Raw genomic sequence first — 144,179 nt, forward strand, 5'->3', positions numbered from 1 at the left:
AGGCATTTGAGCCTCTGAAATAAATATGCCTTGCTAAATTGGTTATTATCACTTAACATGTTTTTAGACATATAATTAATCAGATTCATAGTCGATGTTGAAGTTCTCAAGAAACTGATTTTCTAAATTTTATCTTAATAAATATATGAATTTATCAAATTGAACACTAAGCAAATAGTAATAAATATTCTACTGCACACACTTCAAAAAATGTATTAATTGTTTGAGTGGCAAGCTGAGACCTTTTTTAAAGGGAGGGCCTGCTTAGTTTTCCCACTTCTTCCCTGGTAGACCCCTCCGTGAGCTGAGGAGGGAGGGCCCCAGCCTCCCTATTCAGTTTCTCTCTGGAAGGATTCAGGACTTCCAATTCTTAGCGTTGGAGGCCAGTGGGATTCTCCTTTTCTGACCTGAGGCTCCCAAGGTTATCCACATCAAATTACAGTTGACTCCAATATACACCAATTTATGATTTTATCAGATGTGCAGTCATATTTAAGAAACACTATTTTAATGAATTGATTTTTATGGAATAGATATTTCATTGCAATGCCTCATTCTCAGTTCATGTTTCTTCAACAAAATTCTATTTTCATGCAGAATAGGAATAAATACCTTTCCCCAGGAACGTGGTATTTGCTTTTGTTAGTAATAAATTTGTAGTTTTTCAGATACAGACTCACAGACTTAGAGAAAAAACTTATGGTTGCCATAGGGGAAGAATGGGATGAAGGGATAGTTAGGGAGTTTGGGACTGACATGTACTCATTGCTATATTTAAAATGGATAACCAATAAGTTCTGCTGTATAGCACAGTGAACTCTGCTCAATGTCATGTGGCAGCCTGGACTGGGGTGAGGGGGGGGGAAGTTTAATGGAGAATGGATACATCTATATGTATGGCTGAGTGCCTTTGCTGTCCACCTGAAACTATTATAAAATTGTTAACCAACTCTATTCCAATATAAAATAAAAAGTTAAAAAATAAATAAATGAATTTGTTGTTTTTTTTTTTCTCTGAGAACTTTTCTAGGTTTTCTACCTAGCTACTTTTGATAAAATGATTACATCTGTGTTTTAAAACTTTACTCTCTGGTCATCTCAACCACTGTTCTGAAATACACCTGGCTTTAGTTGTTGAATGGATACAAAAGATGCTCCATCTGGAAATGGGTACCTGTAAAATGGCAGATCGTGTGATGGGTAGAAATATTTGTTTTCTTCTCCAGGAGGTTGATTCAGAATCTACTGAGAGCAACTTTAGAGAAAAGTTGGGCTCACTTTTTCATTTGTAGATTTTTATTGCTGCGAGAAGGATGAGAAGCGACTCCATGCTGTGTTTGCAACAAAGGGAAATTCAGGATAGAAATAGTGACTCTTTCCAAATTGGGCAGTAATTGGGCTCACGCTCATCAGGGGAGCTTGAGAGATTGCTTAGAGATCCTTGGGGGAAACAGGTCCAGGCCTGAAGTCCTAATGTGCTTTGTAATTGTGTTTCATCTTATTTGACAGCTGAGGAAACATCATGAACATTTTCTTTCGGGCTTTTTGAAATTTCTGAGTGCTGTCCTCCCATTTTATAAAAAGTGATGCATCAAGAGATAAGATGAAACCACTCCTTGGAGAAAAAACTGACTCATTCCTTGTATTTATCAAGCACATTTCATAAGCACACAGGGGGCTGGGCTCTGGGGTCACAGAGGTGGAGAAGACCGGGAGGCTGACCATGTCCCTGTTAACCAGCGTCTAGACTTGGGAAGGTTGGAGAAGGCAATGGCAACCCCCTCCAGTGTTCTTGCCTGGAGAATCCCAGGGACGGGGGAGCCTGGTGGGCTGCTGTCTATGGGGTCGCACAGAGTGGGACACGACTGAAGCGACTTAGCAGCAGTAGCAGCAGCAGACTTGGGAAGGAGGCACTGCCTGCACGCACCTCCCTCAGTCCTGACCTTCAGGGTACCTCCCCAGCCCATGATGATCACCATGGAGGACCATTTCAGGACTCAATTCAGCGAGTGGAGTGCAAGACTTTAACTTTCCAAGGCTCGGTGTCTCAACATTGGATTTCTAGGATCACTGGCACACCTCACGTGATGTCTTTACCATCACATGCTAGTTGCTAACAGACTGATGTCCATATGATGGCTCACACTGGTCCCAGGTGTGCCCAGGAGAGGGATCCAAGGACCTGAGTGACTGGGTCATCTCTGGGGTGGATTACACAAAATTACAGCTTGCAGGTGCCTCAGTTTGGAACTGAAATTCACACTGTCAAATTGTTTTCATATTGCAAGGTGGAATCTTAATATTTAGCAAGTATTTACAATAGGTACAGCATTTAAGCAAACATGTATATCTTCTCCAAAAAACAAAGTTACTGAAGAAATCAAACACAGCAAAATCTGAGGCTAAGTCTTTGTGCAGGCCATTATTTACTGATTTGTGTTGTTAGCTGAGTCTCAGTCATTGACTACGACCACATAACTGATGGAGTAAGATTAAGACACTTTAGAGTTGAAATTGGAGATATGATCACCCGTGCAAGAAGCTTCATTTTGATACCTACAGTTCTCGGCTTCACTGTACCACAAAATGCCCTTATTTAAATTTCACCTAGCGTTTTCTCTTATCTAACATAAAATTTAAAATGTCAATGTACAAACATCCCAGTTAAATGTCATTTGTGTTGACTTTTTCTAAAAAATAAGTTTAAAACGAAAATATGAGAGTCAACCAATGTTAATATAAGAATCAGAAGCAATGTGCTTCAAACAAGCCCAGCAAATTCAAATTCAGTCCAGCATGGGAAATGCTAGTAGTTGCCTGTGTGTCATGTACATGGAAATGAGCATGTGTGAATATTTACTACATATTAAAATCCATCCAATCTTTAAGCTTACCTATGTGTGCTCAGTTGCTCAGTCATGTTTGACTTTGCAACCCCATTGAGTATAGCTTGCCAGGCTCCTCTGTCCATGGGATTCTCCAGGCAAGAATACTGGAGTGAGTTGCTATGCCCTCCTCCAGGGGATCTTCCCAATCCAGGGATCGAATCTGCATCTGTTGTGTCTCCTCCATTGGCAGGTGGATTCTTTACCACTGAGCCACCTGGGAAGCCCTAAGCTTACCTATGTTCAGTTCAGTTCAGTTGCTCAGTTGTGTCTGACTCTTTGTGACCTCATGAACCATGGCATGCCAGGCCTCCCTGTCCATCATCAAGTCCAGAAGTCCACCCAAACACATGTCCATTGAGTTAGTGATGCCATCTAGCCATCTCATCCTCTGTCATCCCCTTCTCCTCCTGCCCTCAATCTTTCCCAGCATTAGGGTCTTTTCAAATGAGTCAGCTCTTCACATCAGGTGGCCAAAGTATTGGAGTTGCAGCTTCAACATCAGTCCTTCCAATGAATACCCAGGACTGATCTCCTTTAGGATGGACTGGTTGGATCTCCTTGCAGTCCAAGGGACTCTCAAGAGTCTTCTCCAACACCACAGTTCAAAAGCATCAATTCTTTGGTGCTCAGCTTTCTTTATAGTCCAACTCTCACATCCATACATGACCACTGGAAAAACCATAGCCTTGACTAGATGGAGCTTTGTTGGCAAAGTAATGTCTCTGCTTTTTAATATGCTGTCTAGATTGGTCATAACTTTCCTTCCAAGGAGTAAGTGTCTTTTAATTTCATGGCTGCAATCACCATGTGCAGAAGTGCGGTGGCTGTGACAATGCAGGAGCGGCCGAGAGGAGCTACTCCACATCCAAAGTTGGGGCAGCGGCTGACAGGAGTTACCCCATGTCCAAGGTAAGGAGCAGCGGCTGTGCTTTGTTGGAGCAGCCGTGAAGAGACACTCCAAGTCCAAGGTAAGAGAAACCCAAGTAAGACAGTAGGCGCTGAGGGAGGGCATCAGAGGGCAGACAGACTGAAACCACAATCACAGATAACTAGCCAATCTGATCACACTGACCACAGCCTTGTCTAACTCAGTGAAACTAAACCATGCTGTGTGGGGCCACCCAAGACGAAAGGGTCATGGTGGAGAAGTCTGACAGAATGTGGTCCACTGGACAAGGGTAGGGCAAACCACTTCATTATTCTTGCCTGGAGAACCCCATGAACAGTATGAAAAGGCAAAAGGATAGGACACTGAAAGATGAACTCCACAGGTCGATAGGTGCCCAATATGCTACTGGATATCAGTGGAGAAATAACTTCAGAAAGAATGAAGGGATGGAGCCAAAGCAAAACCCAGTTGTGGATGGGACTGGTGACAGAAGCAAGGTTTGATGCTGTAAAGAGCAATATTGCATAGGAACCTGCAATGTTAGCTCCATTAATCAAGGCAAATTGGAAGTGGTCAAACAAGAGATGGCAAGAGTGAACATCGACATTCCAGGAATCAGCAAACTAAGATGGACCGGAATGGGTGAATTTAACTCAGATGACCATTATATCTACTACTGTGGGCAGGAATCCCTTAGAAGAAATGGAGTAGCCATCATAGTCAACAAAAGAGTCCAAAATGCAGTACTTGGATGCAGTCTCAAAAATGACAGAATGATTCAATATCATGGCAATCCAAGTCTATGCCCTGACCAGTAACGCTGAAGAAGCTGAATGGTTCTATGAAGACCTACAAGACCTCCTAGAACTAACACCCTCCCCTCCCCCCCACCCCAAAAGCTTACCTATGTAGAGTACATTGAAGTGAAGAAACTGTTTGTCATTGGAAAAGGAGCATAAAATGGCTTCTGAAATATCTATAAGGTTTATGGATCTTTAAAAAGTCTAGTGAAGATGTAAGATGCCAAGAAGGAGTGAAGTATTTTTGAATGCAAATTACTTTAAGTGCACGAATTTGTTTTTCACTTGCACGATTCCTTTGTCACAGTAAGACCTTGCCTGAGAAGCAGCAGAGTTGCAGAGGGGTGATGGGGCTTTCCACTGTCCCTGAGTGAGTGTGGTGAGTGTGTAGCGACAGAAGGGCATCGCCCTGGCCTCTCTCCTTTTTATAACCATAGGCAAAATGGATGATTTCCTTTTAGTTACTATTTCTGTGCATTCTAAGCTAGATTTTTTTTTTTTTTGAGCTGGAGGATATGATTAACCTGTCAATAGCCTTCATATATTTTTTATAAAATTACAGTAGTTGGTGCACATAAAATGATAAGTTGAGTATTATACACTCTTTTTCAGAAATCTTCCAATTTGATGTGTGGAGCTGGGCTCTGAAGGTGAGGAGATGCTTCTGTCTTTTCCAGGAGCTCAGCTCTGATAACTGATGTGTGCTTCTTCTTCTTCTTTTTTTTTTTTTCTGTTAAAGATTTTTTTGATGTGGACCATTTTTAAAGTCTTTATTGAATTTGTTACAATATTGCTTGTTTTATGCTTTGGTTTTTTGGCCTAAAGGCCTGTGGGATCTTAGCTCTCCGACCATGAATTGAACCCTCACCCCCCTGCATTGAAAGGCCAAGTCTTCACCCCTGGGCCTTCAGGGAAGTCCCCAACCTCTGCTTCTTTAAGAGATGTTTTCAAGCATCCTTCCCTGTGGCATTTCTCCCTTAGGTACCAAGTCTTGGAAGTTTCGACTTTTGCAAGTTCAGTAAATTGAATAATTACCCTCCCTAAACCTGACATTCCTGTTTATGATTATTTCCTATTTGTCAGTGTTTTTCTAAAAAAATTTTATTTATTTATTTGATTGTGCCAGGTCTTAGTCGTAGTACATGGGATCTAGTTCCCCAGCCAGGGATCAAATCCTGGCCCCTGCATTGGAAGTATGGAATCTTAGCCACCAGCCTACCAGGGAAGCTCCTGTCAGTGTTTTAAAAATCAATGAAGTAAGTAATCATGCATCATAATGGTGGTGGGTGGGCAGAAGGGCCTTGAAGTGGGAAGTCTGGCTAATGTAAATTTCTCTTGGGTGGTGAAATTAAATTCACATTTTATGAAATTAAACATTTTTCTTTGCCTTTTTGGGTCTCCTCCCTCCCCTTTAGTATGCACTGTGCATCTGCATTCACGTACCTCCTTAGGGAATAGCATTCCTTTATCTCACAAGGGTCAGAACCTTTAAGAGACAATCTTCCTCCTTGAGGGCTTCCCTGTGGGCTCAGTGGTAAAGAATCTGCCTGCCAATGCAGGAGACCTGGGTTCGATCCCTGGTCGGGAAGATCCCCTGGAGAAGGGAATGGCAGCCCACTCCAGTGTTCTTGCCTGGAGAATCCCATGGACAGAGGAGCCTGGTGGGTCACAGTCCATGGGATCACAAGGAGTTGGACAGGACTGAGTGACTTAGCACACACATACAGTCCGTGGGATCACACAGAGTTGGACACAACTGAGCACCTACACACGTGTTACTCAGAATAAGTCCCACAGTTTGGAGACACAGATGTAGATGTTAGAAAAGTTGAGATGTGCGTTTTAATATTTTCTGAAGATTCAAGTACATCTGGCTAGAATATGCAGGAAGAGACTTTCATTTGAGCTATGATTTATCCAGTGATCTCTGGGCCTCTAGTGTTAATAATTGTTTTGAACACTGCTCTTCTCTTTCAAGTTGCCTTTTCAATCAGCATTTGTACAGCTGCATCATCATAGCCATTTGTCTGCTGCTCTTTCAAGTTGGAACATTTCAGACTCTCTCTCTTTTTATTTTGTTTTTTAGAGTCAGCTTTGTGTTTGCAGTGTCAAGATTTACATTTGAAAGAAACAAGCAGTGAAAGAAGACAAGATAAAAATCAGTTTCTCAGAGATCCCCCTCCTCCCTTTTTTTAATTGAAGTACAGTTGATTTACAATGTTGTGTTAATTTCTTTTGCACAGCACAGTGATTCAGTTACATTCAGATAAAGTTTTTTATATTCTTTTCCATTATGGTTTATCTCTGGATATTCAGTAAAGTTTCCTGGACTATACTCTAGGACCTTGTTGCCAAGGGGGAAGTGGTAGGGGAGGGATGGGCTGTGAGTCTGGAGTTAGTAGATGCAAACTATTACATACAGAATGGATAAATGATCTCTCATTTTCTTTGAGTTAAATTTCACATGAAAAGACTCCTTCCTCCCAGTGCAAAGGGCCCAGGCTTGATCCTATATACTGCAACTTAAGATCCCACCTGCCACAACTAAGACCCGTGTGTGTGTGCATGCTTAGTCACTCAGTCGTGTCTGACTCTTGGCAGTCCTATGGACTGTAGCCTGCCAGGCTTCTCTGTCCATGGGATTGTTAGGTAGTTAGAATAGGGAAAAGGAGTCCAAAATGGCGGTGGCTAAAAGACAAGGAAAGGAAAACCCGTGAAAATAGAACAAAGGAACATCTAAGGACCAGAATAAGGACCTCAGGTAGAACAAACAGCACTCCTGGCTAGCCCAATTTACATAGGCAGGCCCAGCGGGGAGGAAAGAACATATAAAAAGAGGAGCCAAAGGGCCAGGGGTCTCTCTCCTGCGCTTGCATGCACTCTCTGTCTCTCTTTCTCCCTCTCTCTCTCACTTCTCTTTGTGTCTTTTGGGTTGGCATGCCCTCATGCCTCAAGGATGTATTTTCCTTTTATTTTCTAAATAAAACTGAGCTGTAACACGGAGCTATAACACAGACTGTCTGAGAGCTGTGATGCACCGAGGGGTTTAACGTCCGTCGCTTCAAATTTTTGTTGTGACAAACAGAACTGAGGGAATTACATGCTCCCCTGACAGGATTCTCCAGGAAAGAATACTGGAGTAGGTTGCCGTGCCCTCCTCCAGTGGATTTTCCCAGCCCAGGAATCGAACTGGCATCTCTTATATCTCTCATATTGGCAGGCAAGTTCTTTACCACTAGCACCACCTGGGAAGCCCAACTAAGACCTGGGGCAGCCAAGTAAATAAGTAAATACTATTTATTTATTTAGGCTGTGCTGAGAAGTAGTTGCTCTTCAGGCTTTTCTCTAGTTCTGGGGAGTGGGAGATACTCTCTAGTTGCAGTGCCAGGGCTTCTCATTGTGGCAGCTTCTCTTGCTGCAGAGCAAAGGCTCTAGGGCACATGGGCTTCAGTAGTTGTGGCACACGGGCTTAGTTGCTCTGGGATCTTCCTGGACCAGGGATCAAACCCATGTCTTCTGCATTGGCAGGCAGATTCTTTACCACTGAGCCACCAGAAGTCCCTGAATAAAATAAATGATAATAATAAAAAAAGAATGTCAGGCACTCCTCCTGTTTACTTCTGGAAACTTTCAAGGGTATGATTTTAACAATGCTGTTTTTCTTATTTTCTTTTCCTTTTAAGAAAACATGAACATAGCTAATAGTGGGTTGGAGAAGGAAATGGTAACCCACTCTAGTATTCTTGCCTGGAGAATCCCATGGACGGAGATGCCTGGTAAGCTACAGTCCACAAGGTCGAAAAGAGTCAGATACGACTGACTTCACTTTCACTTTCACTTTTCAATTATTTCATTGTATCAAGTAAACATTCAGAACCAATGCCTGGGTGACGTGCTCCAGACGATTTTAACAGGGAAGGCACCTGTATTTCAGTCCATCAGGGTGACCAGGTGTACTTTAGAGAATGGTGGTGTTGCTTCTAAAGGCTGTCATTTATTCCCCTGACAGCACAGATTCCTATTTTTATAATAAGAGTTTCCAACTGGTGGAGGCATTGTCTTGCCCAGATAAAATTAATGTATCATGAGAAAGTTCCAATGCTGGGAGTAAAGTGTCTAGTGGAAAGGGCACTTCTTAAATTTTTACAAAGTAGGGGATAACTCTGGTTACCGAGGTGAGGTTCATGATGGGTAGAACTCTTTGGGAAAAGAAAGATCTTGGGTTCCATGTTGATCTGTTAAAATAGTTCAGTGGCATAGTCAGAAGGAATTTAATAGATTCAACTAAAATTAAGTTAGAGATGAAGATAAAGGAAGAACAGCACCTAGACCATGGCAGTGATGTGATGTGGATGGAACCACCCAGGGACAGAGTATAGAGTCGTAGGAGAGGGCCAGCTTTGGAGGAGATCCAGAATTTTATACAGAACAGAGGAGGAGTCAACCAACAGAGTCAGGTTGCAGGTACAACCAGAGTCAGGAAGAAGAGTCCTAGAGGGCTTCATGGAGGAGGTGGGAATTGAGCTTGGTCTAGCGTGTATGTGTGTATAGTTGCTCAGTTGCATCTGACTCTTTGTGACCCCGTGGACTGTAGCCCGCCAGGCTCCTCTGTCCATGGGATTTTCCATGGAGTGAGTCGCCATTTCCTTCTCCAGGGGATCTTCCCAATCCAGGGATTGAACTTGTGTTTCTTATGTCTCCTGTTTTGCAGGTGAGTTCTTCACCCTGTGCTACCTGGGATGCTCTAAGCTTGGTCTTAGTGGATGGTTAGTATCTGAGCACCTGGAGAGGAGAACAGAGGGAAGGCACTGGAGACATGGAATGAGATGAATAAAGCATGGAGGTGAGCAGGGGTCTATGTGCTTGTTTCAGGCAATCCTGATGAACCCAAGTGATGAATTCAGAACTGCTCCCTGTGGAGGAGTCACCTCCACCCTCCAGGAGCCCAGGCCTGGAGGCAGAGGACAGACAACAGAGGAATGAGCTCAGCCCTGTTTCAGAGGAAAGGCTGATCCACAGCAGGAGATGCCGACGGGGAGGGCTCTGTGGACGGAGGGATGTTCAGGTGGGGACCGTGCTGGGCAGATGAAGGCAGTGAAGGGTGGGGTATGGGAACAGTGGGATCAGAGGCGTGGAAGCCATCAGAGCTTAGCCCAGTGTGTGCATCACCCAGAGAAAGGCAGCTCTCCCCCAGTCCCTCCCCAGGAGGCAGGTGGGCAGAGGCCAAGCTGGAGACATAGGCTCAGCACTGGGCTCGCACCTATATTTCATTAATCCTTAAATAGGTCAAATCCCTTTCCCACTGTCCATGGGGCTCATCGATTTTTGTGGTACAGAATTTCGCTGTGTTACAAAAAATCCATTTCCAATTTATAAGAGCAAGAGATGAAACAGCTGTTACTCAGCTTTTCTTTATTGACTGAGGAAGTGGAGGAAAAAAAAAAAAAAAACGCTTCAGAAAACAGGAGAAGAGGAGGAAATTGCATGAATTCTTCAAACCATAGATCCCACAGACAAAATCCTTTCTCTATCTCTACTTTCCAAGTATTTGGTGGAGGGTCGGGGGGCGAGGTTTTGTCTGCTTCTATTTCATCTTTCCCAGGCCCATTTGACTCTGATGCTAGAGGTGGGCTGAATGGGTAATTTGTGCTTTTGGAAGAACATCAAACAGATGCAAGTAGCTCATTCCATCCATCTCTGAAAGACAGGGAGTTAATTAGGATGGGCCTGCGGCTTTGATGTGAGGCAGAAGAATCATAAGGAGTTCAGAACTTCTCAGTTCAGAGACATTTTCAGAAGGAGAGCTAGCTCACAGTTGTGCTGTGATTCCAAACAGCAAAAAGAGCTGGACCATCCAGTCAACCAGATCTGAGAACCATGGCTTTAAGATGTGGGTAACTGCCTGAGTGCCCCTCCCTAAGGAAATGGTAACTCAGGCCAGTATTCTTGCCTGGAGAATCCCATGGACAGAGGAGCCTGGTGGGAGTCAATGGGGTTGCAAAGAGTTTGACATGACTGAAATGACTTAGCCCGCATGCACATAGCTGATTAACAACCTCGTGGTAGTTTCCAGTGAACAGCAAAGGGACTTGGCCACACATGTACAGAGACACAGGGATTTTTAATGATGTTGCAACTTTGCCATCAGCTTGTAGGTTGAGGAACCTTGATTCTGTAAGCCCATCTTACAGTTAATCCTAGCCCGAGAGGAAAAACCTTCATTATGATCCCTAGAGTCTGGAATGTTGGAGCCTGAAGGCATTTCTTTCCAAGAGCCCACAGTCCTGGAGGAGGGTTTGTCCTTTTTACTCACATACAGGACACCTGGCTGTTTGAGTTTTTCTGATTTCCTAGTTGGAGAAGGCGATGGCACCCCACTCCTGTATGAGTTTGAGTGCTGCCTTCTCCGTTTCTACAGAAAAAGGCATTGATATTTCAGTAGAGGTGGCATTGAAGCTGTAGATTGCTTTAAGAAGTGTTATCATCTTGGAATTTTGCTTCTGGAACATGTTTTTTTCAAGGTGTGAATTATTGAATTACTTGAGTTTTAAATTTCATGTTTCCATAAATACAACCTCACACTGATGACTAATCTTTATCTACCAAGCAGCATGTTCAATGACATGGTCGACGTGTCAAGCACATGTAATAAGCTTCATAAAGTTACTGCCGACATAAGTTATAGGGGAAAATCAACTCTCAAAACCTTCCGATAGAAGCAGAACATATTATGTCTTTAAAAGTAGATGTCTTTTCACAATGGTTCAGAAATTTTCAAATGGAGAGAAGAAACTCAAAAAATTGTTTACTGAGGTGTCAGATGTTCATTAAATGCTATGTAAAATTAGCAGGATGATAAATCTGATTCTGAAGCTCTGGAAAAAGTACAAGGAAATCTGTGTTTGGGAGGAAAGTATACAAGCACACACACACACACACATACTTGTATATGTATATGTGTATGTAAATTATATACATAATTTATATAGTTATTTGTATTGTATATGTAAATTATACTTGTATATGTAATTTATACCTTATCTCATTTCTGATTTTACAATAGCCAAAGTATTTTAGCTTTCCATCAGCCTACTCTGAAATTTTGAAGCAAATTGTAATTTATATTTATAATACTAACTTTAATAAATGTTCTAATTTTTCCATTTAATTTCTTACTTACAAAAACTTTTCTAATGAACATGATGTCAAATGATGTTATCAAAATACTTCAATAGCTGTGACTAAAAGTGGTTGCTAGAAAGATACAGAAAAAAATCTTTGCTAGAAAATTGTCTCATTTTTGAGGAGCGCTTTTGATTGCTTGGGACACTAGTCAATCCTTGGTTGCAAGAGATAGAAACAGACTTCGGCAAGTTCATCAGAAGAGGAAGGATGTTGAGCTGTTGATGACAACAGTGAGAGGGCTGAGAATCAGTCTTTTTTTTAAAATTGGAGGATAATTGCTTTACAATGTTGTATCAGTTTCTGCTGTCCAACAGAGTGAACCAGCTACATGTGTATGTATGCACCCCCTCCCACCTGGACCTCCCTTGCATCCTCTTCCATCCCACCCTCTAGGTCATTGCAGAGCACTGAGCTGAGCTCCCTGTGTTTTACAGCGGCTCCCCACTAGCTATCCGTTTTACACATGGTGGTGTATGTATGTCAATGCTACGCTCTTGATTCGTCGCACCTTCCCCTTCCCCTGCTGTGTCCACAAGTTCATTCTCTATACCTGCGTCTCCGTTTCTTCTCTGTAAATAGGTTCATCAGTACTATTTTTCTAGATTCCACATAAACGTATTAATCAATAATTGAAAATGAACCAACTGATGAAGGATTAATCTCCCATATATATGAAGCAGCTCAGAGAGCTCAGTATCAGGGATGTAGTCCTGAGAAGTAGGAGGTGGGGCTGTGGACAGAGCCCAGCTTGGGGCCACTAGTGACCTGGCCAAGATGCTGTCAGGCTCATGTCTCAATGATCTTGGGGACTTTGTGCCACAAACGCAAACCTCAGAGTCCAGGGGGAGGACATGCAGTTGGTCAGTGCACGGCTGTGTGCCCACCCTCTTGGTCGTAGGCTGGGAGAGGAAGCACATGGTGTTGCCAGTTTCCCTACTGCTTCCCGGAGACTTGTAAGGAGGCATTCCTCCCAACTCGAACGAATGTGTGAATCAGGTGGGCACATCCTCAAAACTGTGAGCTATTTCCTGCACTCACACCTTCGATTACTCAGCTCCTGCCTAAACCTTCCTTCTACCTTCACACTTTTGAAGTGACAGCTTCCACCTGAAATAACATGGCCCTTCTCCACAGGATCCAGTCCAAGCCACCATCATTCAATAAAACAGCTCCAGCCATCTCAGGAGACACAGGGGCTTCTGCAGCAGTTGTAATGCCCTCGAAATATTCTGCAACTTATAGTCACATTTTCAACATGAATATCACTAGGATACCCTTTATGCCAGGGCTCCCCAACCTCCAGAATCTAGTTCCTGATGATCTGAGATGGGGCTGTTGTAATAATAATAGAAATAAAGTGCACAATAAATGCCATGTGCTTGAATCGTCCCGAAACCATCCCTGTCCACGGAAAAATTGTCTTCCATGAAATTTGTCCCAGGGACCTCTGCCTCATACAAGGCGGGGAAGAAGGAAAGGGAAGAGAAAGGAGACCATTAAAATTATGAACAGATGTTCCTCTGGGCAGGGAAGGAAACATGCACAGAGGCCACTCTCCCATTCCATTTTCCCGGGGATAACTCAGCTTTTCATTTGCATCTCAGCCTCAGTAAACTGGCCCATGTTCAGGTGTCACACAAGGCATGGCAGCCTAAAGACCAAGGGTTGTCTGGGCTCCATTCTCCTCTTCCTGCCCCCATAGTGTAACAGCTCCCACTGTCTCCTCCATGGCAGGACCATGGTACCCCAGCAGACTCTGCAACCTCTCTTCTCTGCTCACTTTTTTGGCCACATGACCCGAGAACACAAATGGCCAAGATGGTGGTGACATTGCTGTGTTCCCTGCTGGAAGCCTTCCTCTCTTGGTTAGGAAGCCTCCAAACAAGAAAAGCACTGGGACTTCCCTGGCAGGCCAGTTGCTAAGTCTCTGCACTTCCAGTGCAGGGGGCATGGGTATGATCCCTGGTCGAAGAACTAATTCCACATGCCTCATGGTGTGGTCAAAAATAATGAATAAATAAAATTTTTAAAATGAAAGGTTTAAAAAGAAACAGAAGAAAAGCACTGAATTGCAGCGACCAGCAATAAAAATATTTCACTGGGTCTGTCGAGAAGGCCAAGCTTTATCTTGACTGTCTTAGGGGCTCCAATTAGGCTGAGAATTAAGTTGACAAACAGTAGATTTACAGAAGGGTGTGCAGATTCTTGGGCTTCCCTTATGGCTCAGACAGTAAAGAATACACCTGCAATGTGGGAGACCTGGGTTCGATCCCTGGGTTGGGAAAGTCCCCTGGAGGAAGGCATGGCAACCCACTCCAGTATTCTTTCCTGGAGAATTCAATGGACAGAGGAGCCTTGTGGGCTACAGTCCATGGGGTCACAAAGAGCTGGACACAACTGAGCAACTAAGCACAGCACACAGCACAGTGCAGATTCTTGCAGGCACGTGGGAGCCTCCGGAGGCCTTGGTGCTCGTATAGCACGTTGAACAGAGTTTCCGTCATAGGGAAGAAACTAAAATACTCAGAGGCTAAAGGAAGGTCAAGGTATTTCATCAGAGTTTGTACAGATTTCTCTCCACCTCGACTCCCCTTCTCAGGGAATGGGAATGCTTCTTTTCTCCTAGAACCAGAGGGTATCATTCATAGCGGAGCTTCATTTCCTGCCTCCAGGAGGAAAATAGGTGATCTGAGCACACTTCTTGCACCTGCTGTCTTTCAGGTGCCTTTAGATCAAAATAATCCTTAAGCCAAAGTGGTCTGTTTGAAATGGCCTATTCTGCTAGCCTCCGACATGAGGCGTGATCATACGATGGGTACCCTCGTTTTGACTTTAGATCTATTTATTTTGGCCAATGATGAGAAAGCACCACATACTGGTGGCTGGTTCACCACATACATCAAAACCCTGGACAGTATCCCAAACTTGTGTCAGCGCGAGTCTGTGTGCCCACACACAGTGAGGCCAAACAAATGGAAACATTGGAGTTTGGAGCAGAGGTTTGTTGCAGGGCCCTACAAGCAGAAGGGTGGTTCATGCCCTAAAAAGCCCCTAGCTCCCCCAAACTGCCTGAAGGGTATCAGCAAAACGCTTTTAAAAGCAGGTAAGGGAGGGTGCCTCAGGGTGTGTGATCAGCTCGCGTACAATCCTCTGATTGGCTGATGGGGAGGCTGCAGGTTGTGTCACAGGGTGAACAGCATCAGTCCTTAGGCTATAGGAGGCCTGGGCTGTGTGTTCAGGGTCTCAAGTAGTTAACACCTTCCGCTTGGTGGAGAGGCTGGTTTTCTTTATATCTGCAAAACAGCTCAGGAAATGTGCATCAAATACTGCCGTCTATGTATTTCAGAGAGGAGCTGCAGCAGAGAGTGTGGGGGAGGGGTTCTGTCCCCACCCCATCCCCAAGGCCCTATGAGTCCTGCTCAGTAACAGTACCTCCAGTCACTGCCTCTCATGTCCCCTGGACCATACTCAGACCTTAGACCACACACCCCTGCTGGGACACAAAGGGATTGAACCTGGGTCTCCTGCATTGCAGGCAGATTCTTTACCACTGAGTCACCAGGGTGTAAAGGCTCAAAGCAGAAGCTATGTGCTGTTCATCCCACTCTTGAGGTCCATCGGCCGGCTCCTCTGCTGGCTTCTCCTGGGTGGTTCCAGGGCTACATGCAGCCGTGGAGTCACCCAGAATGGATGGTTCACCTCATCCCCAGGTCTGATGGATGGTGTCAGGCCAATAGGCCCTGATGTTTCTTGTAGGCCAGCGTGACTGAGCAACTGACACTTCTTCTTTCACTACTTTCAGCTTGCTTTGCAGCACTTGCTCTGCAGATAACTGCTGTACCAATAGTGCACATGTTCAAAGAGAGCGCAAAGCTGTAAAGAAGAGGAAATAAATAGGAACTGAGCTATTGACAACACTCCCCCGTTTGCTGATTTATTCTGTTTAGTGAGAGTTTGTGCAGATTCTGACCAGCATCGCTGAGAGGTGATTAGCTCCTTCCTGGGGGCAATACAATGCAGGCACGGATCCTCTGTAGGCGGGAAAAGGGTCAGAAAGAAGAAAAAAATTTTCTTTCATATTTACCTGGGCTTCCTTATTTCATGCAAGAGGAGGATTCCTGCTGCATTTTGTTTAGAGAGACTTGAAAACAAATCATCCCCACAAAGACATAGTTTCATTTTACTTTAAAATTTAAACGTCTGAAACGTCTGTGAAAAAGCAACCATTTGCTCTGTTTAGCATCCATGAATGTCCTCTTCTATTAATTATTTAGATATATTAGACTGAGGAGATCAAAATATAAAAATAATAACAAGACCAGCAACGATTCATTTTATTAGCTGTCAGACCCTGTGCTAAATAATTTACGCACACTGTCTAAATTAATCATTGCAATAATTCAGTGAGTAGGTGCTGTTATGACCTCTATTTTCGCACATGAAGAAACAAATGTCAGAGAAAATAAATGCTGTACTCAAGGTTGCCTGGCTAGTGAGGAGGTAGGCACTGACCTGGCCTTTCTCATCAATAACATGATCCCGTGCTGTTGGTGGTGACATTACAGGGTGCTGGGTGCTGAACTTACTGTATAGCAGTGAGCATCTGGGGGTTCTGATCCCCACCACATCTGGATCAATTAAATAAATAAAGCAAAGCAGGAGAAGGGTTCTCTTCTCTGACCAGCCACACTGTTGAAACTCATCTCTTCCCACCAGACCACAAGATCTCCTGAATATTGTTAAAATTTGTTTTTTGTTTTTATGTTTATAGATCTTTCAAAAATATGTCAAGTATCAGGATAAGATAAGCTCCTCATTTTCTCACCATGCCAAGATAATCACTAGTTCTAATTATTTGGGCACTTAAAATTATTTTTAAGTCATGTATGTATTTATGTATGATATAAAGGTCTTCCCTAGCGGCTCAAATGGTAAAGAATCTGCTTGACAATGCAGGAGACGTGGTTTCTATCCCTGGGTCAGGAAGATCCCCTGGAGAAGGAAATGGCAACCCACTCCAGTATTCTTGCCTGGAGAGGCAAGTATACTGAGGAGCCTGGTGGGGTACAGTCATGGGGTCACAAAGAATCGGACATGACTTAGTCATTAAACAATAACAACAGCAGCCGTCAGTGCAGCGGTCTAGCGGGCCTAGTAGCTCAGAGGTGGGTGGGGAGGCCAGTAACACTGAAGCAGCACAGCAAAGTGAACAAAGGCCGAGGGACTAGAAGCTTGGATTAGATCCTGCTCCTGCAGCATACCAGTTTTCTATTTTTTTTTTTTTAATTGCAGAATAGTTGCTTTACAATGTTGTGTTAGCTCCTGGTGTACAGTAAAGTGAATCAGCTATACGTATACATATATCCCTTCCCTCTTCAGCTTCCCTCTCACTCCCAGCTTTCTCATTTTCGTTAAGTTATTTTGCCTTCCACTCTCTACAAATTCCCCTTATATCCATTGATTTTTCTGTTCCTTTGACTTCTGTGATCATTTCACACGTAGTGTCTCATTCTTCAAAGTGGTTTCTCCAGCACAACACCGAGGAGTTAGGATGGGAGCTGTGTATGTGTTGGGGGGAGTTTATGGGGTGTTGGCTTTCTCTTTGCATATGAGACCTGCTCCTTCCACTGGGCTGTGACAAACACAGAGACGGGCTGCTAATCAGGAAGTAGAAATTGCACTTGACACATGCAGTTCAGGGGTTTAGGGAACTGCTCTCTCCATAAATTTCAAAGCACAATTTCTCAAAATATTCAAGCAAAATGAGGCTCCAGAGTTGAGCCCTCAGGGTATGTGGGGAGTTCGGGGGGTATGTGAGCAGCAGAGTAGTGTCTCAGGGAGAGGAGGCTCTAAAAAGCCTGACACAGGGCTTCCCTGGTGGTCCAGTGGCTAAGACTCCGTGCTCCCAGTGCAGGGGGCCCAGTTTTGATCCCTATTCAAGGAACTAGATCCCACATGCCAGTAACTAAGACTTCACATTCTGTGAGCATGCCGCAACCAGGAACCAGGGCAACCAAATAAATATATAAATATTGAAAAGAAAAAGAAAGCCTGACCTAAGAGTTCCAAGCAGAGGCTTTAAGTCAGATGGGGACTGCAAGCTGGACTCCGTCACTTCCTGATTGTAGGGTTGCAGGCTGGTGAATTAACCTCTATAATCCCAATATTCCTGAAGCTAATATTATAACTACTTAGAAGGTGGTTTGGGAGGACCACCTGCCTGCCATTAACACAATGCTTGCCTAAACGAGCTCTTGTATTTTGTATCTGAAATTGAGACTCCACAGATCCTTTCTGTTGGAGAAGGCAATGGCACCCCACTCCAGTACTCTTGCCTGGAAAATCCATGGACGGAGGAGGCTGGTGGGCTGCAGTCCAAGGGGTCGCTAAGAGTTGGACACAACTGAGCAACTTCACTTTCACTTTTCACTTTCATGCATTGGAGAAGGAAATGGCAACCCACTCCAGTATTCTTGCCTGGAGAATCCCAGGGACGGGGGAGCCAGGTGGGCTGCTGTCTATGGGGTCACACAGAGTTGGAAATGACTGAAGTGACTTAGCAGCAGCAGCAGATCCTTTCTGTAAAGAACCAGATAATACATATTTTAGGATCGGTGGCTATTAGGTCTCTGTAGCAACTACTCGATTCTGTATGGAGTAGCCATGGCTAAGACGTCAACACATGAGTGTGGTTGCAGTCCAATAAAACTTTACTGACAAAAGGAGGCTGTGGGCTGCAGTTTGCCAACCTCTGCTCAGATGAGGGGTCAGCGGAGGTTTGCTGCCAGAGGGCTTCCCTCCTGCCAGATTCTGTATACCTAGGGTTTTGTAAGCACAGCACGGAGCACCCAGGGCTGTCTCCCCTGGCACCTCTAGCCTGAGGCAGGTGGAGTTGGCCTCCTGCTCCCCGCTCTTTGGCCTCATCTTTGTCCCGGGGCCGCCTCATCTCAGCATCCTTGCAGGGCTCCAGCTCTAGTCTTCCCGAATCGGGCCTGCATTTCAATGACCTGGAAGCCGGCATCTTGCACCTTATGGGGAAAGAAAACTGATGGCAAGCTACAGTGTGGGTCCCCTGTGACTCAGCACATCACTCAGAGGGAATTCAGGGCCTCCAGGCTGCTCACGTCAGACCTCACAGTCAACCCTGGACACTTCCCCTCCAGGACTCCTTCACATTCTAACCAGAAAATCTCTGGGAATTTCCTTCCGGGGGCCTAACTAACTGATTTCCCTTCATGAGGAAAGGGCAGAGACACTAAGGATAATGTGACATAGTACTGGGTAAGGAGACTTCAGTGTCTCCAAGCCTCCCTCTAGTCATTCATTTATCGTGTGTGCAGGCATCCGAAGTTGCTTAGTGTGTCTAACTCTTTGCAACCCCATGGACTGTAGCCCACCAGGCTCCTGTGTCCATGGGATTCTCCAGGCAAGAATACTGGAGCGGGTTGCCATGCCCTCCTCCAGGGGATCTTCCTGACCCAGGGATCGAACCTGCGTCTCCTGTGTTTCCTGTATTGGCAGACAGGTTCTTTACCACTGAGTCACCTGGGAAACCCTTATTTGTAGTCTCTAAGACTAAAAGCTCTGTCATGCTGGAGACAATAAATTAATCAATGTGCTAGCCTATAGGTAACGTTAGGACCTGTCTGCCTAATTTTGCCTTTTGTGCTGGAGGGCTTCTCTCCTGCCGGATTCTGTGCACTTGGGGTTTCCTGAGCATGGCACGGAGTGCCTAGGGCGGCCACTCCTCTGAATGTCCATGCCCTTTCTCCTGGTCTGGCAGGTAACCCTCTGGTGAGGACCGCTGGCCCCACCTCTGTTTCAGGCCGGCTGTGTCCAGGTTCAGAGTGGGAAGGCCTGCTATTCTTACTCCTTTTACAATCTTGCAGTTAGATCTCGGCTCTGTGCCATTTTTTTTTTTTCTTGAGACGCCTCATGATTTTGCCCCTCATTCATTATTTTGTGCAATTTCTACAAATTAAAACAGAGACGCATCTAGACAAATGAAAACATGTTTTATTTACAGGAAAAAAGTCTGTACGTTGTGTACACATAAAAATATACAAAACCAAACTAGAAAATATCAAAGTGTTAAACTGTGTACAAACACATTTAAAAGGTGACTCCTGGAAAACCTCAAGCCTTAATTCATGTTGAAGAGTACACATTTCATTTTAAAAAGTATCATACAAAAAAATCCCCAAAGCTGTTAAAAAAGTTGACTGGTTTCCAAGGATTTTTTTTCCCAAGAAAAATTTCACAAGGATTTTTATATAGAGTCTAACACGATGTGTGGTGTCATAAATGTTAGGTTTTAACAGTTCTGACGCAGTTAATTTGTGTGAAACCTAAGCTAGAAGACTATTTTCCATAGATCCAAATAAGCATTTCTTCCCCTAATCTTGCAAAAACCATGAATTCTAGATCAACTTCTCGTCAAAGGTCAGAGTTCAGTTAGGTTTCTGATGAGGACACAACCTTTAGGTTGTAGTTCTACCCTCAGAGCACCTTGTAAATATTCCTGCCATACTTTTTAATGTAGCCAGAAGGTGTGAAATATGAGCGCATGGGAAAACTGGATTTTTTTATTTCATAGAAAGACATATAACATTTGCTTACTTCTCTTAAAAAACTGGTGCTTGCATAATTAAAAAATTTATTGTCAAGGTTTTAGAAATAAAGTTTGATGAAAAAAAATGTTTAAAAGCAACCATGTACGTAGATATGTATATATACAATTATATAACTATATCTACATGCACACTTGTTATAATAAGAGTCAGAACTATATCAGTGTCTTTCATTCCTTAAATTCCATTAGCCTGAGCTCATAGAGAAATTTTCTGGATTTCTTCTTACTAAAAGGCTTCAGTTACTTAATAAAGCAAGAATCAGAACTTATAATTTCTTCCCTCAACCAATTAATATCTTTCATTTACCAGTTGTATAAATAATGCCTGAGAGACAGATATATGCAGAATAATTTCATGATGGAAGTATCTGGAGTATAACACACAAGTGTGAACTCAGGCACACTTTCCCTAAGCACTGAATTTCAATATACAACTGCCCTCATTGGCTGTGGAACCTCTGGGTAAGAGTCCTAAACGATCAGAAAGTGAGAAGTCGACATACGCAATCTGGTTGAATATATTCAGACACTATGTGGCTTGCACACTCAGCCACGTGTTTCTTGGTCATCACCCTACCTCCTGGCTCTGCCTCTTGCCATAGTTAAGCAGCAGTGAGACTGGGTCACTTTGGCCACCAGCCTCAACCATGCACGGTGCCTTGATCTCTAAGAGAAAGGCTGGTCAGGGTGCTCTCATCATGACGTTATCTGTGCACACGAAATCCTCCATCACCTACCATCCCTCACGTGATCCTGATACCGCCAGACTGGACCTAATTAATTCTGTGGCTGTGAGTATTCCTGCCCCTAAGGGACAGCCCACAACATCAGGAATTAATCTGTTCCACCAGAAGGAACTGGCTCATGGTCATGTAACAGAGTGACCCTGGGTGGCTTTAAACACTTACTTTCATTTCCCAGCTTTGAGAAGGCTGATCATTATTTCAGCATGGCTTTGTCTAGATGCTATAGCTACTGTGATGACGATTACTAGGGAGCCCAGGGTTAATTAAAGGAGGGTGTGGGACATGTTGGGAGGACAGGGCTGGGGTTCCCTGAGCCCTGCATACTGTGGACAATGACAGACCCTGGGACCAAAGTTGAACCAAAGCCCCTCGCCAACCCTAATGGAGGAGGGTACTTATGTAATTCCTCCTGTCCACCTGTGAGCCCTTCGCCCTTAAGGTGATGTACAGGGCCAGCACTGGCATCCCAGGGGACAGCGTGGATGCTCTACCTATTAGACCCTCCCTTCATACCTAGGGAAGGGCTGGAGAGCCTCAAGGGGAGGACCTGAGACCTGGACGCGAGTGAGTTGTCATTTCTGGTCAACATTTCAGTGTGACAACAGCAACAACAAAAGATGGAGTGAAGTTACCTCAAGAAGTGACACAGTGTGACCTTCTTCAGTCCTGAGAGAGAAGGACCACCTAACGGCCTCGGTTTACAGAGCATCGCTTTATAGCAAGGGTGGAAGGTCTGGAAGGGGTGAAGCCTGAAAGAAATGCAGCGGGCACCATTTCCTTTAATTCCTTCATGGAAAGGCCGGCTGCTTATGGCAATGTGTGTATTTAGAGGGCTTAATCACTGTCTGCTGACGAGAAGAGTCAACACATCAACTATAACTGCCTAATAGATTCAAGGAGCTAAACAACTGAAACTCTTAAGCAGAAGAATGCCCAGCCTGCAATGTATGAATACTTGTACCGCGTTGTCTCAGTGTTTTTAACAGACCCTGGTTCCCAAGAGTCTTTAAGGCCATAATAAATCCAAAACCTTTAATTAAATGTTCTGTATCCTCTTCAGTCTTTCTTATAAACTCTGTGAGCTAAAGGTACATTTTAAAAGTGCATGGGTTGCAACAAAATGTATTTGGAGGCCTTTGAAGTGTTTTCTGGGGCTTCTGAACTTGAATATCTATGCTGACCCACCAGCAAATTTCCTTCTGCCCAGTATCTCATGCCGGCAGAAGGGGCTGTTCTGGATACAAGGAGGCCCAGAGGGAAACCCAGTAGGAAGGTGAGTAAAGAAACTTCAGTGTCATGGGTATCTGAGGTCAGAGCCTGCACAGTCTGGGGAGGGCCCAGGGTGACTGGACCAGTCACCCTGCACCAGCCACTTTGCAGTGTCAGGACTCACTGAACACCGCACAGGGCTGTATCCGTTCAGGAAACGAGGGAGAAAAGCGGCCTGTTCATGTCTGCTTGGATATTAGTTGGCAGGCTGGACAGAACTATCCATCCCTTACCATAAATCTGGAAGCGAGGCTCTCACAGTAGGCTTGTAGTGGATATTGTCACAATCAAAGCTTTTCAATGACCCCAAATTCACTGTGACAATAAGCCATAGGAGATGTCTGCGACTTGGCCCAGTTTCTGCTGAGTATACTGACCAGAGAGGCCAGTTTCTGTCAACCATTCTTGCTCAGGAAAAAAAAAAAAAAAACAATCCTGGAACAAAAAAACCTTCTGTACTAAACTTTCCTGATGTTCACACTCTTGTGGAGAAGAACACATTTAAGGAAGCTGTGACTGTTCCGGCCAATAAGTTGTAACTGGACCATGGAGATAGGTGTTGGGTATGGATTGAAATTGTACGTTGAACTAAGGTATTCCATAATGTTTCTGTTTTACTACATTTATGGAAAAAAAATTTTTTTTGATGCTTTTGTGACAAAAATTGAGATTACAACCAAATGAGCTGCTATAGCTAACACACTGGACTGACTCTCCTCTCTCACTGTCTTTCCCTCTGAATCATATACTTTTATTTTTTATTTGCTAAAGACCAGTGCTTTCACGCAAATGTATTTAATTATATGGCTTTGTTATGTTACTGACGCACAACAGATCTGTGAAGATGATGATGGGATTCCTAAACATCTGACTGTAGGAAGAATCAGCGGAAGTCAGTGTATCACCGTTAGGATCCCAACAGATGATATGAACCTGTGAGGAAAACACATGGAAGAGACAGGTGTGCAGCTCTAGAAGCACAGGGGGACAGCTCTAGGCTGGAAGGACCCCCCCCCCCCCGCACCGCCACCATGGGGAGTCCTAATCGTCAGTGCCTGTAGACATGCAGGTTGTGTGGAGGGCTGGCGGGTGCTGAGGCCAGAAAAGCTGGGGCCTGGGGCCGTGCTGCCCACGGCCGCCTGCTGCCCCATTCTGTGCACACCTGCCGCAATGTTCCCCCGTGCCTGGGGATTCTAGTCAAGCAAGGAAACGCTGCAGGAGAGCAAAGTGCCTCCCCTGGGTGCTGCCTGGGGCTGGCTTCTTCCTGGACTATCCAGGAAGGGGGCTTCATGCTTTTAGAAACGTGTCCTGATACACAAAACTGCAAAGCCTTCGGTGGCAGCTGGGAGCAGAAGTGGAGAAGACACCTCACAGGATATCCTGTGGGGTCTGCTGTTCCTACAAACAGGTCTGGGTGATAATCAGGGTTCGTCATCAACCCTGGGCTCTTTCACAACAAATGACATACAAATGACACAGCAGATGTGTCAGGTACTGTCCCGAAGCGAGGCTGCTTCCAGGTACAAACCACATCTCCATCAGGTGTGTCAGCTGAAAGCAAAGACCAACATTCTGGAGCTATTTATCCATTTCTTACACATTTTTTTCCCCCTAGCTATCTTTGAAAATTTTTCTTTTGTATCTTTCTGGAGTTTCTTTGAATTCCATTTCTATGTTCTGAACGGTCGGACACACTCACTGGCTTAGAAAGGGAAGGATCCCCATGGTCAGCACAAAGTCACAGCTGCAGACACAAGGTCACGCTGCCTCCAGGGTGCCTTCCAGCATCTCCGGGATGCAGAGCCCGGCTGGCCCCTCAGGCACCTGGCGGGCAGCGCACGGCCTGCAACCCGGGCAGCACGACCTTGCCTTTGCGGTGCAGGTCACCATGGGTGCCCACGTTGAGCCGCTGCACCAGCAGCTTCTCGTAGAGCAGCGGGTGGTAGGCGCCCAGTGTGCAGGCGGCGTCATGGTAGGGCTCGTGGTAGTGACACAGGTCTGTCTGCCGCACTGATGGGACGTATTCGTACACGTGCACCTCGCCACACAGGTTCATCATCAGCAGGATGCCTGGTGGGGGAGGGGGAAGCAGAGCCGTGAGCAACTCGGGGAGGGGGAGGCATCAGTCCTCAAGGGTGGCGGATTCCACCGTCGTTTCTTCCTTGTCTACGTGTCTCCCTGTCCTAACCATGTGTCTGCTTACAGTCTCTTTCCCACCAGAGAGCAGAGGATTCGAGGGTGAGGGCTGGGTCACTTATCCATCTTCTTGTCATTAGTGGCATGCACAGTATTGGTGGAGAGTTAAGGATCCATGTTTGTTGAATGACTATATGACCTACTTTCCTTTTTAAAATTTTAAATTTATTTTTTAAATGAAGGATAATTTGCTTTACAGAATTGTGTTGGTTTCTGCTCAACATCAACATGAGTCAGCCATAAATATATGTCCCCTCCCTCTTGAACTTCTCTCCCACCTTCCTTCCCATCCCACCCCTCTAGGTTGTCACAGAGTCTTGGTTTGACTTCCCTGAGTCCTATATGACCTACTTTCTTAAGGAGAAGTAATGGGGGGATGGACATCTTTAGATGGGATGGAGGGTCACAATTGGGGCAGGAGATGCCTGCTCTGTGTCCCCTACCTTGTCGGCTTCACCTTGCGACTCTAGCTTCCAGTGAGTGGCATGTGTGAGGTCTGGGGACTGGGGCCGTGCTAAGACATGACGCTATTACACATTCACCCATCCAGCTGACCACTGGGGACCCAGGAATGAGAGAAGAAAAGACCAAGCAGTCAAACTTAAGCAGAGGACAGTTGGGGCCAGATCTGCATCCCCAAGTCCGAATATACTATTTCATTCCACACCCAGGTCCACCTGATTTACAACAGGAGAACTGTGATGTAACAAAGAAATGAGTGTAATGTGAAAAAAAATTTATTATAAAATCGTTAAAAGGAAAGAGATGGAGACACAGAGTTTAAGACAGCAAAAGAGACACTGATGTATAGAACAGTCTTATGGACTCTGTGGGAGAGGGAGAGGGTGGGGAGATTTGGGAGAATGGCATTGAAACATGTAAAATATCATGTATGAAACGAGTTGCCAGTCCAGGTTCGATGCACGATACTGGATGCTTGGGGCTGGTGCACTGGGACGACCCAGAGGGATGGTATGGGGAGGGAGGAGGGAGGAGGGTTCAGGATGGGGAACACATGTATACCTGTGGCAGATTCATTTTGATATTTGGCAAAACTAATACAATTATGTAAAGTTTAAAAATAAAATAAAATTTTAAAAAAAGTGTTTTTCTCACTGAAACTATCCATATTAAAGTTTCTTTGATTTCTTTTTTATTTTTAATATTTCAAATAGCTATAAAACTGCGTCATCATAGAGGAAGTCTCATCTGGATCTGTGCTAAAGAGCGTTATTTTCCGAGCTCTGTTATTTTCCCCATCACCTCTGTTAACACTCTTTACACTTGATCTTAGAAAGGGCGAGAAGCGATGTAGTAACACCTTTTAAACTTAAAATTATGTATGTGTGTGTGCTAAGTCGCTCAGTCGTGTCTGATTCTGTGACCCTATGGACTGCAGCCTACCAGGCTCCTTGGTCCATGGGATTCTCTAGGCAAGAATACTGGATTAGGTTGCCATTTCCTTCTCCCTTTTAGGAAAGGATAATCCTTGTTATGAAAAAGACATGAAATCACACAGTGAGTTCCTGTTACAGACAAGGCTGGTCTGCAGAGGACAAGCATATTTCTAAGTAATCAACTGTGTTTGCAGCATGAAAATGCTCACAACTGGGTAAAGTCCAGCACAAGGGCCTGGGGGAGTAGTGGGAAGGGCTTGGGGATGCAGAGAAAGGTTCCTGGGGGAGGTGAGGGTTGAATCTGTAGGCACCACCTGGGGGGAGGGGGAGGGGAGACAGGATGACAGAGAGGATCCGGTGTTCTGTTCAGAAGACATCAGGACGTGCCTTGACGGCCACAAAACTGCTTTCGGCTGCGAGTAACGCTGCTCCTTACAAGAGACACGGAGATTCTTCAGGTCGGCTTCTAGGAAGTCAAGCCGTTCCCAAGAGCTATGTGGAAACATCAAGTCCCAGCTCAGTCCCCCTCCTTCCTCCCAGCAGTGCTGGCTCCCTCCTCCTCTCCCCCTTCCATGAGCCCCACAGTGTGACCCAGATCCAGGTAGAGCCAGAGAGAACCAAGGACCAGTGCCTTCATATATAAATATATTTTAAAACAACTCTTAGAGCTTCAGAAATTTGCTAGGTATTTCATGGCCATCCCAACTGAAGGCTGACAAAGGTTTAGGAAGTGGGGTCCTTATCTTGAGTTATCTGCATTCTTCCTCCTGGTTTTTGCATCTCATTCTGTGTTCTTGTATGAACTTGCTTCCCTGGTGGCTCAGGTGGTAAACAATCCTCCTCCAATGCAGGAGACCCAGGTTCAATCCCTGGGTCTGGAAGATCCCCTGGAGAAGGGAATAGCAAACCATCGCAGTATTCTTGCCTAAAGAATTCCATGGACAGGGGAGCCTGGCTGTAGTCCATGGGGTCACAAAAGAGTCGGCCATGACTGAACGACTAACACACACACACACACATATGAACTTGTGAGTTCCTGTAACCATGAGCCTTGGTCCAGAGCACTAAAATTTAAGTTAGAGCCGATTCTGCCCCAAGTGTTTAAATGACAGGCAGTTGTAGCGGTGATATCAAATCATTAGGGCAACACCTTCAAAGGGAGGGAAAAATCAGTTTGCAACTTGTAGGGTACATGTGAAGTGTGGGCAAGATTTAGAAAACCAAGTGGAGAATATTTTTAATTATTCAAAAAATTTTCAGACATCATGGTCATTTCATTTAGCATATGTATACTCTGCTTTTTAACTTACCAACCATATATTACACATAAATTAGAGTTTAAATTTAAACTCTGCCATATAATAAATATTGAACATCATTATTAAATGTGGTTAAATCTGCACATCACTTTTCCTAGGAGTTTAGAGTACTTAGCCACACACAAAATCCTGAAATGAAACTTTTGCATGTGTTGCAAAGAGGAAGTGCGTGGACCATGATGTCTGGAGTGTGTGCCAGCCCTGGCACAGCTCGGGGCTAGAGTTGGGAGATGGGGTGTGAGGAGGAAAGACCGCAGGAGGTGGGGTTGGGACCACACTGGGAGGGAGCAGGCTGTTAGGGACTGTTGGAAGCCTCTTCAGTTAAACTCACTCTGTATTCAACTGGGCACAGGCTGAGGACTGGGATTTATAAAAAGTTTCTTTACGAAAAAAATGTAGGGTTTACCCTGGTGGTCCAGTGGTTAAGAATCTGCCTGCCAATGTAGGGGACACAGGTTCGATTCCTGGTCCAGGAAGATCCCACATACCGTGGGGCAACTAAGCCCGTGCGCCACAACTATTGAGCCTGTTCTCTAAAGCCTAAGAGCTGCAACAAGAGAAGCCACTGCAATGAGAAGCCCGAGTGCCACAACTAGAGACTAGCCCCTGCTCGTTGCAACTAGAAAAAGCCTGAGTGCAGCAATGAAGAACCAACACAGCCAAAAAATAAATACATAAATTAAAAAAAAAAGTAAACTAAAGAACGAATGTTTACATTTAAAAACAGGCGGCAGGCCCATGACCTACCATCCTGAGAATGACTGAAGAGAGTGTCTTCACTATGGTCTGAGACAAATGCCTGCACTGCCGGCAGCATCTCTTCTGACCTGCGGTGATGCTGCTCTATCACCATGGTGACGTCAACACCAACAACACATGGGCTGCAGACATTTTCTCTGCACTATGCTGACGAGGGACCGGGTCTGAGTTCCCCAGCCTGCCTCTGGGTTTGATGACTTGCCAGAGGGACCTACAGGGCCCAGCAGAGAGTCAGTGATTTATTACAAACCTGGCTCACACTGTCCAGACTCCAGAAGGATGCAGGTGCTGGAAAGAGGCCCCACTGCTGCATGAGCATCTGGGCACAGTGACCCACTCTGTCAGAAGGGAGGGTCTCCCCAAACCCAGGCTCCCAGAAGCCAGCCAAGGGTCAACCCTGCAGGCAGGGGTCCCTGGTGATCAGCAGGCAGGCCAGCGGGGCTGCAGCCTGTCTGCACAGATGCCCTGTACGTATAAACTCACAGCATCACATTGTTCCTCATCATTCCCCCAAGCCAGACCCATATGGGGACTTCACATCTGGCTACACTAAAAAATTTTTTTTTCATTTCCTTTCTTAGGACTGCTCAGGATTACCCCCAGAGCAAAAATGAATACAAATCATCTCATGCTATCTTATTCAGTAAAGAATTTTTAGAAAAATCACTTAAGGAACTTTAATGTTACATAATTTCGTTTATGGACTATCCAAAAGGAACTGCTTTCAGCACTAATAAAATTTTACTGCTTTCAGTGTGCAGCCAGACTTTTTGATAAGTGGATCAATATTTAGACACTTTTTAATGTATTTTTCCAAACCAATCAAATGGGCATGCAGCCAGTTCCTAAAAATCTTTGAACATAATTCATGTTAAGTTTTTTGGCCAAGTTTTACAAATGAGTAGAGATTCATTTGAAGAAAAAAAAGTGCAAATTTTTCTGGGCAATTATGACTCAAGAGCCATTCATTTGCCAAATTACAGGTTTTAAAATATTGTATAATTCAATATAATTATCTAACCAATTAAAAAGCATTTCCACTGGTCTTAATAAAAAGTCATAGTCTATGACTCAGCTTAACAAGCAGTATGTACACTTATTTATTTTTCTAAAACCTGGATAAAAAGCAAACTTCCACCTGCATCTTTGCATGTTATGTTCAGACGACCACAAATTCTGAATAAACAAGGTTCTCCTATAAAGACTCTACTTTTGGGGCTCCTCTGGTGTCCAGTGGTTGACAATCTGCCTTCCAATGCAGGTAACGCTGGTTCAGCACCTGTGTGGGGAACTAAGAGCCCACATAAGCAACTAAGCCCACTCGACAACTAGAGAGCCCACACCCTGCAACAAAGACCCAGCCCCGTGCAACCAAAAAAAAAAAAAAAAGAAACCCAAACCTCTACTTTTCATATACGTAGATATGATTGATGTGTTAGAGTCTAACAGAACTTAATCATTTAGATTTTAATTGTGATCACACCAAATTATCTTACTTTGCACCTGGCAAAATATTTAAAATGATATCCCAAATTGTTAACAATAATAGAATTTTCTCCTTGATGAATGTATCTTTTTAACATGGAGCAAAATAAGCTATGGACATAAATAGAACCTAATGCAAGTGATGGGAAAAATACAGGCTCTCATCAATTTCAGGTAATACTTGAACATAATTCAAATAAGGAATTTCTGAGAATATCCAATAAACCCTGCAAAACATGTTTCTGAATGAGGGGTGAGGGTGAAAAGTTAAGGGTATTGAATGTGCTGGTCTAATGGAAATGTAGTAGCTATTCTGTGATTTCTCCATAAATTCATCATAAGATGGAAAATTATGAAAACTGTACTTAAGATTACTGAAGGAGCAAAAATGACATTTTAAGTGACATTTCCAGAAGATATCTGTAATTAAAATGTGGTTTCTCTGGGGATGAGATGAATTGGGAAACTGGAATATATATACTATTGATACTATTTATAAAATAGATAACTAATGAGAACCTATTGTGTAACACAGGGAACTGTGGTGAATGGGAAGGAAATGGGAAGGAAATCCAAAAAAGATGGGATATATGTATATGTATAGCTGATTCACTTTGTTGTATGGTAGAAACTAACAGGCTGTAAAGCAACTATACTTATATAAAAATTAATTTAAAAATATCAAAGACAATATTCACAATAGCAGCTCAACAAAATGAGTTACTTAAATTGTAAAAAAAGAAGTGGTTTGGAAATTTGCATTTCATGTAATAAAATAATAATTTAACAAGCATGTACTATATTAAGTAAAATCATGTAATGCATGAATAATACTTGAAAATCAATTTTTTAGCCCATTTATATTGTATTATTTGATGGTAACATACATTCGGGATTCACTGTTTACAGGGAAATGTAAAAAGTTGTTCCTCGTCAACATAATAATGATTGGTTTTACACAGTCATGTATGAGATGTTAAGTGGCTTATTATTTTGAGTTAACGTGTTATTATTTTGTGTTACCATCTGACTTTGGATGATATATTGGAAAATTAGAGTCCTGAATGCAAAATAAAGTGGAAAAGAAATGAAGTCATGACTTGTTTTTAAGCATATTATTCTGCCTGTATATTCAATAGTCTGAAATTACAGCGTTTGCATCTGTGAAGTCTAGAAATAGTACTTATGCTATAAACAATTGAGGCTGCCTTTTCAAAAGGTGTGAGCGGGTGCTGGTGGTTTGTACAGTGAAAGCAAGTCTCCTATCAGTGCTGGTCAGGCTGGTGCAGAGGCCAGTCTGCCTGACGATGCTCAGCCCGGAACCCCCTGGGGTGAAGCTGGAGGGCCTCCTACATCAGACGGCAGAACCACCCAGGCAGACTTCAGGACTTCGGATGAACTCACACACCTCCCACAAAACTATCAGTGTGTATGAAGGCAATGTGGAAACCATGGAATTCCTAGGAAATGACTCTCCATTCCCTAGGAAGGCCTCAGTGCTGTCAGAACCACCTCCCAGTACCAGGTAATGAGAGAAGGCCTCTAGCATCCAGACAGGGATGAAAAAGAGAGATGTTCTTGCCATGTGAACAAGTGGCTCCCAGTGGACTGAAGGGTCCTGACACTGTGGAACAAATGTTCCAAAGAAACGGGTCCTGTGGAGCATCCAAATTACCTGGATGTGTGCTGCTGCTGCTGCTGCTAAGTCACTTTAGTCGTGTCCGGACTCTGCGACCCCAGATATGACAGCCCACCAGGCTCCCCCGTCCCTGGGATTCTCCAGGCAAGAACACTGGAATGGGTTGCCATTTCCTTCTCCAATGCATGAAAGTGAAAAGTGAAACTGAGGTTGCTCAGTCGTGTCCGACTCCTAGCGACACCATGGACTGCAGCCCACCAGGCTCCTCCATCCATGGGATTTTCCAGGCAACAGTACTGGAGTGGGGTGCCATTGCCTTCTCTGGGATGTATGCTATTTCTTTTTATAAAAAAAGAGTTTTTTTTTTAATGTGGACCATTTTTAAAGTACTTGTTGAATTTGTTACAGTATTGCTTCTGTTTTATGTTTTGTTTTGTTTTTGCCACGTGGCATGTGGGATTGAAAGCGTACCCCCTACATTGGGAGGCAAAGTCTTCATCACTGGACCACCAGGGATGTCTTATGTTACTTTTTTTTAATTAAAAAAAATATAAAGCAGAAAAAACTCAGGTTGGTGCTCTGTGATGACCGAGAGCAGTGGGATGGAGAGCAGGTGGGAGGAAGAACCAAGAGGGAGAGGATATGTGTATGTTGTTGTTTTGTCCCTCAGTCGTGTCTGACTCTTTGTTACCCCATGGATTGTAGCCCACCAGGCTCCTCTGTCCATGGGCCATGGACAGGCATACTGGAGTGGGTTGCCATTTCCTTCTCCAGGGGATCTTCCTGACCCGGGGATCGAACCCAGGTCTCCTGCATTGACAGGCAGATTCTTTACCACTGAGCCACCAGGGAAGCCCAGATACACATATCAAATCAGATCAGATCAGATCAGTCGCTCAGTCGTGTCCGACTCTTTGTGACCCCATGAATTGCAGCACGCCAGGCCTCTCTGTCCATCACCAACTCCCGGAGTTCACTCAGACTCACGTCCATCCAGTCAGTGATGCCATTCAGCCATCTCATCCTCTGTCGTCCCCTTCTCCTCCTGCCCCCAATCCCTCCCAGCATCAGAGTCTTTTCCAATGAGTCAACTCTTTGCATGAGGTGGCCAAAGTACTGGAATTTCAGCTTCAGCATCATTCCTTCCAAAGAAATCCCAGGGCTGATCTCCTTCAGAATGGACTGGTTGGATCTCCTTGCAGTCCAAGGGACTCTCAAGAGTCTTCTCCAACACCACAGTTCAAAAGCATCAATTCTTCGGTGCTCAGCCTTCTTCACAGTCCAACTCTCACATCTATACATGACCACAGGAAAAACCATAGCCTTGACTAGACGGACCTTTGTTGGCAAAGTAATGTCTCTGCTTTTGAATATGCTATCTAAGTTGGTCATAACTTTCCTTCCAAGGAGTAAGCGTCTTTTAATTTCATGGTTGCAGTCACCATCTGCAGTGATTTTGGAGCCCAGAAAAATAAAGTCTGACACTGTTTCCACTGTTTCCCCATCTATTTCCCATGAAGTGATGGGACCGGATGCCATGATCTTCGTTTTCTGAATGTTGAGCTTTAAGCCAACTTTTTCACTCTCCACTTTCACTTTCATCAAGAGGCTTTTTGGTTCCTCTTCACTTTCTGCCATAAGGGTGGTGCCATCTGCATATCTGAGGTTATTGATATTTCTCCCAGCAATCTTGATTCCAGCTTGTGTTTCTTCCAGTCCAGCGTTTCTCATGATGTACTCTGCATAGAAGTTAAATAAGCAGGGTGACAATATGCAGCCTTGACGTACTCCTTTTCCTATTTGGAACCACTCTGTTGTTCCATGTCCAGTTCTAACTGTTGCTTCCTGATCTGCATATAAATTTCTTAAGAGGCAGATCAGGTGGTCTGGTATTCCCATCTCTTTCAGAATTTTCCACAGTTTATTGTGATCCACAGTCAAAGGCTTTGGCATAGTCAATAAAGCAGAAATAGATGTTTTTCTGGAACTCTCTTGCTTTTTCTATGACCCAGCAGATGTTGGCAATTTGATCTCTGGTTCCTCTGCCTTTTCTAAAACCAGCTTGAACATCAGGAAGTTCATGGTTCACATATTGCTGAAGCCTGGCTTGGAGAATTTTGAGCATTACTTTACCAGCATGTGAGATGAGTGCAGTTGTGCGGTAGTTTGAGCATTCTTTGGCATTGCCTTTCTTTGGGATTGGAATGAAAACTGACCTTTTCCACTCCTGTGGCCACCACTGAGTTTTCCAAATTTGCTGGCATATTGAGTACAGCACTTTCACAGCATCATCTTTCAGGATTTGGAATAGCTCAACTGGAATTCTATCACCTCCACTAGCTTTGTTCGTAGTGATGCTTTCTAAGGCCCACTTGACTTCACATTCCAGGATGTCTGGCTCTAGGTCAGTGATCACACCATTGTGATTATCTGGGTCATGAAGATCTTTTCTGTACAGTTCTTCTGTGTATTCTTGCCATCTCTTCTTAAAATCTTCTGCTTCTGTTAGGTCCATACCATTTCTGTCCTTTATCGAGCCCATCTTTGCATGAAATGTTCCTTTGGTATAGCTAAAACAAAATTCTACTCTTTTTTTAAAATAATACATGTGCCATGCACAAGGGGTATTTGTGCATGTCTTTGCTGCTGCTCTGGACAAGGGGATGGTACACAGAGTACATCTCTGACACACATAAGGATGTCCTTCTGTGACCCAGAAGCACAAATACGGCCTTTGGTCAGAAGTCAGGGAAAAAGCAGTAAGTTGGTGCTTCCAACGTGATCAACATACCACACCCCCTCCTCAGCAGTCATATACACCTGGGAATTTATCTTAAGGAAATACTTTAAAGGGAAGAAAAGTCTTCATGTTCACGTATAGAATAAATGATAGTATGTATTAGAATTGACATGTGGATATAGTAACAATTCATCAATATGATGGGTAACATCAAATGTCTTCCATCAGAGAGGTCCCTGCCCATAAAGCACAGCGTCCAGTAGGAACTGGTTGCTCCTCCAAAAGTTCCTTTTCTTCCTGCTGTCCTTCGTAACTTTCCCTGTGGTGAAGACGGTCTCCATCTACACCGCCCAGGGCCATAGCCACTGGGAACACAGGACTTTAAGAGCCTGAAATGGGGCTCAAGCACCGAGGGAGAGATTTTCCTCCTGTTTAATCCTAATTAACTTACACTTGAGCAGCCACCGGTGTCTAAGAGCTGCCAGCCTGGACAGGATGGAGCTAGAAAATGACCACAAGTGTGAACTGGCCCCATAAAAAGGTGTTGCTATGACTCTCCTTTCTCCCAGGACCATGAGGACATTCACAGGAGCAAGTGACTCGCCTGCAATTGGAAAGCCAGTGACATCAGAGGACTGTCGTTCAGCCCAGCCCCCACTCCTGAAACGACCCCCAGCTGTAATCCCGTTGTCCTGGAAAAGAAGCCACACAGGCAAGCAGTGTCCCTGAAAACTCTAAATGCTCAGCACACAGCTGTGAAAGGAAGCTGGCCACAAGTGGCAGGATTTCTTTCAACAGCAAAAACACACGGAAATGTTGTTTCCCAGCTATGACTATGTCAGAGGAAACTTTCAAACTTCATATCGGTAGTAAGTGTGTCTGAGAGCCCCCACTGTGCTCCCAAGCTCTTGCTGTGATCAGATTTCTGCCACAGGAATTCCCAGGGAGACTTGATTGGATGGCCACATCCCATTATGCTGTCTCAGCATCATTCCATCCTGTTCCACGTTCTTCCCTAGGTCAGCAAGATTCCATGACACCACACGAAAGACAAATCATAGTCCACCCTGGTTTTTCTGACCTATTCTAATCCCAGATGTCTGCGCCTAAGACTGACACTTTGTAGTTTGTTCCACTCATACTGGAGCTCTAGAATCCTTATGTGGTAGCTTGGATTACTGTATCTAACCTGCCATTACTTTGCCAACAAAGGTCTGTCTAGTCAAGGCTATGGTTTTTCCTGTGGTCATGTATGGATGTGAGAGTTGGACTGTGAAGAAGGCTGAGTGCCAAAGAATTGATGCTTTTGAACTGTGGTGTTGGAGAAGACTCTTGAGAGTCCCTTGGACTGCAAGGAGGTCCAACCAGTCCATTCTGAAGGAGATCAGCCCTGGGATTTCTTTGGAAGGAATGATGCTAAAGTTGAAACTCCAGTCCTTTGGCCACCTCATGCGAAGAGTTGACTCATTGGAAAAGACTCTGATGCTGGGGAGGGATTGGGGGCAGGAGGAGAAGGGGACGACAGAGGATGAGATGGCTGGATGGCATCACTGACTGGATGGACGTGAGTCTGAGTGAACTCTGGGAGTTGGTGATGGACAGGGAGGCCTGGTGTGCTGCAATTCATGGGGTCACAAAGAGTCAGACATGACTGAGCGACTGAACTGAACTGAACTGAACCTGCCACTTGTGGTTATAATATAATTACGTATCTGTACCCTTTGCTCTGGGAATTTTGCAGTGTCTCCTAGGAGAATACCCAGAGTAATCTTTCACTCACAGAAAAAATAGAACACAACATGGACTTCCCTGGTGGCACAGTGGCTAAGAATCCACCTGCCAGTGCAGGAGACACAGGTTCGATCCCTGGTCCAGGAAGATCCCACATGTCGCAGGGCAACTAAGCCTGTGCGCCACAAGAGAAGCCACCGGAACGAACAGCTTGCGCACCACAACCAGAAAGTATCCCCTCTCTCCACAACTAGAGAAAACCTGCACACAGCAATGAAGACCCAGCTCAGCTAAAAATAAATAAATAAATATTAAAAAAAAACAACCACCTTAGAATCTGACAAAGTGCCTTGGAAACAAAGTGTTTCAAAGGCATGACATAAAATGGGTGAGGGAGCTCTGCTTAAGGAAAATAACATGCAGTCATGAATTTTGTCTTGAATTCTGCATAAAATATTTCATATTTTTATAATACCTCAAAACTGCTCTAAACCCACAAGCCTCACTTTGCATGCTTCTTGGGCCTGTATCACTGACCAACTCACGTCACTTCCATAAACATTCCTTTAGTCATGGTTATCACCTGTGCAGCCCAGTGCAGGTTGTGTATTCATTAATACTAGGGTAGAGACTGCTACAGTGTTTTATGGACAAAATTCCTATCCTGGGTTTCCACTGCAGCTTTCATATGCCAAGGGGAGCTAAGGTCTTTCTTAATATCACCCTATTCAGGTGCCACCAAGACAGTAACAGGGCAAGAGGCTGAAACATGGGAAAAGAAATGGGTTAAGACCACATTTGAGGATAAAAACCTGAGTGCAAACAATACACTAGGCCAAGTGTGATGCCCTTGTTACATAAAGTCCACTATCCTGTGGAGAGAGTGGTGCTCAGCCTGAGAATCCTGCTACTCAAAGCCCAGACCCACTGGTGACCTTGCAACCCCTGCGAGGTGGTCCAGTGGCCATGAATTCCCATCCTCGACCTGGCCCCACATCAACAATGTGCATGCGAGTGGTGGTGGTCCTGAGCGGCCCTGAGGTCTCCACCCCTTGAGTCTGGGGGGCCTCTGACGGCTGTGACCCACAGAGTGTCCTTGGGCTTCTGCCCTGAGAAAGCCTGCTTCCATTTCCTGTCACTGGAACACCTGCCAGGAGCCCTGAGCTTCCATCAAGAGTCCAATTACCATGAGGCCACCACCTACAAGCACATGGTCACCAGGCCAGCTGAGCTGCAACCCCCCAGGCATCCAGCAGATGGGCCCAACAGGGGGAGCAAGGTCACCCCATGGGGCAGCTGAATGCCCGCAAGTGACTCCATGAGTCTGGAACAAAGGGGTCACCCAGCTGGGCCCTTCCTGACACACTCCATCACGAGAGAAAATGAAACAGTTCATTTCAGATCTTGGAATGTTGAGGTAGTTTCTTACTTGCCTGCAGAAACTGAAACAGAGTCTTTGCACTCTTTTTAGTGAATCTATCTTCCCTCTAAAGACACCCTCTAGATGCTCTTGTATAGCACGGATGTACATTCATTTAGCATGAACCTACACCTGCTGCTACTCACCCAACCTGATAGCTACATACCGATAAAGCCAGAGGACGGCGGGTTGGGCTGGATCTTCTCCTTCGTGTTCTCCTGGATGATGTCCCAAAGCTGCCAGATAAACTTGGGGTGAAGAATGTAAAATGGCTGGTTCGGGTTTCTCTGACGATGCTGAACATACGGTGTGAACAGGTTGTAATCTGGCTTCTTGTACCACTAAGAGAAAAAAACACACAGTCAAGGCAGAGGTCCACACTGTGAAAAGGAAACCGGGCAGTGCTGGGGTTGTGGGTATTTAGAGGCTGAGGACCAGACTGGGAGGGGGGGTTAGGATGCCCCTTCTGTAGGCACTTCTACACTGGATGAGGGGTGAGTGAGTATAGGGGCTGAGGTCCAGCCTGGGGGACTAGTGCTTATTCTTTAGTAAAAGGAGGGAGAAGGGCTAGAGCAGGGTCAGCAGACTTTTCTAGAAGGGACCAGGTAGTAAAAGAGGTTAGGCTTTGGGGCCATGGGGTCTCTGCTGCAACTCCTGGGCTCCACTGTATACTTACATGGAAAGCAGCCACAGATGGTACAATATGCGGCTGTGTTTCAATAAAACTTTATTTACAAAAACAAAGGCAAACAAACAAAAAAGAAGTAAAGAAAAACAAAACAAAAAAAAAAAAGGGGGAAAAAACAAAAACAAAAAACAGGGCCAGATGGCCCATGGCCACGGTTTCAATCACTGTATTTCAGAAATATGCTTTCCCAATCTAATCTCTAGTTCAAAAACATGTCAGCTGTTGCCTGGGGCCGGAGCCAGGTCTGGGAGGTGAATGAGTGACACACAGGACTCTCTGCAATGATGGGGAGATTCTGTTCCTTCATTGTGGTGCTGAATACAGGACTGTATACATTTGCTGCTGCTGCTGCTAAGTCACTTCAGTCATGTTTGACTCTGTGCGACCCCATAGATGGCAGCCCACCAGGCTCCCCCGTCCCTGGGATTCTCCAGGCAAGAACTCTGGAGTGGGTTGCCATTTCCTTCTCTAATGCATGAAAGTGAAAAGGGAAAGTGAAGTCGCTCAGTTGTGTCCGACTCCTAGCGACCCCATGGACTGCAGCCCACTGCCCAGCAACACACACATGTACAAAGATTACACATAAATGATTGCATGAAACCTCTTCATGGAGGGGTTTGATGGAGGGGCTTATGTAACTCAATGAAGCTATGAGCCATGCTGTGCAGGGCCACCCAAGACCGATGGGTCATAGTAGAGACTTCTGACAAAACGTCCACTAGAGAAGAGAATGGCAATCTACCCCAGTATTCCTGCCTCAAGAACCCCATGAAGGGCATGAAAAGTCGAAAAGATAAGACATCAGAAGATGAGCTTGGCCATGCACTCCATTGGGTGGCAATGAGTTGCACACAACTTAGCTATTGAACAACAACAATTATATGAAAACATATACACTAAGGTTGATTTTTAAAAAGTGTTCAGAAGCATCTCAGGTGCCACCAAGAAGTGGGGTTTGGAGAAGGTGTATGGGGAGGGGTTCATCCGGCTGACCGTCCCTTCAAATAGACGCCTCGGGCAAAGATACTGGTGTTTCTGCTCAGTGGTGTCTGACACTTTGCAACGCCATGGACCATGCCTGCCAGGTTCCTCTGTCCATGGGATTCTCTAGGCAAGAATCCTGGAGTGGGTAGCCAACCCCTCCTCCAGCAGATCATCCCAACCCAGGGATCAAACTTGGGTCTCCTGCATTGCATGCAGATTTTTTATCTTCTGAGCCACCAAGGAAGCCTGGGCTTGTATTACGATCCTACATAACAGTCCCTGGTTGAATGTGGTCTGTGGCTTTAAACATTTTGAGAAGAATAATTTGAACTGTGGCCCCCAAACCCCGGGGGGCAGTTAGAGAGAAGCTCAGGGTCTTCGCCACCTCCTCCAGACCCTCATGGAGCAGAAGCAGAGCCTGGCCTCCCAAGAGTGGCACAGTCACTGCCCATGTCCATTGATCAGACAGCTCATGCCCTGAGCTGGGAAGCTTCTAAATCAGGAGGAAACAAGGCCCACAGCCAGAGACTCTCATGGGTCCAAAACAGCAAGAAAGCTGTCAGAACTTAAAACCACAGACCTCAGACTGGAAGGAAGCTGACAAGTGCAAACACCCACTTGATGCTGGTTCTCAGTAGAAGGTGTGTGTGGGAATTGATTAGAGAGCTCTCTCAAAATCACAGGTGGAGGCTGGATACGGCCGGATTCCTGGGAACAGGGCTTTGGAGATGTGCGGGATAAGCCTTCAGGAGATGCCGATGTGCACTCCTGGGTGAGAATAGTTAGAGTCATGCCAGGTGTGTGTCCAGCCTCTGTCTCAGAATGCACAGTGACAGAATGCTTCTTCCAGAGGGACAGTCCATCATGGGCAGCTCTTTTGGAAAGTTACCCCCCGATAGGGCTGAAATCTGTTCCCATCTTCATCAGAGGAAGCTGGCATCCTCTGGGGTCATGGAAAACAAGTCCACAGCCAGTGGCACAGCTTATAGCATTGCTCATGGGGATAAAGTGCAGCCCATCTTCCTAGCCCCCTTTCAGAACAAGTAGACTGGCTTTTCACGCCAGGCTTCCCCAAAGTACAGAGGTTGTGAATGTAATTCTCTTATATATGTATTTTTTCAAATAAAGAGCTGACTCATTGGAAAAGACCCAACTCATTTGAAAAGACCCTGATGCTGGGAAAGACTGAGGGCAGGAGGAGAAGGGTGTGGCAAAGAATGAGATGGTTGGATGGCACCACTGACTCAATAGAAATGAGTCTGAGCAAACTCTGGGAAATGGTGAAGGACAGAGAAGCCTGGCGTGCCGCAGTTCATGGGGAAGCAAAGAGTTGGATGTGACCTAGCGACTGAGCAACAACAACTTACTTTTGGCTGTGCTGGGTCTCTGTTGTTATGCACAGGCTTTCTCTAGTTGCTGGGAGCAGGGGCTACTCTCTAGTTGTGGTGCTCAGGCTTCTCATCCAGGTGGCTTTTCTTGTGGTGGAGCACAGGCTCTAGGTCACTTGGGCTTCAGTAGCGGCAGCACATGGGCTCAGTAGTTGTGGCTCCCAGGCTCTAGAGCGCAGGTTCAGTAGTTGTGGTGCATGGGCTTAGCTGCTCCATGGCATGTAGGATCTTCCGGGATTAGGGATCAAATCCATGTCTTCTGCATTGGCAGGTGGATTCTTTACCCCTGAGCCACCTGGGAAGCCCACTCCCTTATATTTTGCTGGCTGGAAAGAATATTGTTCTTTTGCCTTTTTATACTGCTCATGGGGTTCTCAAGGCAAGAATACTGAAGTGGTTTGCCATTCCTTTCTCCAGTGGACCACATTTTGTCAGAACTCTCCACCACAACCCGTCCATCTTGGGTGGCCCTACACAGCATGGCTCATAGTTTCATTGTTAGACAAGGCTGTGGTCCATGTGATCAGTTTGGTTAGTTGACTGTGATTGTGGTTTTCATTCTGTCTGCCCTCTGATGGATAAGGATAAGAGGCTTATGGAAGCTTCCTGATAGGAGAGAAAGTCTGAGGGGGAAACTGGGTCTTGTTCTGATGGGTGGGGCCATGTTCAGTAAATCTTTAATCCAATTTTCTGTTGCTGGGTGGGGCTGTGTTCCCTCCCTGTTGCTTGACCTGAGGCCAAACTATGGTGGAGGTAATGAAGATAATGGTGATCTCCTTCAAAAGGTTCCATGCATGCACTGCTGAACTCAGTGCCTCAGACCCTGCAGCAGGCCACTGCCGACCCACGCCTCCCCCGGATATTCATTGGAAGGACCGATGCTGAAGCTGAAACTCCGTTACTTTGGCCACCTGATGAGAAGAACCATCTCAGTGGAAAAGACCCTGATGCTGGGAAAGATTGAAGGCAGGAGGAGGGGACAGGAGAGGATGAGATGGTTGGATGGCATCACAGACGCGATGGACATGAGTTTGAGTAGGCTCTGGGAGTTGGTGATGGACAGGGAAGCCTGCGTGCCCTAGGGGTCACAAAGGCAGAACTGAGTAACTGAACTGAACTGAATAATCTTGTTTATCCTCTATTCTATAAGATTAAGAAGGTTTGGAGGCAGAAGCCAAAGAGCTGCACACTCAAGAAAAACCTGTGACAGGCTCCATTTCAATAATAATGAGTTCTGGAGTCACAAAGCTTAGCCTGTCCCACCAAGAACTTCCCATTTATTTCAAAATATCTTTTAAAAAATGGGAAGGTGATGTAATCATCCTACAATGGAAAAATTCAGCATGTAAGCAGTCCAATTTCCAGTATGACTAGGACTTTCCTAGCATCTAGATGTTGTACGTTTTGTTTTTTTAAGTCCTCCAGAACAAAAACACTTTATCATCAGAGGGTTGATGCTCACCATGGAGCTACTGCAACTGGGAGTCAAACAGTATGAGCATATGTGAATTTAATTAGCGCCTATGATCAGTTTCATTCCGCCTGTCCAAGTTCAGTCCCTGACTTCTTCCTGTTATGTATCAGTCAAAGGCACCATCTAACCTGCAAGGGTCAGGGCACCAAGGAAATACTCACCAGGTTAAGATTTGCAGAATAAGGAGCTGGGTCCCAGGCCACCAAGATGACATCTTTATACAATGCACTGTCCATGAAGTGGTAGCTGGGGTTGGTTAGAATCTGCAAATATATACAAAAATCACTGCAAAGCAAGGGCTTAGGTCTTCAGAATTAGTATTTTTTAAAAGGTGAAAACTTGTTTTTTATAATCTTATTTATTTTTGGCTGTGCTGGGTCTTGGTGTTGGGCAGGCTTTTCTCTAGTTGTGTTGTGCGGGCTTCTCAGTGCAGTGGCTTCTTTTGTTGCAGAGTACAGGCTCTAGGGCATGCAGGCTTCAGTAGTTGCGGCACTTGGGCTTGGTAACTGCAGTTCCCAGGCTCTAGAGCACAGCTCAGTAGTTGTGGCACACGGGCTTAGTTGCTCTGCAGCATGTGGGATCTTCCTGGACCAGGGATCGAACCTGTGTCTCCTGCATTGGCAGGTGGATTCTTTACCACAGAGTCACCACAGAAGCCCAAGAAGTGAAAATTTAAAAGAGGAGTTGGAAAAAAATGTTCCTCAGATTTTCTAGGGGAGGGAGAGAGGCAGGCTTTACATACTAGAAATTTAGAAAATATCTGGAGAAAGGAGGGGGAGGCAGTTTCCTTTTTTAAGAAAAGAGCCCTCAATGGACCCATCTAAAGATACCAGCTCTGGATTGAATCCCCTGGCTCCTCGGCTACCCCAAAAGGCTCTTCTTCAGCGGCTTTCACAGGTCATTGAGGGTGAACTGCAGACCTAGAAGAACCAGAATCTTCAGGTGCCTCCCTGAGACAAACAGCCTCAGGACAAATGGAGCCCAGAGATCTGGAGACTGGGGCCCTCTCTGGCCCTGGGTGAGTCCTTCAATTTCATCTGCCCATCACCTTTTTAAAACTAGAGTTTGGTGGTGGGGCGGGGAGGGGGGAATGATGCATTGATTTGTCTCAGTTTTAAGACACTCTTCTTCACATCTTAGTATTTCTGAAGTTAGGGTGTATCTCACAGTGACAGGTGTCTTAATTTGCTGGAGCTTATCGTCTCCTCTTTGAAAAGCTGTCGTCAGACAGAAGAGGAATCTTCAATCAGTGGCGTTTCTGCATTCAGGAAGCAGGGCCTGACTCTCACCTCTCTCTCAGGCTGCGAGCCCAGGGCCTGATGCAGAAAGCACACCTTTTGTTCGGTAAGAAACTCACTATAAATTTCTCATCACTGCATTTTTTACATACAGTTTGAAATGCTAGAAATTGTTGTGGTTTGTTCTGAGAATAATTTTGTTACGAATTTTGGAAAACATTCTTCTTAAGAATATACAGAAAAGAATCTTCCTTTTTAAAATTTTCAAATGACAATGACAAAGTGAAATTTCTGAGGTGTTCTGCTGCCCCTTGAATTCTGTATCTTTGCCTTTCTGCCCTCCACCCCTGATTTATTCTGTTTAACTTCCTTTTTCACAGTTCCCAGAACTCAGTGTGCTACCTATATATATTTCTACCTTGATTCTGATTTTTCCTTTTGATCTTATTTACTTTTTTTCCCCTCTTCACAGCACACATGAATTCCCAAGTCTCTGCATTTTTTCTCAGTAATTTTTTATTATTACAAAACCCTGAGATCATGGTCATGGAAAGCTGGGTGATTTCTCTTCACTCATCCAGTTAAGCTATTTACTTGTAAAACATACATCCATGAAAAGTCTACCCAGCTTACCTGGGAATTAATGATGCGGACGGTGGTTTTATTTCCGACATCTTTCTCGTAGCCACGTGTAGGAGCAGAGTTAAACCTCAAAACCGCATCATGGGAATCTGAGGGACACATGTGACAAAATGACTCTTTTTTTGCCTCTGCATAAAAATCAGCATTATCTAGGAAAATATCTTAAAGCAAATCTTTCAATACCTGAAACTGGACCCCAGTAAAGTTCAGACACTCCTCCCCCCTCTCCACACACATTGTTCGGTATACTGTTTATTTAGAATGAGATCCTGGCTGGGGGCAAATAAACATGAAACCATATCAATCCATTACAAGTGGTCCTACAGCATCTAAGTTATATTTAGATGCTTGGTATGCATTCATAGTCTTTAAGGACATGCTTTACGTGTGCAGGAAATGTCAAGATGTGTGTGTGTATCTAGACTGCTCTGTGGAGTCTCATGTGTTTCCTAGAAACAGTGCTGAAACCACAGTTAATCAGCTATAGGGAATTTCTATGGGTTTTCTCCAGTTTCAAAACAGTATGGAAGTTCCTTAAAAAACTAAAGCCAGAGCTACCATATGACCCAGCAATCTCACTCCTGGGCATATGTCAGAGAAAACTCTAATTTGAAACACACGCACCCCAGTGTTCACAGAAGCACTATTTACAACAGCCAAGACATGGAAGCAACCTGAGTGCCCACCAACAGATGAACAGAAGAAGATGCGGTACATCTATACAATGGAACGCTACTCAGCCATAAAAAAGACTGAAAAATGCCATTTGCAGCAACATGGATGGACTGAGAGATCATACCAGGTGAAGAAAGTCAGACAGAAAAAGACAAATCTATGATATTTTTATGCGGAATCTCAAAAAATGGTGACAAATGAACTTATTTATAAAACACAAACAGACTCACAGATATGGAAAACAAGCTTATGGTTACCAAAGGGAAAATGAGTAGGGAAGGGACACATTAGGAGTTTGAGATTAACAGACAGTACTGTATATAAAATAGATAACCAATAAGGACCTACTGCATAGCACAGGGAGCCATACTCAATACCTTGTAATAACCTATAATGGAAATGACTCTGAAAAAGAATATATGCATGTATAACTGAATCACTCTGATGTACACCAGAAACTAACACAAAATTGTACATCAACTATATTTCAAGTTTTAAAAAAAATGACTCACCCATGTATAGTTTGTAACACTGTATAAGGGTCATTTGGAAACTATCAGCTCATTAAGTCATGCAGATCTTTCAAATATCTATGTATTTCATTATAAGGTATCAAATATCATATATATCACCATGGATACCATCACTTTTTAAGTTTGAAAGCTTCTAAGCTCATGGTTGAAAGCTTTGTCACTGGCAATGAATACCATTGGTTATGTTTCTAAAAGTGACAGGCTTACTTACTTCCTTTTTGAGAAAATACCTGCCAAATGTCCAAGTCTAAATTAAGTATATCTGTCTATCAGTCGTCTGTCCCAAGTATAACTGTGTTTCGTGATAAAAAAGGGCTCGTTCCACTCACAGCTCAATCACAAGAGTGCTTTTCTACTGGGGGCTGGTTTGCAGAAATGCTTTCATTGTTATTTCCCATTTGGTCTTAAAAACACATGTACTTCAAAGACTGAAATATAATAAAACCAATCATTTTTACTGCTTCATCAAGGGCATCCATATTTGGAACTGGCACCCTTTCCTGTTACTGTTAAGCTTGGCAGCAAAGCATTCCATGAAGGCTAGTAACATTGGGTACCACTGCTTTGATCTGTTTTATCCACTGCTGCTCCTGCATCATCCTATTCAACTGCCAACAGCCAAAAGGACCTGTGAGTGCTATAATGGAAATAGTTCTCACCTTGTGAACCCCTGAAAGGGTCTCGGGGACTCCAAGTGCAAGGTCACACACTCTATGAACTGCTGACCTGGGGCAAAAGTGGGGTGGCCTCCAGGCACTGAGAGGTAATCAGGGTGGGCACCAGGGCCAGAGGTAGGATGCTAGCACTCCTGGACCAGTTCTCTCTCTAATCCAAGCCCCCTCAACACAGCCTCCATCTAGAGGTAAGGTGAACAAATGGAGGAGGCCAGGCAGTGGGTGCATTTCTAATTGATTATGTAGAAACTTCAAATTAATCAATCACTGCAGCAAATGCCCCAGGTTTTAAAAGCTGGTGTTCTACACTGAAAGTGTTAGTTGCTCAGTCATGTCTGACTCTTTGCAACCCTATGGACTGTAACTCACCAGGCTTCTCTGTCCATGGGATTCTCCAGGCAAGAATACTGGAGTGGGTAGCCATTTCCTTCTCCAGGGGATTTTTCCCAACCCAGAGATCAAACTCTGGTCTCTTGTACTGTAGGTGGATTCTTTACCATCTAAGCCACCAGGGAAACCCTGTTCTACACTGAGGTGTGTTTTAAGCCTCAGAAGGACTTGACAAGGCACAGGGCACAGAAACGCAATCTAGCTTCACTCTTCTGGAAGTGGTATGAGTTTGAAGAGTTAAGAGGTCAATTTCGTGGAGGACATAGAGAGACAGGGACAGAGACTGAACCTCCTCCAGCTGTCAGGGAGCAGAAGGGACCAGGATGGGAGGGGGAGTGTGCAGAGGACGAGCAGAGTCCATCAGGCAGATCTTGCCTGGCTGTGCCTCTCCCAGATAATCGCCTTAAAAACTGAACTGTCCATTCACATTTAGAGGGAGAGGAACGGATCAGACAGGAGACAGGAGAAGAGAACATAGAGTCAGTCATTTCTGGAGGACACATTTCCAGGCAAGAGCCACTTCACGTTGACCTTGAGAACAGAGCCAGGCTCAGCACATCACTGAGGAAGACGAAAACCCTGCAGGGAGTGGCCGGCCAGAAGGCACAGCAGCATGAAATCCAGACCCAGCCCCGGTCGCTGCATTCCCAGAGCCCCCAACCCTTCCTGAGCGCAGGAATCTGTAGAGGGAGCCCACGCCCCAGTCTCCGGGGAACAGCCTGCCAGAGACAGTTCTTCTCCCTCCCAAACCTGCCACTCAGGTCTTTCTCACCTCATTGTGACTTTCACAATGTTCTCGCTCCAATCTTGGCTCTGGAGCAATCTTTCCCTAATGAGACCCTGATCCATCACTTCTCCGCTTTAAGATTTCAGAGCTTTGCACCAGGAAGCCAGGGATGGAGTTGGAGTTTCTGAGACCCAGACTGGAGTTCAAACCTGGCTCCATCCTCTGTGTCTCTAGGTGCATCAGTTTCCTTTATCTACAAAATGGGAATAATCTTGTCTGTCACTTGGCATCACAAGGCTGGTTAACACATAAAAGCATGGAGGATGGGAACTTCCCTGCAGTAACAGGGAAGACCCTACACATTGCTGTTGTTCAGTCACTAAGTCGTGTCCAACTCTTTGTGGCCCCATGGACTGCAGCTCTCCAGGCTTCCCTGTCCTTCACTATCTCTCGGAGTTTGCTCAGACTCATATCCATTAAGCCCGATGATGCCACCCAACTATACGTGGTACCTACTATTATGATCATTATGTGAAGTCTAACTTCTGGAGAATGACATATGAGAGCATGGGGCTGACTTGCCACTAGTCCAGCTTATCTGTTGGCTCTCCACCCCCAGCCTCTTGTGCTCTCCCTCATCACCCACACACTGAACTGTTTTTCTCGTCCACCTGCTCAGCTGGCCTCAGACATCAGCCCTCGAGGGGTGGCCAGATTCCAAGTTCATCTCTTCCCTGTCTGTCTACGTGTCTCTCTGTCCTTCTAATTGTGAAGTGTCTCTTTATAGTCTGTCTTTCCCATCAGACAGCAGAAGATTTGAGGTTAGGGCTGGGCCTCATCCATCTTTCCATCACTAGTGGTGAGCACAGTGGCTGGTGAAGAGCTTGGGACCATGGTTGTTGAATGACTATATGACCTGCTCTCTTGCTTTTTAAAGCAATGGTAACAGGATGCCAAATTCCAAATTCACCCAGGAAGACGTCCCCTCCCTGCAAGGCTTCTCTCCATCCTCCCATTTCCCACATGCTGGCCGGAATCTGAGTTTCAAGGAACAGACTTGATCTCGCATTCCAGGCGATGCCTGTTAGCTTAGGGCAGACGTGTCTTGTCTAGAGCGTGCTTCCCCAGGATGGCTGCTAGTGAGCTCACAAATAATTATTATTTACAGAACAGGTGAAAAAAGATCATCTCATGACTCTAGCAATGAGTGTTCCATGTTTCCAAAACAGTTCACTTTGCTTTTCAGTAACATATTCAAAGTGGAGGTGTTTACAGCTGCTACACTGTTCTCAAAAACAATGACAAGGTATGCCTCAGTGCAACGGAATTGGGGAAACACTGTGGCACCGCAGCAGCCAGAAGAGGGAGCTGCTGAGGCAACCCCGGGGCATCCCTGGTTCCCTTGGGGAGGGGGCCCGGGGAGATTTTCTAGCTCTGCCCTCATAAGACCAGAACCTCCTGCAAGTCTTCTGATCTTCACTTAGCCAATTCACAAGTACAATAGATGCTTAGGGGTTAAGATGAGTTTAGTTAAACAGTACAGCATGCGCTATTGGTGGCTCAGATGGTAGAGAATCTGCCTGCAATGAGGGAGACACGGGTTCAATCCCTGCGTCAGGAAGCTTCCCTGGAGAAGAGAACGGTTATCCACTCTTATATTCCTGCCTGGCGAATTCCATGGACAAGGAAGCCTGGTGGGCTACAGTCCATGGGATTGCAGAGAGTCAGACACTACTGAGCCACTAACACACAGCATGCCCAATTCCAAGCTTCCTGAAGAAACTGGCTCTGTGACTTTGTTCTCATCAAGAGAGGTGTTAACAACTGTGTATTTATAAGTGTGTGTACATTCAGTTCATGTCAGCACCTGGCATCACGAGGGCCGATGCTGAGATGCCAGCTTATGAAAATGAAAGGCTTCTTTCTTGTCTTTACAAATGGAATTGTGCTATATTATATACTCTTAAAAAGGCAGATACAAAACTGGATTCAAAGGAAATGAAGCAAAACAATAGAGAATTTTAAAAAATTTCCAAGTGTTGGTTCTTCATGTACCTTTCTACGATTCTAAACATGAACCTTTGTGTGAGCGCAGATGCTGTCAATTAAATCTGGTTGCCAGAAACTAAGAAAGATATAACTGACACATCGTGTTCCCCAGAAACATGGAATTCCCAGGGCCATTCACACTCTCTTCTGAATTCTGAACAGAAAAGAATTTATAAGACTCTGGTCAAACAGAAGAGAATTTACAAGACTCTGGTTGGGGATATTTATGCCCGAATAAAGAGTGAGGGAATTCTGCCTGATGGATGAAAGCAATGCAAACACACAGGTAGGAGGCAGTGGGGCTTAAAACAAAGCAAAAATAAAAAAAACCAAGAGCAAGTCGGCGCCTGCTTTAAAGCATGCTGGTTAAATTCCTCCTTCCGTGATTAATCATGTCCTGGGAACCAGAGGGAAGTGTGGCTTTACTTCACCCCAGGGGCCCCTGAGCCAGAGCTCCCTCCTAATTGGAAGCAGCCACTCTGCTCAGCTTTGGCCGCAAGTTTCTGTGACACTCGGACAACGTGATTATGAGCCTGCTTAATGTCAGCACGGGGACACTGGGACTCCAGGCCGCAAGCTCAGGCTTGAGCTTTGTTTTTTTTCAACTTGTTAAAAATTTCAGATTCAGCCTCATTGCCGAGACCCTGTGGGAGTAGGTCTGGGCTGTGCAGCCTGGTGATGGGGCATCAGCCACTCCTAGAGGACATGGAAAATGCCCCGGCCCCAGAGATGGCGATGACTCCTTTCTGTTCAGTGGGCAGTGACCCCTGCAGATTGCGTCCAGGGGGGCTGAGCTAACACCGTCCACCGTGAGGAGTTACAGGGGCGTGGTTTTACATCTGGCCTCCAGGCCAAGGCTGCGCCCAGTAGGCACTTGATTTCTTAGCACCTAGTACAGAAACCTGCCCAGAGGAGGGGCCACGTGTCTGCCTAAGGAGTGGAGGAGCTACCGGATCACCGGTGCTGCAGCTGGCTGGGCTGGTCACAAGGGTGTCGAGGGCCTGAAACTAGACTGCAGTTTCTTGAGAAGGGACTCTGCATCTAGATGTGGGAACCCTCCTCACTTGCCTGCTGCCAGCATGCCCCACAAATCTGGGGCTCCAGGCTGCAACAACAACCCTTACATGTATTTCCAGACAGCCTACCTGCCTGTCCAGTGGCCTTCAGGTTTCCCAGTCCCCATAAGGGCGGGGAGGAGGCCTTAAAATTAACTTTTCTCTCTACAGCAATGCAGGAGACACAGGAGATGCAGTTCGATCCCTGGAGAAGGGAATGACTACCCATTCCAGTATTCCAGTATTCCAGGAAGAATACCTATTCCAGTATTCTTGCTTGGGGAATCTGCTTGGGGACAGAGGAGCCTGGTGGCCTGCAGTCCATGGGGTCGGAAAGAGTCGGATATGACTTAGCGAATAAATAACAATAAAAGGAGACCTCTGCTGGATCCACCGGGGTTCATTCGGTCCCAGGGAAAGAAGACCCAAGACTCTCCAGAAACACAGTGTCAGACTGGCCGCCCTGGGGGTAGGGGTCGGGTGGCCTCGGGGACCCACCTATCTCCTCGCCCAGAGATGAGTTGAGGATGGCGCCTGCCGACGTGACCACGGCGCAGGTCCGGAGCCTGTGCGGGAGCAGCCGGCTGAGTGGCACCGGAGGGACCAGTGCGCGCCAGCCGAGTGCCGAGAAGGGCGGCTCAGTGCCGTCCAGGGTGCGCACCTGCACGCGGCCCCGCAACGCGCACAGCAGCTCGGTGCGGCTCCGCCCGGATGCGCGGCGCCCCCGGAAGCGCACGCCGTGCTTGTTGGCGCGCAGGTAGGCACCCATGGCCTTCTGCAGACGCGGGTGCAGCATGCGCGCCGACGCATCGCCCTTCCAGAGCCGTCGCAGCAGGGCCCGGGACATGGACGAGTACAGCCGCTCCCCGTCCTCGCCCCGCGCGCTCAGGCTTTGCCTCCGTGGCCCTCGCTTTGCCCGCCGTCCGGGGGCTGCGCGTGGCGGCCGAGCCCCCTCCGGGCCTGGGTCCCCAGGGAAGAGGCGCCCCGACGTGCCCGGAGCGGAGTCCTCCGGGGCAAAAGCGCTTAGGGACGTTCTCCCTGTCTGGACCAAAAGAAACTCTTGTTCACGTTCAAAGCCATCTGCGGCCCATGTCCGCAGGGGGCCAGATGGGAGTCCCCGGGGAGACCCCCGCCGCAAGTCCGCGCCCTCGGGCAGGCCCTCTGAGGCCCCCATAATGGCCCGCTGCCTCCCTTGTGCGGGCAGCAGCCTCCGGGTCTCCAGAAAGGAGAAGGAGCTGGGCGCGGGCTTGGCTGGGCTGCTGTCGGTGAAGTAGAGGAAGATCACCACAAAGAAGAGCCCCCATGCAAACACCCCGCAGAGCATTCCTTGTCTCCATTGCTTCAGGTGCGGTTTCATGGCAGGTCCACGGGGTCAGCGCCTGTGTCCTGAGATGGCGACCTGGACCTGAAAACAGAGGGTGTCACAGTGAGCCACGCACGAAAGCGCTGGGGACAGTCCATCCTAGAGGGTCTCTTGGGGCGGTTGGAAGGAGCATCAGAAACCAGGATGGCCTGGAGCTCCGGCTAAATTCAGTGCTCATACGCCCCCACTCTGAATGCCTACAGAACAAGAAGTCCCATCCCCTCAACCCAGGGTCTTGGGAGAAGGGAGGTGAGCTCGGTGTACCATGGAGAACTACCCAAGGCACCTTGGTGATGTGTCTGCCTGCCCACCACCACGACTGCTTAATTCTCCCCGCTGCCCCCCTTTCCCGACCCCTCCCCACAGCTGGTTCCAGATTTCAGTTTAGTGAAGCTGGCAGCAGGGCTCAGTCCGGGTCGCCCTCTCTCGTCAGAACACTGGCTCAGAGCTCAGATCCTGTACAACAAAGGGCCAAGCGCTTCTAAGGGAAGCTTCCCCACAGTGCCCCGATGGTCCCTAGTAAGTGATGACCCAGCCACTGAGGCTGCAGGGGAAGGTTATGTTAGGGTGTCTGTGGACCTCAAAACACCCCCAGATGTTCACCCTCACCACCAGCCTCTGATAGAGTAAGATGGACAAATGTCGAAATTTTAAATAAGGGAGCAGATGAGGAGATGGGAGCAGATGAGGTTTTCATGCGAGGGCAAGGGGTTTACTTAGATAAGAACTGAAACCAAGTGGGCGATCCCTAGGTCAGTGTGGTCACCTGAGGAGGCTACACAGAGTCTCTTGTGGAAAAAATGATGTGCTAGGGTGAGAAACCCACACGCCTTATGGCCCTGTAGCTGATTACAGATGGACATGGGTCCTTCGCTCTCTTCCCATGGAGAGGTGGGTCTGGGTCTCTCCCATTTGAGCAGGGGGAGTGCTCTGACCAGTTACCAGGCTCAGGTCCAGCAGCTTCCATGTCCTGCCTTTAAAATGCTCACGAGGGAGGAAGTAGTCACCAGCAGAAGCAGACATCTCTCCACGGACTGAGAGATGCCCAGCTGAACCCTGGCTGTCCAGTTGTCCCAGCCCACTACCATCCTGGACTCCAGCCCAGTGGAACGTTCAGATGATTCCAGTTCTGTCCAGCCTCTGGCGGCAGCTGCATGTAAGACCCCAAGCGGGAACCCAGTGGAGCCAGTTAACCCTCAGAACCAGGTATGATAAAGACACTGGTTTAAAGTGATAGAGGTTGCTCTTCTGAGCCACAGGTCTGGAGCTGATTCGTTACATCAGAAACGATCATTGGAACAGGCTCTGCTAGAAAAGCCAGATGAGAAGTTCCCCAGATGCCTCAACAGTCATGCACCCTTGAGACAAGTCCAGCTTCTCAGAGGGATTATGTGAAGAGCAACATTCACTGAAGTGTTTTTTAAGTTGTGGCTTCTTAAAAGCTGCTGTCTGCTTGACACATCAAAGCAAGGCTGTAGATTTCCTTCGCAGCCACACATCAAACCCACACACAGAGCATGGTCTCACCAAGCCAGACACACTCATGCCAGCGAACAAATGTACAAGAAATAGTGCCAGCAGTTAACTTGCTCTCTGTCAGACTCTGTGCTCACTTAACATGCTTCCTTCGTTATCTTATTTGGTCTTCCCAGCACCTGGTCAGGCTTCCCAGGTGGCGCTAGTGGTAAAGAATCCACCTGCCAATGAAGGAGACATAAGAGATGCAGGTTCAATCCCTGGGTTGGGAAGAGCCCCTGGAGGAGGAAATGGCAGCCCACTCCAGTATTCTTGCCTGGAAAATTCCATGGACAGAAGAGGCTGGGGGGCTACAGTCCATGGGGTTGCACAGAGTTGGACATGACTGAAACGACTTAGCACAGTGCCTAGTAAGTAGGAAACACTGCTGTGTCCATTTTATAGAGGAGGGGGTTGAAGCCCAGAGAGGTTAAGTAACTTGCCCAAAGCCACAGAGATAGCACGCAGTAGACAGCACCAAAAAAGCCACCTGCTTACACTTTTAATGCTAAGTTCTGACTCCATCTGATGGTACCAGATGAGGCTGTCTATTCTAAATACGCCAAACTGTGGGACTCTGAATACACATTTCCATTCCTGACCGTCTCGGCAATGTCCTGGTACTGGAAAAGCTTCTCAGGGCTCACCACCAAGTTCTGTCCATAACTCTTGAGGGACAGCCAACGAGCAGCGTCCCCAGACAGACACTGCCTGGGGACCACACTGAGCAGAAACTGCTAAATGATCTTCCCAAACCTGTCCACTCAGGAGCCCACGCTTCAAACTGTGATGCCCCAGACTGATGATCGAAAAGCTGTTTCCAGGATCTCAACATTTCTATTAGCAATCACAAAATTACCCTTAATAACAGTTATTCTGTGTTTCCTCCAGCTGAGCACCATGCCGCATTGCTCTGACACCAACCACCGCAGCTAGCAGGGCCCCCACGGGGAAAAGACTCAGTCCCACACGATGGCCCCACTTCAGACACCAGCCTGGAGTGGGCTCCCCAGGCCACTTGCACTTCTGGCAGTTTGGCTACTGATCTGGGGGCTCCCTTAAGTTTGAAGATTTGCTAAAGAGACTGGCAGAACTCAGGAAAGCACTAATATTAATACACACCAGTGATCACAGTCTCTGGGAAAGGGATACACAGAGTTTGAGGGGTGGGTGGGGGTAGTCCCAAGGGCAGAGGTTCCAGGCTCTCTATACCTGGGGTCTAGGAATGTCACATGAGTGACATGAATGTGTTGACCAATCACAAAGCTCCACTGAGCCCTGACCCGAGTTTAGTTGGGGTTTCTCTAGGTGGACATCACTGACTGAATACTTGGCCATGTGACTGAATTCAAACTCCAGTTGCCTTCCCACCTCCAGAGGTCAGGCTGGCCCAAAACCCCCACCATCTCATCACTGGATCGGTCTTTCTGGTGATTGCCCCCATCCTGGAAGGTTCACCAAGACTGACCTCTTTAGCACAACAAAGACCCTCTTATAACTCAGGAGATTCCAACGGTTTTAGAAGCTCCATTTCTAGACCTGGGACAAAGACCAATTCTTTGTACTGCAGTAAGGCAGTAGTAGCTAATTTAAAAGGTAGTCTTTCTGCTCCTGGCTGGAAATCCTCATTACTGCTGGCTGCACTGGGAATAGTTTTGAGCTAATCCTGGCAGGTCACTAAAGAATAGGAAACAGAGGCTTCTTATTTCAGCATTCGCTTCAGAGTCAAAGTGAGAGGTGTGCACAGGGCTGGGGTTGGCAAAGCCTTGACTTCCTGAGGAGGAGCTGGGGGCCAGCACAACACCCAGCTGCCTCCATTCAGCAGGGTCAGGAGGCCATGGGAACTGAGCTGGCAGGGGACCTGCCACATCCCACGGCACACTCAGGGCATCACATGCACAGCCTGCTTTATATGGATATGCCTGACTCCCAGCAGAAGACTCGAGAAACCCTTTCCCTCATGGGGAGGTGAGAGATGTGAAAGGGAGGGATGTGATGAGAGGATGTCTCGGGACTCGAAAGGAGGAAAGGAGAAGCCCTACAGGACGGACGGAGCTGCAAGGGGCCAGGACCCTGGGAGATGTGGGGTTCCCTCCACAGGTCTCTGGGAGGTGGAAGGGCAGGTCTGTGAGGCCTCGGACGTGAAGAAACGAACATCATCCCAAGGTACAGGATGACTTCTCATCAGGTGAGACTTCCGCGCCTGATGCTTGGTAATAACCTGAAGGCATGGGTTCGCTGCCTCCGCTCTGGGTGAGGCTTCAGCTGTTAATAAACTGCAGCTGTGCCTGCAGCCTCTGTCACTGCAAATCTCTGCTGCCAGTTAAGGAAACGTCCTCCAAAATGATGAAATCTCAAGGAGGTGCAGATCCTCTGCCAGCAACAGGCTGCAGAAATCATTACATGTGTCATGGTCCCAGTTATTGGTACTTTTGCAAAGATCCAGGACATAGAGGTGGAGGATGCTGTCAGAGTCAGAGCCTGGATCAGTTTTTGCCTTAAAATAACCATACAGCCTAATAGGGTTTCCCAGGTGGCTCAGTGGTAAACAGTCTGCCTGCCAATGCAGGAGATGTGGGTTCGACTCCCTGGGTCAGGGGTCGAATAGAAAATGGAATAGAAAATGGCAACCCACCCCAATATTCCTGCCTGGAGAAACCCATGGACAGAGAAGCCTGGTGGGCTATAGTCCACAGGGGTCTCAAAGACTTAGACATGACCGAGTAACTGAGCACATGGCCTAATAGGAAGAAATGTTGGATAAATGATAGAAAAAACATTTTTCTCCCATTTGTATAGTACACCTGAAATGCTATGATGATACAGCTCAAATAGATAGTGTCTGTAACTCACTGATCTATTTCATCAGCAGCAGGGGGACATGAGTGGCGCCAGGGACATACAAATAGAGGCTCATCATACAAATCATCGGTCCCCAGGCGGTGATGAAAAGGGGCTCCTTGATGGAGCACATGCAGCCTTTTCTGGGATGGTGTCTTTGACTGAGGCTGTTGAGGTCCTGCTGGCCAGGTGAGAAGCATGGCCTGTGCTGTGTGGATTTCTCTCTTTTCCTTTTAGGATTCCAACATCAGCACCTGGCCGTGCTAGGGCATAAGTTCCAATTGGGTGCTCTCTGCCTATTTCAACCAATTTTCTTCGTTCTCACCTTTTGCCTACTTTCTGTCGCCTTTGTAGCCAAGCTTCTAGGAAATGTAACATACGGACAAGGATTAGAGACAAAACAAAAAAGTGACCCACCGCGAGAAATCATGTTGATGCTTCTACCTGCTATGGAATTCTGATGCCCAAATCTTATATGCTAATTCTCAGAGAAATGAGTCCCATTTCCACATGGATGTTTCTCAAGAGCACAGAGTATTCAAATGCTCCCTCAAGTCATTCAGAAAGAAATCACATTCTCAAAAAGGCACAATTTGTGATAAGTTGTCTGATGAAATTATGCAATGTAAGCACCGGCACAGACCAACACCACGATGCAGCTGAGGACTGCGTACATTTGTGCTCAGTCACTTCAGTCGTGCCCAGCTCTTTGTAACTCTATGGACTGTAGCCCACCAAGCTCCTCTGTCCATGGGATTCTCCAGCAGCTGAGGGAGCTGAGGGTTAATACCATCTTATTAAGGCTAAAGAGAAATTAGGGCTTCCCTGGTGGCTCAGTGGTAAAGAACCCACCTACAAATGTAGGAGATGTGGGTTTGATCCCTGGGTCAGGAAAATCTCCTGGAGAAGGAAATGGCAACTACTCCAGTATTCTTGCCTGGAGAATCCCATGGACAGAGAAGCCTGGCAGGCTACAGTCCATGGGGTTGCAAGAGTAGGACACAACTCAGTGATTAAACAATGACAACAATGAAAGAAAAGTTAGTTCTGGGCTTTGCTTCTTGAATACTGTCCTACCTACCCCCTGAGGTTGACAAGCTTGATTGCTGGTTTTCTTGAATGGAGAGTGTCTTTTCTTTTTCTTTTTTTTTTTAACACACACATTGATGGATGTGTCTGCCCCAACTGCCATTCGGCCAGGTTTTCTCTTGGCTTAAGAGACTCTTGTGCCCTTTTGTGTGTGTGTGTGTTGTTGTTGTCTAAAACCTAAATATTTGTTTTAACACTGAGATAATAATAAAGAAGATGTAGTGTATGAGCTACAGTGAGGCACTCGTGCATCTTAACAGCCTTCAGGAGTCATTTTCTTTCAAGAATCATTTTTCTAAAATTAGCTATCATCACATCTTCAAGGAAACACTCAGCCAGCCAAGCACAGGAGGGGGCTGCCCTGGAGGGAGTGCTGCTGTCTCTCTAGCACCTCAGGCCTTCCCTTCACAGAGGACCCGCTTTCGTTTTTTCATTGTTTATAAATGTGAGGAATCCTCAAGGCCAGTAACAGTCCACTCCTTAGGGCATCCTCTATCCATTTCAGCCCATTCATAGGCTAATGTCGGAAGAATAGAAAGGAAAAGGTCAGCCAGGTCGAGCAGAACTGGTGGGAGGAGACCCCCTTCTCTGTCTCCCTCTTAACCAGCAGGAGGGCAATTCATCCTCAGAAGGAAGGGCACCCCACTGCTGGAGGCTTCTGGTCAGTGACCCCAGGCCCTCAAAAGGGTGCGGCAGTCCCGGATGGGAGGAAGGATGCTACTGGGGCTGGACCACGGAGGGCGCTCGCTGGGCAAATGTGTAAGTTACACACCTTAGCACTAGGCTTCCTCTCAGGGCAAAATGTGGCAGCTGGGGCAATGTCAGAGCAGAAAAGCGTGAGCCATTTGACGTCCTATGAGCAGCTCCCAGCAAAGGAGACCCATGTTGTGGGGTCACGTTAGGTCAGGCGGGGGCAGGGTGGATTATGAACAGCAGATGTCAGGGGGGTGGACCAGACCAGCATCACTCGCTGCTATCAGCAGGTGCCCCCACAAACCACTATATCTATACTGTCTCATTTTAATTCTTCATTCTCAGTTTTACCAACTCCAGTATTCTTACCTGGGAAATCCCATGGACAAAGGAGCCTGGCGGGCTACAGTCCATGGGGCTGCAAAGAATCGGACACAACTGAGTGACTGAACACACACAATGTTTATAACAAACTCCTCTTTGCTAAGTCACTTCAGTTGTGTCCAACTCTGTGCGACCTCATAGATGGCAGCCCACCAGGCTCCCCTGTCCCTGGGATTCTCCAGGCAAGAACGCTGGAGTGGGTTGCCATTTCCTTCTCCAATGTGTGAAAGGGAAGTCACTCAGTTGTGTCTGACCCTCAGTGACCCCATGGACTGCAGCCCACCAGGCTCCTCCGTCCATGGGATTTTCCAGGCAAGAGTACTGGAGTGGTAATACCATCACCTTCTCCAACAAACTCCTTACAAACATTATTAATCTCATTTGGCTCTGAATGGTTCCCTTTCTCTACACCATTTCAGAGTCCCATCTTTTTCTATTATATCTCAAAGCTGGGGATGGTGCACCTTGCTTAAAATTTTAATGAAATTTTTTCCCCTCTCTGCCACAAATACCATGCTGAATTCTAGCCTAAGTCCCTGCACTGGTGGGATCATGTGGTCCCCTAAAATCCTGTTTCCCCTAACATCCTTTTTTATGTTCACAGAATCCACAGGGCTCTGAGCTGGCAGCCACTGGAGAGTCTCACCTGGCTGGCCAACCACATGAATTCCGCCCATCAGAAGGGGAGGCCAGCTCTCAACACTTTCGGAGGAGCTCCAGGTGTAGAGGTCCCTGATCCCAGGGGGTTTGCTCTCTCAGTAGGAAGACAAAGTGATGATTCTGACTACCTTCGCTGTCCCAAGATGGGTGAGTGGACAGAGGAGAGACTGGGATTGAAGTCATCCTGGTTGCTTCCAAAAGGAGGGGACCAGAGGTGGACCGTGAGGGACAGAGTGGAGTTGGGGGCGGGGCTCAGTCCCTTCTGGCCAGGGTGGTGAGCCTGGCTGTCTGGTACGCACATGGGCGACCAGGAGGGGTGGGATACCCAGATGGACAGGGACATGCCCTCTCACTGGGACCATCTCCCTCAGCAGTTCAAGGTCTGTCCTTTGGCAGCAGAGCAGATGGAAAATGGTTGAAAAGGCAGAGACTTGCTGGATTTAAAATAGATAAGCAACAAGGACCTACTGTACAGCAGAGGGAACTCTGCTCAATGTTATGTGGCAGCCTGGATGGGAGGGGAGTTTAGGGGAGAAGGGATACATATGTATAGCTGGCTGAATACCTGAAACTATCACAACATTGTTAATCAGTTATACCCAATAGAAAATAAAAAGTTCAAAAAAATAAATAAGAGTCAAAGGTTCACATGGGCAAGTGGCACTGGGCAGCTTTTAGCTCTCAGAACTTTCTGCAAGGGGGGTGGCAGGTGGTGGCAGGGCAGTGGGGTTGGGAAGACTGTTTCTGGCTGTTCAGAGATGCACAAGCTGACTGCCAGCTTGCTTCCTCAAGAAATGCAGGCCTCCCTTCCTCATCTGAGAGGGTCCGGAGCATCACCAGCAGGAGACGGGATGCAGTGGTGGGGGATGCTGGCACCACCCAGGGGCAGCTCAGGGACACCGCCCCCGAGTCCAGACTGCGGGTTGGACAGTGAGACCCACGACTCTACAGTGTGTAGCTGACCAGAAGGCCCTGAGGTCGGACAGCCTGTTCTGAGCCTTCTTGTCATGTTAGAAAAATCTGTTAAGCCTCAGCTTCTTCATTCAACATGCACCATATGTGTCCTAACCCTCATTGGTCTACAAGACTCACCACAGTACCTGGCTCACAGTGAGAGTTCAAGACACAGTAGTTTTCAGTTCAGGTTTGGTATTGTGTAAAAGTAAAGAAGTGACACTGTGCAGACAGAGAGAATAGACTTGTGCACACAGTGGGAGGAAGGAGAGTGTGGGACAAACTGAGAGTCACATAGACATATATACGCTATTATGTGTAGATAGCTAGTGGGAAGCTGTTGGGAGCTCAGCTTGTGCTCTGATAACCTAGAAGGGTGGGTGGGGTTGAGAGAGAGATTCAGGAGGGAGGGGTTATATGTATACTGGTGGTTCATGTGATAAAGAATCCACCTGCAATGGGGGAGACCTGAGTTTGATCCCTGGGTTGGGAAGATTCCCCTGAAGAAGGGATTGGCCACCCACTCCAGTATTCTTGCCTGGGTAATCCCAAGGACAGAGGAACCTGGTGGGCTATGGTCCCTGGGGTTGCAAAGAGTCTGACACGACTGAGGACACACACATTCCCCCAAGAGCCCAGAGAAGAGGGCGCTTCGGAGACCCCTCTCAGGAGTCTTCGAACAACCCACGAGGCGTGTGCACTCCATCAGAGTGGAAGTGGGCAAAAGCCACTTCCTCAAACTCCAAGCTCACGGCTCTAGCTCTGTCTGCACAGAGGAGTGTGGATAAATGTCAGGGAAGCACTGAGGCGAAAAGGAAGCTGCAAAACAAACCCAGCACATCCTACTGTTTATGTAAAACCTGACAACTCCAATACAAATGGCAGATAGAAGCTCCTTTGAGGAGGGAGGGAAGGGCCTGGGTGAGAGGAGGAAGGGTGTTGAGTTTCACCGCTCAAGCGTGTCTGGAGTAAAATGGCAAAATATTCACAACCATGCAATCTGAGTTTGGAAACTCACTATTTCTGTTTTACACAGATTTCAAGTATTTACGATTTCAAACATAACAAAATTTGTCAACATAAAACTTGTCCTGAAAGTTGTAAAAACAAGAATAAGAACTCGTTAATTGTGTTTATATTTATGTTTCTGTTTCCCGATCTCTTTGGGTCATAATTCCTGCCAATACATCAGCACAAAATATAAATCTGACAGTGAATTCCAGCCTTGGTTGAGGACTTTCATGTGACAGCGTTATCAGTCTGGAAGAGAAAAGCTCAAAGCTAAAATGATTTATGGAAGCGTAAAAGAGCTCTGAGCTCACAGCAGGCTGTGAGAAAAACAATTTTTGTTTTAAAACACATATACACACTTATCATGGAGTCAAATAGGAAATCAACTTGAAGATTTAATATAAAACATGACACTTTAAAGACACTTCTCTGTGTGGAGCTTTCAACTCTGCCCTGAGCTTCAAAGCCAAGTTTTCCATCTGCAGACCTCACCTCAGCAAAGGTGCGAGGGGCTAGGGTGGACTCAGTGGACCTCAGGAAAATCCAACGTGGTCTGGATGTTTTCGGTCTAGCCTGCTTTTCCAGATTTCAGTTTCAGAACCAGTAAAATGTTTCCAGGTTATGAAATAGTTTCTGAAGTTTCTCTGAGTTTCGGCCACCCGTGATAACGTACTCTAGTTCCTACCTGCCTCTGGTCGCTGCCAGTCACTGGGTCACTGTGCCCTGGCTGAGAGCTGCACAATTGTTCTTGCATCTGGTGTGTGTGCACACAAGCACAGTGCTGATTTTCCATTGCTTCATTCATTCATAAACTCCACAGATACCTGCACACCTGACACATGCTGGATTCCAGGTATGCGATGTTAAACACATCAAACATACCCCCCGCCCCAGGCCTAAAGTAATGTGGGAAAGACAGAACCAAGTTCACAAGTCTGGCAGGATGCTAGGCATCCTGACTGATTTTTTTTTTCTTTCCCTTTTGCTGTACCTTCCTGAATTCACGGGGACAAAGAGCAGACCTTCTCTGACCCAGGATGACTGTCACAGAAGAACCAGCAGCCCTTTATGTTAATTCTCAGCTTTGAAGTTCAAAAGCTGTATTTCAAGGACTGTGGAGGGGAGGACACAAATTTGGAAGAATCCTTTTTGAGTCGGTTTTCCCTTGCCCAAAAGGAGGTAAAAACTATCCCTGGTGGCTCAGATGGTAAAGAATCTGCCTGCATGCAGGAAACCCTTTTCGATCCTTGGGTCAGGAAGATCGCCTGGAGAAGGGAATGGCAAAACATTCCAGTATTTTTGCCTGGGAAATCCCATGGACAGAGGAGGCTGGCAGGTACAGCCCATGGGGCCGCAAAGCGTCAGACACGACTGAGTGAGTAACACACATAGGCTGATGGAAAGGAGAAGGGGAATTGAAATAGGAGAGTGAGACACTCAAAATACAGCTTCTGTGGAGTTTAGATAAAGCTGCATTTCTTGAACCCTGGGGATGTGGGTTGAAGATGCTGCATCAATGGGGGGTTGTGACGGTGGTACTGCCTGTATGATCTCTCTACCCCCACCCCTCACACACTCATCTCCTCAAGCACTCTTCTTCCCAGTGACCATGCTCATCTGCTCTGGGGCCAACCTCAGACCCATCCTGCAGTGAACAAGGGAGCACCTGAGTTCCCCAAGATACCTTGAGCTCTGCAAGGATGACTCTATATAGACCCATGGTCTAGGGAAATGCGGCACGCTACCTGTGAATACAAAGCTGGATGTGGTCACAGTGGGAACACAGGTCCCAGGGCTGAAGTGCACGCCCTCGTTCTGTCTTCTCCTGTCATTAAGTGATGGAAAGAGATGGAAATATCTAAAAACCCACAAAAATCTCTTCTACTCGCGACACATTCCTTGTCATCTAATGATACTAAATAGATTGAACCATATTTTACATCCACAATCTTATAAAGTCCCACAGCTGAACAGAGTGCTGCAGGAATTAAACAGGAGGAAAATTAAGAATAGAATGACTATGCTGTAAAGTCTATAGAGTCATCCTCGCAGAGCTCAAGGTTTCTTGGGGAACTCAGGTGCAACTTGTTCATTGCAGGATGGGCCTGAGGTTGGCCCTGGAGCAGATGACCACAAGGTGGCTCCCAGGGCTCACAGACAGGACCCCCAGGGTCCGTGTTCCTGAGAAAAACCCCCGGCAAGTGGAGAGAAGCATGGGTGCCCCACGTGCTACGGTGGGACCTGTGCTCCTCAGTCAACCTCTACTGTCTCTGTTCTCTTAGCTGGAAAATTAGGAACAGCTGCTCTGAATGTCTCACAAAGTGATTGTGGGGACAGATTGAGACTGGGAGCCAGAGGGACGTGGAGCTGGAAAGAGCCTTATTATTATTGTGCATCGTCTTCTCTTGGTGGTGAAGACACAGAGGTTACAGAACAACACTTCTGTGTGTGGTGCTACACGTATGTGAAAAAAGAGAAATGGAGACAATGGATGACACATTGGAGACAATGAAGACGTATAGAACAATGGATGGACAGCAAGGGGGAAAGGGCCAGGGGGAGGATTAACTGGCAGAATGAGGTTGACATATATACACTATTGATACTAAATAGAAAATAGATAACTAATGAGAACCTACTGTAGAGCACAGGGAACTCTACTCAGTGTTCTCTGGTGACCTCAATGGGAAGGAAATCCCAAACAGCAGGGATCTATGTATACATACAGCTGATTCACTTTGCTGTTGTTGCTCAGTGGTGTCCTACTCTTTGCAACCCCATAGACTGTGGCCCGCCCGGTTCCTCTGTCTGTGGGATTCTCCAGGCAAGAATACTGGAGTGGGTTGCCATTCCTTCCTCCAAAGGATCTTCCCGACCCAGAGATCAAACTCTAGTCTCCTGTGTTGCAGGCAGATTCTTTACCGTCTGAGCCACCAAGGTAGCCCATAAAATAGAAAGCTAATGAGAGCCTACTGCATTGCGCACGAAACTCTACTCAGTGTTCTGTGGTGACCTAAATGGGAAGGAAATCTGAAAAAGACGGAACATATGTAAATATATTCGCTTTGCTATACAGCAGAAATTGACACAACAGTGTGAAGCAACCATACTCCAACAAAAATTAATTAAAAAAATGAAACCTCCTGGCATCTGCTCCAGACTTGAACCAAAATCCCAGAGGCAGGGCCCATGTGCCTGCATTGCATGTTGGCCCTTGGATGGCTGCATGAGTGAGTAAAACCTCAGGGCAGGAGAGAGAACAGGTACTGTCCTCCCATGCAGTCAGGAGGTGGTTTGGCAGGAATCCCCAAACCACCCACAGAACCACCCACAGATGCTTGTCTGACCACAGCTTCCTAATCCCCATCACCTCTCCCGAAACCAGCCACACCCACCTTGACCCATGCAGCCCTGTGCAGCCCTGGACCCCACAGGCGAGACTGGGCTCCCAGCTGAGTGCCTCTGCGAGGGCCATTTCCTCTGCAGGAAGATGGGGGCTGTCACCTCAGGAACCAGCTGGGGCACCCTTCCCTGGCTGCTTCCTGTGCTACCCAGCCCTGCGTCCGTGCCTGCTTCTCCCACTGGCAAGGGACTTTTAACACCCGAGGCACAGATACATGAATAAAAGAAACAGCAGAGTGTAATTATGCTTACAAAAACTTTCCCATAGCGTTGAACACTACTGCCTTTGCAAATCATACCCAGATTCCCATTCTACAGAAGCAAGATGTTAAGCAGCTGAGTCACAAACACCAGTTCTCTCTCCTCTGAAAGGCTGAGTGCCATCACACAGCTCAGCCAGTCTTCCAGAGGATTTTTATTAGATTCTACACAGTCCATGTGCTTCCAGGCACGGGTGCTCCCAGAATGGTCTCCCCTTCTTCCTTTTTTCCTTTTCCACACTTTCTACTTGATTCTGGAATGGTCTATGATAAACACAGCTTGTAACAAACCTTTCAAAAAGAACTTCTCTAAATGTCATCCCTGCTCAGCAGTACAGATAAAAGTTTTAAAATTGGCTCTCAGGCAAGGGGAGTGGGGAGGAGACCTGATTTTTAGCATTTGCCTTTCTATGGTGTAAGTATTTCCACCACAGCCAATTTCAATCTACTTATGTGTCCTTATTGAACTCAGAGGTGGGAACAGACACAGAAGCTCATCTCAGTATTTTTACTACACAGATGCAATAGATGCAAAGGACTCCTGAAGGAGAAGAGGCAGAAGATGTGATGAAACTGTTAGGAATCGATGAGTTTTGAGAGCTGACCATCTTTGTTTTTAATATAATTTAATAATTGGCTCACAAAATTCCTGGGGGCTTCTCAGATGGCTCAGTGCTAAAGAACCCGCCTACCAGTGTAGGAGACACAGGACATGTGGATTCAATCCCTGGGTCAGGAAGATCCCCTGGAGGAGGAAATGGCAATCCACTCCAGTATTCTTGCCTGGAAAATCCCATAGACAGAGGAGCTGGGCAGGTACAGTTCATGGGGTCACAAAAGAGTCAGGCATGACTAAGCGACTGAGCACCAATGCACAGAGTTCCTGAACATTGGCAAGGGAGCTGCAGAAACTGGGGCACCTCACCCCTCCCAGAAGAAGTCTATCCTGCAAGGGTATTCATGCCAGGGTTCCTGGTTGTTCAGACACCTGGAGGGCTTCAGGGTCCTTTAAACAGATGCAGAAGCACAAGTTTAGACCTTCGAGGAGGGTGCCATGTGGCTACCAGACAGCAGGTGTCTGTATGGCAGAGACAGGTGCACATGGGTGTCAGTCCTGCTGGTGAAGGCTCGGCTTTGGGGAGAGGGTCTCCAGCGCTGCTGGCTTTCAATGCCCAGATGAAAGGATGGTGATGATAAAGCTGGTTTGCTGTTTCTTCCCAGCATGTCCTGTTACACACATTCACATGTCTTGACTTTTATCTTAGGTCCCGCCTTCTTGTAAGACTCTACATCATGATGTCCAAGCTCTGGGATCCATCAGCCTCAGAGGCTTTCGCTTCACAGGTGAGGGTGCTGAGGTTCAGGGGCGGGCACGAGCTCTCAGGGGAAAGTGACAGGGGCTGGCAGCCAGGTTTTGTCTTTTTATAAAATCACTTGCTGTTCAAAGTGCTGAAGGCACTCTATTTTATTTCCTTGTTCATCTGTACAGGCACTGACTCATTTCCAGAGGGCTAATAAGATTCATCCTCTGTGACTTACGGAAACCTCTGTGCAGCCTGCTCAGTTCTGGAGGTGACACTGAGTGGCCTGGCTGCATCTGACCAGCTGCCTGTGTTTAAGCCTCACCCGGTGGTAGAAGGAGTAGAGCTCACAGGCTCCAAGTGTGCTGCTGTGTCAGTGATAAACCTAAGAATGACCTGTGAGCTGGGCGCTATGAGTGCCTCAGTTTCATGATGAGAAACTGAGGTTGAGTCCATGGGACATCAGTCGGGCCGGCTTCACAGGCACACAACCGGGAGCCCTACGGGAGCCCTACAGGAACCCGCGTGCAAAGGGCCAGCCTTGGTTTCCTGCTCCCATGTTGCTGTCTTGGAGGTCTTCAGAGTTGTGTCTTTGATTCTGTGTATTCTAAGTGAAGCTAGAAGGGAGACCAGGACCATGGAGCGTGTGCTCCAGCAGAACAGAGGTGGAGTATTCTCTGTGCAATCACCAGTCCTTGCTACTCATCCATGTGCAGCAGCTGAGTTTTTGTGTGGACATACGTTTTCAACTTCCCTGGCAGCTCAGATGCTAAGAAGTCTGCCTGCAGTGAAGGAGACTCATGTTTGATCCCGGGTTGGGAAGATGCCCTGGAGAAGGAAATGGCAATCCACTCCAGGATTCTTGCCTGGAGAATCCCATGGACAGGGGAGCCTGGTGGGCTACAGCCCATGGGGTCAAAAAAGAGTCAGGCACAGTTTAGCAACTACAACAAGAACATCAACAGCATAGAATGTATAAACCCAAGAGTGAACCCAAAGGTTAACTATGGACTTTGGGACATTATGATGCATCAATGTAGGTTCATCAGATTGCAACAAATATACCATTTGGGGGTATGCTGATAATAGAGGATGCCGTGCTTGTGTGAGGCAGGAAGTCTCCATATGTTCTGCTCAATTTTGCTGGGAACCTTAAGGTGCTCTAAAAGTCTGAATTTTTTGCTTTTAAAAAAAGTAGAACAGAAAGAAGAAAAGAAAAAAGAATAATGACCACAAATTCTTCCAAAGTGGAGGCCTGGAATCTGAAACTTAGTCTGTTGGCTCCAGAGTTCATGTCTCTCACAGCGACTGCCCTCTACAGTTTACAAAGGGTCTCCCCATACTGTCAAGTCAGTGCCATATGGCTTTCAAATTAAATGTCCAGTTCTGACCTCCGGTGCGCTGAAAAGAAACTTTTCACAGCTCATAAATCGTTAGCACCTGCTATAATAAAGTAAGCATCAGTGTTCAAGCCTCCAAGCAGAGGTCAGGGGCTGAAATCCCCTGCCATGCTCCCACAGTGCTCGTGTAGGTATGGATGCAAGGAGGTGTGTGTCGGAGAAAGAGATGGAGACGGAGGCAGGAGCACGGAATCCAGCACAAGAAACGCCATCCGCCCTCCCTCAGGGGAGAGTCTGGGAGCTGCGGAGACCATGACAAGAAGCCAACTTAGTTCTCTTTTTAAGAAGGAGATGGCTGACCTCAGCACGTTCCTGTTCCCACACTTGTTAACTGTGGCCAAAGAGTGTAAACCAGGGAGCGAGTACAATAACAACCCTGTGAGATGCACGATTCATGGAAGGAGTGTCCTCGGCCCCTCTCCTTGACTCCCCAGCCCTGAGGATAAAGAGGCAGTGGGCGGAACTTCACTGCTTGATGGCAACAAGCCCAAGTCTGCCATGAAAGGAGCGACTTTTACTCAACAAATATCTACAGGATCTACTGGAGGAATGTTCGAGCTGGCGACACAAAGGCAGATTACATAAGTTTCCACGTCTCAGAGTCTTTTTTTTTTTCAAGTAATTAATTTATTTGATGGGGGATACTTACCTTACAATACTGTGATAATCTTGCTATACATTGACCTGAATCAGCCACGGGTGCACATGTGTCCCCCCATCCTGAACCCCCCTCCCACCTCCCTCCGCACCTCATCCTTCTGGGTTGTCCCAGGGCTTTGGGTGCCCTGCTTCACGCATTGAACTTACACTGGTCATCTGTCTTACATATGGTAATATACATGTTTCAATGCTATTCTCTCAAATTATCCCAAATTATCTCGGCTTCTCCCACAGAGTCCAGTGTTCTTTATGTCTGTGTCTCCTTTGCTGCCCTACATGTAGGATCATTGTTCAGTTCAGTTCAGTTGCTCAGTCATGTCCAACTCTTTGTGACTCCATGGACTGCAGCATGCCAGGCTTCCCTGACCACCACCAACTCCCGGAGCTTGCTCAAACTCATGTCCATCAAGTCGATGGACATGAGTTGGATGGTGATGCCATCCAACCATCTCATCCTCTGTTGTCCTCTTCTCCTCCTGCCTTCATTTTTCCCAGCATCAGGGTCTTTTCCAGTGAGTCAATTCTTCACATCAGGTGGCCAAGGTATTGAAGTTACAGCTGCAGCATCAGTCCTTCCGATGAATATTCAGGACTGATTTCCTTTAGGATTGACTGGTTTGATCTCCTTGCAGTCCAAGGGACTCTCAGGAGTCTTCTCCAACATCACAGTTCAAAACTATCAATTCTTTGGTGCCCAGCTTTCTTTATAGTCCAACTTTCACATCCATACATGACCACTAGAAAAACCATAGCTTTGACTAGATGGACCTTTGTTGGCAAAGTAATGTCTCTGCTTTTTAATATGCTGTCTAGGTTGGTCATAGCTTTTCTTCCAAGGAACAGATGTCTTTTAATTTCATGGCTACAGTCAGCATCTGCAGTGATTTTGGAGCCCAAGAAAATAAAGTCTGTCACTGTTTCCACTGTTTCCCCATCTATTTGCCATGAGGTGATGGGACCAGATATCATGATCTTAGTTTTTTGAATGTTGAGTTTTAACCTAGCTTTTTCACTCTCCTCTTTCACTTTCATCAAAAAGCTCTTCAGTTCCTCTTTGCTTCCTGCCTTAAAGGTGGTGTCATCTGCATATCTCTCCCAGCAATCTTGATTACAGCTTGTGCTTCATCCAGCCTGGCATTTCACATGACGTACTCTGCATAGAAGTTAAATAAGCAAGGTGACAATATACAGCCTTGAGGTACTCCTTTCCCAATTTGGAACCAGTCCATTGTTCCATGTCCGGTTCTAACTGTTGCTTCTTGACCTGCATACAGATTTCTCAGGAGGCAGGTAAGGTGGTCTGGTATTCCCATCTCTTGAAGAATTTTCTACAGTTTGCTGTGATCCACATAGTCAAAGGCTTTGGTGTAGTCAATAAAGCAGAAGTAGATGTTTTTCTGGAACTCTCTTGCTTTTTCTATTATCCTCTCTATGAGGCTGAAGGTAAAGACCCCCCTGAACTCCGAGGGGACCCCCTCCCCTGACAGCTGCCCCTCACCCATCCTGATACACAGCTCAGCTGGACAGAGCAGGTGCCCGGCCTCTACACCTGGGAAACAGATCATCTTTATTTACCTGTTTGTCAGGGTTGCTTGTGTTTCAGACGGTAAGGAATCTGCCTACAGTGCAGGAGACCTGTTCAATCGCTGGGTCAGGAAGATCCCCTGGAGAAGGGAATGGCAACTCACTCCAGAATTCTTGCCTGGAGAATCCCATGGACAGAGGAGCCTGGAGGGCTACAGTTCATGGGGTTGCAAAGAGTCTGACATGACTGAGCACACACACAGCACAAACAAGGGAAAGGCAGGACCTCTTGTAAGATCTGAATTATTCATCATCAGTTTCTAGGAGGCCACAAAATTGTCTTGACTTTGAGGTTCCCTGCCTGAGAGTAAATCTTCTCAAGCAGTCTGAAACAGTTGGAAAGAAGAAAAAGAAACAAGCAAAACACTCAGCCTACTGCGAAGGTCAAGGCTGAGTTCACACTCTCCTGAAATGTTGGGGTCCACTGGAAACCAGCTTCAATAACCCATGGTTCTGAATTCCCAGAAGAACACAGCACCAGTTGGTGAGCTAGTTTGATCACAGGCTTAGGCCTTCCTGACTGGCATCAGGATTTCAGAACCCAGTAAGAGAATTTTCTACCCAGTTTCAGTTTTCAAAGACCTTGTCCAGGACAGCAACATAATTAAAAAGTGCAGAGAAACCAACTGGTAATGCAAACCTCATTAAGTTGGCACAGCGTGACTCATGAGGAAAATTAAAAGGGCTCAAGGGTGTGCAGAGAGCTAAGGTCCTACCGTTTTCACAGATTTTCAATTTTAATATATTACCACAAATAGCAGTAGCACTGAATACTGTGGGAATCAACCCAGGCCTGTGACAGTGGATGGTGCAGTGTTAAGTCGTATCTGACTCTTTGTGACCCCATGGACTATAGTCTGCCAGGCTCCTCTGTCTATGGGAATCTCCAGGCAAGAATACTGGAGTGATCTGCCATGCCCTCCTCCAGGGGATCTTCCCAAGCCAGGGGTTGAACCCACGTCTCCTGCACTGGCAGGTGGGTTCTTTACCACTAGCGCCACCTGGGAAGCCCAACAGTGGATGGAGGTTCCTCCAAAGAGCTTCCTTTGCCAGGTGTGTATGTCCAGAACCGAACTGGGTCTGTGAGACTTCGTGGAGATCCCGAGTGTTGCTGGTGCTGGGGGTTGTCACGGGACAGAACTGCCGCAATGCCACAGGCAGCAACGTGGCGGCTAAGGACCAACACACATGTTGTCATTAAAATCCACTTAACTGGATTATGAAAGTGATTTAAAATGACTTCCTTGGGTGAGAGGAAAGCCACGCTTAGGTACCTCTCTGTTCATTTGCAAGTCATCCCTTGTATCTTAAGCATACTTAAATGGAGCAAGAACAGTTTATTCAAACGCTCCATGTATTTTTTTTTAAACTCCATGTGCTTTCATTAAACTCCTGCAATGTTCTATTTACTACAGAGAATCACTTGAAGTCCCTAACTTCAACCACTGGTGACAGTCTTTATTTTCATTCTAGTATGGGTTCAGAGTAATGGAAAGAGTTCCTTTAATTAACTGACTCACTCAGGGCTGCCCCGAGCCCTCACTTGACCTTTAGGGAAAGCAATGCAGAGCACTTAGCACATAGAGGACGTAGTCTGGGAAGATGCTTGGAAAATACAGGAAGCACCATATAAACTCTCATGATTCCAAATGCAGCTGACCCTCTGTCCCTCCCGGGAAGATGCCCTTAGTCTGCATGGCTGTCTCCTGCAGGGAGTGCTGGCAGAACGTGTAATGGCCATGCGTGACATTCAGGCCAGGTGTGACACACCGCTGGGGACACAGCACAGTACCATCTCTGGCTTCCCACCAAAGGTGTGTGTTACCTTCTCCACCTGCACTGGGAGGGCCAGAACTCAAAGCACTGCACTTACAATTCTTTGTGGTCAGCTGAGGTTTGATTTTCCTGCCCAGGGACCTTTCCCAAATTTTAATATCTGTTCACAGATGATTCATGGGCAAGCAGGAAAAAACTGCAGCCCAACCACAACCACCACCAGCCCATCCCTGGGGACCAGCCTTATTATCCCACCAGGGGCTGCTAATGTGTGTGGCTCTGATTGTTAGGATTTGATACGTTTATGGATCCGAGATGAGTGCTTTTGTAAACTCTCCCTGGGAAGGTCCTACCCAATTTATTTACTAATTACTGGCCAACTACACATGTCCCTCACTTCTGAATGCTCTGTTAAAGAAAGGAACAAAGATGCCCAACTACATCTGGGATCATTATGAAAAGAGAGGCGCTTTTCAGGTGTTCTCTGTGAGATTCAGGGAGGCATACAAATAATAGGGTTGAATGGTTTAAGTCTGACTTCCTAAAGTAGCTAACAAAATGTGAGAAAGGAAGGCCTGCTCCAGACCCGATATGTTCCATGATGTCACTGCCCTGGCACCTGGAGATCATCAGGTGCTCGAGGTTTTGCTCAATTGGTAAAGAATCATCTGCAATACAGGAGACCCAGCTTCAATCCCTGGGTGGGGAAGATCCCCTGGAGAAGGGAATGGCAACCCACTCCAGTTCTCTGGCCTGGACAATCCCATGGACAGAGGAGCCTGGCGGGCTGCAGTCCACGGGGTCGCAAAGAGTCAGAAAGTGAAATTCACTTTTGTGTATCTTGGTGTGAACTTTACCATCTGTCCTCTGTTCTCCCCACACAAGCAAGGGGGCCTGTGACAGCCCCTGTGTTCTGTTCACCCTACAAACTGCCAGACACTAAAGGAAGGACACTTGGTTTTGAGGTACATAGATGACCGGACTGGACTTTAAGCAAAAATGTCCTTGGCAAGCACACAGGATAAACAAGGGCAATGTCGAAATATCTAACTGCAACCCTCAGTCCTGCTTTCTCCCACCATGTAAAAACACAGTATAAAGCAAGCACACACCTGACCTTCCTCCTCTAGTCCTGCTCTGAATCTACCTCCCCCACAGGGAACTTGAGTTGTGATACCAGGAGTCCAGTCACCTGGCCCAGCCCAGCACCCTAGGGGCACCCTAGATACCCTGCTGGAGATGCCACTGCAGGATCTGGTCCCGAGGATGAAACACATTCTGCACCTACCCAGGTACCGGGAGATGCTGACGCTGTAAGAACCCTCACGCTGCACACAGAGAGAAAAAAGCGCGTGTTCCCACACGCAGTCTTTGTTGTTGTGCAGTCGCTCAGTCACGGCCAACTCTTCTGTGACCCCCTGGACTGTAGCCCGCCAGGCTCCTCTGTCCATGGGATTCTCCAGGCAAGAATACTGGGGTGAATTGCCATTTCTTTCTCTAACACACGGTCTACTTATAATAAACGAAGAGTGCAGTTTAAACCCTAAACATTTTTGAGATCTTCCTACTTCACTGACAATGTGGAATTCTCCCGAGATCTCTGATACAGGAAGAAGAGTGTTCTCTCGGTCAGAAGGCCAGGGTTCTGATCCTGAGTTTGTTTCTCAGCAGCTGTGAATCCCAGCCAGGAACGTTTACTTGTCACGATTCACATTCTCTCTCATATCTGACATAGAGTCACATCAGTCCCGGGATGTGTTCCTCCCATATTTAAGTGTGAGTGTGTGTGAGGGTGTGCCAATGTGTGTGTGTGCTTGCGTCGTCTTTTAAAAGATAGTCCTCTTTTTTTTTTTTTTTGTCACTGGGACTTCTCAGGGGTATAGTTTTCCCAATTGTAAAATATAATTTACATAGTAAGACCCTTCTTCTAATAGGAAAAGCAAATTCATTCATTTAATCATGCACCTATTGGATTAACTGTATCATTTATAAAACAAATTCCGTATTAATTGCACTTTTTCCTACCCATCTGTGGCCAGAGGTACAAATACAGGTTTTAACACACTGCAAAAGAGCCATCAATAGACTTTCAAGGAAGCTGCTTTTCACATTAATTTCTGATTCATGAAAGCTATTGGGGTATCTACAAGATTTACCTTTTCCCAAATATAATTTAAAGCCAAGCCATTCTACGCTCAGTCACTCAGTCATGGCCAACTCTTTTGTGACTCCATGGACTGTAGCCTTTCAGGCTCCTCTGTGCATAGGATTTCTGTGCAAGAATACCGGAGTGGTTTGCCATTTCCTACTCCAGAAAGTCATTCTAGAAGCCACAATAATTAGCAACATGCAAGAACCTGTACTTGAAAAATTTGTATAATTTGAACACAGAAAACCAATGGTTCTAAAGTTAATATAGCATTCTTCTCTCAGGCTCAAATCCTAGAAGCAGCCTGGCATAGGACTAAGTATGTGAACTTTAAATTTCTGAAAACAAAGGCTTCTGACCAAGACACTGCAGGATTTTTCTTGACGATGTATTCTCTAATGCTTTAGCCAATATATTTCTAAACATCCAAGAGGCTACTTTCTAGGCTTGCACTCTTTGATGACCCAATAACTCAAAAGTGTGTTAGTTGCTCAGGCGTTTCTGACTCTTTGCGAGCCCGCGGACCGTAGCCTGGCAGGCTCTTCTGCCCATGGGATTTTCCAGGCAAGAATACTGGAGCTTGTTGCCATTCCCTTCTCCAGGAGATCTTTCCAACTCAGGGATCGAACCCAGGTCTCCTGCATTGCAGACAGATTCTTTACTGTCTGAGCCACTAGGGAAGCCTCAAAGCACAGGGGTAATTCTCTTGAATCTTAGCTTATATTTTTCTTTGGAAATGTCACTGCTGTCACACCCCGTGAGCCTGAATTTCACCCTACTACTGCATGACCGGATATCCCAAATGGCCTGGGCCACCTTTCAGCTGCAACTCAGGCTTCTGTCTGCCTCCAGGTTCCAAAAGACACATACTCCAGGCCCTGTGCTTGCAGCCTGGACAACCTTCTGGAGCCAGCATGCCTGGGTGGGGCTGGGAGCTCTCAGTCAGTGCGCTTCCTCTTCAGAGTGGTATCTCATGTTGCTGCGTGGCCTTTGGAGACACCCAAGTTCAGTTCAGTTCAGTCACTCAGTCATGTCTGACTCTTTCCCACCCCCATGGACCGCAGCATACCAGACTTCCCTGTCCTTGACCAACTCCCAAAACCTGCTCAAACTCATGTCCATCAAGTCCGTGATGCCATCCAACCATCTCATCCTGTCACCCCCTTTTCCTCCTGCCTTCAATCTTGCCCAGCATCAGGGTCTTTTCCAATGAGTCAGTTCTTCGCATCAGGTGGCCAAAGTATTGGAGCTTCAGCTTCAGCATCAGTCCGTCCAATGAATCTTCAGGACCGATTTCCTTTATGATTGACTGGTTTGATCTCCTTGAAGTCCCTTCTCAAGAGTCTTCTTCACCACAGTTCAAAAGCATCACTTCTTTGGTGCTCAGCTTTCTTTATGGTCCAACTCTCACATCCATACATGACTACTGTAAAAACCATAGCTTTGACTAGATGGACCTTTGTTGGCAAAGTAATGTCTCTGCTTTTTAATATGCTGTCTAGGTTGATCATATACAATCTTTTCTTCCAAGGAGCAAGTGTCTTTTAATTTCGTGGCTGCAGTCACCATCTGCAGTGATTTTGGAGCCCAAGAGAATAAACTCTGTCACTGTTTCCATTGTTTCCCCATCTATTTGCCATGAAGTGATGGGACCGGATGCCATGATCTGAGTTTTTTGAATGTTGAGTTTTAAGCCAACTTCTTCACTCTTCTCTTTCACTTTCATCAAGAGGTTCCTCAGTTCCTTTCTGCCATCAGGGTGGTGTCATCTGCATTTGGAGACATCCAAGCCCAAGTTCAGATCCCAGCTCTGTTCTCACTCTTGAGGCAGCCACTTCCTCCTTCTGAGCTCAGTCTCATAGCATGGCCCAGGTTATGGCCAAGGTGCCCCTTGATGCCCTGTGCAGACATAACAGCAGGGTGGGGCATGAAAAGTCTCAAAGCAGAGGCTCTGATTATTCTTGGCGTCACTGCTCTCCCCAGGACTATGGGCTGTTGGAAGGGATGTCCAGTATGGATAACTAAAGGCTCCTTCTCTTCTGAGCAGGGGAATTAGCTTTTCAATACGCCAGAAAACACAATTATCCATTCCACGCAATCCGCATGCTGGAAGACACCTTGGAGAGAGTTTAAGCAGAGTCTTCATCTGGCAGCCCTGAAAACCATGCAGGTCTGTGCAGAACTCGGGACCGAGAGGTCACCCTCCTGCTTCATTCTCTGAGAAAGTCCAGCGCAAAACTGCTACCCCAACCCTCACACTTGTTAGAAACAACATCTGCCTGGAACTGGGGATTCTTTCCTGGAGAAGACCACAGGGGGCAGCGGAAAGCGGGAGGGGTATGGACAGGTCTGTTCAGACAAGTCCCTGAGAGTGGGTGGCGGTGCTCTGATGTCAGTCCATCCACAGGGCAATTCCATGTCAAAGCAGGAGGGACTTGGTGCTGGGAGGCAGACCGGAACCTGCCTATGGCCAAGGGAAGACAGTAGGCAGACCACTGCGGGAAACCCAGCTTTTACCAAGTGGCAGGTCTAGGATGGATGTGAGGGCTGGACCAAACTACTGGCTGAGGACTGCTTGGGCCAGTCTCACACCCTTTACATTAGGGCCAGTCTCACACTCTTTACATTAGGGCCAGTCTCACACCCTTTACATTAGGGCCACCACTTCACCCACAGGCCAGGTGTGTTCCATGCATTTTGAATTGCATCTCTTCCCCATCAATTTAGGGGGGCTGGACGGGGCTTAGAATTTAAGATCAGGATGGGATTTTGTAAGAGTCATAATAAATCCATGCTTCTGCCCAAGCCCCATGTTTACACATAAATCGCTCAAAAGTAGAAAAATGGCAGATGTAGTAATCCACAGTCTGATGTTTATGCATAAGAGTAGCTGGTCACATCTTCCAGCACACTCAGGATTTGGACTTGACACCAACCTGTTAAGAACATTGAAAACTGCTGTGTAAATTACACCTGCACAGTCCTGATTCCAAAATTAGTATCTGATTCTATGTAATTATTTCTCTTACTGTCAGTTGTCAATTTAATCCCCTAGTTCTTTTTAAAGGAGTGTCCAATGATTAAAATCGCAAAGCTTGACATACCCCTACCTTGAAGGCACTATCTTTGCTAAGACATTCAAGCAAGAAAAGTAAAGTAGTTCACTTAATTTAAGCAATTACAAATTAAGATGATATAATAGAAGATCCAGGAGGGAGAAAAAACACTGTATACTTAGGTGAATATTAAAACAAAGGCTGTCCCAATTATTAATGCATAAAACATTTTTTATGCAAAAGCATCAAGAATGAGACAACAAATCTAGACATTAATTAAAAGTTTCTCAAAGGTCAAATATCTCCAAGTTTCTGGAAAGGAACTTGTCATTGGCTTACCTAAGTAATAGGTACAAAAGTATAGAAATAAATTGGTATTTATAGAAAGACTTAAGCACTGAGAAACACTTGGATAAACTGTAGACACAGAGGATAAAACTCCAGTTAGTATAAGCATGCACACACTTCATCATCTCAGGAAAAGGAGAATCTCAGAAAAAAAGAGCTCCATAAACAAACATCTACAGGAATTTCTCAGCAACCACTTCACTGTTCAACTTATCTCACAGGCTGGCCACAAATCCTTCCCCAGACCCAACTGATGTGTTCACCTCATGAGTAAACTTTTCCGTCTTAATTATCCTCATCAGAGACTGAGCAGCGCTGCCTGCTCTTCTCTACATAATAATCCATTCACATATTTTCAGATGTGAAATTATCTCAGCTTTGAATCCTACAGTCTAAATGTCCTCAATTCTTTACTTCTCAGATCGCAGGTACCACTTACTACATTCAGCAAATGCTGGTTTCTGCTGAGCTCTCTCCCACCTTTGGCCCTTCTTGTCTGAACTTTGGGTTCAGAACCCCACTAAGAGCTGAGGTTCATTACACAGTCTCTACAGAGATTTAGCACAAAGCTTCAGAAGCTTCACCTGCACCAAGCAGAAAGGAATACCCCCAGTTTACCTCACTCACAACAAAACTTTTATCAAGAATTCCAACATGTTTGAGTGACTTTTCTTAAACTCCGCGGTAAAATTCAAGGCAATTCTTCCATTAGCTTCCAGCATTCCCCACTCCCTACTGCCAACAGTTTTCCTGATGCATGTGGGAAACGCGAGCCTTCAAGGGTTGGAAAAATTTTGGTTGCCAGTTTCAGAAAAATAGCAGGGTAAAAATAAGCTCAAGGCCACACATCATTTTTCCTTTTAAAAGAAAACGTCAACCCCAAGTTTGCAACAACAGCATTTCAATTTTTGAAAACCACGGGTCATGAATTTTATTTCAATATGGCAAAGTATGTCGACCAAAATTAAAAAAAAAAAAAAAAGTAACTATCGAGTAACCCGCCCGAGGCGTTTAAAATGTGCAGAAAGTACTTAAAATGCTTTTCGAGTCCCCCAGCAATGTCCTCACCAAGCAAACAGCCAACCGAGCTGGGGATCAGCTGGCCCCTTCCCGGTCAGAACGCCAACCGCACACAAAGCAAAGATTCCGACCAAATATGGTTTGCCTCTCCTCAATTTTTCAGCCTGATCACTAAAAATACGTTCACAACCAATCCAGCCAAGCATTACTCTTCTCCCAAAGTGCTTCTCGGATTATAAAACAGCTTTGAAAGTTCAGCCTGACAAAACAAACACGGTACCAGGGGGAGAGACCTGGAAGGCGTTCGCAAAAAGTCTCATTTAAATTCCTGGAAAGCACGGCTTCTCAAACAGCTATTCGGATCGCTTTGGAAGGAGGCAGCAGCCGCTTAGCTCCAGCCAGGAGTTTCACTCCGCTCCATTCCCCTGCATCGCAAAATCCGAAGGAGATGGACGTTGCATTCCATATCCCCGAATGCATCAAATCTCCTTTCGGTACACGGTGGAAAGTGGGACAACTCCGAAGCCGCCCTCCTCGCGCCAGTGCGCAAGAACGAACACCCCACTGCTCAGGATTCACAAGATCCTTCTGCCCCAAACGTTTCAGCTACAGAAAACTAGAGATCAGTGCAACGCACTTTAGACTTTAAGAAGCGCAGATGTGCCCCAGGGTGGGGTCGAGAAGACAATTAAAGACCTCGAAGCCCCTTCTAGAGCCAAAATTAAAGATCAGTGTCACTGAGGGGCACACTGTGTCCCCCTATCCCCAGAGCGCAAGTCTTCCGGTGGGCTCACCTCTCGAGGAATTTCCTGCTTCTCCCCCCAAAACTGTCCTCAGCGCTCCCCCTATACCCCACCACAGGTCTGGGAGCGGGTCGCCGAGTCTAACTCGGTGCGGAGTTGCGCCCGGCTCCGGCGACCCAGCGGCAGCCGTCTGGCACCGCCCGACCCCGAGCCCTCGGTCGCCCACCTTTTCCGTACGCCGCGCCTCCCTGCGCGCGACCCCGTGGCGTGGAGTCGGGGACGAGCGTGTCACATCTTCTTCTCCCGCGGCCGCTCGGGTGCGCGCCACGCGCTCCCACAATTGCACGGACTGGAGCAGAGAGCCGGGGCCCGGGCGCCAGACGCGCGCGCGGCTCAGCGGCTCCCGCAGCAGCAGCTCGCCTCCGCCGAGCAGCCTCCTGGCGCCGACCCAGAGACCCAGCGACCCGCGCTCGCGTCCCGGGCGGCCGGCGGGGTCTTCTCTGGTCCTGTTCGCTCCGTGTTGGGCGGCGAAAACGAGCGCGGGGGACTCGGCCTCCGGGCCGGCGCGATGCGCCTCATTGTTCCAGGCGGCGGCTCCCTGCTCCCAGCCCCCGCGCAGAGCCTGCGCCGCGCCCCGCCCAGCGCTCCCCAGCGCCCACCCCTTGCCCCCCGCCCCTCCGCCTCCGAGGCTTCCTCCGGCCTCCCCTCGCTGCCGTGCTCACCTAGCGGGCGGCAGCTGGCTTCGGGAAGTTCCGCGACCACTCCCCACTGCCTGGCGGCGGCGGCGCAAACGGTACAAGGTGGGCGCTCCCCGGCTGCGAGCCGAGCCCCGCTGCTGGCACAAAGTGATCGTAGACTGGGGCGTCGCGGTAGCCTGTAAAGGCACGCCTGTCCGCGCCGCCGCTGCCAGCCAGCCCCGGTCCTCCGAGGGTCACCTGCACAGGCTCCGCCCGGCACCGCGCGCCGCAGCCGCTGGCACTTGGGCCTGGCCGACGGCGGGGATGCTGTGAGCTGCGGGGCCTGGGTCGGGGCACTAGGCCCCGCGGAAGTGAGTCTTTGTGCGGCCCCGCTGCGACACACCCTACCGCGGCGCCGAAGGCCGGGCTACCTGCGCGCGAGGCAGCGCCCGGGAGCGGGCCGGGTGGGGTGCAGGGGAGCGAGCGCAGCATCCTCCCGGCCCGCAGGCTCCCTTTGTTCCGCCCGCTCGGCCGGCTCCAGGCCGCCGCCCGGCCTTCGCTCCCGGAAACTCCTCGGAGGCGCAGGGGTCGGGGTTATAGCGGGAGTGGCCACCTGCCCCTGGGAATTCCCTAATGCACCCTCTGCCCGGCCATCCCCGCCGGGCCGGCAAAGTTCTCCGGACCGCGGCCCCCAGGCTGCTGGCCCGGCGCGCGGAGAACAGGCGCTGGAGCCGGGGGTGGGGCGGCAGATCGGATGTCCCTCTGCCAGCGTGCGGAATGTCCATTTGTCGCCGCGGCCCTCGTCCCTTCTGAGGGGACCGCAGCTGGTCCCTGGGACCAAGACCACGACGCGCTTTGTTTGCTGGTAAACACGCGCCTTTGAACTTCAATGCGCTCCCCGCGTGCGCGAAGGAGGCGGTAGGCAGTTCCCCACCTTGTTGTCCTCCGGCGGCCCCAGAGGGCTGTTGGGGTGGGGGTGGGGGAGCCACCTGGTAGTGGCCGTCTCAGAGGGACAGGTTACCCCCCGGCCCCCCATCCTAGCTCCCAGCAGGAGCTGACAGTTTGGAGATACAAATCCTTCACTAAATACACTGTTTTAAAATTCGTATGTACATTCATTGACCTAATTCAGGATTTTTAGAAGAAAATAATGAACTGGATATCCAATCCATTCAATATTTACTGAGTGACTGCTGTGTTCCGGGACTCCGGGCTGGAGAAGGGGCAGTAGACAAGCAAGCTGAGTAGCACCTCTTTCCTGCCTTCAGGGAGTTTGCGGAAATTTAAACCATCACCAGGTGTTCAACTAAAACCCACTGGGCAAGACGCGCTGCCCTCAATCAACAGTGGGGGCCAAAAACGCTCCCCCTGTGTTTCCCCAGTTGTGGTGATGGTTTCTGACACCTGGAGTTGGGAGGAGCTGCAGTGAAGGGATCGTGTGTCACATGGGATTAGAGAAGAGTGATAAATGTGAACCACCGACAATATGGGTACAAGAAAGTGACCTGATAGGGTCCTGGGCCTGGTGGGGATGGGAGTAATGCAGAAAAATCCACCCCTTGTTCCCTGACAGAGGGCTTCCCAACCTCTGGGGTCTCATGCCTGAGTATCTGAGGTGGAGCTGGTGTAAAGCAGTATAAATAAAGTGCTCAGTAAATGTAACACACTTGAATCATCATGAACCATCCCCCACTCCAATCCGTAGGAAAATTGCCTTTTAGGAAACCAGGAAACTAGTCCCTGGTGCTAGAAAGATTGGGGACCACTGCTCTGAGGGACCCTGGCAGGTCACAGACTCTATGGGCCTTGATTTTCTCTTCTGCATAATGCACTGGAGGGTACCTACCTTCCAGGTTTATCATTAAGAGTAGAGCTCAGGGACTTCCCTGGTGGCGCAGTGGATAACAATCTGCCTGCCAGTGCAGGGGACACGCTTTGATCCCTGGGCAGGGAAGACCCCACATGCCACAGGGCAACTAAGTGAGCAGAAACTACCTAGCCCGTGTGTGAAACTAAAACTACTGAAGCCTGCGAGACCTAGAGCCAGGAAGTTGCAGTTACTGAAGCCCGCCTGCCCTAGAGCCTGTGCTCTGCAACAAGAAAAGCCACTGCAATGAGAAGCCCATGCACCCCAACTAGAGAATAGCCCCTGCTCCCACAACTAGAGGAAGTCCACATGCAGCAACCGAGACACAGACAGCCAAAAAAATAAAAGAGTAGAGATCAGGTATTGAAATGTCTCCCTAGTGCCTGAAATGGTATGTCTAATAATTGTAGTAATTAATATATAATAGTAGCCATTATTAAAATCCCTTAACCATGAAATAGAAAATAATTTATATACTCTTCCTATAGTGTATACATATTTAAATGCTGCAGAAGTTAGTGCCTTGATTACCTTAAGGAAATTTTAATGAGAAGTTAAATAAGAGTAGCCAAATAACAATTAACTTTATGCTTGTAGAAAAATTACCACCTGCAGGCAAATATGCAAATCATTGTAAAATTTTAAGTGCATTTATTATTTATGGTTGTGTTAATCAATGAAGTGGGGCTAAATTGACTTAATTATTGTTTCCTAAGGAAATCAGAAAGCTAGTTGACAGACATAAAGCTATCAACTGATGATCGTTTCTGTCCAAGTGTATGGTAAATAAAATATTTTGACATCCCTTAATTGCTAAGAGGCATCTCAAGTAGGAACAGATTATTTAGTTTTTTTTTTTTTATTAGTCTACAGATTTGTAAAAAATTCACTTGCTCTTCTGGCATTTTAATATTCCATTCCTTAAAAAAATAAACAAACCAGAATAAATTTATTCTTAAGCATCAGAAACCCATTTGGTAATACCCATTTCTTCCTAATAAGCTGAATGTCCTTTTCTGTTTTTAAACTCAGGGTCCCACTATCCTTTTTCTTATCCAGTGTTGTCAGATGACAGATGTGTTCACAGGAAACATTCCTTCCCTCTTTTGAAACTTGTCCTTGATTAGCAGTCACATCCAGAAGTTCCGTAAACTCCCATCTGAGAAGTATCTGGGTTTGGGTAGGAAATGGGTAAACATTTTCTAACTGTATCATTGTTGAATCTGGGGGACTTTTTTCCACTTAACTACTGTTTGTAGAAAAAATTGCGGCCCTATTATTATGCCATTCATTCTCACAATAAACCCACAGATTATTTGACAGATGTGGAAACTGAGGCTGACAGATTTCTTTTTCTTAGGATCATTTTCTTTAAGCATTATGTCTTCAGTTCTGAGATTTTCACTCTGTAAATGAAATTAGTACCTCAGGGAGGAAAATAACTTACAGACGTGTTCTTCATACTCAATCAGTGAGACAAATGTGTGTGTGGGCCATGCAAAAATGAGTTTTGGATACTCACTTGTTTGGAGTCCATTAAGTAGTGCTAGGACTTCCCAGGTAGCTCAGTGATAAAGAACTCTCCTGCCAATGCAGAAGATGTGGGTTTGATCCCTGGATTGGGACGATCCCCTGGAGAAGAAAATGGCTCCCCACTCCAGTATTCTTGCCTGGAGAATCCCTTGGACAGAGGAGCCTGGCAGGCTATAGTCTATGGGGTCGCAGAGTCAATGACTTAGTGACTACACAAACACTTAGCAAGCGTGCAAACCATGCTAGGATTAGGAACAAACATTCTTTTCCTAGCCAACCTATTTTTTTTGTTTTCTTCTAATTGCCATTTAGTCTTAGAAATATTAATAGGAAGACGACCACCATTAAGAAGAAGCAGGCTTAGGATTTTGGATGGATGTTGTGGTTAGAATCCCGGACATGCAGGCGGTAACATCAGTGACCCTTCCATATTTTCAGATGGGGAGAAAAAGATCTTTCTTTTCATCAGATGTGGGCTTCCCTAGTGGCTCAGATGTAAAGAATCCACCTGCAATGCAGAAGACCTGGGTTCAATCCCTGGGTTGGAAAGATCCCTTGGAGAAGGGAATGGCAACCCACTCCAGTATTCTTGCCTGGAGAATCCCATGGGCAGAGGAGCCTGGCAGACTACAGCCTATGGGGTCATAAAGAGTCAGACACAACTAAGTGACCAACACTTCACTTCAGTAGATAAGAAGCCTGTACCGGAAGACACTATGACTATCTCTTGCCGCCATCCAGCTTGCATCTCCCTATCCTGGAACTCCAACTGGAAATGGAGCAGCCTCGGGCAGGATCAGGGGGTCACAGCCACACCTGCAGAACTGACCTAAGTGAAAACAAGTCAGGCTGTGAAAGAAGTTTCCCTTTGGCAAACTTTTCCGTGTAATCCACGACCTAAATTTAAAAGGACAGGACTCAGAGCCCAGGGTTTGAGTCCCCTGCATCGTATAGCAAATTCCCACTGGCCGTCTATTTTACACGTGGTAACGTATATGTTTCTAGGCTATTCTTTCTATTCACTCCACCCTCTCCTTCCTTTCTCCCGCAACCCCATGTCCACAAGTCTGTTCTCTGTGTCTGCCTCTCCTTACAGATGGGTTCGTCAGTACTATCTTTCTGGATTCCACATACATGCATTTATATACGATATTTGTTTTTTTCTTTCTGTCTTATTTCACTGTGTGTAACAGGCTCTAGGTTCATCCACTGTGTTAGAACTAACTCAGAAGTGACAACTTAGAGTGGGATGGGGTGGGGGGTGGGAGGTGGAGGGAGGTTCAGGAGGGAGGGGACATATGTGTACCTATGGCTTATTCATGCTGATGTATGGCAGAAACCAACACAACATTGTAAAGCAATTATTCTTCAATTAAAAATAAATTAAAAAAAATTTTTTTAAAAAGGACAAGACTCATCAGGGAGATCTGGGTTTTCCACCAACCCTGTCACCTTCATGAAGCTGTTTGAACCTTCTGAGCCTCCACGACCGTGTCAGTGATGCAAACTAAACCCACTTCACAATACCTGCAGGAGGGGGAGCTCACTGCACAAGCTCACAGACATCCACAAGTGCACCGCACTTCACAGTTTATGTAAAGGCTTCTCTCCCCTCCACTCTGAAGTAGGAGGTGAAGAACTGGGGGATTACTAAGGCCATCTAGAGAACTGGGGGACCATAATCATTGCTAACACTGATGTTTTAAGCCCTACATACTAAGCCCTTTATAAATATTGACTCATTTAATATAACAAGGATTTAAAAAAACTTTATTTTGGAATAATTTCAAACTTAAAGAAAAATTAGAGAACTAATACCTTACCCCAGATTCCCCAGACTCTGGCACTTGACTGGGGTTGTCACATCCCCCATCACTTCTGTTTTGTCCTGAAATGTTTTCTCCCTAGAGCAAGTTGCATCCACTGTGTCCTTTCCAACTCCCCCAAATGCAGGTACTCCAAAGTGGCTTTAAGCCACTTTGCTTTTAGAAAAAACCACAAGTATCTGTCTTTGCAAACAGAAAGAAATCCTAGGAGGATTTTTCACTTTTATGAAAAAGGGCAAAAAGTGAAAGTTGTGTCTGGCATGTGCTTTGCACGAGTGGCCTCCCCAGGCTCCTTCCTGGAACCACGCTGAGCATCTCAGCATCTGGTCCCCAGGGCTGTGAACCCTGTCTGGGAACATCTGTGTGCTTCTTCATTTATTTTGAGACCGCTAGCAAGACCCATCGTAAGTGACTTCCTCGCTTTACACTGTTTCCACTTGTGAAAGCGTCCCTGGGGATGAACTACTTTCACATAGTTGGGGCAAATCTATATTTTATTTTCCTAACAACAGGGACATTGTCTTACATGATTAGGGAAGTGATATTATTATACTATGATCTCATCTCAGACTCTATTCACATTTCACTAATTGTCCTGAGGAAGTCCTTTATAATAATAATAAGCAATATAACAATATATTATTATATAATATATATTTTATCATAATAAACAAAATAATAATAATGTCTTTTATAATAATAATAAACAACAGGGCCCAGGAACCCATCACGAATCATCTGTTGTATTTCATTGTATCTTTGGTCTCTTTGGTCTCTTTAATCTGAAACAGTTTCCTTAACTTTCCCATTTTTTGTACAGTTCAGATCATTTCTCGTGTTAAGTGCCCTCCAGGTGGGCTTGTCTGATGCTTCCTCACAATCAAATTCAGATTAGCTTCAGATTATGCTTTTTTCCTTTTTGGCCAGAAACACCCCAGTGTGACAGAGCATCCGTTTGGAAACTACATACTGTGCTCATTCGTTCCAGTAACAATGAGCTTAACTTCTGTTACTTGCTTAAGGTGGGGTGTGCCAGTTTTCTCCACAGTGAAGTTACTATTCCTTCCTTTATCATTAAAAGTAATTTGTGTTGAGATGCTTTGAGGATATGTAAATATTCTGTTTCTCCTCAAACTTTTCCTCTCCTGTTTAGGCCTCTGATCTCGATTCTCCCCTGCAAGGACGATGCTTTCCTAATCCCATCCATACTTTACACGGTGTGGTTGGCATTTTGCCACACGGAAGAGCTTTTTCTCTTTTCCCCCATTTCTTGATTTTATAACAAGCTTCTTATGCCAGTGTTTTTGTCTCCGTCTTTCGAAAGAGGAAACTGAAACGTCACAGACAGAGAGAGCAGACTGTCCTGGGTCACATGGCCAGTGATCAGCAGCAACTTGGGCAAGATGATAACTTGGAAACCATTTCCTCCTCTGTGAAATGAGAGCAGTTGGCTAAGTCAGAGGGCTGCTCTGTGTGACTTCCAAGTGCCTACTCTAATTGCACGTCCAGCAATTGTTCAATAAATGGCTGCTCTTAGAGGGTGGAAGTGTGCTGGTTTGTAGATATTAAAGCGCAGGTACAGGGAGTGAGAAAGATGCATGTTACAGGGAGCCTTCTGACCACGAGCCCTCTCGTTCAGCCATTGTTGAGTGCCAGCACTCTCCCAGGGTCCTGCAGACACAGATACCAATGACAGGACAGGGGCTTCTGTATTTCCATGGAAACTGAAAGTACAGACCCACGACATCAGACCGCATCTGACAGTAACCCACCATTCGCAGCAGCTGGGCCACGAAGCCAAACCACAGCCTGTGGACACTCAGGCCCCACAGTCAGCGTTCATAACCACTGGCTTCTCAAGTGTTTGCCCCACTTCTGACACACACTGTCCTTAGGAAGCCAAATATGGTCCCCTAATCAGCCACATGGGCTTCCCTAGTGGCTCAGACGGTAAAGCGTCTGTCTGCAATGCAGGAGACCTGAGTTCAATCCCTGGGTTGGGAAGATCCCCTGGAGAAGGAAATGGTAGCCCACTCCAGTATTTCTTGCCTGGAAAATCCCATGGACTGCGGAGCCTGGTAGGCTACCGTCCATGGGGTCGCAAAGAGTCAGACACGACTGAGCGACTTCAATTTCACTTTCAATCAGCCACATAAGATGCCTGATTACTAGTTAGCTCAGGGCTGCAAGATAAATGGGCTCAGTCGCTCAGTAGTGTCCAACACTTTGCGACCCCATGGACTGTAGCCTGCCAAGCTCTTCTATCCGTGAAATTTCCCAGGCAAGAATATTGGAGGGGTTTGCCATTTCCTTTTCTGGGGGATCATCCCAACCCATGGATCCATCCCATGGATGGATATAGATTTGGCAAATATAGATTTGCCCCATCCCATGTCTCTTGTATCTCCCGCGTTGGCAGGCAGTTTCTTTACTACTGAGCCATCAGGGCAGCCTGATGGTGGCTGACTCCCTTGCTATCACCAGCTCAGAAGAAATAGCCTTAGCTGGTCCTCATTTGGGCGGTCTTCATCTGTTTCCACATAGGGAGAGGGGAGACCCATCAGAAAGTTGCCAAGGACATGTAATTCCATCCCCGATCCTTAGAAGTATTTGACAAAGGACTGAAAACTTAGTCAGGAAATTTCCTTTAAAAAAATAGTCCTCAGAGAACAAATGGCCCGTATGTGATGTTTCTTTGATTACCTTTTCAGAGACCTTTCCAAACAAGCGAGCAGTATCATTAATTAAAACCTACTTCTGCTGCTGGCTAATTTTCCCATTGATTAGCTCTGCAATTTGTTATCTGTCTTTCACAAAAGACTCATCATTTTAGGTTGAAGCAGGCTGCACCAAACACAATTACCACTGAGTTAAAAACAGCATTCTATTTCAGAAGTCAAAATCCTACATTCATTTTTAACATTTTTTCAGTCAGTGATAGAAATGGTACAAAATAGCTTTAGTTATAGAAACTAATGGGTAATAATTGCATGAATTTAAGAGACAGCAGATGCTGAAAGATGTGGCTCAGATGGTTAAGAATCTGCCTGAGACGCTGGAGACCTGGGTTTGATCCCTGGGTAGGGAAGATCCCCTGGAGGAGGGCATAGTAACCCACTCCAGTATTCTTTCATGGAGAATCCCATGGACAGAGGAGCCTGGTGGGCTACAGTCCATGGGGTCACAAAGAGCCAGACACGACTGAACAACTTACTTTCAGGTTTTCAGGAGACAGAAGAAGCATGAATATGAAGTAAAAACTTTGGACCATTTTTTTTCAATCCAATCGTACTTTTTTAAAGAAGTACTAACTTGTCTGATACTTCTCTTGTCCAATTAAAGTTATTCTTTCCAACATATTTCTAGGTCTCCTTTAACACAGTTTAAGATCAATACTTACATTTATATTCGTCACTGGTATTTGTCTGTAACTTCCTTTTTCGGTGGTGTCTTTGGTTTTAGTATCAGAATGATGTTGGTTTCATAGACTGTCTTTGGGAGTATGGAAAACAATATGAAAAAGAATGCGTAGGTTAGGACTGAATCACTTTGCTTTACAGCAGAAATTAACACAACGTTGTAAATCCACTAACTAAATTCCAATTTTGTTGTTGTTCTGTCACTAAGTGGTGTCTGACTCTTTCCCACCCCATGGACTGCAGCACACCAGGCTTCTTTCTCTTCCCAGAGTTTGCTCAAATTCATGTCCATTGAGTCAGTGATGTCATACAACCATCTCATCCTCTGTCACTCCCATCTCCTCCTGCCCTCAATATTTCCCAGCATCTGGGTCTTTTGTAATGAGTCAGCTCTTAGAATCAGGTGTCCAAAATATTGGCGCTTCAGCTTCAGCATCAGTCCTTCCAGTGAGTATTAAGGACTGAGTTCCTTTAGGTTTGCAAGGTTTGTTCTCATTGCTGTCCAAGAGACTCTCAAGAGTCTTCTCCAGCACCACAATTCGAAAGCATCAATTTTTCAGGGCTCAGCCTTCTTTATGGTTCAACATTCACATCCACACATGACTACAGGCAAAACCATACCTTTTAGTTTTGTCATAGCTTTATGGACATTTAGGAACCAAGTAAAAGAGTTTTTCTCTCCGATTCATAAGTATTGTTTTATAGCTACAGTCAGTTTTCATTATTTGCAGTCATAATGTCTTGGAGTGTTCTCAGGAACCGTGGATTAGCAATGCTGAATCACAGCTCCAGGTGAAGTACAGGGTTAGTTCCTGTAGGCTCTTGATTGTAGCTTTTTCATGAGGTGATTGATAACCTTTTAAATGTGTTTCTCTTTAAAGACATCTGGTTTAATATGTACTGTCGACCCATTAACACTGAATCACAACCGAGTGCATCGGGACATGCCTGAAGGAAACAGTGTCTCACACGTGTGTTTGTAGTTTGCCCATAATATGTCTTAGCGTGTGTTTCTTTGTTTTTTATTCTGTTTGAAGATTGTTCATTGCTTGCTCTGTAGGTTTACACTTTTTGGCAAGTTTAAGAAGTGTTCAGTCTTAATTTTTAAATATTATTTGTTTATTTTTTATTTTTGGTCATGTTTTGGGGCATGCTTCCCTGACCAGGGATGGAACCCATGCCCCCTGAGTCAGGAGCACCAGGTCTTAAACACTGGCCCAGCAGGGAAGTGCCCAGTCTTTTTTTAGGTATCTTTAATTTCCATCCTCTTTTTTGATCTCCTGGGATTCTGACAACATGAAAGTTAAACATTTTGGTATAACCCCACTTGTCCCCGAGACTCTATTCAGTTATTTTTCCATCTATTTTCTGTATCATTTAGATTTGATCATTTTTATTCTTCTATCTTCAAGTTCACTGACTCTTTCTCTTTTCATCTCCATTCTCTTGTTGATCTCATCACTGATGAGCATTTTATTTTGGCTAGTCTACTTTTCAGTTTTAAACTTTTTACTTGGTTCTTATTTGTATCTTCTCCATCTTTTCTGAGATTTTCTATTTTTAAAATTTGTCTTCCATATTTGGCCAGTGAAGCATGTCTGTGATGGCTGCTTTAAACTCGTGTCAGAGAATTCTAACATCTGAATGTCCTCTTGGTGTTGGTTGATGTCTACTGGCTGTCTTTTCTCATTTAGTTGGAGATATTCCTGATGTTTTGTATGACAAGTGATTTTTAAAATTAAAACCTGGATATTTGGGACAGTATATGATTCAGGGTCTTATTTAAATGTCTTAGTAGGCTCCTCTGACCCCACACCAGTGGGAGAAAGGGGATGGCCCCTTGTGACTCTCAGGTGGTGGTCTAGAGTCTAGAGTCTCCATGTGACCTCCTTGGGGGCACTCTGGGACTCCTTGGATTTCTAGGTGGAGGTGGAGATTTAGGTAACTCCCTGGCACTCCGCTGGCACCACCTTGGCACCTGTTATATTGTTTTTTCTTAGTGTATTAAAAATAATAGATCTAAAAGGATTTCTCTGTCACCAATAAACTCACAAGCTGGGAGGGGAATGATGTATTTAGACCAAATAGCTATTCTGGCCGATTCTTTTCCTTCGAGAATAAAATAGTGCTATGAACGGAGACAGCCTTTGTGGATGCAGAGCCAGCAGCCATTAGACAGAGGAGAGGTTCTGCTTGCAGAGAACTCTGCCAGCTGTTGTAGTTTGGTTCCCCAGAAGCAGACTTTGAGACAAGTGCAAGTGGAGGTGACCCCAGGAAACATCAGTGCAGAGGGAGCCTGGGGAAGGAAGGCCCGTAACCATAGACAGCCGATAAAAAGAGCATTGTGAAGCAGATAACCAGAGTGGGTCCCCACGATCCATCTTGTGGGGTCCCTGGCAACAGCAGAGCACACTGAGCTCAGAGTGTGATGGAGCTGGGGTATCAGATGTGCCAGTCTCCCTTCAAGGACTACGTTGGGGGGTGGGTGTGGGTTGGGGGCAGTGTTAGTTCCTTGATGCTGCCCAGAAGGACTCCAGCTGCCAGAGGAAGCCCCCAGGCAGAGATGGAGTGGCAGCAGCTGGAGGTCAGCCTGGCGCGCTGCATGGCCAGGTCTGATGGGGGATGGGCAGAGCACCATCATGATAGCATCAGCACCACCAGCCCAGCAGACACAGAAAAGCACCTGGGCACATTTAGGCACAACCTGAAATACCCAATGAGAAAACTGCCCCTTTTAACTGGAGCCCTCCCTCCATGACCCTGTATTTGTTGCAAGAAGAAATACAACAGGAGGGTTCTTATCTCCCTTAGGTCTCATTTTAGCACCTCCACTGCCCTTGGTGAGAATGCTCCCTGTTCCCATCTTCTTCAAGGACAGGCCCCCATGCTCTCGAGTGACCCAGGTCTCCTCTCTCCGAGGCACCTTCAGACAAAGCCATGATGGGGTGTTAGCACTCCATGCTGAGAGGGGACAGAGCCAGTGTCTGAGGGTGATGCCAGGCACTGGAGCCACTGCCAGGTGGGGTTGGGGTCTCTAGTCATCACAGAGGTCCTCCTCTACGATGAGGGGTCCATCCCCTCCTACGACTGTTCTTGAACTGGTCTCCTGGCTTCGGCTGAAGGACAAGCAGAGCCCCTCTGAAGATTTAACTTGACAAGGGAGAGGATTTGACCTGACGAGGGAGCCATGCGGATGAGTAAATTCACACCTGGACCTGGTGTTCTTTTTTATTTTTTAACAAATGCTTTTAATTTAATTAATTTATTTACTTTTGGTTGTATGGGGTCTTTGTTGCTGCTCAGGCTTTTCTGTAGTTGTGGTGAGCAGGCGCTACTCTCTACTTGTGCTTGGGCTTCTCGTTGTGATGGCTTCTTTTGTTGGGGAGCACGGGCTCTAGGGTTTGCTGGCTTCAGTAGTTGCAGTGTGTGGGCTCTCGAGCGCAGACTCAGTTGTGGCGCACCATCTTAGTTGCTCTGCTGCATGTGGGATCTTCTGGGACTAGGAATCAAACCCGTGTCCTCTGCATTGGCAGGCAGATTCTTTTCCACTCAACCACCAGGGAAGTGCAGGACCTGGTGTTCGAATGCAGAACCCTAGTCCGTCCTTTTCTGAGCCACTGAATGTTTTGGGGGAATGACATTGACTGCCACACTTTGGCATTGTACGAATCAGCTGAAAATATAATTGTTTAATTTTCCCTATAATCACATAGGATGCTGTCTGAGCTGGGAAGCACATGATGCTTTATAAGAGGGAAGTGTCACTTCTGCTCTGTGGTTGCTGGAAGCCTTAGAAAAATGCAAACATATGAAGCGAATTTAAACGTGTGGAGGAGACTCTGTCCCCTGTTTCCTGAAAGATAATAGCAATTTCACCCTTTCTCCATGTTTTATCTTGGCCTGTAAGGTAAGAATATGAAAACCAAACAATGAAAATACTTTTAAATGCCTTAAGTTCATCTGTCAAAATACTCACATGGTTGGAAACCCTACATAAGAAATCTGAAATCCATTTGAAGATAAAAGTTCCTTTTGAAATGATCTTCCTCTACCCCTTCTAGTGGCAGTCAAAAATGACATCGCTTTCAACTTAAAAAATAGGACTCGAAGCTAGTTTGGGAAACCGGGCCAATTCTTTCCCCAAATCTGGCTTCGCTTGAAAGAAAATATTTTTGGATGAGCACCAAGCCTTTTGCTGAATATTCTTTTAATGTCAGACCAAGCATTAATACAAACAAGAAATTGGGTTTAGGTATTAATATATACCTCCTATAGCCCAAATTTTGAATGATTCTGCAAACTATGTTTTTTATTTAGCTTTTATAGTAGTTTCCCAGAGCTGCTGTAAGAAATGACCACAAACATTGTGACTTTCACAATAGAAATTTATTCTTTGCCAGTTCTGGAAGCAGAAGTCTGGGATCAAGATTGAGCAGGGCTTCCCTCTTTCTGAAGGCTCTGGTGGAGGGTCGCTCCTCACCTCTCTCGCAAACTGCAGGTAGTCTTTTCTGTGGCTGCGTCACTCTGATCTCTGCACTTCTCCTTTTTGACACTGGCCATCTCACACGCTAGTAAAGTAATGCTCAAAATTCTCCAAGCCAGGCTTCAGCAATATGTGAACCATGAACTTTCTGATGTTCAAACTGGTTTCAGAAAAGGCAGAGGAACCAGAGATCAAATTGCCAACATCTGCTGGATCATGGAAAAAGCAAGAGAGTTCCAGAAAAACATCTATTTCTGCTTAATTGGCTATGCCAAAGCCTTTGACTGTGTGGATCACAATCAACTGTGGAAAATTCTGAAAGAGATCGGAATACCAGACCACCTGATCTGCCTCTTGAGAAATTTGTATGCAGGTCAGGAAACAACAGTTAGAACTGGACATGGAACAACAGACTGGTTCCAAATAGGAAAAGGAGTACGTCAAGGCTGTATATTGTCACCCTGCTTATTTAACTTATATGCAGAGTACATCACGAGAAACACTGGACTGGAAGAAGCACAAGCTGGAATCAAGATTGTCGGGAGAAATATCAATAACCTCAGATGTGCAGATGACACCACCCTTATGGCAGAAAGTGAAGAGGAACTCAAAAGCCTCTTGATGAAAGTGAAAGTGGAGAGTGAAAAAGTTGGCTTAAAGCTCAACATTCAGAAAACGAAGATCATGGCATCCGGCCCCATCACTTCATGGGAAATAGATGGGGAAACAGTGGAAACAGTGTCAGACTTAATTTTTTTTGGCTCCAAAATCACTGCAGATGGTGACTGCAGCCATAAAATTAAAAGATGCTTACTCCTTGGAAGGAAAGTTATGACCAACCTAGATAGCATATTCAAAAGCAGAGACATTACTTTGCCAACAAAGGTTCATCTGGTCAAGGCTATGGTTTTTCCTGTGGTCATGTATGGATGTGAGAGCTGGACTGTGAAGAAGGCTGAGCACCGAAGAATTGATGCTTTTGAAGTGTGGTGTTGGAGAAGACTCTTGAGAGTCCCTTGGACTGCAAGGAGATCCAACCAGTCCATTCTGAAGGAGATCAGCCCTGGGATTTCTTTGGAAGGAATGATGCTAAAGCTGAAACTCCAGTACTTTGGCCACCTCATGTGAAGAATTGACTCATTGGAAAAGACTCTGATGCTGGGAGGGATTGGGGGCAAGAGGAGAAGGGGACGACAGAGGATGAGATGGCTGGATTGCATCACTGACTTGATGGACGTGAGTCTGGGTGATCTTCAGGAGTTGGTGATGGACAGGGAGGCCTGGCGTGCTGCGATTCATGGGGTCGCAAAGAGTCAGACACGACTGAGCGACTGAACTGAACTGAATTGAATGTAGGGCCCACCCAGATCATTCAGGATGACCTTGAGACCTTTAGCTTAATTATATATGCAAAGACCCTCTTCCCAAACAAGCCCACATTCATAGATTCCAGGTATTAGGACTTGGACATAACTTTTGAAGGACCACCGTTCAATCTACTGGGGCTTCCCTGGTGATTCAGATGGTAAAGAATCTGCCTGCAGTGTAGGAGGCCTGGGTTTGATCCCTGGGTCAGGAAAATGCCCTGGAAAAGGAAATGGCAACATACTCCAGTATTCTTGCCTGGAAAATCCCATGGACAGAGGAGCCTGGCAGGCTACAGTCCATGGGGTCCCAAAAGCATCAGACAGGACTTAGGAACTAAACCAGGAACCCTTCTCAAGATTTCCAAACGTCTGCTGTTCTCAGCTAGTGCAGGAAACATCTTCCAGGAGGTGGGAGCAAGGTCTCAGTGCTGAGTCAGGACCTGGGGGGTGAGGCTTCGGCTAACTCCCCTCAATGCTGATTGGCTGCCCGGTGTCACATGACCATCCCACAAGCTCTGAGGACCCAGTGGAGCAAGTTGGGATGCTGAGCAAGAAGAAATGGGTGTCCCCAGTTTCTGATCACAGTTCTCAGGTAGGGGGTCCAGGGGAAGGGACAGGTCAGTTACCAGAGGAAGAGTAAAGGAGAAGAATCTTTTTCAAGTGGACCCAAAGCCAAACTCCCAAAGTTGATCTACTCTTGTTTCCCAGGTGTCCAGACCCTGTTTCCTTGGCATGTCCACACAGCCTGATAGTACTTCCCTTCTGGGGCTGTAGACACCCCAGGCCACCACTTCAGTCTCCAAGGAATAATGCTGATGCCACGTGCAAAACAGAATCTCATGACTGGGCTTCCCATGCTACTGGGCCTTGGAGAGGGAACTCAGCAGTGGGGCTGACAGTTTTCTGGTCTGTGTAGCTGTGAAGGTGAGGGCTGGCCTTCCAGCTACAGTCTTCTTTGTCTTGTGCACTTTCTACGGGGGAACCAATGTCCCCAGTTCAAGTCAGATTTTCAGGATTCAGGCTTCTCACTTCCATTTACAATTCCTGGGGAGTCATTTAATTAGAGTCTTCTTGGTCCTGTCACACTCCACAGACAGGGCTCCTTTGGATCAACTCCTGCCCCTGGTGACAGCAGAGAGGGGTCATTTATAATGGGGCAGACAAACACCTTAAAAGACATCTCTTTACCCCATTACCCCTGTTACTGATGCTTACAAATTTTATTATTTTTTAAAAGTATGTGTGTGTGTGCCCAGTTGTGTCTGACTCTTTACGACCTCATAGACTGTAGCCTGCCGGGCTTATCTGTCTGTGGGATTCTCCAGGCAAGAATACTGGAATGGGTTGCCATTTCCTTCTCCAGGGGATCTTTCTGACCCAAGGATAGAACCAGAGATAGAACCTGCATCTCTGGCATCTCCTGCATTGGCAGGTGGATTCTTTACCATTAGGGCCACCTCATATTCAACTGGAATCTTGCTGACTCCAATTTTGTTCTGGCATCAGGATGTCCTGTGTCTCCAGGGCTCTTCTCCAGCCCCAAGGATGCATGTCTTAATTGCTCTAATCTGGAGCTTCTTATCACTTGGGGGGCTTTTAAACATCTGGATACTGAGAGCACACGTTAGACCAGCAAAATAAAAATCTCAGGGGACGACGCTCTGGAATCAGTATTTTGTAAAGCTTAGTAGAAAAAACACTTGGTGGAAAATCTCTGCAAAACAAATATCTGATAAAGACCTGGCATTGTGAATATTCAATGACCTTTTAAAATATAATGATAAAAAAAGAAAGAATCCAGTTAAAAATGGGCCAAAGTTTTGAGCAAAATTCACCATTGGTGGTGGTGGTGGTGGTGGCAGAGGATCTGTAAAAAGGTTTTCTTCTTTATTAGAAAGTGGTGCAGAGGGGGACTGTTCTCTCCCCAGGTATTGGATGTTGCTCTGTGAAGACAGGTTGCTCAGATCTGCTCAGCCTTCCTGCAGCCACAAGGAGACAAATGTGAGAGTAAAGGCAACTGAATGGCAAACAGAAGGTGGAAAGAACAGGGGTCTCTGGGGACCTTGTTGTGACTCAGTTTTCCAGTTGTCAGACTACCTAGCACCTGATTTCTCACTGTGTGGCATCATGGGAAGAGAGGGGGTGACAGAGAATGAGATGGTTGCATGGCATCATTGACTCAATGGACATGAGTTTGCACAAGCTCTGGGAGATGGTGAAGGACAAGGAAGCCTTCAGTCTGTGGGGTCACAAAGAGTCCAACATGACTGAGCCACTGAACAACAACAAAAGTATATTCACTTATTGTTTGTTTGTTTTTTTTTTGAGAAAAGCCAGCATAAAGCACTTTTATCACTTATTGTTAAACAAAAACAGTTCAAAACATTCTGATTGGAACCATTTTTGAAACAATGGCTTGAGTGCCTTGGTTTTTAAAAATATCTATTTATTTATCTATTTGGATGCATTGGGTCTCGGTTGCAGCTTGTAGGATCTTTGTTGCATTCTGTGGGGCATTTTCCTTGCAGTCCACAGGCTCAGTTACTCCATGGGGATCTTTAGTTACAGGACCAGGGACCAAGCCCGAGTCCCCTGCATTGCAGGGTGGATTCTTAAGCAGTGGCCCACCACAGAAGTCCTTGCTGTCTTGATTTTAACAATTAAGTTAGAAAAACATCGTCATCATATGTCATACCTGAACTAGCAGGTTCAGAGCTGTGCACCGCACCGTCAGGGTAGCTGCTTGCCTGGGGTTTGCTTCCAGTCCCTTCTCCAGCTGAAAGGATGATTTTGTCCCAGGCTTTATAAACAGGGAGGGCGTATGCCAGCCTTAAACATAACTCTTTATTTTCATTGCTTTTGTTGTCTAATTGGTTCCGCTGAGCTGGAACTCTACCTTCTTCAGGTCAATGAGCTCCTGTTTCCAAGCTTTATAGTACTTGTGAAAATCTGAGGTTGATATAAATGCTTGAAAGGCATTTGCAGGAAAGATAGATAGTTATAGCATTATAATGAAATGTGGTTTTCTCTAAAAGGTCAAACCAGACAGTCTCATCCTTAGAATGAAGAAACTGGTATTAAAGTATTACATGATACAAATGCTAAATTCTAGAGCACTACATGCTACCATTTAAATAAAGATGTTTCAGTGGGACCATTTACTGTACAGCACAGGGAATTCCGTTACTCTGTAATGACATATCTGGGAAAAGAATCTAAAAAAGAATAGATACATGTATATGTATAACTGATTTGCCTTGATGTACACCTGACACTAACACAACATTGTAGATCAACTATCCTGTTGTTGTTCAGTCACTCAGTCATGTCTGACTCTTTAGGACCCCACTGACTACAGCATGCCAGGCTTCCCTGTCCTTCATTGGTCAAATTCATGTCTATTGAGTTGGTGATGCTTTCCAACCATCTCATCCTCTATTATCCCCTTCTCTTCCTGCCCTCAAATCTTTCCCAGCATCAGAGTGTTTTCCAATGAATCAGATCTATACTAGAGATCAACTGTGAAAGTGAAAGTGAAGTCGCTCAGTCAGGTCCAGCTCTTTGCGACCCCATGGACTGTAGCCCGCCAGGCTCCTCTGTCCATGGGATTTTCCAGGCAGTAGTACTGGAGTGGATTGCCATTTCTCTTCTCCAGAGATCAACTGTACTCCAATAAAAAATAAAAATTAAAAAAATGTTTTAGTTGCCAGGATCACGGTGAATAAAGGAAGTAGTAGAGTCTCTCTCTCTTTGCTGCATTTTTCCTGTGTCCTCAGTTTATTCTCTATTGCTAATAACTAATAACTGAGCAGTGGGACTATCACTTCTGAGATGCATGAAGACAGGGAACAGAGGCAAAGAACAGCTGAAAGTGTTCATGCTCATCAGATGGTTTGCATCCATGTTTATAAACAAGAGCCACGAGAAAACCAAGACCTGAAGGGCACGCACGAGACGCTGTCTGAGAGCAGTGAGCATCCTATAGAAGGTAGTCATTCATAACAGTCACATGTTTAGTGGATGGATGGGGGCTTCCCAAGTGACACTAGTGGTAAAGAACCCGCCTGCCAATTCAGGAAATGTGAGACATGGGTTCAATCCTTGGGTTGAGAAGATCCCCTGCAGGTAGGCATGGCATCCCACTCCAGTATTCTTGCCTGGGAAATACCATGGACAGAAAAGCCTGGTGGGCTGTAGAGTTCATAGGGTCTATAGTTCACAGGACTATAGTCCATAGAGTTGAAAAGAGACACAATTGAAGTGACTTAGCACACAATGCACTAGTGGATGGATGCAATCCCTGGACAAAATGCTCCAGACTGAGATGTCCCTGATTTTCAGAGACTGGGTGGATGTGCTCCATGTTGTCCTCCTCTCCAGGATCACCCCCTTCCACGTGGACTCTGGCTTTCCATAGTATGCCCTTGGTTAAGAGGATGTCTGTGGGTCTCAGTGACCTCATCTAGTGAGTGGGACTGATTTCACAGGTTGTCATAGGACTAAATGCATAGATGTAAAGGAAGAACAGCTCTTGATACACAACAGTCACTTGGTAGGTCACGTCTGCTCTCAGTGTCAGCCTGAGTAATATCATAGTCGCATTGTGGATTACAAGCTGGGGCTGTTTTGAGGCTTAAATGAGATGATGCACATGAATTACTTGGCCCAACACCTGGTGGAGTGAATCCTCAGGAGTGTTGGCTGTCAGTCTGTCTCAGAGGTGCGTCCCAGTCCATGTCCCATCTTCCTGCTAGAGGGCAGGCCAGCCCCCAGAGTGCCCACTCCACTGCTGTTCTGTTTCTCTCTAACTCTGCATCATTCTGTCACATAAGACACTCTGATTGCTTTTTAAAATTTTACTGAAGTATATGGGCTTTCCTGGTGGCTCAGTGGTAAAGAATCCGCCTGCCAAACAGGAGACGTGAGTTTGATCCCTGGGTTGGCTTCCCCTGGCGAAGGAAATGGCAACCCACTCCAGCATTCTTGCCTGGAGAATCCCATAGACAGAGGAGCCTGGTGGGCTGCAGTCCCTTGTGAGTTGCACAAGACTCATTGAACACAACTTAGCAACTAACAACAGCAAGACTAGTTGATTTACAGTGTTATGTTAATTTCAGGTATAGAGCAAAAAGTTCAATTTATACATATAGATGCATTCTTTCTAATAATCTTTTCCATTATGGTTTATCACAGGATATTGAATATACTTCCTTGCATTGTACAGTAGGGCCTTGTTGTTTATCCATCTTAATATAACAGTTTGCACCTGCTAATCCCAACCTCCCACTCCATCTCTTCCCAAGCCAGTCCTCCTTGGCAACCACAAGTCTGCTCTCTGTGTCTGTAAGTCTCTTTCTATTTCATAGATAAGTTCATTTGAAGACACTCTTTTATGTAAGCAACACAAGGCAGTTTTCCTAGAATTTTAGCTATGAAGAAGGATCCACTCATCAAAAGGTTGTGTTTGATGTTCCTAAAGACCTGAGTGTTTCACTTCATGACAGTTCAATGAAGGTAATTTGCTTGATTCTTCTTTTTCAGTTTCCACCCAGGTGTTTGGCTCCGCTCCACAGAGAGAGTGCCTGAATGTTGTTCCCTTGTCAGTGTTGAAAGCTATTTGAGAATATACTTGAAATCAAGTAACAAAGATGTATTATTCTGTAGCTCTTCCACTCGATACACAATCATATGAGTATTCTTGAGGAGTTTGTGTTTTACAAAACACATCCGGATGGTAACTTACATCACAAGTCCCAGGCAAGTTTGAGCCTCTGCCTTATCACCTTATCTCAAAGATACTTGAGAGCTATTATTTGTCATATTCTTTCCCTACTTTGTCTTTGTCCATTTGAGCCATGATATGAGATTGTGAAGAATAAAAATGAAAAAAAAATTATAGATTAGAAATGAGTGGTAGACTTGAAACAGAATAAATGTACACAAAAGGTAAAAAAAACAGAGAGACATTTTTTCCCCCTCATGCTCAAGCTGTCTATCTTCATTTGGAACAGGGAGGCAAAATCATGGTTAAACAGTGAATGCAAATGTCACGCTTGCTGACTTCATTTAGCCTCGCTGCATTTATTAAAGCTTATATTTAACATCTTGCCTATCCAAAATATAACATATGGACATGTGGGTGAGGGCGCTATAAGAACTTTGCTTGTGCAATCTTTGGTTTGCAAAGGCTTTCAAAATAACCTGAATGTTAAATTACCATTTTTAAAAAATGACTTTTTAAAACCTTTGTAAGAGGAGAGGAAAAACACCATAGCCAAGAATTTCTTTAAGTTTCCAAGATAGGCTAATGGGGCCAGGAGACTGCTAGGGAGCTGGTGGGGGGAAATTCTGAGATATCCCAGCACAGAAGGGCATCCTTGTGGCAGGGCAGGCAGAGAATCCGTGAAGTACTTTCTGAGCTGAAGCTATGGTGCCTTTGAACTCTGCTGCTGCTGCTGCTGCTGCTGCTGCTGCTGCTGCGTCACTTCAGTCGTGTCTGACTCTGTGCTACTCCATAGATGGCAGCCTGCCAGGCTCCTCCATCCCTGGGATTCTCCAGGCAAGAACACTGGAGTGAGTTGCCATTTCCTTCTCCAATGCATGAAAGTGAAAAGTGAAAGGGAAGTCGCTCAGTCATGTCCAACTCTTCACGACCCCACGGACTGCAGCCTACCAGGCTCCTCCGTCCATGGGATTTTCCAGGCAAGAGTACTGGAGTGGGGTGCCATTGCCTTCTCTGCCTTTGAACTCTAACAGAAGTTAATTCAAGTCATTGGTGTGTGTGTGTTTGAAACTTAAGAAACAAACAAATAAAACAAAACAATCTCTTTATTTGCATCTCAAAAGGAAAATCTTCATTGACACCCTTGGGAATCTAGCTATGGTTTCTGCAATGACTCTATAAAGCTTGCATCTTTTGACAGGAGACAGCTAATGAGTTTAGGTCAAAATCCACTGGAGAATAAGTGAACTTTTAAGTGCATGGTTGGAGCCAGTTATAAGTCTTGTGTGTGTGTGTGTGTGTGTGTGTGGTTTTGTTTCCCCAAATCCTTGTGTTTCTTCTTTTTTTCCCTGAAGAATGAAATCTTTATTCCTCCCCCGCTTTTTTGGCCACAACACATGGCATTTGGGGCCTTAGTTCCCTGACCAGGGATGGAACCCTCACCCCTTGTAGTGGAAGCACTGTCTTAACCACTGGACCACTAGAGAAGACCCCCCTCCACCCCCCGCACCCTCCCTCCCCCGGCTCATGTTTCGTTTTAATGAAACCCACATAAAGGAAGCCTTTATGAAGAAGAGGTGAGAATGTCTGACAGAAACAAAGAACACAGCAAGTTGTATGAATGCTGTAGATCAACATCCATTTTAAAAGTTCAATCTCATCCTAGTGAGAACTTGAAAACCAGAACTTCTATACACCTTTAAAATGTGTTTAAATAAAAAATAGTCTGTTTTAATTATAGAAAAACTATATTCTCTATTTTTGATATATAAATAGCTAGAACCTAGAAATAGATAAGACTTCTTTCTTTATAAAAATGCACTTGGTTGCATTTTGCTTAGATCATGAATATGATTTCAGTGCAGTTATTGATCCAAGCTATTCAATTCCATCATACTAGATTGCTTCTCATCTTTGGGTGGCAGATTTCAAGAATTCAGAGAATGTCAAACCTCATGTCATGAATGGAGGCTCAGGTTGTTTGGTCTCTGGCGGCATTGTGGTAGATACCCACAGGACCCTCCTGAGGTGCTGACTCCAGTCCTGCGAACTGAGCACAGGGCTTCTGTAGGTGGGTAGACTTGGATTTGACTTTGTCTTTTCCTGCCAGGAGCCTTGTGTTCTCAAACAAGAAGCTATCTTGCATCACTGTTGCCTTAAGTGTAAAATAGAAGTGGTAATTCCTGCTTTGTAACGTTCTTTGAGCACTGAGTAAGGTTGTTGGGGTGAGTGATCCCTTTGAGAACAGTGTCGTCACAGAGACTGAGGGCCAAGGGACCTTCCGCTCCTCCCTGGGCAAGCTCTTCACCCATACTCCACCTTCTTCTTCTCTCACCAGTGTGAAGGTCAGCGCTTCCTTCTGTAGAGAATGCAAGGAACAAATCACACTGCTTTTGAGACTGGTCCAGAGACGAGCCTTGGGCTGATAGGAAATATTGTTGGATTTGTTCGCTGTTTCTAACACCCATCTCCCTTTGAGGTGTTGACATTTTATGTCAAAGGTAGGTCTATGGTTTGTCTCAAAATCCAGCCCTCTGTCTGTTGGGGGGAAGAAAGTGGTATTAATGCAGCCATGCTCATTTGTTTTCTGTTGCCTAGGGCTGCTTTGGCTGAAAAGGGCAGAGTTGAGTAGCTGCCCCAGAAACCCTATGTCCTGCAAGTGTAAAACTGACCGTCTGCCTCTTTAAGGAAAGCTATGTGACCCCTGGTATGGTTGTCGGCCAGGTCCCTGCTGACTCATGTAGCTCTTTCTCAGATGGGAGTCCACAGCCTAGCAAACACCAACATCAAGCCCTTCTAGAACCAGCTACTGGGCTACATTGTTTTTGTTTAGTCATTAAGTTGCCTGCCTCTTGGTGACCCCATGGACTGTAGCCTGCCAGGCTCCTCTGTCCATGGGATTCTCCAGGCAAGAATACTGGAGTGGGGTTGCCATTTCCTCCTCCATGGGATCTTCCTGACCCAGGGATAGAACCTGTGTCTCCTGCATTGGCATCCGGGTTCTTTACTACAAAAGATCTGGATCAGCTTCAAAAAGGAGGGAGAATGTGAATTAGACTAGATGCTCAAATATGTTTCTGCATCTTATTGTGGGCTTATTACATTTATATTACTTGGTTAAATTTTTTGATCATTGCAGCTTGGAAGAAACAAAGGCAACACTGTACATAGCAATACCAACTTTGCAAATGATTTCCTAAGATGGGTTCCTCTGTGGTTACCTGATGTCTATTCTGTTAGATTGTCTCCGTAGGGGACATTTCCTGACCTTGACTTTAAGTGTCAAGGACACTGAGTAACTTATAATGTCCTTCTCAAAGGACAGAAACGTGCTGATTCTCTGCTTGCTCTACACATATCCCATCTGATTTTATAGGTATTTGTCATCTTAACTCCTAAATTTTTTTCTTACTCTCTGTCGTAATAAACAAAGGTCACCAAATGAAAACAAAGAGGCTTTTTATTTATAGCTGGGACTTAGGAACCATCACTTGTATCTTGGCAGAGACTCAAGACTCAAAGGCAGAGAGAAGAGTGGAAAAGATTTATGGTGGAATAAAATGCAGAGCTCAGGTGCCCTGAGAGAGGCTGCTGGCCATACATAGATGACATTTCCTTTATCAGTTCATCCCCCAGTAACACTTTCCATGTTAGAGAGTGGCTACTTTAAGTAATGCTGCAGTGGACTTGGGGATACAGTTACCTCCTCAAGTTAATGATTTCATTTCCTTTGAACATATACCCAGTTTTTGGATTGCTGGATCATATGGGAATTCTATTTTTAATTTTTTTATGAACCTCTATACTGTTTTCTGGGCTTCCCTGGTGGCTTAGTCAGTAAAGAATCCACCTGCAATCCAGGAAACAAGACTTGATCCCTGGGTCAGGAAGATCCCCTGGAGAAGGAAATGGCAACACACTCCAGTATTCTTGTCTGGAGAATCCCATGGACAGAGGAGCCTGGTGGGCTACAGTTGATGGGGTCGCAAACAGTCAGACACGACTGAAGTGACTAAGCACGTAAGCATGCACGTACTGTTTTCCATAGTGGCTGCACCAATTTACATTCACACCAGGAGTGCACAAGGGTTCCCTTTTCTTCATATCCTCAGCAACATTTGCTGTGTTGACTTTAATTTAATTTTAGTTTAATTTCTGTTAGTTAAGTGTTGTTTAATTTATATTAGTTCAGTTTGTCTTTGTAACATAAGGAGTTTATAGTGACTCCTCATCCTTATTTTGGATTTAATAGCTAAGAACTTGTGGGATAAATAGAGTGTGTATGTATTTTCCTTTAACACTTGTAAATAGCAAAATAACCATGAGCTGTGCTTCCTGCTTCTTCACAGAAATACCTGCACTCCCAATGCTTGTTAGGAAGCATCCCTCATCCATGTGTCTCAGGCCCTCAGTGAATGGGAGGGGAGGTACAGCCTCCAAATTTGCTTGGTCTGCATGCTTATGCCAAAGCACCCTGGACCAATCCGAATTTGTGTCTTGGGAAATATGGAGAAATATAGGTAACTGGAATCAGGCTATGAAACTAATAGGATGTTTCAAGAAAGGCCATGAGAGAATGTGAGCCTGGAGGAAGGTGACATTATGAACAACAAAAACTATGACTCACCAGAGTAGTGGGGGAGAGAAGGTGTTTGGGTGGAAGAGGGGGAAGACAAGCTGTTGGTGGAAGGACGAGCCAGAGACTCAACAGAAGAATGAAGGGGACAGTGCTGGCAAAGTGGAGGAAAACTCAAGCTTTTGAGGCTATATGATTTCCTAGGATCTTTGACATTTTATATTGTATATTTTATACAAAAATATATATTATTATCTGATTTCTTTATAATACTGCAAGGGAATGAGGTCAAAGATTTTGATTTGCCCCTGTAGCATCACTGATTCAATGGACACAAGTTTGAGCAAACTCCGGGAGATAGTGGAGGACAGGGAAGCCTGGAGTGCTGCAGTCCATGGGGTTGCAAAGAGTCGGATGTGACTGAACAACCCCAACAACCCCAAAGTAGAGCAGATGTCAAATACATGTCGAGTTAGTGAAAAAGAGTTTATAACTTTATGATTCTGTATGAGTCATTTTTATTGATTTGGAGCTTGTGTTTATCTACAGAGCAGACCTTAGATCTTAGGTATGGACCAAGGGACTTTGCAACTTACAAATCATTAAAAAAAATAATAGATCAGATGGAGTTCAGTTCTATTGTTTAATGAACCCAATACTTTGCCTTTTTCATCCACAAAATCCATTTCTAGCAACTTGCTTGAGTTTGAGGAAATGTAGAACATTACACCAGAGAAGGCAATGGCACCCAACTCCAGTACTCTTGCCTGGAAAATCCCATGGACGGAGGAGCCTTGTAGCCTGCGGTCCATGGGGTTGCTAAGAGTTGGACATGACTGAGTGACTTCACTTTCACTTTTCACTTTCATGCACTGGAGAAGGAAATGGCAACCCACTCCAGTGTTCTTGCCTGGAGAATCCCAGGGACGGAGAAGTCTGGTGGGCTGCCATCTATAGGGTCGCACAGAGTTGGACACGACTGACGCGACTTAGCAGCAGCGCAGAACATTACACAGGGACACATTTAGCCTTCCTGAAACATCCCTGTTAATGGATTAGCCCAGGTTTTTCCCAAAATGGATACTTTTAAATAAAATACTGAGAATAAAAGATGTGGTCATAGAAAAGATTGGAAAAACCCACTAATGATAACCAAAAGCATGCAATTTTATATACGAATGTGATAATTTCTTTAAAAATTAAATTTTATGTTGAATAAAGTTGAAAATGCAAGTATAAATCGAAACATGAATATTAATAAAACATACAACCATGGTTAAGAAGAAACTCAAATTGTGCTCATGGGTACATAAGTGTGGACACTTAGTTATAAAATCTGTATTATCCCTTTCTGATGCTCCTTCTTTTCAGGATAGCAATGTAATCAAAGGTTGTAAAAATTGCCGGAAGTCTCTTAGCGGGAAGTTGGTAAGGTTGGCATAATTAATTCATATTTCTGTCCCTCAGACAGTGAATATTTATATGTCCAAATGTGTGGCAAGAAGAACTGCTTAACTTTAAGCAAAATATGATTCAAGTTAGATGAAAATTAAGCTGTACATTTAATCATATGAAATTCAGACAAAACCATAAGATTATTGGATGTGTTTCAAAATTATGCAGTTGATTCTAAAACTGCTATGGTGTCAAATGCACAAGCAAGTATGGGTTTTGTAAGGCAGTGTGCCACCATCATCTTATCTATGGCTAGTGATTGCAGACTAGATTCATCTAGTCAAAGCTTTGGTTTTTCCAGTAGTCATGTAAGGATGTGAGAATTGGACCATAAAGAAAGATGAGCACTAAAGAACTGATGCTTTTGAACTGTGGTGTTGGAGAAGACTCTTGAGAGTCCGTTGGAATGCAAGAAGATCAAACCAGTCAATCCTAAAGGAAATCTGTTCTGAATATCCATTTGAAGGACTGATGCTGAAGCTGAAGTTCCAATACTTTGGCCACCTGATGTGAAGAATGACTCATTGGAAAAGACGCTGATACTGGGCAAGATTGAAGGCAAGAGGAGAAGGGGACAACAGAGGATGAGATGGTTGGATGGCATCACCAACTCAATGTACATGAGTTTGAGCAAGCTCTGGAAGTTGGTGATGGATAGGGAAGCCTGGCGTGCTGCAGTCCAGGGGGTTGCAAAGAGTCGGACATGACTGAACTAAACTGAACTGAATGATGGCCAAAAGTCTTCTAGAATAATCTTCAACTTCTGAAATTAAGACTTTTTCAATAACAGAAGGAAAGAATAACTAATTAGCATGTGGCATGTATGCTATTTCTGTTTAGCTAAAAATAAACACAAAACCCAAACATATATACATTTTTTCCTCCAAAAGTCTGTCATTAAATTGATGATGCAGCTTCTGTCTGAGGATGTCAGCAGATCAAGAAAGTGGCAAATGTCTGTATTAAAGGAAGGAAGAGCAGACTCTTGCCATTGTCTTTATTTTCCACTATTTCATCTATAATCCTATTCTTCTGACCTCAGATCCCTGTTTTCTGACCTGTTGATATCACTGAGTGAGGGGCTTCCTTTGGTGGGTTAGCAGAGAGCATTTTGGCAATTAACAGCTTATGCTTCTCTCACTGGTATTGTGACTACATCTTTCAGAAATGTAGTTTTGTGGTTTAGATACAAATTCAATTCTGTGGGAGAGAAAACATTTGGAAAAATCTAGCCCTTCACTTTATGATTTTGCATATTGGAATGACTCGTGATCTGAATTTTGGATGCTGGATGACCACAGGTCTTATGATGTGCTCCAAGGATTTCATAATTAAAATGGATGACTTTTACCTCTGGGGTGTCACTGAGACTTTCAATACATCCAATTAACTTTTACTGTGAAAGCCAAAATTGCAAGAGGCAAAACAGTACACGGCATACTAGGTCTGCTTTGTTTGAAAATATTTAGAGATTATCAAGGAAGATAAGTTTTTGTGTAATAATGCTGTTTCTAGATTTTGCTGAAGTTAGTACTCTGTAACAATGTCTAGCAAAGCAAAGTAATGCTCAAAATTCTCCAAGCCAGGCTTCAACAGTATGGTGAACCAAGAACTTCCAGATGTTCAAGCTGGATTTAGAAAAGGCAGAGGAACCAGAGATCAAATTGCCAACATCCACTGGATGATAGAAAAAGCAAGAGAATTCCAGAAAAACATCTACTTCTGCTTCATTGACTATGCTGAAGCCTTTGACTGTGTGGATCACAACAAACTGGGGAAATTTTTTAAAGAGATGGGAATACCAGACCACATAACCTGCCTCCTGAGAATTCTGTATGCAAGTCAAGAAGCAACAGTTAGAACCAGACACGGAACAACAGAGTGGTTTCAAATTGGGAAAGGAGTACATCAAGGCTGTATATTGTCCCCCTGCTTATTTAACTTATATGCAGAGTACATCATGAGAAACGCTGGGCTGGAAGAAGCACAAGCTGAAATCAAGATTGCAGGGAGAAATATCAATTACCTCAGATATGAAGAGGTACCACTCTTATGGCAGAAAGCAAAGAGGAACTTAAAGATCCTCTTGATGAAAGTGAAAGAGGAGAGTGAAAAAGCTGGCTTAAAACTCAAGATTCAAACAACTAAAATCATGGCATCTGGTCCCATCATTTCATGGCAAATAGATGGGGAAGCAGTGGAAACAGTGACAGATTTTATTTTCTTGGGCTCCAAAATCACAGCAACCATGAAATTAAAAGACATTTGTTCCTTGGAAGAAAAGCTATCACAAACCAGATAGCATATTAAAAAGTAGAAACATTACTTTACCAACAAAGGTCCATCTATTCAAAGCTATGGTTTTTTCCAGTAGTCATGTATGGATGTGAAAGTTGGACCATAAACAAACCTGATTGCCAAAGAATTGGTGCTTTTGAACTATGGTGTTGGAGAAGACTCTTGAGAGTCCCTTGGACTGCAAGGAGATCAAACCAGTCAATCCTAAAGGAAATCAGTCCTGAATATTCATTGGAAGGACTGATGCTGAAGCTGAAGCTCCAATACTTTGGTCACCTGATGGAATGAATGGACTCATTGGAAAAGACCCTGATGTTGGGATATAGACGGCAGGAGGAGAAGGGGACGAAGGAGGATGAGATTGGATGGCATCATTGACTCAATGGACATGAGTTTGAGCAAATTCTGGGAGTTGGTGATGGACAGGGAAGCCTGGTATTACTGCCATCTATGGGGTTTCAAAGAGTCGGACACGACTAGGTGACTGAACTGAACTGAACTGAACAATGTCTAACTTACATGCATATTCTTGTAGTATTTTTTAACAGAGGCTTTTAAAATGTTTATTTTATAGGAGTATAGATGATTTACAATGTTGTGTTAGTTTCTGCTGTACAGCAAAGTGATTCAATTACACACATACACACATATACATTCTTTCTCATAATGTTATCCCAGATTATTGAATATGGTTCCCTGTGCTATATAGTAAGAGCTTGTTGTTTATCCATCTCCTCCTGCCAACATAGGAGACATGGGTTCCATCCCTGGTCCAAAAAGATCCTCTGTAAGAGGAAATGGCAACCCACTACAGTATTCTTGCCTGGGCAATCCCATGGACAAAGGAGCCTGGAGTGCTACAGTCCATGGGGACACAACTTATGGACTGAACAGCAAGAACAACAGGTATATACTAGTTTGCATGGAGCAGAGACATTATTGACCAGTTAATGAAACCACATCAATGTGTCACTGCTGCAATGATACTGACTGGTGGCAAGTGTCAGGCTGAATGTCACATTCCCCATTAATTCTTCAGGTAGTCTTGGATCTCTCATTTACATAAACCCGTCACCTTGTTTGGGGATGTCATGTAGATACCATACTATGCATTTGCCCTTTGACCTATATCTGAATATCAGCAGATAGATGCAGGCGAGAGTCAGTCTCCCAGAACATTAAGAACACCTCTGTGCAAAGGAGGAAGCCATCCTCATCCTTGTGGGGTGCATGACTGACCAGACAGCTCAACCTGAAGGTAGGAGATGTACAGAAACACAGCCCAGACCTGCCAGATTCACCTGTCTCCAGGGAGTTGGGCCTGCTTTGTTGCTCCTGGGCCAGTCATGCAACCATGTCATTTGTCATCCATCCCCAAATATTTTTTCAGTGAAAAGAGGTGCTTTTTAATAAGTACACTTTGACCAGAGACTCAAACTGGGGCAGCATCCGGGGCACCAAGAGGTACATCTGAGCTAAGCCTGCTCAAAGATGGTGACTCCTCTCCACCCACGTGCGGCTGTCTTCAGGGCTGGCCTGTCCACTCTGACGTGTAAGCATCGTGGTCTTGGGACTTCTCTGGCAGTCCAGGGGTTAAGACTTTGCCTTCCTATGCAGGGGGTGCAGGTTCGATCCCTGTTTGGAGAGCTGGGATTCCACATGCCTCGTGGACAAAAACCCAAAACATAAAACAGGAGCAATGTTGCAACAAAATCAATAAAGACTTTAAATATGGTCCACATCAAAAAATCTTAAAATAAAAAGAAGAATAGCCTTGTTGTTAGGCAATATACTGATGTATTTATGATTGTTACTGTTGTTCGGCCACTAAGTTGTGTCCATTAGGGTAAAAGGGTGTAAATAAAAATATATGAGACAGAGAGAGAAAGAGAGAGAGGAAGAGTGAGAGAATGCACAAATCATAAGGCAAATGGGGAAAATATAAAACATTGGTGAATCAGGGTAAAAGGAAAATGAGAATACTGCTGAGTATTTTTGCTTGAAATTTTACCAGAATTAAAAAATTATAGAAGCTTTTAAGTTTAATTAGGTCCCATTTGTTTATTTTTGCTTTTATTTCCAATATTCTGGGAGGTGGGTCATAGAGGATCCTGCTGTGATGTATGTCGGAGAGTGTTTTGCCTATGTTCTCCTCTAGGAGTTTTATAGTTTCTAGTCTTACGTTTAGATCTTTAATCCATTTTGAGTTTATTTTTGTGTATGGTGTTAGAAAGTGCTCTAGTTTCATTCTTTTACGTGTGGTTGACCAGTTTTCCCAGCACCACTTGTTAAAGAGATTGTCTTTAATCCATTGTGTATTCTTGCCTCCTTTGTCAAAGATAAGGTGTCCATATGTGCGTGGATTTATCTCTGGGCTTTCTATTTTGTTCCATTGATCTATATTTCTGTCTTTGTGCCAGTACCATACTGTCTTGATGACTGTGGCTTTGTAGTAGAGCCTGAAGTCAGGCAGGTTGATTCCTCCAGTTCCATTCTTCTTTCTCAAGATAGCTTTGGCTATTCGAGGTTTTTTGTATTTCCATACAAATTGTGAAATTATTTGTTCTAGCTCTGTGAAGAATACCATTGATAGCTTGATAGGGATTGCATTGAATCTATAAATTACTTTGGGTAGTATACTCATTTTCACTATATTGATTCTTCCAATCCATGAACATGGTATATTTCTCCATCTATTAGTGCCCTCTTTGATTTCTTTCACCAGTGTTTTATAGTTTTCTATATGTAGGTCTTTATTTTCTTTAGGTAGATATATTCCTAAGTATTTTATTCTTTTCGTTGCAATGGTGAATGGAATTGTTTCCTTAATTTCTCTTTCTATTTTCTCATTATTAGTGTATAGGAATGCAAGGGATTTCTGTGTGTTGATTTTATATCCTGCAACTTTACTATATTCATTGATTAGTTCTAGTAATTTTCTGGTGGAGTCTTTAGGGTTTAGCTTCTGCACAACAAAGGAAATTATAAGCAAGGTGAAAAGACAGCCTTCAGAATGGGAGAAAATAATAGCAAATGAAGCAACTGACAAACAACTAATCTCAAAAATATACAAGCAACTCCTACAGCTCAATTCCAGAAAAATAAATGACCCAGTCAAAAAATGGGCCAAAGAACTAAATAGACATTTCTCCAAAGAAGACATACAGATGGCTAACAAACACATGAAAAGATGCTCAACATCACTCATTATCAGAGAAATGCAAATCAAAACCACTATGAGGTACCATTTCACGCCAGTCAGAATGGCTGTGATCCAAAAGTCTACAAACAATAAATGCTGGAGAGGGTGTGGAGAAAAGGGAACCCTCTTACACTTTTGGTGGGAATGCAAACTAGTACAGTCACTACGGAGAACAGTGTGGAGATTCCTTAAAAAAATGGAAATAGAACTGCCTTATGATCCAGCAATCTCACTGCTGGGCATACACACTGAGGAAACCAGAATTGAAAGAGACACGTGTACCCCAATGTTCATTGCAGCACTGTTTATAATAGCCAGGACATAGAAGCAACCTAGATGTCCATCAGCAGATGAATGGATAAGAAAGCTGTGGTACATATACACAATGAAGTATTACTCAGCCATTAAAAAGAATACATTTGAATCAGTTCTAATGAGATGGATGAAACTGGAGCCTATTATACAGAGTGAAGTAAGCCAGAAAGAAAAACACCAATACAGTATCAGATCAGATCAGATCAGATCAGTCGCTCAGTCACTAACACATATATATGGAATTTAGAAAGATGGTAACAATAACCCTGTATACGAGACAGCAAAAGAGACACTGATGTATAGAATAGTCTTTTGGACTCTGTGGGAGAGGGAGAGGGTGGGATGATTTGGGAGAATGGCATTGAAATATGTATAATATCATATATGAAATGAGTCACCAGTCCAGGTTCGATGCACGATACTGGATGTTTGGGGCTGGTGCACTGGGACGACCCAGAGGGATGGTATGGGGAGGGAGGAGGGAGGAGGGTTCAGGATGGGGAACACATGTATACCTGTGGCAGATTCATTTTGATATATGGCAAAACCAATACAATATTGTAAAGTTAAAAATAAAATAAAATTAAAAAAAAATTATATAGAGAAAAATAAATATAGATGATAAGTAAAAGAGAGCCAATGTATGAGTTACTGAAAAGGAAACCAAAATAACAGAATTGAAAAATGTATTTAAAAACATGGCCTTGGGGTTAAAGAAAGCACTTGCAATGCAGCAGGAAAAACTAAGACGGGGTAAAATGAAGCTTATTGTGTTCTTTTCTGCAGCAACTTTCACGGCAGGACAAAGACATCCAAAGAAATGAAGAGTGAGCTAAAGGTTTTATACTCATTTAAATGTCCTTCAGGTGTAAGGGCTACAGGCAAACGGTTTTGAACTTGTGCAAACTCAGAGAAACATTGTTCCTGAGTTCACCTAAGGGAGTTATTGGAATTGGAAGGCACTCTTAGCTGACCCAGAGATGCTAAGAGAAACCACAGTGAAAGATATCAGTAAGCATCAAATATAAAAGCGTGAAACCAAGCCTAACACAAGTGTCAGTGCCAAATACCTAGTAATGTGTCTATGAGGCAACGGATAAAATTAAAAGAGAGAAGGGGAAACAAATCGAGAAAAATATGTTTTATTTCTCATAACTGGAGTCAAAGGATCAATTTTATGTATTTATTCATCTTTAAACAGCTTGGTATTGCAGTTTAACTAGACAGACCAATAGATAACAAAGCCAATCAGAAAAATGTCCAGAAACTGACCCTAATTCAAATTTTGTGCATGATAAATGAAGAAAGACAAAATACTTAACAATTTGAGGTGATACTACTGGGAAGGCATCGTGGGGGCGGGGCGGGGGCGGGGAACGAAGGTAAATCCTACAACAGAAGTAGAATAAAAGCAACCTTAAAATCACAGGGGCTTAGTTTAATTTAATGGAACAAAGGTTTATGATTCATTCATGTTATTTGCTAGTTGTTAAGCTGAGTGGACAATTTGCAATTTTTAGGTAAATCTGAAACAATTCTAATTTTTTTTAGAGTTTATAAAAAAATTTCAAATCCCATATTCTCCCCTGAAACTGCTGCTTTGTCTGAAGTGGGTGGGGAGCCCCGTGATCTGGGGGTGCCCATCCCCTAACCTCACTCTCCCTCAGGCCGGATGCTGACTCCTGTATTGTCTCCCCCACCCGCCCTTGGTCAGCAGGAAATACAGAGGCGAGAGGATTAGGTCATTTCTGTGCATTATTGCTGTTCCTGAGGCCTTTCCGGAAACCTCTGGGCATCTAATCCTTTACTCCTCACTGGCTGCCAGCCCGCCAGGCCTCCAGGCTCTTCTCAACTTGATTGCCCAGCTCCTGACCTCTGCTTTGACCTCCTTTCTGCCTCTCATCATTTGATTTATTTCTGAAGAAGCATCAGAGCCTGTTAGTTCTGGAAGGAAACTTATACCCTATAGTCAAATCCTTTTGAGTTACAAAAAAATGAAATGGACTCAGGGAAAGCTAGAGCTCTCTGCTCATCTTGACCTCAGGGAGAGACTGCGCCCGGGCCCACCCCCAGCAGACCTGGATGTCAAGCCTGGTCTAGGCCCTTCTCAACCGACTAGACTCTCCTGAAAGCAGCTCTCTTTTAGATTTCATGTTATGTGTGTTGTGCACACACACAAAACTACAAGTGTGTGTGTGTTCATGTGAAGGTTGAGTCCGAAATCAATGTAGATCTTGCCTGTCTCTTGTACACAATGTTTTCTCTGAAGATATTAAACAGGAAAATTTGACCAGGAGTGGACAAACATCTATTGGCTGAAAAGGCACACCTCTGGTTTTTGAACATTCTAAACTATTTTTTTTTCCCAAGTCTTTCGGAGTAAACTTAAGGTGAAATTGTTACCTGGTTTCTATCTTCTTGGCCACCAAAGCTCCTAAAACTCCATTCCAAAGAAATGATGGTTTGTGCTGGATTTGTTAGTTTATGTAGCAGATTGTAAAAAGTAGAATTCATTCTGACTTTTAAACCTTGATGCTGGGTTCCTTGGTGATCTTCCCTGGTGGCTCAGCTGGTAAAGAATCCACCTGAAATGTGTGAGACCTGGGTTCAATCCCTAGGTTGAGAAGATCCTCTGGAGAAAGGAATGGCTACCCACTCCATTATTCTGGCCTGGAGAATTCCATGGCCTGTATAGTCCATGGGGTCACAACGAGTCAGACGTGACTAAGAAATTTGCACTTTAAGCCTTGATAGATATCTGCCTTTAGAAATAGAAGTTGTGTTTTTCTCCATGGAAGTGAGCTTGAGAAGATGGTGCACTTGAATGACTTGGGGACGATGTTAAGTTCTTGTCTGAAAGACATGGAGAAAAGTGTGAAAATATGTCCAAGAAAATAAACTGAATGCAGAGCTGTGCTTGGGGTCAGATGTGGCAGGTTCTCAATAGAATGTGCTTATTCCAAAGCCTGGGCAAACTGTCCCGGTACAACCCTGACCATAATAGTAAAAATGGGGGAATTTCTGAAAACACGCTACTAGTGCAGAGGCATGGAATTTTTGCCTCTTCCAACTGGCCTTATATTTGAAAATACACATGCTGGCAATGTGTTAATTTTTCCTTTCAAAAATCATTTTAGAAATTTTAGACTGAAAAAAAAAAAGACAAAATAAATTAGTACCTCCCTGAAATGATTCAACCAAATTTCAGGATATATTTCAGAAATGGAAGAAAAATATGTGGGATTTGAAAGTGTTGAATACGAAAAAAGGGACAGCGACTTTTGAAAATACTATTTCTCAGTGCTTTTCATTGTTCAGAGGCAACTGTTTGATGTTTATTCTAATCGAATCAAAGCAACACAATAGGAGGATCATCACTCAGATTTCAAGGAAAAACACATTTGGGCCTCTCAACTCTGTTAGTCCTTTTGATTTTCAGCTTTGAGAAGAAGTTACTTTGAAAATTGTAACTATTTCCTAGAATGGACTGCCTTAAAGTAGATCCAGACTATCTTTTTAATGAAATCCATGGATCAAATACTATATACCAGGGTGAGAATGAACAAACTATTAATATCGTTACAAGCAACATCATGGATAAGCCTCATCAAGGAACAGCTAAGTTAAATGTGACAGACATAACACAGTGTTCGTCCATTTATGTAAAACTCAGCAACAGGCAGAGCTAATTTACGGGGTTGGGGTCTGGTTGCCATCAGAGGGCGGTGACAGGGAGGAGCACAGAGGTCACTCTGCGTTCTTGTTTGGTCTTATATCCTGTTTCTTCTTCTAGGTGCTGCTTATAGAGGTGCATCATTTCAGTGAGAGTTAATTGAGTTGATTACACTTCAGATATGCATACATCTCTGAGTATTTTGTTGTTGTTGTTCAGTTGCTAAGTTGTGTCCAATACTTTGCAACCCCATGGACTGCAGCAGGCCAGGCTTCCCTGTCCTTCACTATCTCTGGGAGTTTGCCCAAGTTCATGTCCATTGAATCAGTCATGCTGTCTAACCACCTCATCCTCTGCTGCTCTCTTCTTTTGTGTTCAATCTTTCCCAGAATCAGTCTTTTCCAATGAGTCGGCTCTTTGCATCAGGTGGCCAAAGTATTGGAGCTTCAGTTTGAGCATCAGTCTTTCCAGTGAATATTCAGGGTTGATTTCTTTCAGGATTGACTGAATTGATTTCCTTGCTGTCCAAAGGACTCGCAAGAGTCTTCTCCAGCACCACAATTCGAAAGCTCAGTTCTTTGGCACCCAGCCTTTTTTATGGTCCAACTCTCATATCCGTACATGACTACTAGAAAGACCACAGCTTTGACTACATGGCCCTTTGTCAGCAAAGTGACTGATGTCTTTACTTTTTAATATGCTGTCTAGGTTTGTCATAGCTTTCCTTCCAAGAACCAACTGTCTTTTAATTTCATGGCTACAGTCACCAATATACTTCAATAAAAAGGTTACTGAATATAATTAGTCTGATGTTTTTTCCTCAAGATAGATGACTTTTAGCCTAAATTTTTTAGTAAAGACAATCCACATTTGATCAAAGAAATTTAAGTTGTAACTATAAACCCACTAAAAGGTTTGCCTGAATTTTGAGATGTTCTTTCAGACATTCACTGTGGGTTAATTGATTACCAGCGTCTTCACTAGGCAGGGATTTGAGGAAGCCACTTGCTCCAAATTCCAGTAATTCTAAGCATCTCACTGCAGTTTTAAAATGTTGGGTGTCAAAAGTATTTTAGATGTATTAAAGTCAAGAGTATTTTGCATAAAACTAGGAGAACTCACTGTAGGTTGCCTGGAAATGCTACTGTGTATGGGTTTTATTCATTCCTGGTTCAACCAAAGTGAAATTGCTTTGTGGTGATAGTGTTTCCTTAAGGGAATATATATATATATATATATATATATATATATTTATATATATATATAAAACAGCAAATGAAGGTCAAAGGCATTTCATTGTGCTTTCACTGGTTTCCAGAAACCTTCCAGCTCCTGGCATTGGATTCACCTTGGAGAGAACTTCCTGTCATCCAGGGACACTGTACGTTTTCATGAATTCTGTCCAACTTTCCTGAAAGCAAATAAGCAGAGCTGGCGAAGAATGGGAGCTTTGACTTGAAAGTCAGAGTGTTAGTTGCTCAGTCGTGTCCAATTCTTTGTGACCTCCATAGACTAGCCCACCAGACTCCTCTGTCCATGGGATTCTCCATGCAAGAATAATGGAGTGGGTAGCCGTTTCCTTCTCCAGGGAGTTTTGACTTGGCACGTGAATAAAACTGACATTAGTGTAAATGGTTATTTAAAACTAAAAATAGTTCAGATTGTTGATCCTTTCAATTATGTAGAAAAAAGGCATTTAAAATCAATCTTGAAACAGCATTTAGTATCATTCCACATGTGCATGTATTAGCAGATCTGAAAATGCTTAGTGGACAGCTTGTGAGCTCTATCATGGTAGACCACTGCACATTCAAAAACCTGTCCATCATCTGGTGGTTGCTATAGCAACAGCCTAGTTTCAGCGGGAGAAACCAGATTTTTTGTGCCAGCTCAATGGACCTCTGAGTTCACATCCCCCTCCTCCTCCAGCTATAAACCATCATTTCTGGTCAGGGCAGAGCATGATACCAAGAGGCTCAATTCTGGCAGCTAGAATGTGGGGTACGTCCTTGTCGCTGCCTCTTTGTCTATTTGCTTCCAAATTTGTAATGATGTCTTAGCAGATGGATGTCTTGTAATTACTCCAGATGCCTTGGTTTTTGATCAAGATTCTGTATTAAGAAAAACAGTTTTATATAACTTAAATGTAGTTTTGTCTTTTCTCTGCAGCAGGAGATCTTGTTAGCATGTTCTGGTTGTCATCAGGCCCCTTCATGCCTGGGGGAGGTTGTGATGCTACCAGTGGAAGTTCCTGCTAATGTTCTCCAGATGGGCTGGGCTGACGGCGGTTTCCAGACCGGAAGCTTGCTCTGAGCGGTTGGGAAGAGGCTGTGCTTGGCGTGTCTGATATGGGCCCACTGTCCTGCCGGGCTGCCACATGTGGATGTAATTCTGAGTCACCACACTGCAATGATGGCTGTCTAGGGCCCAGTGAGAGAGCTCAGGGTCAGATACTGGAGCGAGCCCAGGAGGCACTGTAAGTTTCTCTTTAGATCTATTTAAGTGCCTTCAAAAGTATCCATTAAAGAGTACAGACAACAGAAATGTATGTTTGTCTAAAGAATCTATGAGTTGTGATATTTTTATCTCCTATTCCATTTTTCTACAACCACTGATGCATTAATTTAATAACATAAATAATTATACCTTCACTTCAGTTCAGTACACAGAGGCAAAGAATTATACCTACTATTCAAATAGCCCTAATTTTAAAATTCATGTTGTAATAATTTTAACTTTACAAGAAAGTTGCCAAATTAGAACAAAAAGTTCTTAACTTCATCAGACCACTTCAAATGTTAACTTTTTCTGTAACCACAGTGCAATTACTAAAATCTCACTTATTAACTGGTATCCTACAGTAAGGAGCACTTTCCTTCCCCATCATCTATATATATCTATTTATCTGTCTATTTATTTATCTATTTCATCTATCTTTATGTCTTCTATTTTATTTTTTTCACTTTTTCACTTTCACTATTTCATTTATCTTAATGTCAGTGTGGACTGACTATATGGACTCTCAGATATGTTTCATTCAAAGATATTTTCCTTCTTCATGTACTGCTTATAAAATTAAGAATAAAAATAATTATGTGCAAAGTAAAAATGAAAAAAGTTAAAAGATATTCAGAGTTCTTCTTGAACTTTCCCTGCCTCAGGCCCTGGAATTCAGTCCATTAAAAAGTCTGGTTTCTGTCATTGGAGAATAGTACTTGGAAAACAAAATTAGAGTGCTAGGTGAATTTTACTTTATTTATTTTAAATATCAGAGAAATTTTTATTAGTTCATATTTTTCTTGCTGTTAATAAAAATTGTGGTTTAGAATAATAATTTATTTAAAAACTGTATTTCTAATACAGAATATTAAAAAATTTGAAAAATGTTTATTATTTCTTTTCTGATTCCAAAAGTAGTATATGTGCAGTGGGGGAAATTTTTAAATAGAGAAAGGTACAAATTCTCATTCTAGTGCTAATCACAGTTAATATTTAAACATTTTTTCTTTTGGGTTTTTATACATTGAAATAAATAAGAAGCCATACCATATATAATGCCTTAACCTACATTTTTTTTTTTTTTAAAGGCTGTGCTGTGCAGCATGCAGGATCTTAGTTTTCTGACTGGTAATTGAACCTCACCTGTCATGTAGTGGAAGAGAGGCATCCCAACCACTGAACTGCAAGGGAATTCGCAATATAACTTACTTTTAAAAACTGAATATAGTTTTAAACACTTTACCTTGATATTAAAAATTCTCTTGAAACACTCTTTTAATGAATGTATAATATTGCATTGTACTAACACAATTTCTTGAAAATTTATGAAGTTTTCTATTACTTAATTTTATATATAATCTGACAACAAATATTCTTATACATAAATCTTTGGCTCATCTCTGTAGATTATATTTTAAAATAAAAATAATCATTTTATTATTTTTTCATACACTGGTTTACAAATATCATATTTTAATAACTTAATAACTTTTAAATTAGGGAAGACATCTTTCCAGAATGCGATATAAATTAGTCACCACTTCTCAGAAGGCTGTCAAACTCAGAACCTAATTAGTAGTCTATCTCTAGCCTAAGTTACCAGGATACTATATATATATATATATATATATATATATATATAAATTAAGCCATAGTAGATGTAGATAGGACCTCAACTGTATCTTTCTAAATCACACTAAAAGAATGGTTTTAGATAGGATGACAATTCATTTTGGATCAGTACTGAGAGAATTCATATCCATTATGACAGGAATTTTACATTTATTATTCATAAAAAAAGCTGATAGCATTGTGGATGGATTTGTCATCCTTGATATATTTGTGAATGATCAGAAATTTATTTTCAATCATTTAAATTGCCCTGAAGTGGAAATCCCAAAGCTGGGATTCAGGTGGGCCCAACCCACCTGTTTAAGAAATAAACACGTGGGTTGGGCCCAAGGTAGCTGTGCTTGAAGCCAAGTTTTATACAATTCAGTGTCTGAAAGAGTGCTATGAGCTCTGGGTGCTATAGGAATCATAGAGGAAGAGTATGTGTGGGTTGCACATTCCTGGGGATCTTCCTGGAGGCAGCTGAACATATATACAGCTCAACTTGCCCCTGGCAGTGTTGTCTGTACCTGGAGAAGAAAATGGCAACCCACTCCAGTACTCTTGCCTGGAAAATCCCATGGATGGAGGAACCTGGTGGGTTACTGTCCATGGGGTTGCAAATAGTCAGACACGACTGAGCGACTTCACTACTAAAGCATTACATTAGGGATTAAATGAGAAAAGGAATCAGGGAAAAGATTTCATAATGGGGAAGAGCTGAAGTTTCTTAAGTGACAAGCCTTGTGAGAATCATCTCACATGTGCCATTCTCTAAACCATCTTCCTTATACCTGAAGAACTTTCTCCAAAAATGGGAAGGTCAGAACCACCTGTCAATTCCTGAGCCTATGGCAGAGTTTATTCTTCTTCTCTAACAATGAGGAATCAACAAGACCTGGATTATTAGGAGACTAGACGGAGGCTAGACATCATCACCCGATATCATTGCTGACTCAATGGATGTGAGTTTGAGGAAACTCTGGGAGATGGTGAAGGACAGAGAAGCCTGGTGTGCTGCAGTCCATCAGGTCACAAAGAGTCGGATATACTTAGTGACTGAACAACATCTACACCTACTTCAATAGCTACTGTTCTTTCTCTTTCCACGTGAAGGATAGACTACTTCTAACATGGAGGATCTCCAAGTGAGGAATTGCAAGATACATATAGAAAACTATAGTTTATAAGTGATAGTAATCCATCTAGATTATTTCTACTTCTGCTGCTGCTGCCAAGTCGCTTCAGTCGTGTCCGACTCTGCGCGACCCCATAGACGGCAGCCCACCAGGCTCCCCCGTCCCTGGGATTCTCCAGGCAAGAACACTGGAGTGGGTTGCCATTTCCTTCTCCAAGGCATGAAAGTGAAAAGTGAAAGTGAAGTCTCTCAGTCATGTCCGACTCTTAGCGACCCCATGGACTGCAGCCTACCAGGCTCCCCCATCCATGGGATTTTCCAGGCAAGAGTACTGGCCCTCATAAATCCTAAGATGAATCCATTTTCCATTTGCTAAAAGCACTTTCATCCCAGGGCCATGACACAGCTGAAGCAAAGGGGCAAGGATATCCTTACTTAGTGATAACAGGTTAAATAGACTGAGATGCTTATGGATATGGATGAAGTCACGATGGATGCTATAGTAATAAATAGAAGCAGGGAATGGACTCGAGGGCACTTAGTCACTCCTTGACTTCAGAGTTCTCCAAGAGGATAGCCAGTCCTAAATCGGGAGAGAAGCACACACTTCATGCCCTTTCTGTGTATTCGTCAGCATTTCCATGGAGAGAAGGGACTGGCTGAACCTAGGAAGACTTCTCAGAAGCCATTTTAAACCAGACATCACAGGCTCAATCTTGAAACAGAAAAGACTTTTAACTAAAACCACACAATTACCTTCCTTCTTTTATTTTGTAGTGATTAGTGAGAATTTGGAAAACCTCCCTGTGCTCTCATACGTCTGTATTAAAGAAGGGCTGTGAATGGTGAACATAATAGTCATAATCATATGATAACATCTTAACCACATAAAAGCGTGCTGAGGCTTAGCAAGTCCATAAAGAATATGTGTGTGTGTGTGTGTGTGTGTGTGTATGGAAATAATTAGGTGTATCCATGCCGAGTTCTTTACAACAAATTTCTCCCTGTTCTTTATCCTTTAATCTATCTGCCTCCAAATATGATTATAAGATAACATTCTTGGCCTCAGAGGAGTTTTGTACTTTTGTTAGGATATTTTAGGAGGATGGAGAGAGGAGAAAGACAGGCAAGCATATGACTATGATGCAGTGTTTTGTTATAATAAAAATATAGACAAAGACACTGGGAGACTAGAAATAGCTTTGCCTCTGTCAGGGGTTGCTCAGCAGGCTTCATAAGGAAGAAACTCCTTGTTGTTGTTGTGAGTCACTTAGTCATGTCTGACTCTTTCAGACCCCATGGACTGTAGCCCTCCAGGCTCCTCTGTCCATGGGATTTCCCAGGCAGACATACTGGAGTGGGTTGCCATTTCCTCCTCCAGGGGATCTTCCCAGTCCAGGGATCAAACTTGCATCTCCTGCATGGCAGGTAGATTCTTTACCACTGAACCACTTGGGAAGCTCAACTAACTCCTAGACTTTGTCTAAAAGGACAAGGAAATTTCGACACATGCTACAATGTGAATTACCCTTGAAGACGTTTTACTAAATGAAATAAGACACTCACAGAAAGACAAATACTGTCATAAAAAGGAATGAAATTGGATCATTTGTAGAGAGGTGGATGAACCTAGAGTCTGTCGTACAGAGTCAAGTAAGTCAGAAAGAGAACAACAAATATTGTATATTAACACGTGTATGTGAAATCTAGGAAAATGGTACAGATGAACCTGTTTGCAGGGCAGTAATAGAGATACAGACATGGAGAATGGACTTGTGGACACTGAAGGGGTAGGAGAGGGTGGGACAAATTGGGAGAGTAGCATTCATATATATATATACTATCATGGGTAAAATAGATAGCTAGTGAGAAGCTGCCATAGCCCAAGGAGCTCAGCTCAGTGCTCTGTGATGACTTAAAGGGATGGGAATTGGGGGTGGTGAAATCCAAGAGGGAGGGGATATAGGCAGAGTACATCATGTGGGAAATGCTGGACTGGATAAAGCGCAAGCTGGAATCAAGGTTGCCTGGAGAAATATCAATAACCTCAGATATGCAGATGATATCACACTTATGGCAGAAAGTGAAGAACTAAAGAGCCACTTGATGAAAGTGAAAGAGGAGAGTGAAAAAGTTGGCTTAAAATTCAACATTCAGAAAACTACGATTTTGACATCTCATCCAATCACTTCATGGCAAATAGATGGGGAAACAGTGGAAACAGTGACAGACTTTATTTTGGGGGCTCCAGAATCACTGCAGATGATGACTACTGTGAAATTAAAAGATGCTTACTCCTTGGAAGAAAAGTTATGACCAACCTAGACAGCGTATTAAAAAAGCAGAGACATTACTTTACCAACAAAGGTCCATCTAGTCAAAGCTATGTTTTTTCCAGTAGTCATGTATGGATGTGAGAGTTAGACTATAAAGAAAGCTGAGTACAGCAGAATTGATGCTTTTGAAATGTGGTGTTGGAGAAGACTCTTGAGAGTCCCTTGGACTTCAAGGAGATCTAACCAGTCCATCCTAAAGGAAATCAACCCTGAATATTCATTGGAAGGACATGAGGCTGAAGATGAAATGCCAATACTTTGGCCACCTGTTGTGAAGAAGTGACTCATTGGAAAAGACCCTGATGCTGGGAAAGATTGAAGATGAGGGAAGGGGATGACAGAGGATGAGACGATTGGATGACACCACTGACTCAATGGACATGAGTTTGAGTAAACTCTGGGAGTTGGTGATGGACAGGGAAGCCTGGCGTGCTGCAGTCAATGGGATCGCAAAGAGTTGGACACGACTGAGCGACTGAACTGAACTGATAGGGCTTCCCTGGTGGTCCAGTGGTAAAGAATCTGCCTGCAATGCAGGAGACTTGGATTAGATCCCTGGGTTGGGAAGACCCCCTGGAGAAGGAAATGGCAACCTTCTCCAGTATTCTTACCTGGGAAATCCCATGGACAGAGGAGCCAGGCGGGCTAGCCTGGTGGGAGTCTTTGCAACCACGGAGTTGCAGAGTTGGGCACAATTTAGAGACTAAACAACAATAATTAAAGTGTCCTAAAATGGAGCAGCTATAAATTTAATTTATTTTGTCATGTTGCATTATATGTAGCGGGCACTGTAGACTTGACAAAGGACGCTCTACCATATAAGAAACCTAGTGCCATTGTCTCTATCATCCTGCTATGGACCTGCTGAATGACTGTGTGGAAGACCTTTTCTATTCCTCTGTGTCAGATGGACTTGTGGGTGAACCTAAGTTTTGGTTAACTGCCTCAGAGATCAGTCACTTGGTCACATGGTGAGCACACGTTTATTTCATAAGAAATTGCCCTTCTTTTTCCCAAAAATGCCTTTACTATTTTATGTTTCCACTGAAAGATTTAGTTTCTCTATATTCTTGCTAGCATTTGGTGGTGTTACTATTTTCTACTTTGTGTGCTCAGTTGCTTCAGTTGTGTCTGACTCTGTGTGACCCCATGGACTGTAGCCTGCCAGGCTCCTCTGTCCATGGGATTCTCCAGGCATGAATACTGGAGTGGGTTGCCATTTCCTTTTCCAGAGGATCTTCCCAACCTAGGGATTGAACCTGTGTCTCTTATGTCTCCTTCATTGGCAGGGGGTTCTTTACCACTAGCGCCACCCAGGAAACCTGTTTCTTACTTTAGTGTTTTATTAATAATAGTTGTGTAGAGGTAGTGCATTGTGGTTTTAATTTGCTTATCTCTAATAACTGTGGTGTTGGAGAAGACTCTTGAGAGTCCCATGGACTGCAAGGAGATCCAACCAGTCCATTCTGAAGGAGATCAGCCCTGGGATTTCTTTGGAAGGAATGATGCTGAAGCTGAAACTCCAGTACTTTGGCCACCTCATGGGAAGAGTTGACTCATTGGAAAAGACTCTGATGCTGGGAGGGATTGGGGGCAGGAGGAGAAGGGGACGACAGAGGATGAAATGGTTGGATGGCATCACTGACTTGATGGATGTGAGTCTGAGTGACTCCGGGAGTTGGTGGTGGACAAGGAGGCCTGGTGTGCTGTGATTCATGGGGTCGAAAAGAGTCAGACACAACTGAGCGACTGAACTGAACTGAACTGAACTGAACTGAACTGAATGGCTGTTGACCTGAACATCACTTTATTTGCTGTCTGTATGTCATCCTCTTTGCTGACATATCTCTTCATGTCTTCTTTTGCCCATTTTCTAATTAGATTATTTGATTTTTTAATTGATGAGTTTTGAGAGTTCTTTATATATTTTAGCCATGAATCCTCTGGTCCTATTTGCAGTTTTCAAATATTTCCTTTCAGGCTGTGGCTGTCTCTTTATCTTTTATAGGGTCTTTACAGATAAAAATTAAAAAAAATTTAAACACAGTTTATCAGTTTATCAATTTTCCCTGTTATGTATCATGCTATCAACATGTATGGCTTGTTGTTGTTTAGTTGCTCAGTCATGTCCAACTCTATTGTGACCCCATGGTCTGTAGCCCACCAAACTCCTCTGTCCATAGGATTCTTTAGGCAAGAATCCTGGAGTGGGTTGCCATTTTCTTCTCCAAAGGATCTTCCTGACCCAGGGACTGAACCTGCGTTTTCTGCATTTCCTGCTTTGGCACGTGGATTCTTTACCGCTGCAGCACCTGGGAAACCTATAGTGAATAATACCATGTTGTATTGTATATTTGAAAGTTGCTAAGAGAATAGATCTTAAAAGTTCTCATGACTGGAAAAATTTGTAATTCTGTATAAAAACAAACCAAAACAGTGGGTGTTCAACTTGAGACCAAACACATACAACTGGAGAATGCCTTCTCTCCAGAGAACAGCTCTTTTCGTCCAGAAAGCACGGCTGGTTTTGAGAGAATCAATTCCTAGGTTGGTTGATAATTCCAGGGTTCCAAGGAGGAGAGAGGGGCCTGGAGCCCCTGAGAAGGAGAAAAGGGTCTGGGACTCTCAAGGAGAAAAGGACAAATGTTCTCTTCTACATTGCTTTGTCTTAGTCAATATAACAACATATAGGATATGTTTCACTAAGAGTTGGACTCGACTGGGAGACTTCACGTTCAGTTTTCAGTTTCATGCATTGGAGAAGGAAATGGCAACCCACTCCAGTGTTCTTGCCTGGAGAATCCCAGGGACGGGGGAGCCTGGTGGGAGGCCGTCTATGGGGTTGCACAGAGTCGTACACGACTGAAGCGACTTAGCAGCAGCAGCAGCAGGACATGTTTCTCCTTAATAAGAACCTTCTGACTAATCCTGCTATCTTAAAATGTATATTATGAGAGTGGGTCTGGTAAGATCTTTCTATTGCTCATTCTAATCTTGTTAATTTAAGATGTATGTTGTGGAAGTGGGTGTATGTTGTGCAAATGGGTCTGAAAAAAGTATATAAGGCCTTGATAAGACTAGCTAGGGGGACATTCTCTGATGTCCCCCTTCTGATGTCTATGTCAGAAGCTTTCTCTGTCCCTTTTCTTACTTTAATAAAACTCTGCCACACAAAAGCTCTTGAGTGATCAAGCCTGGTCCTTGGTACCGAAGTTAAATCTTCAGAGATCATGAATCTGACATCTTTAACTGCGAGCTATCAGTTTAACACAGCCATTGATCCTTTCAATGTAGGGTGCAATTTCCTGTCTGAAAAGTATTTAGTGACGTTCTCATCGCCTCTTTAAAAATTATACATGAGATTATGTTAATGGTCGTGTTCTTCATGCAGAACATCTGGCAATACTGGCAGACTGGATGGAAGATGGATCCTTGATAGATGTTCTACTTAGAGCAACACTTGGAGAGTGCCTTGGAATTTGTTTCATCCTATGAATCTTAATGCTATTTTAATGCCATTTTTGGTTCAAATTCTTTTTTTCTTAGGTAATAAAAATGAGGAGAGGTGGTCCTAAGATGGCAGAGGAATAGGACAGGGAGACCACTTTCTCCCCCAACAAATTCATCAAAAGATCATTTTAATGCTGAGCAAATTCCACAAAACAATTTCTGAATGCTGGTGGAACACCAGGCACCCAGAAAGGCAGCCCATTCTCTTCAAAAGGAGGTAGGGCAAAATATACAAGATAAAAAGATAATAGAATTAGGGACAGAGATCCATCCTGGGGAGGGAGTCGTGAAGGAGGAGAAGTTTCCAAACACCAGGAAACCCTCTCACCGGTGGGTCTGTGGGGGAGTTTTGGAATCTTGGAGGGCAACATAACTGGGAGAAAAAAAATAATAGAGCCCACAGATTACGGCCTAGCCATGACTCCCAGTGGAGAGGTAGCCCGGTCGCTTGCATCCACCAGCAGTGAGTTGGGGCTGAACAGGGAGATGTGGGCTGCATGCATAGAGTGGGGACTGGGCCTGAATGCCCTGAGGACAATCTGAGGGAGCTAACATGAGACAGAAACCCAAATTGTGGGATAGCCAGAGAGGAAAAAAAAAGAGAGAGAGAGAGAACTCCGCCCCTCCCACCCCCCCACCGCCCCCCCACCCCCCCCCCCCCCCCCCCGGCCGAAAAACTCTGAGGCACAGCCTGGTTTGCTCACAGAACAAAGGACTGAGCAAATACCAGAGGAAAGCTGCAGATACCAGAGGCTGCGGACCGGCCCCTCCCCCCACCGGAAGCAGAGAGGCAAGTGGGTGACAGCCAGAGCCAGAGGGCTAGGGGCAAGCTTGGCCCCAGAGACAGCATCCTCTACCAAACTGTGAACAGGCTCCTGATTGCTAACCAAGTCTTCCTGGGATCCTAGATGGTTGACATCTGCCAGGAGGGTTGCAGTCAGAGATCAGCTCCCCAGAGGAGACACATGGCACACCTGAGACGGTGCTCTCTCGGTGCACCCAGGAAACCGAGGGGCTGGGACCAGGGAGGTGATAAGATGCACCACACAGCTGGGAGAGTGCACTCGCCAAGCACCTGGTCGCTTGAGCTGTTCAGACCTGGGAAGGGCACAAAACGCAGGCCCAACCCGGTCTGTGCTTTTGTGGAGTACCCGAGAACCTGAACCTGCTTAGACCTGGGAAGTGCATGCAACCAGGGCCCGCTTTAGACAGTTCCCCTGCAGAGCAACTTGGAGCCTGAGCAGTGTAGACTGGGAAAGCACACACACCATGAATGGGGGCAAACCCCGAATGGCGCAGACACTGCAAGCACTCCCCACATATGCCAGTGATATTTGTTTGCAGTGTTCCTCCCTCCCCAAAGCACAACTGAACAAGTTAGCCTAAATAAGTGACCACCTTTGACCCCTTGTGTCACGGCGGAAATTAGACACTGAAGAGACTTGTAAAAAGAGGAAGCCAAAATAAGCAAAGAAGAGGGAACTGCTCTGGAAGTGACAGGTGCAACAGATTAAAACCCTGGCGTTAGCACTGACTACATTGGAAGGGGCCTATAGACCTTGAGAAGAATTATAAGCTGGAACAAGGAACTATCTGAAACTGAACTGACCCCACCCTGGCCTCAACAGCTCCAGAGAAATTCCTAGATATATTTTAGTATTATAATTTTTGAATTTTTCAGTTTTTTATTTTTAAGTTGTTACTTCTTTAATTTTAATTTTTATAACCTACTTTTACCTTGCAAAAAAAGACCCTATTTTTAAAGCAAATTTCATATATATATATATATTTTTATAATTTTTGTGATTTTGTTTTGTTTTTTTAATATTATATTTTTGAGAGCCTAACCTCTACTCTAGATTTTTAATCTTTGCTTTTTGATTTTTGTTATCAATTTTGTACCTTTAAAAATCCAATCTTCAGTACCCATTTTTACTTAAGAGTGTGATTACTGGCTTGATTCCTCTCTCCCCCTTTTGACTCTCCTTTCTCTCCCCCAAGTCACCTCTGTCTCCTCCCTCCCCCTTCTCTTTTCTACCTAACTCTGTGAATTTTTTCGGGTGTTCTTGGCTGTGAAGAACACTTGGGGAACTGATTACCGCTAGATCTGTCTCTCCCTGTTTGATTCCCCCTCTTCTCCTGGTCACCTCCATATCCTTTCTCCCTCTTCTCTTCTCTGTGTAACTCCATGAACCTCTCTGAGTGTTCCAGACTGTGGAGAGCACTTAGGGAATTGATTACTGGCTAGATTGCTCTCTCCCCTTTTGAATCCCCCTCTTCTCCTCCTGTTCACCTCTATCTTCCTCCTCACTCTTCACCATGTAACTCTGTGAACCTCTCTGGGTGTCCCTCACTGTGCAGAATCTTTTCACCATTAACCTAGATGTTTTATCATCAGTGCTGTATGGATGGAGAAGGTTTGAGGCTACTGTAAGAATAAGACTGAAAGCCAGAGGCAGGAGGCTTAAATCCAAAACTTGAGAACTCCAGAAAACTCCTGACTCCAGGGAACATTAATCCATAAGAGCTCATCTAAAAACCTCCATACCTACACTGAAACCAAGCTCCACCCAAGAGCCAACAAGTTTCAGAGCAAGACATACCAAGCTAATTCTCCAACAATGCAGGAACATAACCATTAGCATTAAAATACAGGTGGCCAAAAGACACACCAAACCCATAGACACCTCACAACTCACTACTGAACATGTCATTGCACTCCAGAGAGATGAGATCCAGCTCCACCCACCAGAACATAGACGCAAGCTTCCCTACCCAGGAACCCTTGACAAGCCACTCGTCCAACCTCACCCACAGGGAGGAACCTCCACAAAAAGAGGAACCACAAACTTCCAGCATATAGAAGGCCACCCCAAACACAGCAATCTAAACAAGATGAAAAGGCAGAGAAATATCCAGCAGGTAAAGGAACATGATAAATGCCCCAAACCAAACAAAAGAGGAGGAGATAGGGAGTCTACCTGAAAAAGAATTCAGAATAATGACAGTAAAAATGATCCAAAATCTTGAAAACAAAATGGAGTTACAGATTAATAGTCTGGAGACAAGGATTGAGAAGATGCAAGAAATGCTTAACAAGGACCTAGAAGAAGTAAAAAAGAGTCAATCAATAATAAATAATGCAGTAACTGAGATAAAAAACATTCTGGAGGTAACCAACAGTAGAATAACAGAGGCAGAAGATAGGATAAGTGAGGTGGAAGATAGAATGGTGGAAATAAGTGAAGCAGAGAGGAAAAAAGAATTAAAAGAAATGAGGACAACCTTAGAGACTTCTGGAACAATGTCAAATGCCCCAACATTCAAATCATAGGAGTTCCAGAAGAAGAAGACAAAAAGAAAGGCCATGAGAAAATACTTGAGGAGATAATAGTTGAAAACTTCCCTAAAATAGCCACCCAAGTCCAAGAAACCCAGAGAGTCCCAAACAGGATAAACCCAAGGCACAACACCCCAAGACACATATTAATCAAATTAACAAAGATCAGACACAAAGAATAAATATTAAAAGCAGCAAGGGGAAAACAACAAATAATACACAAGGGGATTCCCATAAGGATAACAGCTGATCTTTCAATCAAAACTCTTCAGGCCAGAAGGGAATGGCAGGACATACTTAAAGTGATGACAGAGAAAAACCTACAACCCAGATTACTATACCCAGCAAGGATCTCATTCAAATATAAAGGAGAAATCAAAAGCTTTACAGACAAACAAAAGCTGAGAGAATTCAGCACCACCAAACCAGCTCTTCAACAAATGCTAAAGGATCTTCTGTAGACAGGAAACACAGAAAGTGTGTATAAACTCGAACCCAAAACAACAAAGTAAATGGCAACGGGATCATACTTATCAATAATTACCTTAAATGTAAATGGGTTGAATGCCCCAACCAAAAGATTAAGACTGGCTGAATGGATACAAAAACAAGACCCCTATATATGCTGTCTACAAGAGACCCACCTCAAAACAAGGGACACATACAGACTGAAAGTGAAGGGCTAGAAAAAGATATTTCACGCAAATGGAGACAAAAGAAAGCAGGAGTAGCAATACTCATATCAGATAAAATAGACTTTGAAATAAAGACTGTGAAAAGAGACAAAGAAGGACACTACATGATGATCAAAGGGTCAATCCAAGAAGAAGATATAACAATTATAAATATATATGTACCCAACATAGGAGCACCATAATATGTAAAGCAAATGCTAACAAGTATGAAAGGGGAAATTAACAGTAACACAATAATAGTGGGAGACTTTAATACCCCACTCACACCTATGAATAGGTCAACTAAACAGAAAATCAGCAAGGAAACACAAACCTTAAATGATACAATGGACCAGTTAGACCTAATAGATATCTATAGGAGATTTCACCCCAAAACAATGAATTTCACCTTTTTCTCAAGTGCACATGGAACCTTCTCCAGGATAGATCACATCCTGGGCCATAAATCTAGCCTTAGTAAATTAAAAAAATTGAAATAATTCCATAATTATTTCAATAATTCCAAAATAATCTTTTCTGATCACAATGCGGTAAGATTAGATGTCAACTACAGGGAAAAAACTATTAAAAATATGAACAGGGACTTCCCTGGTGGCCTAGTGGCTAAGATTCCATCCTCCAAGTGCAGGGGGCTTGGGTTCAATCCCCAATCAGGGAACTAGATCCCATATGCCCCTACCAAAGATCTTGCCTGCTGCAACTAAGATGGTGCCACCAAATTAAAAAAAAAACAACAAACAAACATACGGAGGTTAAACAATACACTTCTGAATAACCAACAAATCACAGAAGAAATCAAAAAAAAAATCAAAATATGCATAGAAATGAAGGAAAATGAAAACACAGCAACCCAAAATGTACGGGATTCAGTACAAGCAGTGCTAAGGGGAAGGTTCACAGCAATACAAGCTTACCTCAAGAAACAAGAGAAAAATCAAATAAATAACCTAACTCTACACCTAAAGCAACTAGAAAAAGAATAAATTAAGAACTCCAAGGTAGTAGAAGGAAAGAAATCATAAAAATTAGGGCAGAAATAAATGAAAAAGAAACAAAGGTGACCAGAGCAAAAACCAACAAAGCTAAAAGTTTTTTTTTTTTTTTTTTTTGAGAAGATAAATAAAATAGACAAACCATTAACCAGACTCATCAAGAAAAAAGGGAGAAGAATCAAATCAACAAAATTAGAAATGAAAATGGAGAAATCACAACAGACAACACAGAAATACAAAGGATCATTAGAGACTGCTATCAGCAACTATATGCCAATAAAATGGACAACTTGGAAGAAATGGACAAATTCTTAGAAAAGTATAACTTACCAAAAATGAACCAGGAAGAAATAGAAAATATTAACAAGCATGGAAATTGAAACTGTAATCAAAATCTTCCAAGAAACAAAAGCCCAGGACCAGATGGCTTCACAACTGAATTCTACCAAAAATTTTGAGAAGACCTAATACCTATCCCACTCAAACTCTTCCAGAAAATTGCAGAAGGTAAACTGCCAAACTCATTCTATCAGGCCATCATCACCCTAATACCAAAACCAGACAAAGATCCCACACACACACACAAAAAACTACAGGCCAATATCACTGATGAACATAAATGCAAAAATCCTTAACAAAATTCTATCAAACAGAATCCAACAACATATTAAAAAGATCATACATCATGATCAAGTGGGCTTTATCCCAGGCATGCAAGGATTCTTCAACATTCGCAAATCAATCAATGTGATACACCACATTAAAATATTGAATGATAAAAACCATATGATCATCTCAATAGATGCAGAGAAAGCCTTTGACAAAATTCAACATCCATTTATGATAAAAACCCTCCAGGAAGCAGGCATAGAAGGGACATACTTCAACATAATAAAAGCCATATATGATAAACCCACAGCAAACATTATCCTCAGTGGTGAAAAATTGAAAGCATTTCCTCTAAATGTCAGGAATAAGACAAGGGTGCCCACTTTCACCAGTACTATTCAACATAGTTTTGGAAGTTTTGGCCAGAGAAATCAGAGAAGAAAAAGAAATAAAAGAAATCCAGATTGAAAAAGATGTAAAACTCTCACTGTTTGCAGATGATATGATCCTCTGCATAGAAAATCCTAAAGACTCCACCAGAAAATTACTAAAGCTAATCAATGAATATAGTAAAGTTGCAGGATATAAAATCAACACACAGAAATCCCTTGCATTCCTATACACTGACAATGAGAAAACAGAAAAAGAAATTAAGGAAACAATTCCATTCATCATTGCAATGAAAAGAATAAAATACTTAGGAATAAATCTACCTAAAGAAACAAAAGACCTATATACAGAAAACTATGAAACACTGATAAAAGAAATCGAAGATGACACAAACAGATGGAGAAATATACAATGTACATGGATCAGCAGAATCTATATAGTGAAAATGAGTATACTACCCAAAGCAATCTATAGATTCAATGCAATCCCTATCAAGCTACAAATGGTATTTTTCACAGAACTAGAACAAATAATTTCGCAATTTGTATGGAAATACAAAAAACCTCAAATAGCCAAAGAAATCTTGAGAAAGAAGAATGAAACTGGAGGAATCAACCTGCCTGACTTCAGACTATACCACAAAACTATAGTCATCAAGACAGTATGGTACTGGCACAAAGACAGAAAAATAGATCAATGGAACAAAATAGAAAGCCCAGAGATAAATTAACACACCTATGGACACTTTATCTTTGACAAAGGAGGCAAGAATATACAATGGAAAAAAGAGAATCTCCTTAACAAGTGGTGCTGGGAAAACTGGTCAACCACCTGTAAAAGAATGAAACTAGAACACTTTCTAACACTATACACAAAAATAAACTAAAAATGAATTAAAATGTAAAATCAGAAACTATAAAACTCCTAGAAGAAAACACAGGCAAAACACTCTCTGACATAAATCACAGCAGGATCCTCTATGACCCACCTCCCAGAGTAATAGAAATAAAAGCAAAAATAAACAAATAGGACCTAATTAAACTTAAAAGCTTTTGCACAATGATGGAAACTATAAGCAAGGTGAAAAGACAGCCTTCAGAATGGGAGAAAATAATAGCAAATGAAGCAACTGACAAAGAATTAATCTCAAAAATATACAAGCAACTCCTGAAGCTCAATTCCAGAAAAATAAAAGACCCAATAAAAAAATGGGCCAAAAAACTAAACAGACATTTCTCCAAAGAAGACACACAGGTGGCTAACAAACACATGAAAAGATGCTCAACATCATTATCAAAGAATTGCAAATCAAAACCACAATGAGGTACCATCTCACAGCAGTCAGAATAGCTGCTATCAAAAAGTCTACAAACAATAAATGCTGGAGAGGGTGCAGAGCAAAGGGAATCCTTTTACATTTTTGGTGGGAATGCAAACTAGTACAGCCACTATGGAGAACAGTATGGAGATTCCTTAAAAAACTGGAACTAGAACTGCTGTAAGACCCAGCAATCCCACTGCTGGGTTTACACATTGAGGAAACCAGAACTGAAGGAGACACATATACCCCAATGTTCATTTCAGCACTGTTTACAATAGCCAGGACATGGAAGCAACCTAGATGTCCATTGGCAGACGAGTGGATAAGAAAGCTGTGCTACGTATACACAATAGAATATTGCTCAGCTATTAAAAAGAATGCATTTGAATCAGTTCTAATGAGGTGGATGAAACTGCAGCATATTATACAGAGTGAAGTAAATCAGAAAGAAAAACACTAGTAGAGTATATTAATGCATATATATGGAATTTAGAAAGATGGTAATGATGACCCTATATGGGAGATTGCAAAAGAGACATAGATGTAAAGAACAGACTTTTGGACTCTGTGGGAGAAGGCAAGGGTGGAATGATTTGAGAGAATAGCATTGAAACATATATTATCATTTGTGAAATAGATCGTCAGTCCAGGTTTGATGCATGAGACAGGGTGCTCAGTGCTGGTGCACTGGGATGACCCTGAGGGGTGGGATGGGGAGGGAGGTGGGTGGAGGGTTCAGGGTGGGAAACATATACACCCATGGCTGATTCATGTCAATGTATGACAAAACCACTACAATATTGTAAAATAATTAGCTTCCAATTAAAAGAAATAAATTTTAAAAAATAGAAAGAAAAAAACGAGGAGAAATGGTTCAGACGAACTTTTTAAAAGTCTATGCTTTGGCTTACAGGGTAATCAATGTATGAGTGCTCAGTTGGTCAGCTGTGTCCAACTCTTTGTGACCCTGTAGACTGTAGCTTTCCAGGCTCCTCTGTCCATGGAATTCTAAAGGCAAGAATACTGGAGTGGGTTGCCATTCCCTTCTCCAGGGGATCTTTCTGACCCAGGCATTGAACCCAGGTCTCTTGCAGTGCAGGCAGATTCTTTACTGTCTAAGCCACCAGGGAAGCCCATGAATACTGGATTAGGTAGCCATTCCAAGCCCAAGGATGAAAACATGCAGCTTGGAGTCCCTGAATGCCTTTGGGCTCAGATGCCTGTTGGAAACCCCATTCCATAGCAGAATGGAAAGAGAACAATGAATGCTGAGATAGTCCTGACAAAACCCAGGGCCAAGAGGTAAAGTAAACTTCACAGAATTGGGAAAACTGACAAATACTACATTTAGGAGAAAACGCAAGCTCAGGGAGATAGCAGCAATTGTTCAGTTCAGTCACTCAGCAGTGTCTGACCATTTGCGATCCCAAGGACTGCAGTACGCCAGGCTTTCCTGTCCATCACCAACTCCCAGAGCCTACTCAAACTCACATCCATTGAGGCAGTGATGCCATCCAACAATTTCATCCTCTGTCATCCCTTTCTCCTCCCGCCTTCAATCTTTCCCAGCATCAGGGTCTTTCCAAATGAGTCAGTTCTTCACATCATGTGGCCAAAGTACTGGAGTTTCAGCTTCAACATCAGTCTTTCCAATGAATATTTAGGACTGATTTCCCTTAGGATGGACTGGTTGGATCTCCTTGGAGTCCAAGGGACTCTCAAGAGTCTTCTCCAACACCACACTTCAAAAGCATTAATTCTTTGGCACTCAGCTTTCATTGAAGGTCAGAAAGGGCGGCGGTGAGGAGATACCCCTCTTCCAAGGTAAGGAGCAGTGGCTGTGCTTTGCTGGAACAGCCGTGAAGAGATACCCCACACCCAAGGTAAGAGAAACCCAAGTAAGATGGTAGGTGTTGCAAGAGGGCTTCAGAGGGCAGACACAATGAAACCATACTCATAGAAAACTAGTCAATCTAATCACACTAGGATCACAGCCTTGTCTAACTCAATGAAACTAAGTCATGCCCGTGGGGCAACCCAAGATGGGCGGATCATGGTGGAAAGATCTGACAGAATGTGGTCCACTGGAGAAGGGAATGGCAAACCACTTCAGTATTCTTGCCTTGAGAACCCCATGAACAGTATGAAAAGGCAAAATGATGGGATACTGAAAGAGGAACTCCCCAGGTCAGTAGGTGCCCAATATGCTACTGGAGATCAGTGGAGAAATAACTCCAGAAAGAATGAAGGGATGGAGCCAAAGCAAAAAGAATACCCAGCTGTGGATGTGACTGGTGATAGAAGCAAGGTCCGATGCTGTAAAGAGCAATACTGCATAGGAACCTGGAATGTCAGGTCCATGAATCAAGACAAATTGGAAGTGGTCAAACAAGAGATGGCAAGAGTGAATGTCGACATTCTAGGAATCAGGGAACTCAAATGGACTGGAATGGGTGAATTTAACTCAGATGACCATTATATCTACTACTGCGGGCAGGAATCCCTCAGAAGAAATGGAGTGGCCATCGTGGTCAACAAAAGAGTCCAAAATGCAGTACTTGGATGCAATCTCAAAAACAACAGAATGATCTCTGTTCATTTCCAAGGCAAACCTTTCAATATCACAGTAATCCAAGTCTATGCCCCAACCAGTAATGCTGAAGAAGCTGAAGTTGAACGGTTCTATGAAGACCTACAAGACCTTTTAGAACTAACACCCAAAAAAGATGTCCTTTTCATTATAGGGGACTGGAATGCAAAAGTAGGAAGTCAAGAAACACCTGGAGTAACAGGCAAATTTGGCCTTGGAATACGGAATGAAGCAGGGCAAAGGCTAATAGAGTTTTGCCAAGAAAATGCACTGGTCATAACAAACACCCTTTTCCAACAACACAAGAGAAGACTCTACACATGGACATCACCAGATGGTCAACACCAAAATCAAATTGATTATATTCTTTGCAGCCAAAGATGGAGAAGCTCTATACAGTCAACAAAAACAAGACCAGGAGCTGACTGTGGCTCAGACCATGAACCCCTTATTGCCAAATTCAGACTTAAATTGAAGAAAGTAGGGAAAACCACTAGACCATTCAGGTATGATCTAAATCAAATCCCTTATGATTATACAGTAGAAGTGAGAAATAGATTTAAGGGCCTAGATCTGATAGACAGAGTGCCTGATGAACTATGGAATGAGGTTTGTGACATTGTACAGGAGACAAGGATCAAGACCATCCCCACAGAAAAGAAATGCAAAAAAGCAAAATGGCTGTCTGGGGAGGCCTTACAAATAGCTGTGAAAAGAAGAGAAGCAAATAGCAAAGGAGAAAAGGAAAGATATAAGCATCTGAATGCAGAGTTCCAAAGAATAGCAAGAAGAGATAAGAAAGCCTTCCTCAGCGATCAATGCAAAGAAATAGAGGAAAACAACAGAATGGGAAAGACTAGAGATCTCTTCAAGAAAATTAGAGATACCAAGGGAACATTTCATGCAAAGATGGGCTCGATAAAGGACAGAAATGGTATGGACCTAACAGAAGCAGAAGATATTAAGAAGAGGTGGCAAGAATACACAGAAGAACTGTATAAAAAATATCTTCAGTACCCAAACAATCACGATGGTGTGATCACTGTCCTACAGCCAGACATCCTGGAATGTGAAGTCAAGTGGGCTTTAGAAAACATCACTACAAACAAAGCTAGTGGAGGTGATGGAATTCCAGTTGAGCTATTTCAAATCCTGAAAGATGATGCTGTGAAAGTGCTGCACTCAATATGTCAGCAAGTTTGGAAAACTCAGCAGTGGCCACAGGACTGGAAAAGGTCAGTTTTCATTCCAATCCCAAAGAAAGGCAATGCCGAAGAATGCTCAAACTACTGCACAATTGCACTCATCTCACATGCTAGTAAAGTAACGCTCAAAATTCTCCAAGCCAGGCTTCAGCAATATGCAAACCGTGAACTTCCTGATGTTTAAGCTGGTTTTAGAAAAGGCAGAGGAACCAGAGATCAAATTGCCAACATCTGCTGCATCATGGAAAATCAAGAGAGTTCCAGAAAAACATCTATTTCTGCTTTATTGACTATGCCAAAGCCTTTGACTGTGTGGGTTACAATAAACTGTGTAAAATTCTGAAAGAGATGGGAATACCAGACCACCTGATCTGCCTCTTGAGAAATTTGTATGTAGGTCAGGAAGCAACAGTTAGAACTGGACATGGAACAACAGACTGTTTCCAAATAGGAAAAGGAGTACGTCAAGGCTGTATATTGTCACCCTGCTTATTTAACTTCTATGCAGAGTACATCATGAGAAACGCTGGACTGGAAGAAACACAAGCTGGAATCAAGATTGCTGGGAGAAATATCAATAACCTCAGATATGCAGATGACACCACCCTTATGGCAGAAAGTGAAGAGGAACCAAAAAGCCTCTTGATGAAAGTGAAAGTGGAGAGTGAAAAGCTCAACATTCAGAAAACGAAGATCATGGCATCCGGTCCCACCACTTCATGGGAAATAGATGGGGAAACAGTGGAAACAGTGTCAGACTTTATTTTTCTGAGCTCCAAAATCGCTGCAGATGGTGACTGCAGCCATGAAATTAAAAGATGCTTACTCCTTGGAAGGAAAGTGGTGACCAACCTAGACAGTATATTCAAAAGCAGAGACATTACTTTGCCAACAAAAGTCCATCTAGTCAAGGCTATGGTTTTTCCTGTGGTCATGTATGGATGTGAGAGTTGGACTGTGAAGAAGGCTGAGCACCGAAGAATTGGTGCTTTTGAACTGTGGTGTTGGAGAAGACTCTTGAGAGTCCCTTGGACTGCAAGGAGATCCAACCAGTCCATTCTGAAGGAGATCAGCCCTGGGATTTCTTTGGAAGGAATGATGCTGAAGCTGAAACTCCAGTACTTTGGCCACCTCATGGGAAGAGTTGACTCATTGGAAAAGACTCTGATGCTGGGAGGGATTGGGGGCAGGAGGAGAAGGGGACGACAGAGGATGAGATGGCTGGATGGCATCACTGACTCGATGGACATGAGTCTGAGTGAACTCCGGGAGTTGGTGATGGACAGGGAGGCCTGGCATGCTGCGATTCATGGGGTCGCAAAGAGTTGGACACAACTGTGCGACTGAACTAAACTTTCTTTATAGTCCAACTCTCACATCCATACATGACTACTGGAAAAATCATAGCTTTGACTACATGGACTTTTCTTGGTAAAATAATGTCTCTGCGTTTTATTACGCTGTCTAGGTTGGTTATAGCTTTTCTTCTAAGCAATACGTGTCTTTTAATTTCATGGCTGCAGTGATTTTGGAGCCCCCCAAAATAAAGCCTGTCACCATTTCCACTGTTTCCCCATCTATTTGCCATGAAATGATGGGACCAGATGCCATTTTTCTCCCTTACATAGAAATGCAGACCCAGGCAGAACAAAAGCCAATCATAGATTTTTTTCCCCCCTGCTCTGGAATGCATTCTTAGAACTAATCTAACAACCTTGTTTAGCAGGTGGAATAAATCAAGGAGGAGGGAGTTCAGTACTAGAGAAGAAGCAGAAACCAAGGTTTTCCCTTCCTCTTGTCCTTCTATGAGGAACTTCGGAGGCTCTGGTGGCATAGTTAGAGGGTAGTGATGGGGTCTGAGGACAGACTGGGTTTGTTGTTGGTTCTGTCGTCTCAGTTATAATCCCTCTTTTGTGAAATGAGAATAAAGATGATTTTTCTCTAATAAAGTTGTGGAAAAAATTAAGTGAGGTAATGGAAGCAGAGTTCCTGGTGCACATAGTGGGTCACAAAACATGACAACAAATACAGTTAATACATATGCAGACTTTAAAACCCTGTGATCTAAGATTTGGGTGTTTCCATGTCCTGGCTATTGTAAATAGCACTGCAATGAACATAGGGATGCATGTGTCTTTTTGTATTATGGTTTTCTCTGAGTATATGTCAAGGAGGGGATTTCTGAGTCAATAGAGAAATGGATAAAGAAGATGTGGTACATATACTCAGTGGAATGTTACTCAGACATAAAAAGTAATGAAACTGGGACTTTTATACTGGGGTGGATGAACCTAGAGTCTGTCATACAGAGTGAAGTAAGTCAGAAAGAGAAAAACAAATATCGGATATTAATGTATGTGTGTGGAATCTAGGAAAATGGTACTGACGAACCTATTTGCAGGGCAGGAATAGAGCTGTAGAGAACAGAGAACATACTTGTGGACACAGTGGGGGAAGGGGAGGGTGGGACGAATTGAGAGAGTAGCCTTTACATATGTACACTGCCCTGTGTAAAACTGATAGCTAGCAGGAAGCTGCTGTACAGCACAGGGAGCTCAGCTCCATGCTCTGTGATGACCTAGAAGTGGGGGGGGGGTGGGGACAGATGGGAGGGAAGTTCAAGAGCAAGGGGGCATACATATACTTACAGCTGATTCACATTTTTGTACAGCAGAAACACAACACTGTAAAGCAACTATACTCCAATTAAAAAAAATACTAAAAAGTAAAAAGTAAGACAAAAAAATGCAGCAGAGATGCAATGTGGATGAGGCCGCAGGATCCAAACAGACCACAGACACTAAGCCTTGGCCGCTCTCTCAAGATGTCTTCTAATCCAAAAGGAAGTTTTTTTGTGCATTTGTAAAGGATTGAGAGCAATGGCTTTATGCTTTTGGTGTGTTTTCCCATCATTTTCATCTTTCCATCTCCCCCATTTAAACCATAAGAATCTTGCTGGGAACTTCTGCACTGGGAGTACGTTTCCATTCAGGCTTCCACCAAAGAGAGCACAAAATCAAGGGCAGATTGAGGAGGTACAAGAGCCAAACCCAGAGGGATGGTATGGGGAGGGAGGAGGGAGGAGGGTTCAGGATGGGGAACACATGTATACCTGTGGTGGATTCATTTCGATATTTGGCAAAACTAACACAATATTGTAAAGTTTAAAAATAAAATTAAAAAAAAAAAGAGCCAAAGGCTCAAAGCCTCGTTCCCCTACTGCTGGTGGGGCCCCTTCCTCCCTCTGCAACTTCAGTTTTCCTCCATGTTTTGTCATGTTCACCCCTGAGATCTGAGCTATCATTATAATAATCAAGAATGGGAGAACTGAAGTGTTTATTTTCAGTTGAACTCTACAGAGTGGTCAGTTTTTGATTTACTGTTTGGGGAGAGGAAGACAAAATTGACTTAAGGCACCCTTTTTCCCTTGAATTCAGATCTGTCCACAGTTTTGCAGGGTCACGATATTCTTGAATTTTTGCATGCATTCTTGAGAAATTCAGAGAAAGCATACACTTTTTTGTGTGTCAATGTTTTGAATTTTAAAAATTCAATGGATTTTTACTGCAGGAAATATGAACCCCATTAACATGCTTTTTTTCATTTACCACAAAATACTAGAAGGTAGGTTAACTTGTACCTCAGTGTTCAAAAACTGAAGACCAAGATGACAAAGTAATTTGCTATTTGTCAATTTGTAATAAGTATCTTTAAAAGATGGAAAAAATCACTTAAAATGAAATGTTCAGCTAAAAATGATTTCTTTCTTGCTATAAATCCATAAATAAATCTCAAAAACTGTCATAAACACCAGCAGCACTTTTTGAGTTTATAATAATCTCTGATTACAACGATATTCATTTTCCTTGGCACAATTTGACACTTGTGCAACTGCTGACTTTAACAAAATGGTCATGGTATTAAATATTTAAAAGAGGTATTTAAAACCACCATGGAATTAAGGCATAAAAAGTTATATTAAGGAAAACTTTTTTGACGGTTCTTCTGAAATCATTTAAAAATTAGCTTTTTATATGTGCCTCGTTTTTAGCACTTGACAATGGCAATTTTAAAAATTACACATAAAATTCTTCTTCAGCTAAGGCCATGAACAGAATTGGTTCTGAGTATCATAAACCGACTGAGGTATAAATCGTTGCAAAGTAGTGGTTGGAAAAAGCACTGTAATAACTCAGTTTTAACAGCCTGATCACAAATAAGAACCTACAATCCATGGTGGACTCCAGTGTTTCATAAACATATAAGTAAATTTTGGTACAGATTTCTGATCTTTCTAGCCAGCCTCATAGTCCTGAACCCAAATTCAGCATTTAATTTGCTACTTTTGTGCTAAGGACGAGCCCTGCCCTGGGCAGAAGTTGACTGTTCCGCTTCTCCTAGTGACAGCAGTGTTGTCGGAAATTTATGGTGGTGGTCATATTGTCAGCTGTTGCACTTGGTATCTCATTCCGTGGATGTGTTAATTCACTCACTCCAGACATTCAACACTCAGTTGAACTGTTTTGTCATTTGAACTTGTCGACAGAGAAGCAATTTCCAGCTTTGAGATGTTTAATGTGATTTGTGGGTCAGTTGATACTTGGGAGGTGGTGGTCATTGGCATTCACCCACAGGTGACAATTTCAGTCAAAATCAGCCCAGACACTGGCCCCTGTGCCAAATGGGTGGTTGCCTAGGAGGTCAGGTTGCATCAGTGCAGACAGTCTCCATCTGCAGTCTGATTCACTCTGTGAACATGATGGAAGCAGAGGGGATCCACAGATGATGGTTACTAAAACATGACCATAAGTGTGTGTTTTCCACTGAAAGGTGTCATTGTGGATGGTGAGTTGCCTGTGGTGCCAATCCATGTTTGTGAGAAGGCTTTCTGTGAATGCCTGGGGTCCAATGTTGCCTGACAGTGAGGATGGTCAAATGCTGGCGCCTATTGTCCAAGGGGGTGGTGGCATGCTGTATCACTGGACACACTTTGGGGAGGGTTTAGAAACTCTGGAGACAGAGATTCTAGACGAAGCTGGCAAGATCCTGAGAGACCCTTAGTCTGTTCAGGTTCCTTGAGCAAAAGTACTGAGTGGTTTAGGAAGAGCAGAAGTCCACTGCTCATGGTCCTGGAACCTGGGAATTCCAGGATCAGATTTGGTGTCTGTGGAGAGATGTCTTCCTGGTTCACAGACTTTTGCCTTCTCTCTGGGTCCTGGCATGACAGACGGTGAGGGAGCTCTCTGGCTTCTTCTTACAAGGGCACTGAGCCCATTCATGAGGCTCCACCCTCATGACTTGATTACCACCATCTCCGAACACCATATTGTGTGGATTTGGGGGGACACAAACATTCCATTGACTGCATCCTTTAAACAATGACTGTTAAAACTTAGAGATGGTTAAGTGTTCCCCGCCCATCATAAATATGCCCCCAGTCAATACAAGCCCATGAGCACAGTGACTGTTTTTTTTCTACACATGAATTGTCATTGCCTGTAGCCCAGAAATTCATGAAAGCCTCTGTAAATGTTAGGACTCTTGTCTTTGCTGATTGCCACCCACTCTCAGGAAAATCCACTGTTGTCCAGCAAAATGAAAGTTCATTTTCCTTGTTTTATTGTATGACCAATCAAATGAATAAGATAAATAGATAAAAAGTTAAGGTCCTAGCTGTATATTCACCAAGTTATACCTTTTCTAAAACTTGCAAAGATAAACCTTTCATCTCAGTTGATTAAGGCCGTTTTCTCTCTCCACTTTGTTTTTCCTGTGGTCATCCTTTCTCATGTCAAAGGTCACTGGAGGGTTTGCAGGCACTTTGGGAATGCAGGTTACGAGAAGTTAGGTGATGTTTAATCTTGTTTTATGGAGATCTATTTATGAGAGTCCCTTGGACTGCAAGGAGATCCAACCAGTCCATTCTGAAGGAGATCAGCCCTGGGATTTCTTTGGAAGGAATGATGCTAAAGCTGAAACTCCAGTACTTTGGCCACCTCATGCGAAGAGTTGACTCATTGGAAAAGACTCTGATGCTAGGAGGGATTGAGGGCAAGAGGAGAAGGGGACGACAGAGGATGAGATGGCTGGATGGCATCACTGACTCGAGTGAGTGAGTCTGAGTGAACTGGACGTGAGTCTGAGTGAACTCCGGGAGTTGGTTATGGACAGGGAGGCCTGGCGTGTTGTGATTCATTGGGTCACAAAGAGTCGGACATGACTGAGCGACTGATCTGATCTGATTTATGAGTTTCTCAGGCAGTTCTGTGCATTGCTCCATGATTGCCAATTGTTCATTGTAAGACTGGCTTTGAGGGCTGTTACCTGGGCCAACTTACTTCTCCAGGTGTAGTAAAGGAGGTTAGGGCTGGAGGTTTCAGGGCAAAATGATCCTGCTTTGGCTACCTGGTCTGGAAAGCGAGGAAGGGCAGAGTCAGAAACACCAACCATTTCCAACTCAAAAAGAATCTAAGATGAGTCATTGAGGGAGAAAACTTGAAAAACCCTGAGAATTTAGTATTAGTCATTCAGTCGTGTCCACTCTTTGTGACCCCATGAACTGTAGCTTGCCAGGCTCCTGTGTCCTCATGGGATTCTCAAGGCAAGAATACTGGTGTGGGTTGCCATTCCTTTCTCCAGGGCATCTTCCCGACCTAGAGATCAAACCTGAATTCCCTGCATTGCAGGTGGATTCTTTACCATCTGAGCCACCAGGGAGGCAGGGCTCAGGTTAAAAAGAAATTTGACAAAGCTGTTCCTAAATTTGACAATGGACTAAAAAGGTATCTGACATTACCAATATTGAGTTGGAAAGATGAAAGGAACTTTTCTCAACTATCAAAGGCTCAAAATACAGTAGATCAATGTTGCTATAAAAATATATAGGGAGTGATATTTCTCTTCATTCCATAGAAAATACCAAGTCATGGCCCTACAATGGGAGGATGAAGAGTATATAGATTAAAAATAGAGGAAAGAAGCATCACAAAAGTTGCTAGGGAGGGAATTCATGAAAATGTACTATTTTACTGGATTTTATGGTCACTGTGGTGTTTGCTTTTAAATCTGTATTTTTTTTCACTTGCCTTTTTTCATGCTCACTTTCATATATGTGGTTTTTAAATTATGAAGTGACTCCAACTGTAAAATGCTTCAGAACCCATGAAATCCAGGTCTGCTCCAGGGTGGGGCTTTGGACATTCTCTGGACATAGTTTCTGAGGCTTAAAAGTGGGTAATTTGGGACCTTCCTGGTGGTCCAGTGGTTAAGACTCTGTGCTTCCAAATGCAAGGAACACAGGTTTTGTTCCTGGTTGGGGTACTAAGATCCCACATACTGTGTGGTGAGGCCAAGAAAACATATTTTTTTAAGAAGTGGGTAGTTGTGCACCTTCAGAGGACTTCTGTGTGCCACAATCAGATGGTTTCCGGCACACAGTTGTTTCTAAGTTGTGTCTCAATCTTTGTGACCCCTTGGATGGCAGCATATCAGACTTCCCTGTCCTTGACCATCTCCCAGAACTTGTTCCAACTCATGTCCACTGAGTTGGTGATGCCATCCAACCATCTTATCCTCTATTGTTCCCTTCTCCTCCTGCTTCTGTCTTTCCTGGCATCAGGATCTTTTCAAATGAGTCAGCTCTTCATATCAGGTGGCCAAAGTACTGGAGCTTCAGCTTTAGCATCAGTCCTTCCAGTGAATATTCAGAG

At 44.5% G+C, this 144,179-nt stretch overlaps 1 protein-coding gene and 1 pseudogene across 4 annotated transcripts; one reads left to right on the forward strand and one right to left on the reverse strand.

Annotated features, from left to right (window-relative positions):
- Nucleotides 1-19,758: 19,758 nt before the first annotated feature.
- Nucleotides 19,759-78,673, reverse strand: ST6GAL2 (ST6 beta-galactoside alpha-2,6-sialyltransferase 2). Of its 4 annotated transcripts, none has more exons than XM_086323733.1 (6): nt 78,544-78,673; nt 50,111-51,017; nt 43,501-43,598; nt 41,791-41,892; nt 37,262-37,436; nt 19,759-24,479 (listed from the first exon to the last, which is right to left on the reverse strand). In XM_086323733.1, exons 2-6 carry the CDS (start codon nt 50,967-50,969, stop codon nt 24,226-24,228), a joined length of 1,488 nt encoding a protein of 495 aa, XP_086179859.1. In that variant the 5' UTR covers nt 50,970-51,017; nt 78,544-78,673; the 3' UTR covers nt 19,759-24,225. The 4 variants fall into 4 exon arrangements, 3 of the variants coding, with proteins under 3 accessions (XP_086179859.1, XP_086179858.1, XP_086179860.1); XM_086323732.1 differs by lacking the exon at nt 78,544-78,673 and adding an exon at nt 78,048-78,186; XM_086323734.1 differs by lacking the exons at nt 19,759-24,479; nt 78,544-78,673 and adding exons at nt 25,327-26,494; nt 78,048-78,186.
- Nucleotides 77,293-79,367, forward strand: LOC147363218 (uncharacterized; annotated as a pseudogene).
- Nucleotides 79,368-144,179: the final 64,812 nt, after the last annotated feature.

This window comes from Bos grunniens, chromosome 11 (genome assembly GCF_055505025.1).
Source record: "Bos grunniens cultivar Pamir isolate PY7600 chromosome 11, Bosgru_T2T1.0, whole genome shotgun sequence".
Lineage (NCBI taxonomy): Eukaryota > Metazoa > Chordata > Mammalia > Artiodactyla > Bovidae > Bos > Bos grunniens.

Excerpts from the sequence above, each read along its gene's own strand:
- ST6GAL2 (XM_086323733.1), bottom strand. The coding sequence starts at position 50,969 with ATGAAACCGCACCTGAAGCAATGGAGACAAGGAATGCTCTGCGGGGTG. Across the intron at positions 41,893-43,500 it reads TCCGCATCATTAATTCCCAG|ATTCTAACCAACCCCAGCTA; the intron begins GTAAGCTGGGTA and ends ATATATTTGCAG. Across the intron at positions 24,480-37,261 it reads GCCGTCCTCTGGCTTTATCG|GCATCCTGCTGATGATGAAC; the intron begins GTATGTAGCTAT and ends CTCCCCCACCAG.